The sequence below is a fragment of the Diceros bicornis genome, unplaced genomic scaffold (genome assembly GCF_020826845.1).
Source record: "Diceros bicornis minor isolate mBicDic1 unplaced genomic scaffold, mDicBic1.mat.cur scaffold_73_ctg1, whole genome shotgun sequence".
NCBI classification, from domain to species: Eukaryota; Metazoa; Chordata; class Mammalia; order Perissodactyla; family Rhinocerotidae; genus Diceros; species Diceros bicornis.
Genome location: NW_026691615.1, coordinates 2,398,424 through 2,518,467, shown reverse-complemented (window position 1 = coordinate 2,518,467; position 120,044 = coordinate 2,398,424). Strand labels below are relative to the sequence as shown.

Genomic DNA, 120,044 nt, shown 5'->3' with positions numbered 1-120,044 from the left:
GAGGCAATGGGAAATCTGCGCCCGGGAGGGTTTAGGCTAACCTTCCTGGACTCCAGGCGCACAGAGCAGCCGTGAGCCTGGCCCTCCAAGCCTCCCCATCTGTAAAACGGGCCCCGATCTGCCTCCCTCCCGGGGCTGCTGCAAGGGCTGGGTGGGTGGAGAGGCAGGCTGGACGGTCATGGGGCTCGCCCCCGTACCCGGGCCGGCTTCCCCCGGGAGCCCCAAGGACCAGGGACACTCCCCGGCCCCGGCCATCCTGCCCTCACCCTAGACCTGCTCCCCCCACAGCAGAGGCCCAGCCCGGACAGGGGGCCACAGGGAGCCGGGCGGCCTCCCAGTGCCACAGTGGACACGGGAGACCCGCCCGGAGACCGTTCCTGGAGAGCAGAGTGGCACAAGTCACCAGGCCCTCCCTCCCAGAGCACCCCAGGCCAGCCCACCCAGCCTCAGCTACACCCCTCCCCACGCCACCCTCAGACCGGAGGGACGGATGGACGGACGGACACACGCCAGCCTCTCCTCCCAGGAGAGCTGGGAAATGCCCCGGCCTCTGGTCTCTGCTTCCCTCATGTGTAACACCCACCGTCCCCTGCTGGCTCACAGGCCCGGGTGAGCTCTGCCCCCTAAGCAGAGCAACACAAACCTCAGAACTCTTAGGAACGGAGGATCGAGGGCCAGCTCAGGGCCCCGTGACCTGGGCCTGCTCCCTGCACTGGGGGCAGCATCCCGGGCCAGCCTCTGGCGCCCCCCTCCTACCCCGTCTGTCTGGGGCACAGGTTCCACCGGGGGACGCCCTGTGGCTGGGTGCCCGGGGCCTCAGGGAGCATCTCGGGGGCCCGCCCTCCTAGAGCTCCAGCCCGGTGGGGGAGTCACATTCAGGTCCCCAGGCAGTGACCCAGTGTGGGGCAGGGGGCAGGGAAGGCTTCCCAGGGGAGCAGGGGACATCTCGTGGGCTGGGGAGATCCCCTGCACGGCCATGACCACCGGCCTGTGTTCCCCAGGAATCCCCAGGGGGTGGGGAGAGGGTGTAACAAATGTGGAGACCAGGCGAGGGGGGACTAGACTAGAGTAGACACGGGCAGATCAGTGAGCTGAGCAGGATGGAGAATCACTGCCCGCAGGGGCTCCTCGCCGTGTAGACGGCGAAGGAACCATGAATCCCCCGCTCCCAGACTGCCCCACCCTGGGCTCAGACCTCCACGAACCGAGACCCCCAACCCAGGCTGGGTTCCTCACCCCTCCCCAGGGTCCTGAGCACTGTCTACGGAGCACGGGGGCCAACTGTCTGCTCCCACTCCCCACATCAGGGGTGAACCACGCCTGCGGTCAATGTCAGGCCTGAGGAGCCCCCAGGAGCCAGAAGCCCAGCCCCTGTGCTCTGGGCGCCCACCGGGCCACCCTCCGCCCCGGGGGCGAGCACACAGGTCAAGGAACACTTCCGAAGTCCTTTATTGGGCCGGCACGGCCGGGAGCTGCCCTCGGAGTGAGGTCCCAGTCTGGAGTCTCCAGGTCGGTGGCGCCCGTGCCCCTGTGCCCGACAGGGGCGGGAGGCCCCCTCTGACAGGCTACTTGGCGCGCTCCTTCAGGTACTGCCAGCCCTCCTTGGAGTACTCGCAGGCCTTGGAGGGGGCCACCGACAGAGCCGACATCACTGTCATGATGCCTGTGGGAGGGAAGGGGGCCCACGCCTTCAGTCAGGGGGGGTCAGTCCACTCCGCGAGGCTCTTAGAGGCGCCCCCTGCAGCTCCGTCCATTCCACACGGGGAAACTGAGGCAGAGGAGGGGCAGGGCCTCGCCTTGTCTGAGGTCACGCCGCGAGCTCCAGTCCCATGTGGCTCCATCTTGCTCCCACGGCCCTGAAACCTCCAGCCCTTTCCCGCCTTCACATCCGTGGGAGACGCGCGCAAAACAGGAAGGGGAGAATGGAGAGGCACGGCCAGGAAGCCGGGGTGGGGGTGCTAGACTGGGGTAGCCGAGGCCACCCCCCCAAGCAGAGGAGCTCCCCAGGCCTACCTGAATTCCAGGACTCGCGGAGGTGAAAGTTAAACTTTGGGGGGGCTGGGAGCTGGGAAGAGAGGGGAGAAGGGGCTGGTGACAGAGGACAGGAAACCCCGGCCCCCCCGCAGAGGCAGGCAGAGCAGCACAGGCCCCCATTCAGAGGACGCCACGCAGGGCTGGAGGGACCAGGGACCGAAGGCCACCCCAGAGATGACAGCCACCCCCCCGCCAAGCCTTAGCCTCACTCGGATCGCAGGCTACCTGGGGCATCTTCAGGCCCGTCTGCTCGCACACGTACTGGCTGAACTGGTACATGGCCGGGGGGACCACCTCCTCCGCCTTGTGCAGGGCCGCCTGTGTCTTGTCGCTGGGCCCCAGCAGGTCCTGGTCGTACACCAGGTAGACTGCAACCCCGGCCACGCTGCCCTTGATGAGGAACCTGCGGGCAGGGAGGGGACACTGCTAGCCACCGTCGGGGGGGGGGTCCAGCGCCACGGGTGGGGTGGGGGTGAGTCGGAGCCCCTGGGGGCCCAGAGTGACATACCTGAAGCCAGGCAGCTAAGAGGGGAAGCACAGGGCACCCTCGGGGCCCAGAGGCGAGCCTGATACGCACAGCACTCAACTTACAGTGTGCAAAACAGGGCTACTCACCCCATTTAACGGGTAAACTGAGGCCCGGAGAGGGCCAGGGGGTCACTCATGATCCCGCAGAGGACAGTGAAGACTTAAGACCCCTGACCTTCTGCCTTCCAGCCCCGGGAGGCACGGCCCCGAGCAACCTGCGGGAGTGGTTTCTAAGCGTCCCTGGTCGCTTCCTATATGTCACAGGCGCTCTGGGCGCGCACGAACCTCCCAATAAATGCGTGCGCACCCCCATTTTGCAGAGCAGGCAACTGAGGCTCAGACGGGTCTGGATACAGAGAGTCGGGGGGGGCAAGGGCTCGCTGCGAAGCGACCTCGGGAAGCCTCTCCCCGCCTGAACCTCAGTTTCCCCGTCTGGGCCATGGAGACCTGACATTACGGAAATCGAAGAGCAGGTCGGGAGCAAACTGGAGGGGGGTGCCCGCGGGAGGGGACTTTCTCGGGGGCTCGGAGACTGCCCGGCGACCCCACGCACCTCATCAGCGACCACGCTCGGGACACCATGTTCGCTCCCCTCCGCGCGCAAGGACACCGGACTCGCCCGCCACTTCCGGTCGCGGCGCCGCAGAGGCCTCTGGGAGGCGTAGTCGCCCTTGTCAACCGCAAAGCCCTCTGGGAGTCGGAGTCTCGTCCCGGCTCCAAGACGCCAGAGAGGGTTGCGGCCCCACCGCGAAAGGACTCCGGGAAGCGTAATGGTCAGGGCCCGGCCGCCGCAAAGCTGTCTGGGAAATGTAGTCCGCACCGCCCCGTGAGGCACCCGACGTCTCCCCTAGCCCCCGACGCTCCTGGGAAAGGTAGTCCGGCGCGGCGCTGCCCTGGGGGTGTGAGGGGAAAGAGGAGTCGGATGTCTGGAGTGGGGCCTGAGGGTGACCCAAGAAGATGTCGGAGCCGGGGAGGTCCACCCGCGCCCGCGCGGGGGACTGAAGAGCCCGGGCTCAGGAAGAGTGTGCCTCCAAGCCGGTTGTCACGGCAACGCGGGAGCGGAATTGTGCGAGAGGGGCGGGGCCTAAGTCATATGATCGCGTTCGGTGGGTGGGGCTTCCCTCCAGGGGGCGGGGCCAGAGCCGCTGCTTGGTAGGGGAGAGCCCGGCGGGAGGCTGTTGCCCGGCAACGCCCGAGCGCGGAGTCCCTGCTGTCTGGTCCCTCCCACCCTCGAAGGTGGGCTGGGAATCACGTGATTCCGGCCTTATGGGAGGGGGCGCGGTCGGGGGCCAGGCCAGACGCCGCCGCGGAGGCCCGAGGGGCTCGCGCTTGGCTGCCGCGCCGGGACCCCACCCCCGCTGGACCGCGGGAGAAACTGAGGCTGGAGTGGGTGAGTGCGCGGTTGGGGTTTCATACCCCGTTTGTCCAGAGGGGAAACTGAAGCCCGGCCAAGTTAGGGAGCCGGTGGGTTCTGCGAGGATCTGTTTCCCCCCATTCCTCCCCCATCGCAGCCTGGCTGCTCCGTCCGTCCGTCCGTCCGTCCACCCACCCACGCACCCATCCACCCACCCATCCACCCATCCGACCCCTGCGGAGCTGCTGTGTCAGGGCCGGGGGTGGGAGGAGGGTTGACCTGAGGGGCTTCACGGACTTCCCCTGGAAGTGGGAGAGATGGGAGCTTGTTCCCTGGTGAAGGGACGGCTGGCGTGACTGGGGAAGGGCGAGGAGTTCACTTTTCTGAGAGCTCATAGACAAGAGTGGGGGAAGATGAGGATGGACAGGTGGGCGGGGACCAGACCCCTGGGCCCGTGGGCTGGGGTGAAGCGCTTGGTCTCCATTGGGGGCAGTGGCGAGCGCTGGGAGGGTCTGGAGCAGGAAGGGACTTGCCGGATTTTTTTTGACAAAGATCCCCTGGCTGCATGGCGAGGATCGGGTGGGAGGGACGCAGGAGGCAGGTGGAACTTTGCAGTGCATCCTCTGTCCCACCTACTTCAGAGGATACAAACCCCAAGATGTGATCGGCTTGTGCCCTTTTCAGGGGAGTTCCATGACCCCCCGAACTTTCGGTACCTGGCCTATTTCTCTTTTGCCCTCTCCCTGAGCAAGTAAATCGGCCACCACAGCTGAAGTCTTGTCTTAACCCTGATGACATGGGCTCCTCTGTCCCTAACCTAGCCCCGAGTGTCCAATTCCTTCTGGGTGTCTCCAGACAGTCGTCTTTCTGGGCCCCCCCCCCCACATTCCTCATATCCCTCTGTGTCAATCTAGTATCTATTGAGCACCAACTGTGTGCCTAGCACAGTTTTGGGAGCTGAAGACCCAACAGTAAACAAAACAGGTTTTCATTTCCTTCCTGCCCTCGTGGGGCTGACACTCTGGGGGGAGAGAGAGACAGTGATCACGTAACAATCATCAAGATGATTTTGTTGCTGAGAAGGAGATGAAAGTTCTAGAGGTCAGGGAGAGAGAGGAACCCAGAAGGGAGGTGCTTTAGAAAAGGAAGGCAAGGAAGCGCCCTCGGAGGAGGTAATTTTTGCTGCGAGACTTGAAAGAAGTGAGAGAGCAAGCCGTTGGGTTATATTTGGGAAGAGCATTCCTGGCAGAGGGAACAGCCAGTGCAAAGGCCCTGAGGCAGATGGTGACTGGCTGGTTCTGAGGAACAGCTAAGAGGCTGGTGTGGCAGAAAGCAGAGTCAGCAAGAAGGGCTGGTCTCTGCGGGGCCTCTTTGGCCATCGAGGAGTGTGGCTTCTGTCGGAAGGATTTTCAGTGGAAGAAGGCAAGATGTGATTGGGTTGCTGCGTGGAGGGAGAAAGCCCTCAAGAGGGAAGGGGATTGGTACAGCGGTTCAGGTGAGCTCTATGGTGACTTGGACCAGGTGGTGGCAGTGGAGATGGAGAAGGGGGCAGGGCCAGGAGCATCTTCATCGAAATTGGGGAAACGGGTGTGCCTGTGGGCCAGACCTGTGCGGCCACCCTCTCTCCCGCTGCAGACCAGGCGGGGCCATGAAGGTACTGCTCCTCACCGGGCTGGGAGCCCTCTTCTTCGCCTATTATTGGGATGACAACTTCAACCCAGGTGAGCGCCTGGGGTGGCGGACGGAGGACTTGGGCCGGCTGGCCTGTCCACCCTGTAGGCTGAGCACCTGTGCTCACTGCCAGCCAGCCTCCAGGGGGCCCGTGTGCTGCTGACTGGAGCCAGCGCAGGCGTCGGCGAGGAGCTGGCCTACCACTACGCACGCCTGGGCTCCCACCTCGTGCTCACTGCCCACACCGAGGCCCTCCTGCAGAAGGTGAGACTCCCCATTTCGAGTTTAATGGTGGGAGTGGGAGTGGGGAGGAAAACAAGGCCTAAGTTTGAATCCCGACAAGGATCCAGGCTTCCTGTGTGACCTGGGGCAAGTCGCTTAACCTCTCTGAGCCTTAGTTTCCTCGTTTACAAACAGAGACAATAAAAGTGCCTTTTCATGGGTTGCGATGTTGGGTTGATGCAATAAAACAGTGAGTATGAAGGAGGGAATGTTCCTCAATAAATGGCAGTATTAATAGTGTCCAGGGCCTGTGCCAATAGCCAGGGTTCTCAGCCTCAAAAGAGGGATGGTGGACATTTCTTAGCAATAGCCCGTTGATGCCCCAAGGAAATGTACAGCTCTTGGGGACGAACCTTCCAAAATTTCAAGAGAGGCCAGAAATCTGAGATTTACTTGAAATCTTCTGAGTTTTAAATGTTGGTGATTAAGCAAGTAAAATACCCCCTATTCTGGCCCTGAGGCTGCCAGTTTGCGACCCCAGTGGTAAAGCTTTCGGAATGATGGCGAATGAACCCCGAGGCCCAGAGTAGGGGAGGGGGCTTCAGGCTGGGGCCCCAATGGGCCCGGCAGGTGGAGGGGGGCCCGCTGGGGTGGAGGGGCCCACGGGCAGCTCTGGCCCTCCAGGTGGTAGGGAACTGCCGGAAGCTGGGCGCTCCCAAGGTTTTCTACATCGCTGCGGACATGGCCTCCCCCGAGGTGCCCGGGCGCGTGGTGCAGTTTGCGCTGGACAAGCTGGGTGAGGGGCGGGGCCTGGAGTGTGGGACGTTGGCCTAGGCCTTAGGGGCAGGACCCGAATTGGGGTGGGGGTGTGGTAGTAACAGACTTCTGAGGGTGGAGATTTATGGGGCCCTGGGCGTGGCTAAGGGTGGAGCCTTATAGCATCCAGGGGTCGGAACTCTGGACCAGGCCTCATTGGATCAGGGACCAAAGTCTGGCAGGATGTGGGGAGTAGGGCGGGGTCTCTTTGATCTTAAGTGGGGCGCTACCTAGGGTGGAGCTCATTGGGTCAATGCTCTGGCCAGAGCTTTGCTAGTCCAAGGGGGCGGGGCTGGGGCGGAGTCTCATGCGTCCCAGGGGCGGAGCCTCAAGGAGTAGCTCCGGGCTGACGGACCTCTCCCGGCCAGGCGGGCTGGACTACCTCGTGCTGAACCACCTCGGCTCCGCCCCGGCCGGCACGCGGGCCCGGAGCGCCCAAGCCACACGCTGGCTCTTGCAGGTGCTCCGCCCCTCCGCGGCCATGGCTCCGCCCCCTCGGCCTGGCTCCATCCCGCCTGTCCCCAGGCCCCGCCCCTCCGTGCCACGGCCCCGCCCCCTCTGCCATGGCTCCACCCTTCCAGGCCAGGCTCCCTCTCCAGGCCCCGCCCCACTGCACCCATGGCTCCGCCCCCTCTGGGCCCTGGCCCCGCCCTCACGGGCCAGGCTCCACCCCACCTAGTCCCAGGCCCCGCCCCCTGGTTCTAGGCTCCCCTGCTCTGGGCCTGGGTTCCGCCCTCCTGAGCCTGCACTCCATCCCGTCTATCCCCAGGCCCCACCCCTAACCCGGCTCCGCCCCCTCCTGGCCCAGGCTCCGCCCTCCCGAGCCTGCACTCCGTCCCGTCTATCCGTCTATCCCCAGGCCTCGCCCCCTGGTTCTAGGCTCCGCTCCTCTGGGCCCGGGTTCTGCCCTCCTGAGCCTGCACTCCATCCCGTCTATCCCCAGGCCCCACCCCTAACCCGGCTCCACCCCCTCTGGGCCCAGGCTCCGCCCTCACGAGCCTGCGCTCCATCCCCCATCCCAGGCCCCACCCCTCCGGGTTCTAGGCTCCGCCCCCTGGGCCGGCACTCCAGCCCTCCTGTCCCAGACTCCACCCTCTTGCCATCCCTACCTTGGGTCCTGCCCCTCCCAGGCCCAGGCCCTGCCCCTTCCGGTTCTAGGCCCCGCCTTCTCGGCCTTGTCTCCGCCCAGCGCCAGAGATCCAGCTCTTCCATCTGTGACTCCGCCCCAGTCCTCGGGACCCGCCCCCCGCCCAGGCTCCGCCCCCAGGCTCCAGGCCCCGCCCCCGCCCCTTTCCGGCTTGGGTTCCTCCTCCGTCGGTGACTCGCAGTCGCCACCTGCAGGTGAACTTCCTGAGCTACGTGCAGCTGACTTCGCTGGCGCTGCCCAGCCTGACCGACAGCAGGGGCTCCCTGGTGGTGGTGTCCTCGCTGCTCGGTGCGTGCACGCGGGGCGGGGAGTGGGGAGGCCACGGGGCTTGGCGCTGGTGAGCCAGGAGGGGGTAGGAAGGCTTCCTGGAGGAGGGGGAGCGGCGTGTGGCCGCTCAGCCACCGTCCTCCCGCGCCCCCAGGCCGCGTGCCCACGTCCTTCTCCAGCCCCTATTCGGCCGCCAAGTTCGCGCTGGACGGCTTCTTCGGCTCCCTGCGGCGGGAGCTGGACGTGCAGGACGTGAACGTGGCCATCACCATGTGCGTCCTGGGCCTCCGGGACCGCGCCGAGGCCGCGGAGGGAGTCAGGTGAGGCCTGGGGCGGGAGCCGGGGGCTGTGGGGGGCCGGCCAGCCCCAGCCGCAGTCCCCACCGCGCCCTCCCGTCCCCAGGGGCGTCACGAGGGCCAGGGCGGCCCCGGGGCCCAAGGCGGCCCTGGCGGTGATCCGCGGCGGCGCCACGCGCGCCTCGGGCGTCTTCTACCCCTGGCGTTTCCGCCTGCTCTGCCTGCTCCGGGGGTGGCTGCCGCGCCCCAGGGCCTGGTTCATCCGCCAGGAGCTCAACGTCACCGCCGCCCCCGCTGCTGCCTGAGCTCCTGGGGGCTGCCCCTTCATCCTCCCGGAGAGAGACCCTCTATCCACCCAGCCCGGAGATCGAGACACCTCCGAGAGGGTGGCCACGGCCCAAGACAGTCCTCCAGACAGAGAAGGAAAACCGAGAGAAACTTCCAGCGCCTGGAAACAGTCACAACTCTGGGTGTGTGAGCGCCCACCGTGTGCCAGGCGCCTGTCAGGGCCTTGGAAGGCATTACCTCCATCTTCTCGGCTGTCGATGAGGTGGTTGCTGCTTCCACTTTACAGATGAGGAAACTGAGGCTGGGGCGGGTGTGATGTGACTTGCCCCAGGGCCCTGGCCACATCAAACAGGTCACACCACTGCCGAGCCACCCTTGGAACCCTTTCCATCTCCCACCTGGACCCACCGCATCCCTGATTTGTTCTTTGCACTCCCTCAATCTCGGAGCATCCCTCAACCCTGCCCCCTAGAGAGGAAGGAAGGTGTCCACCTGCTGGTGGGGTCTGAGGAGGGGAAGGAGGGAAAGAACGCCTTCTGGGCTGGACCCAGCCTCCCGTGTCATAATAAAAACCCTTCTTCCCTTGCGTATCCGCTGTTCAGATTGTGTGCTCCTTCCTTTTGCTGGTGGCAGGTGGGCGAAGAGGGCTGTGGGTACCGGGACCAGAACTCAACCCCATTTCACAGGTGGAGAAAGGGAGGCTGAGAGCGAGCTGGACCTCAGCCAGGAAGTCTGGGGCGGAAGGAAGGGGACTGATTGTGGGCCAAAGGCTTTATTTCCAGCACGAAGTCCATGCTTTGTGCACCAATAATGATAACGAGCAGCAGGCACTGCGCACTCGACATTTGCGATCTGTGGCATCGTCACGACTGGAAGTCGGCGCTCTCATTGTCCCCAGTTTACAGATGAGGGAACGACACTTAGAGAGAGGGGAAGTCAGTGGCAGAAGCTGGGATTCTGACACGGGCCTCTCGCTCTTTAAGGCCAACTGTGGGCTGTATCCGCCCATCACTGATATTTACATCAATGAATTGAAAATTGACACTTTCCCTGAAATGGTAAGCCAGCGCTGCTTGCATAAAGAAAAAAATAACTGTAAAGATAAAATCTGTAGAATGAATACAATGTTAGAAAATGCTAGCAGCTCTTGGCTGTCCAAGGCTCTAAGATTAGCAGGTGTTTGAAGGGCTGACCCCAGACAGACCAGCCTCAAATTGAGACGTCTTTTGGAGATAAGTAGCATCGAAAGATAAAAATCAGAACTTTCTGTTGTTCCCACCAGCCTCCCATCCCTGCACCGCCTAAATTTACATCAAATGATATCAACTGCCAGCAGGGGGCGCTACACCACATCGCCATCCTCAGCCCTAGGCCAGAGCCTGGCCTCCCACAGAAGGGAACCAGTGCCTCCGTGTATGAAGTTTTCTTTTGTGCCAGGTACCGTTATATCTTGTTCAGACAGTTGGGAACAGGTAGTATGATTGCCCCTCATTCTATAAAGGGAGAGATTCAGGTCCTGGGAGGTGAAGTCCCCGGTGCAGGCTCAGCCGCCAAGCGGCGGAGGGAGGATCCCAGCCCTCGACCCACCGGCGGAGGGAGGGACCGCGGCCACAGCCACGCCCCCCAGGTCCGACTCCGGGTTCGGCCGGCTCAGTGCGGTAAGTGCGCATGCTCAGGGAGCCCGCAGGGCCGCCTCCGGCCGCCAGGGGGAGCGCGCGCCGTCCCGGCCTCTCTGGCCCGCGCCGCCCGCGGAGGGTAGATATCCCAGAGTCCCGCGCGGCGCCGGCCCTTCCGCCGCGGCAGCCATTGAAGAACAGCAGGTTAGCGGGGCCCGCGCGGGTGGGATCCGCCGTCATCTGAACCCCCGCGGCCCCCGTGCGGCTCGGGGGTCTGGGTGGGTGCGGCGAGCGAGCCCGGGCGAGCCGGGGCGCGGGGTTCCGCGCGGCGGGGGCCGAGCCGGGCCTCACCCCCACCTCTTCTCCCCACCGCCGTCGACAGCCATGGCCCTGCGCTACCCCATGGCCGTGGGCCTCAACAAGGGCCACAAGGTGACCAAGAACGTGAGCAAGCCGAGACACAGCCGCCGCCGCGGGGTGAGTGCCAGGCGCGCGGCCGGGGCCTGGACGCAGGCGGCGGGGGGCGCGGTGGGGGTGTCGGAGCCCTAGGGGCAAGAAAGGGGGTGTCGGTCTTGCCGGAGCAGTGATGGAGACCCCGGTACTCCCCGGGACGGCTCGCGCCCACCCGGACCCTCCTCTGCGGCCGGTGGGACGGAAGCCGGGGCAGGGTATGGCAGCGGGTTTTGACGCATGGGTAGGAGTTCGCCCCGCAGCGCAGGAGCTGGGCCGAGGCCGGAACGCGGAGAGAGGGGAAAGCCGATGTCTTGAGTGGCAGGGGGAGGACTCGCAGGCCCGTCGGGCTCGGGGGCTGCTCCCTTAAGTAGCCCCGACTCCGCGGTGCCCAGACTGCACGGCGGGCAAGGATTCGCGGCCCCGCAACAGCCTGTGCAGAGGGCCGCGCCGGGTTGACAAGGTGGGGGTGCGGGGCCCGGGGACGACACCTGCGCCCCCGCTGACGCCCGGCCCCCGCAGCGCCTCACCAAGCACACCAAGTTCGTGCGGGACATGATCCGGGAGGTGTGCGGCTTCGCCCCGTACGAGCGGCGCGCCATGGAGCTGCTCAAGGTCTCCAAGGACAAGCGCGCCCTCAAGTTCATCAAGAAGAGGGTAGGGGCCGGCCGTCCCGGGGCGGGGGCGGGGGCGGGGGGCGCCCGGGCTCACGCTCACGGCGCCGCTCGCCCGCAGGTGGGCACGCACATCCGCGCCAAGAGGAAGCGCGAGGAGCTGAGCAACGTGCTGGCGGCCATGAGGAAGGCGGCGGCCAAGAAGGACTGAGCCCTGCCCTGTGTGCGCAATAAAAGCTTTTCAGAACGTGCGGTGTCGTGCTGGCGGGGGGGACGGGCACGGAGAGACGGAGCCGCGCGTACTGCGAAGGGTTTAATCATGATTAAATAGCTCGTGTCACCGACCCCCTGATTCCACCGTCGCCGAGGTCCTCGCCCCCGACCGTCACCGCCCCCCGGCCAGGGCCCGCGCCTCGGTCTGCGCCTCGGGGAAGGCGATGTGGAAGATGTCGCGGTAGTGCTCCACGAAGTGCACCTCCAGGCCCTCGGTGATGAAGGCCGCCAGGTCGTAGAAGTCCTTCTTGTTCTCGGCCGGCAGCACGATGCACGTCACCCCCGCGCGCTTGGCCTGGGGGGAGCACAGGTCAGCCCGGGACGGCACGGGGGCCCGGCCTCCAGGACCCTGCGCGCTGCGGCCCTGAGCCGCGCAGACCAGACCCTGGGGCCAGGGGGCCATGGCCGGCCTCTGCTGGGGGGCTGCTCCCCCGCTGCGTCCTGGAACGCAGGGAACCAGGGCCCTGGTTTTCTAGATTAATCCTAGCCCCACTGCTTTACGTTTAGACGTGGCATCTGAACAGTACACGGAGCTGGAGAAACAATGTATCTGAGAACGTAGCTGGGACGTTTTCCCGATCGCCTGGTCATCCTGCCCCATGTGCAGCCCCCACCAGCGGGCGCGAGTCATGTGCCCCCTGCCCACAGTCCTCTAGGGCTCCCCCTCCCCCGCAGCCCAGGCGACCTGTCCCTTTCTCACGCCACACAGGCTCAGCCCCACCCCGGGCCTCTGCTGCCGCCCCTCAGCCCATCTCTGCCCCTGGGTGGACAGCAGCCCCCGCCTGTCACCACGCACTGCCTGCGCCGGGGGTGTCCCCATCACAGGTCTCCCCTCACACTGCCTTGCAGGCACTCGGGGTGTTGAGTCTGAGAGGGACTGCCTGCTCCAGGGATGGGGGGGGCAGACTCAGGGCTGCTGTGAGGAGGGTGGGCGATGGGGGCTCTGCCAGGAACTAGATGAAGGGGCAGGAACCCCAACACTGAGGAGAGGCACAGGAGAAGGCCGGCCCAGGGCACCATGCCCCCAGATCCACCACTGCCTCCCCGCCTGCTCTGCACCCATGGTCCTCAGGGCTGGGCCAAGTGGGCAGCGAGCAAACAGGAGACCCCCTCTGGCCCTCAAGGAGCCCAGAGTCTCACTGAGGAGCTGAGTGTGGAGAGACCCAGAACCTTCTCCAATGCTCTGAGAAGGCTGGTCGCCACTGTGCAGGGAGCACCTGAGACAGCCCGCTCCGGGCTCTGTCTCCCCAGCTGTAAACCAGGCCGCGACCCTCTCTCCCCACCTGAGGCCCCAACACAGACGTGCACAGCGGCCATGGGGCGCTGTGTCCTAAGCTGGGCAGGAAGCCCCTGGGGTGAGGGCCTCACTTACCGCGATGGTCTTCTCCTTGATGCCGCCCACCGGCAGGATCTTGCCCGTGAGGGAGACCTCACCCGTCATGGCCAGGTTCTGCCGGACCGGCTGGTCCATGGCCAGGGAGAGCAGGGCCGTGACAATGGTGCAGCCAGCGCTCGGGCCGTCCTTAGGGGTGGCGCCCTGCGGGAGAGGCGGAGGGTGGGGGGGCGCCCTGGGGGAGAGGCGGAGGAGGGCAGGGGCCCCGGGGGGAGAGGCAGTGGGTTGGGCGGCCAGGTGGGCATGGGCTCACCTCGGGCACGTGCAGGTGGACGTGCGAGGTCACCAGGAACTCGTTGCTGGGGTGGTGCTGCATCAGGAAGGCCCTGGCGAAAGTGTAGGCAATGCGCGCACTCTCCTTCATCACGTCCCCCAGCTGGCCCGTCACCTCCAGGCTCCCGTCCTTGTCCCCCTTGCCGTCCTTGTCCCGCGGCCGCCTCAGGGATGTCTCCACAAACAGCGTGGAGCCTCCTGGGAGAGACAGGAGCAGAGCCCGTAACACCTGGGCCCTCAGGTTCCTGGGACAGCCACCCCCACCCTCCTCACCACTGGGCCTCAGGGACGCCCCCTCACTGTTCCCGCCGCCCTCAACACTGTTCCTTCCCTGCTCTCCCCAGCCTAGTGCTTCCTCTTCCTCCACGACTCTGCAGCACAGTGTCCCCACAGCACCCCCTTGGAGCACAGACCCCAGCTGCAGGGACAGGGTCACACGCAGGCCTACACTGCGCGCCTGACGCGCCGGACCCCTGTGAACACGGCCCAGCGAGCATACTTCCCCCAGCCAGAGCCAGCATCCCTGTGACCCCAAAAGCCCGCCCCCACCCCCCTGGCCCCGCACAAGACAGTCCCTGGGCTGTAAGGGGCCCCTGCTCTGCCCTGCTGGGCTGTGAGGGCTCTCCAGCACACCCACCTGTCAGTGCCGCCCAGATACAGCTCGTGCGCTGCTGCTGCCGCCACCTCGTGGCCCCATCTTCGTCCTCGAGCAGCCCCAATCCCCGGCTCCACTGTACCCGGCAGAGCTCGGAAGCGAGCGCAACACACCCCCCAGGGGGCCAGGGAAGGGACAGCTCACCCATGGCGGTCCAGGCCAGCCCCATGACCACGCCGGGCGGCGTCACGTCGTACATGCGCTCCACCGTGAACACGGGCTTGCCCACGAAGTCCTGCAGGTTCTCGGGCGTCACCTCCACGAACTCGGCCTCGCCGCTCACGATCTTGTAGGCCGACTTCCGCAGCACCTGCGGGGCAGCGCGGGCTGGGCTGGGCTGGGCTGGGCTGGGCTGGGGGGCCGTGCCACCACCCCCGCCCACCCCCACCAGCTCTTTCATTTCTACAACTGTGGTACAGTACACGTAACACAGAACTCACCATTTGAGCCATTTCAAGTGCACAGCTCAGTGGCGTAAAGCACGTTCACGTGGTCATACAACCATCCCCACCATCCATCTCCAGAACTTTCCATCTCCCCAAAGTCAGACTGTCCCTATGAAACTGACTCCCCGTCCCCTCCCCCAGCCCCTGGCCCCACCATCCACTTTCTGTGTCTGTGGATGTGACCCCCCCAGGGCTCTCCCGTGAGTGGACCCCACAGTGTCTGCCCCTCCGTGTCCGGTCACTGCGGTCAGCACCGCGTTCTCGGGCATCGCCCACCACACACAGCGTAGCCCCCGCTCACCTTCTCCACCTGCTTCTGCAGGTTGCGCACGCCGCTCTCGCGGCAGTACTGCTTGATGAGGAGGGTCAGCACGGCCGGCGACAGCTTGGCCTTGCTCTCGTCCAGGCCGCACAGGGCGCGCGCCTGAGGCACCAGGTACCGCTGGTGGGGAGGAGAGCACCATCAGGACACCCGGCCATCCACCACCCAGCCTCCCAGGGACCCCGGCGGGTAAACGAGATCCCCGAGGGGCCCAGGGCTGCCCGCACAGAGCTCTGGCCCCCGTGGGGGTGGGTGCTCGTCTAACGGAGACAGGGTGTCAAGGCGGGCTGCCGCAAGGGGTGACACCTGAGCCGAGACCTGAATGGTGAGCGGCCTGCGCCCCCAGGAGAGAGAGCGGCAGATGGCCCGGCAGGCGCCCGGCCCCTTAATGGTGAGCCCAGGACCTGCAGACACTTGGCCCTGCTGCCCACACATGCTGCATCCTCTGCCGGGAGCCCATTCCTGCCCTCCCTCCAGATGTCATCTGAGGTGCTGCTTCCTCCAGGAAGGCCTCCTGGCCTCACCCCACATATAGACTCAGGACCCGTGTCGTAGCTGATTGTGTAGCCACCACGCTCAGCACACGGGAAGAGGGAGGTCAGAGGCCCCACAATCACCCACAGCCCAGCCCGACTCCTGCACGTGGCAGTACTGGACGGTGTCCTGAGCACCGACCGTGGGACAGCGCCCCAGGCGTCCCTGATCTGCCACCAGTGGGGCCAGCCTGGAGCAATCCCTGTGATCCTCCTCCTGTCCCTTCAGGGCTGAAGGAGGCCCCCGCCCAGACCCTCAAGTCCGCCCCTCCTTCGCCCAGTCAGCTCTACACGCTGGTGGAGGAGGGCGCACGCAGTGGGGGGTCCCAGCACCCCTGCAGCCGCCCCACCTCCCGGCCCCGGGGGGCCGGCACAGGGCTGAGAAGGGCTTGGGGGGGGGAGAAACACGCTCAATCCCTTCCCAGAAAGAAAACACGTCATGGGAAATACAAGCCTCCCCTATAACACCTTTCAAGGCCGAAACCAGGCCTGAATCGATTGTGGGCACCAGGAGAGGGGAGGGAGGGCTCCTCCCTGGCCTGGGGAGACACCTGTCTAAGGAATGCAGACTGAGCCCGAGTCCTGGGCAGCCCCGGCCTTGGCAAGCCCAGCTAGGTGGTCAGCCAACCCAAGGAACTGCGGCTGGCAGGCCAGGGACGGCAGCCTGAGCCAGCAGTGCCACCGGCCCAGCAGCTGAGGGAGCCGGGCCACGTCGGGGACAGGCGTGGTGTGTGAACACGACATAGGGGGCCCTAAGGGGGTGGACGTGCCGTCAGAGCTCAGCTCACGATCCCAGGACGGCGCGGGACCCTGAAGCCCCCGTGACCACAGGACGCCCCTGCCCGGTTCTCATCCTGCGATATCGGGAGGTGAGATTTACATGTCAGGTCTCCAGCCCCCATTCCTGGCACAAGCGCTTCTAAGACCCCCGGACTTTCCTGAGTGAGGGACAGGGTGACAGGGGCATCTTTTGTTCGTCAAAAGAAGCCCCTGAATCTCAGCCACACCTGAGTTCATGCTAATTCGGTGACGCCCGGAGGACACGGCCGGTGGCCGGGGACCAACCCCCGGTTAGAGGCTGCGCTCTCAGCCCACCCCGACCCCAGGGAGGGGAGAGGGGCTGGGGCTGAGCCGTCACCAATGGCCAGTGGTGTGCTCGATCATGCCCACGGGACGCGCCCCCACAGAGCCCCTCTGGGGCGGGGGGAGGGACATGGAGAGGAGCAGGGCGTGGAGGCTCCGCCCCTTCCCCACACCTTGTTCTCTGCGACTCTTGTAACAAACAGTAAGTCAACTGTTCCCTGAGTTCTGTGGACTGGTCCAACAGATTATCAAAGCCGAGGAGGGGGTGTGGGCGCCCCGATTCACAGCTGCTGGGTCAGAAGTCGGAGGCCCGGGGCTCGGCACGGGCGTCAAGTGGGGCGGTCCTGCAGGACCGAGCCCTGAGCCCATGGGGCCTAGGGTGATTTCCTGGTAGTTAGGGTCAGGAGTGAACTGAACGGCAGACACTCGGCTGGAGAAGTGGCTGGCGTGGGGACAGCCCCCACACGTGGTGTCGCAGGTGTGACGTAGACACACTTTACAGCAGGCCTCGCCTGTTTCTGCGGGTGACGCCTCACGCCACCCCACCTGGCAGATCCCACAGCGTCCTGCCTGCCTCCCCTCCTGGACGGACACTCTGGAGCAGGGTCCCCTAGGCCTGGCACCCCTGCCCGCGCACCTCCGCGATAGCCAGCTTCTCCTGTGCCACGTAGCCCGACACGTTGATCATCTCCATGCGGTCCCGCAGGGGCTCGGGGATGGTCTCAGTCACGTTGGCCGTGCAGATGAACAGCACCTGGGAGGGGCAGGTGTGAGCACGGGCCGGCCGCCTCTCTGCAGGGCCCGCGCGGGCAGGACACGCACCTTGGACAGGTCCACGGGCACGTCCAGGTAGTGATCCAGGAAGTTGGCATTCTGCTCAGGGTCGAGCAGCTCGAGCAGCGCTGACGAGGGGTCTCCCTGGTAGCCCCGGCCGATCTTGTCCACCTGGGGGGGCAACAGAGAGCAGGCATCGGCACCCTGTCCCACTCCCCAGACACTCGGGCGGGTCAGGGCTGGGGGAGCCGTGGGCACAAGCAGGAGGGCCGGCCTGCTGGTGTGGTGTGCGCAGGCACGGGGTCCTTCCGGGCGGGAAGGGCCCATGTCACAAGACGGCCTGGCTGCAACAAGGCCACCCAGATGACTCGGGGACCACTGAAACCATAGGGGCCACGGTTCCATGGCAGACACACCCCGTCAGGGCCGCCCCGTCTGTCAGCCATGGGCCCGGCGGCCCGCACGCACCTCGTCTATGAGGATCAGGGGATTCTCCGTCTTGGTCTTCTTGAGGCACTGGATGATCTTCCCCGGCATGGCGCCCACGTACGTCCGCCTGCGGGAGAGCGCACAGCTGGGTGGGCGGAACCCAGGACCTCAGCATGCCACGCGCCCTCCAGGGCCGCCGGGAGAGGCAACAGGGAGATGCACCTGACATGGCCGCGGTGGAGGTTAGATAAACACCTGGCCTGTCTGCACAGCCTCGCTCACCTGGACCGCCTCACGCTCATAGGTGCAGGGGACATAGACATCCTCCCCCAGCTCAGGGTCGCGGCCAAAGGGACAGACGCACTGCCAGGTCTCCCTCAGACCCCACCCCTAGCAGGCACCGCCCATCCAACGCCAGCCCTGGAATCTGGCCAGTGTGTCGGGGGGATGAGCTGGTGGGACGTGAGCCAGATCTACCAGGAGCCGCCTGCTGACAGCCTGGCTGAGGGGCTCTCCCCGGGGCTGAGAGACCAAGATTTTGATCCAATGTTTGAGCACCTGGATTCAGCCAGGCCTGAAGTCAGATCGACGCCTGGACTTTTCAGCTACTTACTCCAATGTGACTGACACACGTAGGAATAGACCCAGGAGGAACGATACCCCAAAGGAGGCGGGGACGAGCCACGAGGGGAGAGGCCGGGCCTACCTGTGCCCCTTGATCTCCGCCACGTCCGTCATGCCCCCGACACTGAAGCGGAAGTACTCGCGGTTCAGGGCGCGGGCGATGGAGCGGGCGATGCTGGTCTTGCCCACGCCGGGGGGACCGTAGAAGCAGAGGATCTTGCCCTGGGTGGAGCCCCGGAGCTGGCTGACGGCGATGAACTCCTGCGGGCGGGGCGGGCTCCCGTGAGCACTCGCTGCCCTCTCTGCAGGGCCCGGGCTCCGCCTGGCAGGAGCCAGGCCGCCTTCCCGCCGCCTTCAGGCATCTGGGGGCTGCGAGAAGGGACAAGGCCTGTCCCAGGGGGGCTGAGCTGACCACAACTGCCCTTTGCCACGGGGAGGGATGGCCTGTGGCACCAACAGGACGCACAGACACCAGAACACGGACGGCTGACCGTCGAGTGTGGGTGACCACGGCAGCTCTCCCACCAACAGGCTCACGGCTCCCACATCCTGGATCACCATGCCTCCTCCTCCTCCTCTCCAGTCCAGCCCCCCCACTCGCAGCATGATTTTCACCCTCCTCGTAAGCCCACGAGCCCCCTGGAGCGGGGCAGGCCAGCCGGGCACACGGGCTGCCCCCGACACTTCTGAGCCACTCCAACCAGTGCCTCTAGCCAGGGACCCCCCCCCACCTTCCTTAGCCCCTGACCCCACCAGCTGCCTCGGCCAAGGCCCTCCCATACCCTCAGGCCTACAAATTCACCAGGGGCCTCTTCTAGGGCCCCCCACAACACAGGGGACTGCTGGGCCCCAGGCTCTGAGGTGCCCACCACCCACACACAGATCCAAACCACAACCCACTCTGCCTCCCAGCGCCCGCCCACCCGGGGCCGCAGAACACGTGCCCGGGACGTGGGACTGTGGGGGAGGCCCGCCTGTAGGAGGGGGCTTAACTAAGTCTCACTTCACTGGGGGTGACGGCCCACGCCCAGGGGCCCAGGAGGGGTGCGGGCCTCAGCGGGGTGGAGGTGGAGGGGTGCAGGCCTCAGCGGGGTGGGGGTGGGGGGAGGGACGCGGGCCTCCCCGGCATGGGGGAGGGGTGGGGGCCTCACCAGGATGCGCTTCTTGACGTCCTCCATCCCGTAGTGGTCCTCCTCCAGCACCGCCTGCGCCCGGGCCAGGTCCAGGTTCTCGTCGCTGTACTTGCCCCACGGGATGGACGTCAGCCAGTCCAGGTAGTTGCGGGTGACGCTGCCAGAGGACAGGCCAGGGCCGGTGAGCGGACCCGGCGAGTCGCCTGACCCCCAGCGGGCACGGCGGCGAGGGGCCCGCAGGGCCACATCTGGTCCCCACCACACCTGCCACGGGCACCCTGCCGAGGGCACCCCGGCCGGCGGGGCGTGTAACCTCCCTGGAAAGCCGTCCCGGCCGGCCGCGCGGCGGGACTGGGCCTGGTTCCCGGACCAGGGACGCAGCGAGCAGGGAATGCTCAGGGCCGACGCCACGGAAGGGGAGGGGCCAGAAGAGGGGAGACTCCTCAGGAAACTGGGGCCTGGACGGCGGCAGGTCAGCACCGCCGGGAGAGTGACGCCCGGGTGGAGCTGTGCACCGGGCACAGCAGCCGCCCCGGGCCTCGAAGAGCCCCGCACGAGGCTCCTGATGAGAGGGAGGCGGGAGGGCCAGCGTCAGAGAAGACGACGTGACGCCAGGCGCAGAGGCAGAGGCTGCGGGCGGCGCTCTGAAGGTGGAAAAGGGACGCCACCCCCGCCTCCAGCAGGAACCAGCCCCGCCCATCCCGATTTCAGGACTTCCGCCTCAGCCTGGAGAACAGTCTGCGCTGTTCTGAGACGCTCCATTCACGCTCATTCGTGACGGCAGCGTGGGAAGCTGGGTCGCTGCCCAGGGAAGAGAGGCCTGCAGTGTGGAGGGGCAGCGTCTCCCGGGGTCCCCGGGGAAAGAGACCAGCGCTCCCCAAACCTCTGAGTCAGCAGGAGCTCAGGGCCGCCCAGCTCCTCCCCTCTGCCGGGCTGTCCCAAGCCCTGGCCAGCCCACCAGCTGCCCAGGAGCAGTGCCCGGTCCCTGGGCTGCAGGCGGGGCCAGAAAAGTCTCAGAGGATTCTCCCTGAACCCCTCGGCCCAAACCCCAGGCAGCCATCCCGACTCAGGGCCTGTATGCGGGGGCAACAACCGCCGGGCAAGGCCGTGCCCCAGGAAAACAAGCTCACCTCCTGGCTGCCTCTCAAAGCAGCGAGGGGGAGGCGAGGGGCGGAGGCTGGCCTTAGGTGATGGCTCAGGGACTCCTGGTCCCGGCTGGAAGCACTAGCATACAGCCAGATGTGCCTGGGTTCAAATCCCTGTCCCCATCGACCACACCGCTCAGAGGCCCTGGTCACTGACAACTGCCCTGAGCCTCAATTTCCTCATCTGTGAAATGGGGCAACAAAGCCATGCTCCACACAGGAGCAACGTGAAGACTGACACGCGCCAGGGGCGTAACCCATCCAGCACCCACTGTAACGAGAACGTGCCCAAGAGACCCCCCTCGGGCTTTCAGGGTCAGCACATTTTCCGGGGCTGGGGAAGGAGGGGGCCGGCCCGCGCTCACTTGAACTCCGAGGAGTGGTTGTCCAGCAGGCCCAGCTTGCTCAGCTCCTCGTCCACCACGCCCATGACGTGCTCGGGCACCACGAGCCCCTTCAGCCGCTCGCGGAACTTCTCCTCGATGGCGTCCTTGTCCTCCTTCTCTAGGCCCAGCTCCTTCTTGATGATCTTCAGCTGCTCCTGCAGGAGGTACTTGCGGTGCGTCTGCTTGATCTTCTCCTCCACCTGCGGGCCGAGCCTGTCAGGCCAGAGGGCGCGGGGGGGGGGGGGGGGGGGGGCGAGCGCGGCGCCCACAGGCCCAAGTGGGCCGCTGCTGCCTCGCGACAGAGAACCCCGGGACACAGCCTCCGAGGCCTTCCGTCCTTCCCCGAGCGCGGGCCTCCCCGGGACCGCACGACTCTGGCGCGGGGAGGAAGCGATGACCCAGCAGCCCACAGGCTGGCCCACAGTCGGGACGGCGGGCTCAAGCGGCTGAGTCTTGGGGAGCAGCTTCTCAACCTCTCCCAGGCTGCCTCCCCATTTCCAGAATGTCCCCCCGGACCCTGAAGGCAGAGAAACTCTCTCCCTTGACAGAGCCTGCTCCTGAGACCTCTCTCGGGGCTCGGCCACGGGCACGAGTTTTCAGGTCCAGCACAACGCGTTTCCCAGCTGGAGAACAGAGCCCCACTGCACGCGGCCCTGCGCACAGGGGCGGCGTCCCGGCCCCCAGCCCGGCTCACCTCCCGGCCTAGGCGCTGCTGCAGCTTGCTCAGCTCGAACTCCTTCTTCAGGAGGGAGAGGGCCTTATACAGCCGCCTGGGGATCTGCCAGGAAAGCGCGGACGTGAGAGCGCGGTCAGAGCTGGCGCCCCTCTGTGCGGGGGCACGGGGATCCCGAGAGCTGCTGCTGGAGGGCGTGCGACTGGGGCAGGCTGACCAGGCCAGGCCTCACCCAATCAGAGGCATGGCACGCTCAGACCCGATGAGCCAAGTTCTGGAAATGCCCCTACAGATCAACAAGTCTACAGGCTGCGAGGATGAGGACGTACACAGAGCCGTTGTTCGTTAACAGCAACACTGGCCACCACCCAAATACGCCACCCACTAAATGCTGGGCACCCCCGGTGGAATAGCACGCAGCCACTACAGAGAACGTGGGAGCCGGACGTGGACGGAAGGCCACGTGCTGACGTGGGGTCATCTCCATGACGGAGCCCAGGACAAGCAGCAGGGCCGGGAGGCTGCCAGGCGCGCGGCACAGGCGGGGCCAGGCGGCACTCACGTTGGTCTCCTCCAGGACGTCCTGCAGCTCGTGGCTCTCGGCCCCGGTCAGCGCGGCGCCCATGTCGCTCAGGTAGATGGGGTTATCCACCACCCTCTGGCCGGCCTGCATCATCTGCAGCACCGACTCTCTGGAAGGGACAGAGGACGCTGCTGTGGGGCCGGGCTCTCAGGGTCCCCGACCTCAGGCCCCTCGTCCCCGCAGCGTGAGAGCCGGCTCTGCATCCGGGCCTCACGGGGTTCAGGCTGGCGGGGCCTCCGTCCTGGAGTCACGAGACGAACGCCCCGTGCCCAGATGCGAGCCCCCGCCAGCGGCCACAGTGACCCCTCGAGAATCACTCCTCCGCCCCAGCTGACACAACCAAGGCTCCAGCCAAACCCAGGTGCTGGTCAGCAAGAAGGAGGCCACGATCCTGGGCCGGGGAGCCGTCCCCTCCAACCTCCCGCCCCCGGCAAGGTTTTCTATCAGCACGACTCGCTGAGAAAGCGTCCCGCCAACCCAGCTGTGGAAAGAGCCGCACAGACCCCAGCGTGGCCTCTGGGCAGGGCGCAGGAGACCAACCTGTAGAGCGGGTTCAGGGCGATGATGTCCCGGATGGTCTTCACGATCTCAGCCGTCAGGGCCTGGAAGCAGGGAGGGCTCGCTGGGTCACTGGGGCCAGTGGGGTGGTGGCCCCAGGAAGCCCCTGCCACCCGCCCCTGGAGGCCCAGGAGCAGAGCCCGAATCCACCAGTCACGGGATCCCAGGACAAAATGAACACCAGCCCTGTCTCTCTACACCACTCTGACCTCAAACCAAGCCATCTTGGGGGAGCAAAGGCGGGGAGGAGAGGAGGCGTCCTTATTCCTTTCTTTTAGGCACTAATCGCACAACTGACAGGCCCCCTTCTCAACTTCTGCCGCAGGACATCCAGGCTGTGAACGCTCCTGTCTGGGGATGTGCCTCTGAGTCACCAGGGCTGGCAGCCTGGCCCCTCCCGGACTTCGCCCCCAGCTCTGTAGAGGCAGGGCCCCTCTGCTGCGTGCCACAGGCACTGTGTTCCTTCTTGCCTCTGCTCTCCGCCAGTGAGGCCAGTAATGCTCCTGAGGACCACTGGCCACAGCTCATGGCATAAAAACCCGCATCTCATTTGTTCCCCGAAGGCCACGGCTCCCGGCACATCGTACTCCAGGGAGGGCACTAGTGAGCACTGAGCAAGTGGCCACCACAGCTGGGTTCTTCCCGCGTAACCGCTGGTCTCTGGTTATTAGGTTTGTCCCTGAATTGCCTGAGATGACCTTTGCAGAAGGAGCCAGAGCAGGCCAGCTGGAGGTCCACGGCACTCGCGTGAACAAGGATGAGCGCGCTATCTCCGAGGTCCCCGATTCTTTTCATCGCAGCATCTGTGCGGTTCCCCGTTCGCCTTTCCCCCACCGCACGGTTCTCCTGGAAACTAAAGCCGTGCTGCCCAGAACAGCAGCCACGAGCCGTCGGCAGCCATCCACGTTGAAACGAGTGCACATTAAATAAAACTAGACGTTCTGCTCCTCGGCCGCACCAGCCACAGGTCACAGGGGGCTGATGGTGCAGAATCAGAACGCCGCCGCCACCGCGGAAAGTTCTCCCAGACAGCGCTGCTCTCGGGGCTCCGTGAGGCCCTGTGGATGTGACTGCAGGCCCAGGCCAGCGGCAAACGCAGCCGAGCCTCTTCCAGCGCCCGCACAGACATCGCCAGTGGAGTGTGGAACTCCTTCCCACCGAGCTCAGAAGCTGCCCCAGGATCCTCCTCAACGCGGTGCCACAGGACCAGACCTACGCTGTCGGCCACGCCTGGCTGTGCTCTCCTCAGGGATGCCAGTGACACCGGGTGTGGGCACGTGAGGAGCCTTCCATTAGCTCTGCCTGCCTTCTGTCCCTACCCCACAGCCTGCGCCAGAAGAACGGGTGCAAGGAACGTCCCACGGCCACCTCGACAGCTGGCTCGCCAGGCCACAGAGAAGGCAAGCGACCCTAGGTTTGGGGGTGATGGTGGCCAGAAGGCTATTTCTTTCCTAACAACCACAGGTCACAGTGAACGTGCCCTACGTCCCCTCCTGTACGCCCCGGGCTTGGGGGGCAGGCTGGAGGCCCCTGCCCAGCAGACACAGCTGGACCTGGGTTCAAATCTGGCCTCCTTCGAGCACACCTAAGGGCCCCGGCATATTTTATTTACCTGTCTGATGGCAGCTTCTCCCAGGACTTTGGGAGGGACAGGACGCACTGTGCTCCGCAAGAACTGGAGCGCTGGGCCAGGCCAGACCCCCACTGGGCGCGCGGCTTCCCAGGGGAGCCCCACAGGAGCGTAGACACAGGGGGCGGCCCCCTGGACTTACCTTCACTTCCTCCGTGACCTGGAAGTCTTCATGGACCACGTTCTCGACCTCCACCATGAGCACCTCTCCGGGGGCGCCCGCGGCGGGCTCCATCACCACCTCCACCTGGCGTCTGACGCTCAGGTCCTCCTCCACCTCCTTCTTGCCCCGCTTCGCCTTCCTGCGGGCCTTCTGCTTGCCATCGTCCTCGGCCTCCTCCGGCTCCACCTCCAGCTGTCTGCTGATGTGAATCCTGAGCGCAAGCAGCGAGGCGCAGGTCAAGCCGCGGAGGCTGGGAGGGGCCCCGGGAGGTTCTCTGGGTCCCGCTGGGCCCAGGCCCCTGCGGCCACAGGGCCCTGGAGCTGGAGGCCCAGCCACCTTCTCAGAGCCCCAAGACCAGGGGCCCCCTCCGGCCTTGGACTCCAGCCGACCCACCCATTCTGCTTCCCACACCAACGCCCCGCTGTCCCCTACGAACACTAGAAGCCTAAGAGATAAACCAGCAGGAAGCAGCTCTGGGGCCATCAGGGCTGTCAGCCCAGCCGAGCACAGCGCATCTCCGAGACTCTCTACCTGCCCCTCCCTCGGCCTCGAACTCGCCACAGTGGCTCCTCTGCGTCACTCAGGTCTCCATCCAAGGGCACCTCCACTAAGAGGCCCTCCTGACCACGTCATGTGAGATCTAGTCCCACCTACGCACACACCCAGCACGCCGGCCATCTCCGTTTCCCCACAGAGCACCCACCACCCCCAGAATTCAGCTTGTGACCCGCTTCCATGCTCATCTTCCCCCCACTCAGGGCTGGGCTCCCAAAGCAGGCCCCTCGCCTGTTTCTCTGCTCACACCCGAGTCCCTGGCAGACACAGGCCCCGAGTGTTCAGTGGCAACAGGCCGTGTTTCACGTGTCGGCTCTCCCGTCACATGGTTAACTAACAACAGTGCCTCCCTCAGAGGCGGGCCTGACAGCGACCGGGGAGGCGAGATGCGCAGAGCAAAGGAGGTCATGACTGGGTGAGCCCCGGGAAGGCGGGCCGCAGGAGTCGCCACGCCTCACTCTACACGGCACCCGGAGGCTGACAGAGCGGTTAGGAGCTGCCACTGGTTTTATTCATTTCAGTTGCATCTTATTCTGTTCCCTCTGGCCCACGAACCCTCCCAGGAGACAGAAGAGCCACCTCTTCCCTAAAACAGACTCCGTCGTCGGCAGATGAAGGTGCGTGTGGGGGCCTAGCGCAGTGGGGACGCCACCCGACTTCTCACAGTCAGGGCCCGGCTGACACAGAAAAAGGCCCAGGAAGAAGAAGGATGGAGGATTCTAGAGCCAACAATTGCCAACGAGCGTCTCCGGTGACGGGCTTTTCAGAACGTTTACTATGTTAATGGCTTGTGACTGACATGTTTGCACGAGTATCTGGAACACATTTGAAAAGCTGGCTCGTTCCTCCATCGAGAGCTTCACCTCTCAGCTGAGCTTATAGATTTTTCTTCATTAACTGTAATGGTACAATGGCTTAATGTGGGCTTACAAACGTCGTGTGCAGCCCTCCGGGAGACCGGAGGGCGAGACCACACAGACTGACAAGAACATGGGTCTGGCTGAGTGGAAAGCCGCAAAGTGCTCATAACGTGAACATATGGCATGATCTGCTGGTGGACGCGGACAGGGGCCTTGGGGAAGGCCCACCCGCCCAACGGTGTGCGGCTGACACCTGACACGGGACGTGAGGTAACCTGCTCCTTCATTTCTGTGACGCTTTTTTGATAATGTGCATATAAGAAACGCTTCTTGCTGACCACCCACACTGCCACTTTAACAGGGGACTCTGAGAAGGGAGGGGTCCAGGTGACACGTCTCCCCCCACCTCCAGCTCAGGCCTGGTCACTGTGGGGGTAGTGAAGGGCGGGTCGGTGCTAGGACCTGGGGGCACCGGGGGCCGCTCTTCCCGCCCGTCCCACCGGCTCGGGCCCTTGCACCTTCTGTGTCCCATGACGATCATGCGCAGCTTGTCCCCCAGGTCCTGCATCTCGTGGATCTGCACAAACGTCCCCGTGTGGTAGACCTCGTCCAGGCTCTCGACCACGTCAGACTCGTTGCTGGGGGAGAGGGACATACAGAACATCAGCACAGGCGCCCTGATTCTCAGTGGGGTGTCTCGCACTAAGAGGGAGAAAGGGAGAAGGAAAACACCCCTATGGCCTTGATGGAAAGCCAAGCGCCACTGCCTCGCTCTCCCCGGGGCTCTGGAGCCAAGGGCCGCTGCCAGGTGACTGCACACTGCTGAGCAGCTCCTGGCGAAGTCGGCCGGGAGGGCGGACCCAGATGGAATTCTGACTCCATTCCACACCTCCCGTTACAGAGCCTGCTGAGAATGCACCTTGTAACTCATGGACAAATTCTCACCTGGAGTCGAGGTGGATGTACCCAGAGCCACCACATCTGCCCCCCTAGCTCTGCTCTGAAGTGGTCTCGAGGGTGTGTTTAACACCACGGGTCCTTGAGATTAACATCCCCCCACATCTTGACAGTGCGTGAAGCCTAGCGCTCCGAGCCTTCAGCCCAGACTGAAAACGGATGCTCGGCTCTCAGCCTTGCCCCCTGTAGCTTTTGCTTGGTTTCTTTCAGGTCAAGGGTCCGAGGCTACTCCACGGGGCAGGGTTTGTGGTGAGCCACGCTCCAGGGCGACTCAACGCCAGGTGTGAAGGAAAACTTCCACTCACCTGTCATCCTTCTTCAGAAACACGCCGGCATACGGCTGGGCAAGACGAACTTTCCTTCGCAGCAGTTCAACCAACTTCTTATTTTTCACCTAGCAAGACAACGACCCCAAGGTGAAAAGCAGAGTAGGTTTTCTAGCCGAGATTTTGACAGCGGCTCTAGCATTTTCTGTCTTCTCTGGGGATATGCTAATTGGACTCAGGACACTAACCAACAGTCCAGGAACCCCTGAACCAAAAACAAACAGTGTGGAGAATGGAGTGAGTCAGAGTTGACCAGCTGCATTCCTGAGATTTCCCCCTTCCTAAAGAAAACTCAAAGGAGACCAACAGCCAGAACCAAGAAATTAATTTCACATCCAATTTCAAGAGGTGTTTCAGTGGTGAAACATCTTGGCTTGAAAACCTAGACCATTCTTATTTTATCAATGTCAGAAGGATGACACTAAATGTGTGTTAACTCAACTGTGGCCCACCCCACAGGCTGGTGCCTTCCTCCCATTTTCATTCAAAGTATTTCCCTATCCCATCTACACCCTATGCATCGATCATCAAAACCCCCAGGACCAGGCCAGCCTGGTGGCACAAGTGGTTGAGTGCGCGCGCTCCGCTGCGGTGGCCCCGGGTTCGCCAGTTCGGATCCCGGGCGCACACCGATGCACTGCTTCGCAAGCCATGCTGTGGCGGCGTCCTATATCAAGTGGAGGAAGATGGGCAGGGATGTTAGCCCAGGGCCAGTCTTCCTCAGCAAAAAGAGGAGGACTGGCAGATGTTAGCACAGGGCTGATCTCCTCGCAAAAAAAAACAAAAAAAAAAAACCCCAGGATCACAGCACATTCTCTTGGTGTCATTTCAATGGCAGGTAGAAGGCCAATAATGTCTCCTAGGAAACATCTGATGGGGAGGAGCACAGATGTCCTTAGGTCTCAATTGATTTCTTTCAAGCCTGTGTTAATTCCCAGGTGAGACTTCGATTAAACGTCGTGGCCCTTAAACTTCAGCATGCATCAGAATTACCAGGAGGATCTGTAAAACAGACGGCCAGGCCCCACCTCTGCAGTTTCTTGATACAGGTCTGGAGAGGGCCTGAAAATCTGCATTTCAAACAAGCTCCCAGGTGATGCCGCTGGCCCAGGCACCACGCGTCCAGAACCTGTGTTTTAACTCACCCCTCGCAGGGGCTCTCGACTTATGGTCCAGGAATTCCTGCCGCTAGATGCATTTTTTCCAGGAAAAGGTCCGTGACAGCCGTCAGGAGGGTACATCACCCACCCAAAATTAGAGCCACTGGTTTATACTCAGAGACCACTAATCAGGAGAGAAACCACAGGGCCAAGTTAGCCACACACAGTGTCAACTACAAAATTAAGAGTAGATGGAGGGGCTGGCCCGGTGGCGCAAGCGGTTAAGTGTGCGCACTCCGCTGCAGCGGCCCGGGGTTCGCAGGTTCGGATCCCGGGCGTGCACCGACGCACCACTTGTCAGGCCACGCTGTGGCGGCGTCCCATATAAAGTGGAGGAAGATGGGCACAGATGTTAGCTCAGGGCTGATCTTCCTCACACACACACACACAGAGAGTAAATGGAGCTGTGCAAACTGGTTCAGAACCATTTATGGGGTCTCAGAAGTTTTCCCTGTTTCTCCTCTGCTCACAGCTGACTGCTGCATCTCAGTGCCTGTCCCCTTCCTCTGGCAGGATTCCTTTTCGTTATTTACAAGGTAACGGCAGTAGAAATACAGTGAATACCACGTGCCAGTCTCATGCTATCCACGGCAATTCATTCAGCCCTCCTGGCTGGCTATCGGTGGGCAGACAGAATCTCTTGGAAGAACCATCTCTCTGGGCACTGGGACCAAGGAGCATCTGCCACTTTGCAGGGCTGAGGGGACCACACCTGATGAACAGTCCTGGCCCCAAGATCCTGGAAGGGTAGAGAAGACTGCTGGGGGTGGGTCAAGGATGGGAAAAATGTTTCCAGGGCAGGCTTCTGAAATGTCAGAAGCACACCACATAGGAAACAGCAGCTTAGCAGTGAGGTATTCTAAGGACCAGGCACACACTAAATCCCTTACACACGTGACGTCATTGACCACCCACCACAGCTCTGAGAAATGAGGTACTGTTACTACATCCATTGCACAGATGAGAAAATGAAGGCCCAGGGGAACAGTTTGCGCAAGGTTACAGAGCTAGGGGTGGAGCAGCCAGGAGATGAACTCACAGGAGCTGGCTCTGGGGCCTGCAAGTAACCACTACTCAACATCAGGAAAGGTATCTCAGCACAGTCAGCAGTGTGGGGGAGGAGGTGGAGGGGCCCCTCTGTCCCCTCCCCACGGCTGGCTACTGCCCCTGTCTCGTCCTACCCCTTTCCAAGGATCCTTGAGATTTATCTAGCAGACTGGAGTGCGAGGGGAGAGGCTGACTCATTGTGTGACCTCGCTTAGAGACTTAACAGATAACCTTTCTCCTCCATAAATTCCAGTTTCCACAGCATTTAAAAAAAGAAAGGGGGGTGGGGAAGAAGGGAGGCATTTGGGTCATTCCTACTCTTAAAAAAACTCAAGTTCCTTGCACTCAAGCTGTTTTCTCTCTATTACATCACCCTGGTATTACCCCCCACTTTGTAGCTCTTGGCTAGTTTACTCTCTCTTCTACAAGAGCCTACGTTCCTTGGGCAGAGGGACTGCGTGTCACTTGCTGGCTGCTGTATCCTCAGTCCTGCTTCGTGCTAAGTCAAGAACACTCTGCTGGATGAATCAACAATGTTGCGCCCCTCTGAGACCATCCTTCTCCCAGTTTCCTCCTAAGCCTACCATTCCTTGCTCTATGACTCCCTGGAGTCCTTAGTGGCTTTAAACACATTATAATTCACCTACATTAGTAGATTACTTGTTTACTGCCTCTCACATACTGCTACAACGTAACCTCCAAGCTTTGTGCAGTGGCCAGATCGTAGCCAAGGAGGTTTATCCGAGGCGCGATTATTCCTAACTGAAAACGTTTCTCAATAGAATGTAATCTCCAAAGGCAGGAATTTTTGTCAGTTTTGTTTACTGCTGTATCCCTAACTCCTAGAACCGTACCTGGCACATGCTAAGCGGCCAAGAAATATTTGTTTAAGGAAGAAATGAACCCTGATCCCAAAGGAACTGTAACCAGAAGGGAGATCGCCCCGGGGGAGAGTGTTACATTTCCCAAGACCCGCAGAAGATTAACTGGGCGGCAGTACTGTTCTGGTCCTCCCCAGCACCGGATTTCTAAGACTAGGACTCTAAGTGGGCGGGCCTAAGCTCACTGGATTCAACTCCCCTTAAGGGATCCAAAAGGGGGAGAATTGGGCTCAAGTTCACCGAGCGAGTGATGAGCAAAGACTCGACCGGCCCTGAAGAAGCTTCATGTCTGAAAACGTTTCGAGGAATGAGGGTGCTAAGCGATCCCTCGGTCCAACCCGCTGCTCGCACAGGTGGGGAAACCGCGGCCAAGGCAGGGCTCTCGTTACCTCGATAATCTTGATAAAGCGCGGGAACACCGGGTTGCGGCTGACAGCGATGAGCGGCAGGTGCGGGAACACGTCCGGGATCGTCATGGGCGTCAGCGCCGTTATCACGGGGCCTTCCCCGCCGCCCGCGCTGCCCCCCGCGCCCGCGGCCCCATCCTCCGCGCCGCCCTCGGAGGCATCCTCGCCGCCCGAGAATGCGCCGCCGCTGCTCCGGTTGTTCGCCTCCCAGAGCCCCCGCCACTGGCCCGCGGCCGCGGGGCATCGGCCCCCCAACGCCCAGGGAGGCGAGGCGTCGCAGGCCCGCCGGCCTCTGGGCAACCATGCTCCGGCCGCAGTCGGGACCCGTCCCCCGGCGGCGGCCAGCAGGGGCCGCCGAAGCGCCCAACACCGCGCAGTGCCCCACAGCCGCACGTAGCCTGTGCACGTCGCCATAGCCCGGCCATCCTGACGGCGCACAGGACTTGCGTCATTTCCGCTCGCCTCGCGGTGGCGCACGTGACGCCGAGCACGTGCCCCGGGGCGAGGGGCGTGGCACGGAACGCAGAGCTGTGGGGGCGGAGCTTGGAAGAACGTGAAGGCGGGGCCTACGCCGAGCCGCGGGGGCGGGGTTCGAGCTTCATCATCGCATCCAACTCTTCCTGCCTCTCAGCTAGCGCGCTCAAGACCCCTTCGGGTCCCGTGGAGGGCTGTGGACACGCGCCACGGCCCCTAAAAAGAGAGCAGCTGTTGTTGCAGGCGCAGCTTTGAAAACGGGTGGGCAGCCCCGTCATACACTTGGGTAACATGCGCATGCTCAGGCCCTAGGGCGCGTCCTGGTTGGCAGATTCGGGCTCCCTGGGAGACGCTGTGCGCATGCTCAAACTAGACGGCCCACGGGCGGCCTTGTACGCATGCCCAAACTTTGGAGGCGGGTTCGGGAGAAAACGAGCGCGTGCTCAGACTCCAGGGAGAGCGTGAGCGTGTGTGTGCGCATGCCCAGGCTCGGGGCGGGGTGGGGGGGGCTTGTTGAGGCGGTGGATTCAGGGGACCTAGGAGACGAGGTGCGCATGCTCAGACCTGAGGCAGCTCGCGGGCGGCCGTGTGCGCATGCCCAGGCTCCGCGGCAGCCGCCGTGCGCATGCTCAGGCTCTGGTGTGCGCATGCCCAGACTGCGAAGCGACTCCCCGCGGCGGTTGAGGGACAGTAGTAGCGGCGGAAGCTCGAGTGACATGTTGGTGGTGTTGCTGATGGTGGAGGCGGCGGCTGCATTGCGGCTCTACCCGCTGGCCAGAGCTAAGCCACTGTGCCGGTGGGGCTGCCATCCCCAGGCTGGGGCGCTCCCAGGGGTCGGGGAGGGGGCTGGCTCGTCTCAGCGAAAGCCAAGAAACCCTCGGCTCCCCAACCTCCTTGAGGCTTCCCCGTTCACTCTCTGGGAATCGAACTGGAGACCGCCCTCCACCCCCTGCAGCCCATCACAAGGTCCTCCCGTTGCCACCTCGAAAGTTTGGCCCGATTCCGACCCCTTGAAGCCACCTCCACCGCCACCACGCTAGCTGTGCCCTCCTGTCCATCCTCCGCCCCGCAGCCAGAGGGGTTATTCATAAACGAATCCGAGCCCCTCACTCCCCTTCTCGGAATAGAACCCGAGACCCTTGCGCCGCCTGCGTTTCCTCGCATGATGTGGCCCAGGGCTTCTCAGCAGCGCTGCTGGCATTTGGGGCCGGATCATTCTCGGGGGTGGAGCCGTCCTGTGCATTGTAGGATGTTAGCAGCATCCCTGGCCTCCACCCACTAGATGCCAGTAGTACCTCCTTCCCGGGCTTGACCGTCAATCAAAAATGTCTCTAGGCATTGCCGAGCGTCCCCTGGGGACTTGACAACCACTGATCTGCCCCCTACCCACCCCTGAGTCACTGCTCCAGCCACGCCGTCCCTTAAACCCGCCAACCTCGGGCCAGCCTTGGGGACGGGGGAGACTTGGCGCTGGCTGCTCCCTCTGCCTGGCAGCTTTGCTTCCAGGTTTCTCCGTGGCTGGTTCCTCATCGTTCAGATCGCAGCTTAAACAGCACATTTCCTTACGTAAAGCCCCCCTCCTCCCTGTAGCTGCTTTTTCCTGCCGATCAGTAACTTTTGTGATGCTTTTCTTTTGACAAATTTTTTTCTTGTATTGCTTCCTGCGGGTGTGGAGTGTTTATCTTATTCTCTCTTTACCCGGAATATTTTTAGTTTTCAGTAGATGTTAGGTTAGTAAATACTGTATGCAAGGTGCTGTGGGGACTAGACAGACGCTCAGGCCCATGTCCTGCCCTCAGGGAAGTCCTGCCTGGAGTGGGCTGTCACATTCAGCAGGACCCTGTTGTGCACTTCCGGTGCATGGTCTCATTTCATCTTGACAAGGTTCATGAAGTAGCGATTCCTTAACCTTATTTTATAGATGTGAAAACAGACCCAGAGAAATTAAAAACACACTTGCCTAAAGGCACATAGCTAGTAAGCGGGGAGTAGGGTTTTCCAGTAAGATTTAGCAGTAGAGGGGCCGGCCCAGTGGCATAGTGGTTCAGTTTGCCCACTCCACTTTGGCGGCCCAGAGTTCGCAGGTTCGGATCCCAGGCACAGACATACACCCTGCTTATCAAGCCATGCTGTGGCGGCGTCCCACGTATAAAGTAGAGGCAGATGGGCACAGATGTTAGCCCAGGGGCAATCTTCCTTAGCAAAAAGAGGAGGCTTGGCAACAGATGTTAGCTCAGGACTAATCTTCCTCACCAAAAAAAAAAAAAAAAAGATTTACCAGTAGGATTTATCTCAAAGTCTGAAAAGCTTGGTTATATCCAATTCTCCCACTTCCCCACGCTGGTTCTCCAAGTGTGGCCCTGGACCAGCCGCAGCAGCATCCCCCGGGGAATTTGTTAGAATTTCGATGCCCTGGATTATCAAGCCCTCCAGACGCTTCTGACGCACATCCAAAATTGAGAGCCTCTGCTGCGAACCATACCAACATTCTCCCAGCCACCAACACCCACCCCACACCACCCCCCAAAAAGAGAAAAAACCTTGGAGTAGGGATTCCTAATCTGGGGTGCAAATGAGCCTTTGTGAGCTCTCAGGAATCGCCTCTCCATTTTTGTGTACACAAATGTCTGTTTCTCCATTTGTGTGTACACAAATGTCTGTTTCTCCATTTTTGTGTACACAAATGTCTGTTTCTCCATTTTTGTGTACACAAATGTCTGTTTCTCCATTTTTGTGTACACAAATGTCTGTTTCTGGGAGAGGGGGTCCCACAATTTCATCAGACTTTCCAGGGGCTCCCATAACCCTAAAAGATCAAGAGCTGGTACTTCAAAGTTAACCCAGAAGCAACCTGGTAGGGGTCATGCTGAATATTCAATAAACATTGACCTATGGTCTCTTGTTGCTTGCTTCTAGTATCCACACGGTGAGGACGGGAAAGGTGTTTCACACCAGGCAGCATATTCAAGGGGTACGTGGCTCCGTACTTAACATTCATTCTTCACTTTGTTCACTGTATCAGAACTAACACTTGCTAGTATTTCTTGGGTGCCAGTGTTGTGTCAGGCATAGAACATTAGTTTATCTCATCCTTACCACCGCCCTTTGAAGTAGGAGTTAATCTTTCCCATTTCACCAACTAGTTAAGAGAGATCGATTAACCTGAACAAAGCCAGGAGAGAGAACTGGGTTTATAATTTTATTTATTTATTTTCCCCAAAGCCCCAGTAGATAGTTGTATGTCATAGCTGCACGTCCTTCTAGTTGCTGTATGTGGGACGCGGCCTCAGCATGGCTGGAGAAGCGGTGTGTCGGTGCGCGCCTGGGATCCGAACCCGGGCCGCCAGCAGCGGAGCACGCGCGCTTAACCGCTAAGCCACAGGGCCGGCCCGAGAGCTGGGTTTAGAACTCAGTCCCCGAGTTTGTATCCAGTGTTCTGTTGGGTAGGAGAGTTTCAATGCAGAGGAACAGGAAGCAAACTCTTGTTACTTTCTTTACACGACATAGTGCAACAGGAAACTTCCTTCACAACACGTGTGCCGAAAATGCATGAAGGAAAAATATTTCATCAGTTCAAATGTGTTTCCCATTGACGTCGCATATTTCAGAAGTGGTGTCAGCATTTCTAAGTCATCTTCAAGTGACTGGTTTCTAACATGTTAGCTTTACGATTCTCTTCTGGCCTCTCTTTCAAATAACTAATGATCTGTAAATAAACAATAACGTACACAAAATAAGATGTGCTATGAATTATTATCCTGTGAATCTTTTTAACTTTATTTTGAAGTAAGCATAGATTCACAGCAAGTTGTAAAAATCCAGAGATGTCCCAGGTACCCTTCCTTGCCAGGTATCTGGCATAACCAGAATAAAATATCAGAACAAGAAAATGACATTGATACAATCCATCTACCTAATTCAGGCTTCACTTTTACATTTTCAGTGTTGCACATTAGAAAATTATTTTTATCGAGTGTTTGTTGTTATTGATATTATTAAGATTTTGTGACTGTCTCTCTAGGACCATCTGTATTTTTCATCGATGACAACATGCTTGATTAAACATCCTTGCAAGAAGTACATAGCCCTCTATCTGGGGTAAGTGACCATTTCATGTAATGTCTACATAAATACTTAAAATGTTTTTTTATTTCTTAAAATGTTAGAGTTTTATTAAAAAATTAGATTTACCCTCACTCATTTATTCTTTTTTATTAAAAGGTTAGATTTACCCTCACTCATTCATTCAACAAACATTAAGGAAGACGGCTCTGTCCTGTGATGCTAGTTGCTGGCCTGCAGGGAGTCCACAGTTGGGGTGGGGATCAGAGGAAGAGAGAAGAAGAGACCAGCAAGTAGCTAAAATAATTATAGTGTGGTACCACCTGTCAGAATGCTTGATATAAGCACTCATGGGGGGCCCCAGAGAAGAAAATTGCCTAGGAAGTTTCCACTGGGCAATTGATGCCCAGACTGGGTTTTGAAGGATGAATAGGAGTTTGCTGTGGGTGGAGGGGGCACCAAATGTGAATGGGCTTGGAGCAGAGCATTCAAAGGAATGGAAGCACCATGCTCAGCATGCACTTGGGGTTGTCAGGGTGCAAGGTTAGAAAACCATATGTGGACACCACACCAAGATGTTTGGCCCACATCCTAAAGGCAGTGGAGGATCTGAGGCTACACAAGTTGTGTTTAGGAGGATTTCCGAAAGCCTGGGGTAAAAAAACAAAACAACACAACAGGATGAAGCCTAAATAGAAGGAAAGGCTACATAGAAGAGAAGGGGCCAACTCAGCAGGACTTGACGACTCACGGTGTGCACAGAACGGAGGTGAGCAAGGGGTTTAAGACGGCCCCCAAGTTTCTGGTGAAAAGAACCAGGGAGAGGGGTGGTGGCCCAGGACGGCTTGCTGCTTGCGGGACATGGAGGACACATAAGGCGGGAGATGGGAGCAGAAGGTCATCTACCTGTGAACGGTGGTGCAGCCTTGGGCATGGTTGCGGTCACCCAGGATCGCGTGTTCAGCGGCCGGAGGCTCTGGGGAGCATTGGTTTTGCGGAGCAGGTGGGAGAAGAGAAAGGCGTTGGAAGGCGGAGACCTAGGAGCCGAGGAGGAGGGCTGTCACCGAGAAGCCAGGCCCGTGGGCGGATAAGCAGGCCCTGGTGGCAGAGGGGCAGGCGACAGAGAAGGCGAAGAAACGGAGGTCCAGGGTTTCTGTGGCTCTCCAGAAGCAAGAGGGCAGAAGAGAGAAGAGAGGTCACTACAGAGAGGGGCCCAGTAGCCAGGGAGGCGGAGTCTGGAGGAGGTTCCTGCTGAGAGGAAGGGCCTGGGGCACGGGATGACCGTGGAGACCAGCCGGGTCTCCCAGGGAGGAGCTGGGGAGCGGGGGCAGCTAGGCTGGCCCTGGGCAGGGTGAGGACTCAGCTGCTCCTTCTGTAGCAGGAGCATCTCAAATGATAAGATGCAAATTCTGTGTCCTTCCCTTAGAACTCAGCTGCCCTGTGAAACACCACAGGCCCCATGTAGCTACTTAAATTTAACTTTCCTATCAACCGATGGATGGATAAACACACGTGGTCCATCCACAGTGTGGAATATTATGCAGCCTTGAAAAGGAAGGAGGTTCTGACACCTGCTCCAATGTGGATGGACCTTGAGGACATGATGCTCAGTGACCTGAGCCAGACACAGAAGGACAGACACTGTGTGACCCCCTCACAGGAGGCCCCCAGAGGAGTCACATCCACAGAGACAGAAAGTGGATGGTGGGGCCAGGGGCTGGGGCAGGGGACAGAGAGTCAGTGTTTCAGGGGGATAGAGTCTCAGTTTGGGAAGATGGAAAGTTCTGGAGATGGATGGTGGGGATGGCTGCACAACAATGTGAATGTGCTTAATGCCACTGAGCTGTGCACTTAAAATGGTTAAGATGGTGAATTTTATGTTATATATATTTTACCACAATTAAAGTAAAATAAATTGTAACACATAAATTTTGTTGTGTGTATTTTACCACAATTTAAAAAAAATCAAACAAAAAATTTTTAATTAAAATTAGACAGGCAAAATCCATACAGTCTAACTAACCACATTTCAGCGCTCAGCGTGGCTAGTGGCTACCATGTTGGACAGCTCAGAAATAGAACATTTCCATCATTGCATCTGCTTTAGATCGGGGGGCTCAAACTGCAGCCCCCCAGGCCAGATCCCAGCCCACCATCTGATTTTGTACGGCCAGCGAGCTAAGAATAGACTGTACATTTTGATATGATGTAAAAACATCCAAAGAAGAATCATATTTTGTGATGTGTGAAAATGACGTGAAATTCAAATTTCAGTGTCCATAAATAAAGCTTTATTGGCACACAGCCGCGTCCATTCAATGACGTATTGTCCATGGCTGCTTTCGCTCTATGAACGGTCAAGACAGAGGCCATGTGGCCCCTAAAAGATTTCCTATCTGACATTTACAGAAAAAAACTTGCCAGACCCCTGGCTTAGAGCATAACATGCTTAAGTGGTATCCTGATGCCCAGAATACATTGGAGTCAAAGAGGGTCTGATTCCAACAGCTTCCAGAAATGAGAAACTCTAATGCTTAATAAAATTGTTCTATCAGTTTTTGCCTGTTGTGTTAGTAAGGATAAGGCTAAGTGGGTCCCCCTTCTGTGGAGGACAGTTTGGCAGAATGTGTCAAAATGTTCAACACGTGTTCTCAGACACAATGATGTCGTTTCGAGGAAGTTAACCTACAATTATAACTTATGTTCCTAGTGCATATCCTTCCTGAGGTCTTTGTCCCAGCTGGTCCCTCTGCCTGGGGTGTCCTTTCCCCTTGCAGGCAAGAGGAAGAACATTATACGCAGCAGGGGCAGCATGTGCAAAGGCCCTGAGGCAGGACCTTGCTTGACTGTTGGAGGAACAGCTAAGGTGCATTGATCCAGGGGGCAGAGTGAAGGGAGATATCAACAGTATCAGATCGCATGGAGCTTTGTGAGCCATGGTGATGAATTTGGATTCCAGTTTATCTCTAGTGGGAAGCCATCAGCGATGCAGCAGGGGTGTGACAGGATCAGATTTCACAGGATGCAGAATAGGAAGCGGAGAGATGGGACAGCAGACGGACACAAGTGAGGGGCTGAGGCTGTGGTCCAGCGAGAGCCCAGGGAGGCGGCGTTGGAGGGAGATAGGGTTCTGAGAGTGGTACACGGCACTCTGGCAGCCCAGAGGAGGAGGGGTTGTGGAGAAATCAAGGAAGGCTGCATGGAGGAAAGAGCATCTGGGACTAATGGAAACCCAGGTAAGATTGCAGCCCATCAGGATGACTGGGGAAGGTCAGAGAGGCAACAAATTGAGTCGAGGGGCCTCGACTGGGGAGCAACAGTGGGGTATCAGCCTGGAGAAGGACACAGAGCTCTACTTGGCTAAGAGTTGGACTTCCTGTCTTCCAGCGTAAGGACTGAGTGCCTCCAAGGCTGAATGGGAGTTGGCCTCAGAGGGAATAGACAGTATCAGGTGGCATGAAGGAAAGACACAATATGGAGTGTGAAATGCAAGTCCAAGGTGGTGATAGGGGTGACCAGGGCAGTGATTCTCAACTGGGGATGATTCTGCCCCCCAGGGGAGGTTGGGGCAACCTTTTGGTTGTCACGGCTGGGACGTGCTACTGGCATCTAGTGAGTGGAGGCCAGGGATGTTAGTCAGCATCCTGCAGTGCACAGGACAGCCCCCCACAAGAGAGAAGTAGCTGACCCCAATGTCAATAGTGCTGAGGGTAAGAAGTCCTGGGTAGAGAGACAGGTAGAGTTCAGACTGTGGGCCACCCTGTAGATGGTTAAGAATCTTCGCCCTTGATCCTTGAGGATGTAGACGGCCATTCGAGTTTTCTGAGTAGGCAAGTGGCCTGGTGGATGCCGGCAGCAGCCGTCGTATTTTGGATTGGCCGTTATCTTTTGCTATAACATTATGACCTTTTTTTTTTTTTTTGCTGAGGAAGATTGGCCATCAGCTAACCTCCGTGCCAGTCTTCCTCCATTTTGTATGTGGGTCGCCGCCACAGCATGGCTGCCAACAAGTGGTGTAGGTCTGTGCCTGGGAACCGAACCTGGGCCACCAAAGCGGAGCATGCTGAACTTAACCACTAGGCTATGGGGCCGGCCCCATGACATATCTTTGTGTGTGTGTGTGTGTGAGGAAGACCAGCCCTGAGCTAACATCCATGCCAATCCTCCTCTTCTTGCTGAGGAACACTGGCCCTGGCTAACATTTGTGCCCATCTTCCTCTACTTTATATGGGACGCCGCCACGGCATGGCTTGACAAGCAGTGCATCGGTGCGTACCCGGGATCCGAGCCTGCGAACCCCGGGCCAACGCAGCGGAGCATGCGAACCTAACCACTGTGCCACCGGGCCAGCCTCGACATATCTAACTTTAATTTTTTTCCTCTTTTCTCTCGGTTGCTGCCAGCCATCACCTTTTGTTGTCGTCAGCATGACAGTCTTTTGCAAGACTGTCATGAGGGTCCCCCACTCTCTTATTTACTCTTTTTAAATTGTGCCTAAAACCAGACCACGTGGAATTCACAGGAAAGCATATTAGTAAAGTATTTGACCTTTAGTCTACAAACTATGTGGTGTCAATTTTGCACGTTCTGAAGCTTCTTGTTACTTACTTCTGGATTCTTAGCTCGGTTTCTGGAAAAAGTGAGCCACTATATATTTATTTCAATCCCAAACTCCTTTCTTCATATTTTTTTCTAGTGAATTAAAGAAAGTCTTGTGGGCGGAGACTATGTTTGGTTGTCTTTGTGTCCCCAAAGCATGGTATTCAATAAATGTGTGCTAAATGAATGAATAAAATAGAGTTTGTTTAAAAAAAAAGAAAAGGTCAAATTAGGTAGGAACCTTATTGTGGTTCAGGAAACTTTTGTTTAAGAAACTCACCTCAATGACAGGTTCTAAAGTAGAAACAAACAAACAAATAAATAAGAATAATAATATTCCACAATTCATGCTTCAGGGTTCCTCCCTCCCCCAATGTTTTGTTGGTTTGGAGGTCAACGGGATATGTGCTGAAAGTATTTAACCCTGTAAAAGAGACACTATGAAGTTAAAAATAACCAGGAGAATTGTAACCACTCCCATTCAACTTTGTATCGGAGGTCCCAGCCATTGCAATATGACAAAGAAGATATGAAACACAAAACACAGTTGGAAAGAAAGAAACATTTGCCAAATCCAAGAGTATCAACTGCTGGGAGTAATAACTAAATGCAGCAAGTTGGCCAAATACGAGACAGATGTTAAACACATCAATAGCTCTCTTGTAAACCAGCCATGACTGATTCGAAAAGGCAATTATGAAAAATATTATTCACAATGGCAACAAAAACTTCAATATAAGTAGGCATTAACTCAGCAACTCCTCTCTGTCTAAAACCATAAAACTCTTCTGGAAGGGGCAAGAGGAGCCCTGGGTATACCATGTTCATGGATGGCCTTTCACGTCATAAAAGTTTCCTGCATGAAGGAATAAATTGTTTCCTTCTTATATACGCATTCCTGATCTGCAACCCTTTACTTTAGTGGGATTAGAGCCATATAAATGACAAAACTGAAGTTCATCCTGGGGAAGAGAAGCTGTCACTTAATGTACGCTTTGTGCAATTTTATATTTGACGTGGTCACGCTTTTAAAATAATGTTATTTCAAGAAGTCGAATACCCGGACTACAGAGGTTGACTCATGCAGAAATAAATAGAGAAAACCTAAATGGTTCCTTGTTTAAAAAGGAATTTTGTTTGAATGGGACATTTTTAGAGAGCCCGCCATTGTCTTTTTTCTTGTGTAACATTGTCCTAATTCACCACTTTTGTCATTTATTCCAGAAGGAAAGTTTTTTTCACGAGAGATAACTTTGGCAGTAGTCTCCCTCCATTTTCCATCCCTACGTCACTGCAGGTAATTATTTTGCCAAAGAATCTGACGGATGCTTGAAATAAGTAATGCTCAGAGGGAAATTTTGCACTAGTTTGTTTTTGTTCGTTTGGGGGTGTATTTTACAGTGTTCTCCTCTTAAAGACATTGAGAGCAATTTCTTTTTTTTTATTTTTTAAAGATTTTATTTATTTATTTTTTCACCCCCAAAGCCCCAGGAGATAGTTGCATGTCATAGCTGCACATCCTTCTAGTTGCTGTATGTGGGACGCGGCCTCAGCATGGCCGGAGAAGCGGTGCGTGGGTGTGCGCCCAGGATCCGAACCGGGGCCGCCAGCAGCGGAGTGCGCGCACTTAACCACTAAGCCACGGGGCCGGCCCTGAGAACAATTTCTAAGCAAAAGAAGGGCTGATTCTATCCTGCCCTTCCTACCATAAGAGCCTCTTTTTTTTTTTCCTGAAAAAGGAGGCAGAATTGTTGCAAATGCTCCTTACAATTGGTTGTGTGTTGTGAATAGATTACACGCACTAATTTCAGGGCCTCCCTAAATCATCCTAAAGCAAAACAGAAAAACCTTCACCCCCTCAGTAACTATCCTGAGAAATTCTACTGTTGTCAGAATTTCTAGAAATTCAAGAAATTCTACTGCTGGTAAAGAAGGCTTTGCCATCTATTAAAACACCAGCATTTCTCTTATAAGCGACACATTTATCAGTTATGCTCATCATTCATCATTTACACGTTAGGCTTTATCCTCAGAGGGTTTGATAGAAGAAGATGAAGTGGGTTTAGTTATCTGAAGTTAAAAAACCTATTTCAACCTCCCCATTTGGGTTCCAGCCGACCCCAGGACACATAGTTCCCAATATCTAGGAACCAAACTCTTGCTGGCGCAGACTTCTTTTAGTTGCGTATCTAGAAGTATTGCTTTCTGAATCCGTGTCCAAAAAGATGTACTTACTGATACATATCGTTATTTTTAGGTTGGCACACCAGAAGTAACTTCAGCCCATTTTGCCGGTTCAGTATTGCTCTTAGTAGTGAACCAAAAAGTCTATATTTATGATTATGAAGCCAATTCCTGGAATGCCTCTGTAGGTACATGTGTTTTGTGTTTTGTATTTTGTTTGAGTTCAGCCAACATCAGAGAAGAGGTTATTAATTTCAGAAGCACAAACAATACTGCTTCCTGGATGTCAACCCTTGGACATTACCTTCTCCTTTAAAATTCAAATGCCCCCCATCCCGGAGGGTGGGAACCGAGTGTTTCCGGCGGGAGTTGTAGTTACAAGCACAAAAACCTGCTCCGATTGGTTGAGGCCAGAGAGAGAGCTCAACGGGAGCTGCGATGAGGTGGATGTCGGGGAGGACGGGGAGGCGGAGAGTGACTCCTAGATGCTTGGTGACAAGGCTGGGGGATGGGCATATTCAATCCCACCTACTTCACATTAGGGACAGGGGAGAGTAGAGAAGGGAAGCTTTATGAAGAGAGAGAAAGAGACCCCTGATGGAGGAGGCAAGGAGATGAGGTCAAGAATGGAGACAGGGAGATGGCATTCTTCAGAAAAGCAGAGGGATGGCCTTCTCTTTGCCAGGAAAAGGGAAGAAGGGCGAGAGAGCACTTGGGTACTCATTCTGGTGAGAAAGAGATCAGGACGAGTTTTCTCAACCCTGGCAGTGCTGAGATTCAGGGCCAGATCTTTCTCCGTGATGGGGGTCCGTCCTGGGCACGGTGGGGGGTTGAGCAGCGTCCCTGGCCCCCACCCACTCGATGCCAGGAGCACCCCCAAGTTCTGACAACAAAAACGTCCCCAGACATCGCCCAGTGTTCCCTGAGGGTCAAAATCCCCTCCATCAAGAACCCCTGGGTTGGTAGATCGCCATCTGGCCATTCATTCTTCGTTTGCTATGCTTGTATCAGTTTGGGCGGAAGATTGTGGGCGCCACAAGAGGGGCCCTTCCCCAGTCAATGCGGCGTCCATGAGGTGCCTGCTGAACCCCGGGCTGGGGAATTGATCACAGCCCCCTGAGGGGACAGAGAAGCAGGGCAGAGGGTCACGCCTTAGTTCAGCCTCGGTCTTACTTTTCATGACAGTGTTCCAGGGAGACTCAACAAGGTGGTCGGGTGATCTTCAGCAAATTGATACTCGGAATGTTTCAAGCCCTCGGCGTGGATACTGTGTATAAATGCAGTGTGGAATGGGCCCATAGAGAATGTCTATAACCCAAGTAAAGCTGGCTGCCCCGGGGGCCAGTCTTGGTCTGGTCTCACCAATTTGTCGCATCCAAACCAAATAGGAATCTGCCCCCAAAACATCAATCAACCCACTCTTGACAGAACTTGCCTAAAACTCTTCCTTACTCTCTCTGCCTCCCCCTGGCTCCCTCCAAAATGTGCCCATGCTGCTGGCTCTTACTTCACTCCCCCATCCTCTCCAGCTCCCCCCCGACCTTCCAGTTCAGTTCTTTTCTCTCCCGCAGCTCATGGCTCTTTTTCCTTTTTGGGAGAAGAGGGCATAAAATTCACATAAAACTCACCGTTTTATTTAATTAATTAATTTATTTATTTTTTGTGAGGAAGATCAGCCCTGAGCTAACATCTATTGCCAATCCTCCCCGCCCCCTTTTTTTTTTCTCCTTTTTCTCCCCAAGGCCCCAGTAGTTAGTTGTATGTCATAGTTGCACATCCTTCTAGTTGCTGTATGTGGGACGCGGCCTCAGCATGGCGGGAGAAGCAGTGCATCGGTGCGCGCCCGGGATCCGAACCCGGGCCGCCAGTAGTGGAGCACGTGCACTTAACCGCTAAGCCACGGGGCCGGCCCCAAAACTCACCATTTTAAAGTGTACAATTCAGGGGCATTTAGAACATTCACAATGTGGTGCAACCATCACCACTATCAAGATCCAGAACGTTTTCATCACCCCAAAAGAAACCCCATCCCCATTAAGCAGTCATTCCTCACTCCCCACCCCCAGCCCCTGACAACCGCTAATACGCTTTCTGTCTCTATGGCTTTGCCTAGTCTGGATATTTCATATGAATGGGATCGTACAATATGTGGCCTTCTGCGTCTGGCTTCTTTCACTTAGCATATTGTTTTCGAGGTCCATCATGTTGTAGCTGTGTCAGGGCTTTACTCCTTTTCATGGCTGAGTAATATTCCATTGTATGGATGGACCACTTTTGTTTATCCACTCATCAGCTGGTGGATGTTGGGTTGTTTCCTCCTTTTGGACATTGTGAATCGTGCTGCTGTGAACATTCATGTACGAGGTTTTGTGTGGACATATGTTTCAATTCTCTTGGGTAGACACCTAGGAGTGGAATTGCTGAGTCAGATGGCAACTCCATATGCAACTTTTTGAGGAACCATCAGGGTTCCTTGTAATGTAAGTCAGTCTAGTCTCTGTCCTTTCTCTTCTCTCCATCAATTTCTTTAACAGCATCCAATGAGCTATCTCCCCATCCTCCTCCCCCAGCCCCTGGCCCCCATCATCCTGCTTTCTGTCTCTGTGGATGTGACTCCTCTAGGGACCTCCTATGAGTGGATCACACAGTATTTGTACTTCTTTGTCAGGCTTATTTCACTGAGCATCATATTCTCTAGATTCATCCATGTTGTAGCAGGTGCCAGAATGTCCTTTCTTTTCAAGGCAGCATAATATTCCATTGTATGGATGGACCACATCTTGTTTATCCATTCATGCATTGATGGACACTTGGGTTGCTTCCTTATTTTAGCAATTGTGAATAATACTGCTTTGAACATGCATGTACAGATATTTCCTTGAGTCTCTGCTTTTAATTCTTTGGGGTACATACCAAGAAGCGGAATTACTGGATCTCTATTTTGAATTTTTTGAGGAACCGCCATCCCGCTTTCCACAGCAGCGGCATCATTTCACATTCCTACCAACAGTGCACGAGGGTCCCGATTTCTCCACATCCTCCAACACCTGTTGCTTTCTGTTTCCTTGACGATAGCCGTCCTAATGGACGTGAGGTGGTGTCTCCCTGTGGTTTTGCTTTGCATTTCCCTAATGATTAGTGATGTCGAGCATCTTTTCATGGGCTTTTTGGCCATGTTGATGTTTTCTTTGTAGCCAAAGCTTCTGCTTTTAAAACGGAATCAAAGATTACCTCACCAAGAGAAGGGAGCCCTTCCTGCAATTTTGGTGGCGTCCTAAAAGAGTTTCTGCAAAACCAGTGTTTCTCAACCCAGGCCAGTGCTGCCCCCCAGATGACACTGGGCAAGGTCTGGAGATATTTGGGGTTGTCAAGACTGGAGGAGGGTGCTAATGGCATCTAGTCAGTAGAAGCAGAGATGCTGCAAAACATCCTACAGTGCTCCCAGGACGGTCCCCACAATCTGGAACAATCTGGCCCCAAATCTCAGTAGTGTCAAGGCTGAGAAACTCTGCTCTAACCTTCCCTCTGAACTTCAAGGAACTCACACAGTTTTTAAATGGCCTTTTCCTTTCAGGCATAGAGCACCCTGTCTCTCATATTTCTGGTGACAATTGTTGTTACAGTGGACATCCCTCTTGTGTGGTAAGTACTGGGTGTGGTCCGTCATTTTTCACTCTGCCCCGAGCACAGATAATTGTGAGTGGAAATTAGGGCACTGTAAGCCTTGAGGGCTGGGACCATGATGGCCCTGGGCAGTGTTATTTCCCCAGGGGTCAGAAGAGGACCTCAGATATGGGAGGGGCTCTGAAGCTACTTTCAGATGAACTGGCTGACACACCATGAAGATATCCGTCTGTCTTCTTTTCTCTAACTTGTTATTTTGAACCCAAGAACTTTTTTTTTTTTTTTGCTGAGGAAGATTTGCCCTGATCTAACATCTATGCCATTCTTCCTCCACTTTTTATATATGGATCGCTGCCACAGCATGGCTGACAAGTGGTGTAGGTCCGTGCCGTAGATCCGAACCTGCAAACCTGGGCTGCCGAAGCAGAGCGCGCCAAACCTAACCACTATGCCACAGGGCAGGCCCCTAGGTTGTTATTTTGAAATAATTATAGACTCCTCAGGAAGTTAAAAAAATAGCAGAGAATCCCATGTACCGTTCCCCCAGCTTCCCCCAATGGTTACATCTTACATAACTATAGTATGTTACAAAAACCAGGAAACTGACATGGATACAATGTGTGTGTCTAGTCTGTGCCATTCTATCACATGTGTAAGGTCACGGAACCACTGCTGTCATCAAAACACTAGACTGTCCCATCGCCCCAAAGCTCTCTGTACCTCCTTGCTTCCACCCCGTCCCTAACCCAAGACAACCACTAATCGGTTCTGCATCTCTATAATTTTATCACTTCAAGAATGTTATATACATGGGATCATTCAATATGTAACCTTTTGGGATTAGCTTTTCTCAGCAAAATTCTCTGGAGACTCATCCAATTTGTTGAGTATCTCTCTAGTCCATTCCTTTTCATTGCCGAGTAATATTCCACAGTATGGATGTACCAGAATTTTGGTTTCCACTTTTTGGCTATCACAAATAAAGCTGCTGGGCGGGCCCCGTGGCTTAGCGGTTAAGTGTGCGCGCTCCGCTGCTGGCGGCCCGGGTTCGGATCCCGGGCGCGCACCGACGCACCGCTTCTCCAGCCATGCTGAGGCCGCGTCCCACATACAGCAACTAGAAGGATGTGCAGCTATGACACACAACTATCTACTGGGGCTTTGGGAGAAAAAATAAATAAATAAAATTATTAAAAAAAAAAAAAAAACAAAGCTGCTGTGAACATTCGTGTACACATTTTTGTGTGGACATAAGTTTTCATTTTTCTGGGATAAATGCCCAGGAGTCTGATCAATGGCATCTATCTCACCCCCCTTTTTAATTGAGATATGATTGACATGCAACATTGTGTAAGTTTAAGGTATACAACGTGTTGATTTGATACATTTATATATTGCAACATGATTACCACTGTCACATTAGCTAACACCTCCATCATGTAACATAATTACCACTTCTTTTTTGTGGTGAGAACAATTAAGATCTAGTCTCTTAGCAACTTTGAAGTTTATACTACAGTATTGTTGTCTATAATCACTATGCTGTATGTTGGATTTCCAGAACTTAATTTAGGTACTAGTTGCAAGTTTGTACCCTAAACCACATCTCCCCAATCCCACCAGCCTCTATCTCCTTTTAAAGAGACTATTTTATGTGTGTGTTCTTCCAGGACATAAGTGATTCGGTTTTCGCTTATTTGCGTGGAGACCAGATACCTCAGACCAACATCTATTTCTCAACTACCTGGGGATACAGATTTCAGAAGTTTGCCCTTGAAAGACAGGTACCTTGAATTTGCTAAGAAAGTGAACATAAAAATATCTCTGTGGCTGGAGGAATTCGCTGGCAGTGGGTGAACAGGGGCTTTTTTCTCTTGAAGACATCAGCTGGCCGGGAGGGCAGGGAAACTTCCAGATCAAAAGAGCTGGCAAGGGAGATTACGAAGTTAGGAGAGGAGACTGTTTATGGAGTGCTGACAAAAAGCTGGGGTCACAGAAAAGGCTGCATTTTAATAGTGACACTTAACCGCAGGCCCTCCGAAAGATCAGAACCATCATGTGCTGTCATCACCCCATTTCACAGATGAGAGAGCTTTACTGGGTTGAATAAGAATCCCCCCTCCCCAAATTGTTGTCCACCCAGAACCTCAGAATGTGACCTGACTTGGAAATAGGGTCTTTGCAGATGTAATTAGTTAAGATAAGATGAGGTCATACTGGATTAGGGTGGGTCCTGAATCCAATGACTGGGGTCCTCCTACAAAGAGGAGAGGACACGGAGAGATGCACACAGAGAAGACGGCCTTGTGAAGATGGAGGCAGGATTCGACTGATGTAGCTGCAAGCCAAGGACGGTTGGCAAACCAGAAGCTATGAGAGAAGTATGGCGTGCTTTCTTCCTCCAAGCCTCCAGAAGGAACCAGCCCTACCCACATCTTGATTTCAGACTTCTGGCTTCCATGACATTACATTTCTGTTGTTTTAAGCCCCCCCAGTATGTGGCATTTTATTATGGCAGCCCGAGGAAAGTAATACAGGGACAAAGGCTCAGAGAGGTGCAGGAGCTTTGCCAAGGCCACACAGCTTGGCAGAGCTGGGATTGGAACAGCTGAAGTGGACAGGATCCATGGGTAGCTAAGGGGGTAAGCACGTTTTATTCCGACGCAGAGAATGGCTTCACCCCTAGACACTTGGGCAGTACATCCAAAGGAATGCAGACAGAGTCTACTCCGCTCTCCAGTTCTGATCACATCCCAAATCTGGTTTCTCGGCCCTGCCCAGGAGGCCCAATGAAGCCTAAAACCTAACTGGCCACATACTTTCGTTCAAAACTAGAAGGACCCAGAGTTAACGTTTGTGCTCAGTTGAAAACTCTCATCATTAAAATCCCCAATTGTATTAGGGTTCTCCAGGGAAACAAAACCAATAAGAAATGTATATAAATCTATAGAAGAGGAGATTTATTATGGGAACTGGCTCACGTGGTTATGGAGTCTGAGAAGCCCCACAATCTGCCATCTGCAAGCTGGAGACCCAGGAAGCCTGGCTGTGTAATTCCTTCTGAGTCCGAAGGCCCGAGAACCAGGAGCTCTCGTGTCCAGGGGCAGCAAAAGATGGACATCCCAGCTCAGGAAGAGAGAGCAAATTCACCCTTCCTCCACCTTTCTGTTCTATTCGGGCCCCCGATGGATTAGATGACATCCACCCACACTGGGGAAAGCAGATCTTCTGTACTCAGTCTACTGAATAAATGCTAATCTCTTCCAGAAACTCCCTCACGGACACCCCAAAATAATGTTCTACCAGCTCTCTGGGCCTCCCTTAGCCCAGTCAAGTTGGCACACAGAATTCACCGTCACAAATCCACCCCGCGTCAACTGGATGCCCATACGCATCTCCTTCAACCACAATCTCCAGATAAAGACACTAGATCTTTATTACAAGGTCATAATTCCACCCAACACAACACCACCAACCTGTGCACGACCAAAAACGTACTAACCCCTCCCCAGGAGAGGCAGTAAAGTCCCAGAGTGGGGTTCAGTCTTCTCCTTGATGTCTTTTAATACCAATTGTTAATACCATAGTCTTTTTGCTCTGTGTGTGTGTGTGGTTGTGGTGGTGGTTCTTACAGTCATTTCGAGAGCAAAGGGAAGGTCCGTTTCTTTTTTATTTTTTTTTAAAGTTTTATTTATTTATTTTTTCCCCCAAAGCCCCAGTAGATAGTTGGATGTCATAGCTGCACATCCTTCTAGTTGCTGTATGTGGGACACGGCCTCAGCATGGCTGGAGAAGTGGTGCATCAGTGCGCGCCCAGGATCTGAACCCGGGCCGCCAGCAGCAGAGCGCACACTTAACCGCTAAGCCACGGGGCCGGCCCGAAGGTCCATTTCTGAGTGTGGACTCCGGGAATGGCTGGGGTCAGGACGGCTGAGGCCAGGACCGTAGCTAGCTCCACTTGTCCTCCTGGACTCCTGTGTCCTGCTCAGATGTCCCGTTGTCCTCTACTCTCTGGAAGTCATTGCAGTGCCTTTTCTGCCTCCACACCTGCACGTTGGCCTCGGCAGTTGGAGGGGGAAATCGCCAAGCTGATAAGAAATGTCTGGAATTTTTTTTATTGATGTCGTAATAGTTTATAACATTGTGAAATTTTAGTTGTACATTGTTGTTTGTCAGTCACCATATAAATGCCTCCCTTTACCCCTTGTGCCCACCCCCCACCCCTCTTGCCCCTGGTAACCACCAAACTGTTCTCTCTGTCTGTGTGTTAGCTTATCTTCCACGTATGAGTGAAATCATGTGGTGTTTGTCTTTCTCTGTCTGGCCTATTTCGCTTAACATAATACCCTCCAGGTCCATCCATGTTGTTGCCAATGGGACGATTTTGTCTTTGTTTATGGCTGAGTAGTATTCCATTGTATATATATACCACGTCTTCTTTATCCACTCATCAGTCGAGGGACACTTGGGTTGCTTCCATGTCTTGGCTATAGTGAATAATGCTGCAGTGAACATAGGGGTGCATAAGCCTCTTTGGATTGTTGATTTCAGGTTCGTTGGCTAGACACCCAGTAGCGAGATAGCTGGATCATAAGGCATTTCTAGCTTTAATTTTTTGAGGAATCTCCATACTGTTTTCCATAAAGGCTGCACCAGTTTGCATTCCCACCAGCAGTGAATGAGGGTTCCCTTTTCTCCAAAACCTCTCCAGCATTTATTATTTTTTGTCTTGGTGATTATAGCCATTCTAACGAGTGTAAGGTGATATCTTAGTGTAGTTTTGCTTTGCAAGAAATGTATGGAATTTTGACTCTCATGGAGGCAAGTTTTCACCTCCTTTCTCGTCCAAGATGTAGGCAGCCCCATTCAGCAGTGCTCCCAGGGGTCCAGAATCACCCTGTGTTTCTGCTCCAGCATCCTTAGCGTCAGGATCCATGACATTCAAAACCCTAATCATGGGGACCGTGTGGCATGGGCACTGTCCAGTCAGAATGGACGCTGGCCCCCATGATGAAGCAAGACCTGGTGTCCCCTCCTGTGCCAGCCGTTAATCCCGTAGTTGCCTGATTATGGGAAGGTCGAGGGAGGGGTCTCTGTGCTCAGCAGAATAATGGGCCCCCTAAAGATGTCTACCCCTGAGTCCCCAGAACCAGGGGGGATTAAGTTAAGAATCTTGAGATGAGGGATTATCCACGCGGGCCCAACATAATCACAAGGATCCTTATAAGAGGGAGGTAGGAGGGTCAGAGTCAGAGAAGGAGATGGATGATAGAAGCAGAGTCAGAGAGAGAGAGAGAGAGATTGGAAGACTCTATGCTCCTGGATTTGAAGATGGAGGAAGGGACCACGAGCCAAGGAGCATAGGCGCCTCTGGAAGCTGGAAAAGGTGAGGAACAGATTCTCCTCTAGAGCCTCCAGAAGGAACCAGCCCTGCCAACACCTGGATTTTGGCCCCATGAAACCCATCATGGACTTCTGACCTCCAGAAGTGTAAGAGAATAAGTCTGTGCTGATTTAAGCCACTAAGCTTGTGGTCATTTGTTACAGCAGCCACAGGGAACGCATACAGCCTCCTGTGTGTGTCTCCCAGGCGTGCTTCGGAGACGGGTGCTTACAGCCGCTCCAGAGCTATTTCAGTGTTTCCACAGCTGGAACAGACCAGCTGAAGATCCGCCCCGCTCAGCCTGTAGGCCATCATCACCACACCGCAAGCTGAGTGCTCATCTCCAGCCATCACATCTCCCTTGTCGGCAGGAAGACGGCCGACGGGCTTTGTCTTTTCATTCCAGAAGACTCGCCCTCCCCTCCCACCAGCCAGAGCTGAATCACGCACCATCCCATCTCAGTCCACGGCCATGGGGCTGAGACTGCTGGGTGTGGTCCAGAGCAATCATGCTTCATCCCTTGAGATCAAGGCCCCCTTGGGGTTCTGCCTGCAGGGAAGAAGGAGTCGGGGTGGCTGATCGGGAGGTGACAGATGGGCCACCAGGAAATCTTGCCACCTGTGCTGGTTGAACTGGGATAGACTGACTGTATGTTTTAGTCGGCTCAGGCTGCCATAACAAATCCCAAACTGGGTGACTTAAGCAACAGACATTTATTTCTCGCAGTTCTGGAGGCTAGAAAGTCCAAGATCAAGGTGCTGGCTGACTCGGTTCCTGGTGAGGGCTCTCTTCCTGGCTTACAGATGGCAGCCTTCTTACTGTGTCCTCACGTGGTGGAGAGAGAGAGAGCACACACACTCTGGTGTCTCTCCTTATAAGGACACTGGTCCCATCATGAGGGTCCCACCCTCATGACCTCATCTAAACCTCATTACCTCCTGAAGGCCCCACCTCCAAATGCCATCACTTTGGGGGTGCTATGGTTTGAATGCTTGTGTCACCCCCAAAATTCATGTGTTGCAATCCTAATGCCTGGTGTGATGGTGTTAGGAGGTGGGGCCTTTGGGAGGTACTTAGATCGTGAAGGGGGAGCCCTCATGCATGGGATCAGAGCCTTTGTAACAGAGCCCAGGGAGCTTGCTCATGCCCTTCCACCACGTGAGGACACAGCAAGAAGTCTGTGACCCGCAAGAGGGCCCTCACCCAACCACGCTGGCACCTTGATCTCGGACTTCCAGCCTCCAGAACTGGGAGCAATAAATTCCTATTGTTTATAAGCCGCCCTGTGTGTGGCATTTTGTTACAGCAGCCCAAACGGACTAAGATGGGGGTTAGGGCTTCAACATACGAATTTGGGGGTACACAATTCAATCCACAGCACTGCGTGTAATCAAAAACTCCCCCAAGTAACAGAGGCTTAGATGAGATAGTGGTCTTCTCTCTTCCCTGAAGGAAGTCTGGAGGTAGCCAGTGGGGCTGCTGTGGCAAGCTGTGCCACTGTCCCTAGGTCAGGGCTCTTGTCGCATGCTCCAAGTTGGCTGCTAGGAGCTTTGCTGACGAGTCAAAAATCAGGAATGAGGGACGTAGGCAGGAGGGAAGGAGTTAGACAGGCACCTAGCAGTCTGGGCCAGGCCACTTCCTCCAACACCCCGACACAAAGCTGTCTCTGTTCAAGGTTCTCCCCTACAAGCCACATTGCCACGGAGGGGAAATGGATCATAATAAGAAAGGCTTTCCTTCCGTTTAGCTTATTAGATAACCTGGAGTTAAATTGAGACTCCAACACGTGTTTGTAATTTATGCACATGAGATATTTTTTTTGTTTATTTCACAGGCAGAACTAGTCGGATCTCTGGGTGGGGCCTTCTACTTTCACTCCTTGTCACAGGTCGGGCTGCTTCTCATTGATCAAGGGAAGGTGAGTAACCTTGGACCGGGAAGGACTACTTAAGTGACCTTTGCCCCAAGCCAGGTTTTTGTTAAAACTCATGCTTTGATCTTCATATCTGAAATCCATCTAGCTTTTCATTCACCTGTCCATCCATGTACCCATCCATCCATTCATCCATCCATCCATCTATCCATTTACCTACTTATCCATCCATCCACCCATCCACCCACCCATCTTCACACCCAACCATTCACCCCTCCACTCTTCCATTCATCCATCTATTCATCCATCCGTCCATCCACCTGCTTACCATCCATTCATTCATTTAGCTACTTATCCATCATCCATCCATGCATCCATCCACCTACTTATCCATCCATCCATCCATCTACCTATTTATCCATAGATCCATCTGTCCATCCGTTCATCCATCCACACATCCATCCATTCACTCATCCACTCATCCATACATCCCCCCATCCACCCACCTACCTATTCATCCATCCATTTCCCTACTTATCCATCCATCCATCCATCCATCCACCCACCCACTCATCTACACATCCGTCCATTCAGTCATCCACTCCTCCATTCATCCATCTACTCATCCATCCATCCACCAACCCACCCACCAACCCACCCACCTATCCATCCATCCACTCATCCACCTACCTATTCATCCATCCATCTATCCATTTACCTACTTATCCATCCATCCATCCACCCACCCATCTTCACATGCATTCATTCACCCATCCACTCTTCCATTCATCCGTCTACTCATCCATCCATCCATCCATCCATCCATCCATCCATCCGTCCATCCATCTACCTATTTATCCATACGTCCATTTGTCCATCCATCCATCCATCCACACATCCATCCATTCACTCATCCGCTCATCCATTCCTCCATATACTCAACCATCCATCCATCCATCCATCCACCAACCCACTCACCTAGCCATCCATCCATCAACCCACTTACTTATCCATCCATCCATCCAGCCAGCCAGCCAGCCATCCACCCACCCACCCACACATCCATCCATTCACTCATCCACTCATCCACTCGTCTGCCCATCCACTCATCCACCCACCTACTTATCCATCCATTTACCTACTTATCCATCCATCCACCAACCCACCCACCTATCCACCCATCCATCCGACCATCCACACACCCATCCATTTACCCATCTGATCATCCATTCGTCCATCCATCCCTCCATCCACCAACCCATCCGTCTGTCTGTGCATCCATCCATTTACCAACTTATCCATCCATCCACCTAGCTATTCATCCATATACCCATCCACCCACCCACACACCCACCACCCCTCCCTCCCTGCATTCCCTTGGTCGTTAAGTCACGCACTCAGCAATATTTGGGTAGTGTCCAGGAGGTACTAAGCACCATGATGAGCACTGGGGATGAAACACGGGGTGTGGTGCCTGTGTCACTGATGGCGCACCAGATCATTTAAATGCCTCATGTCAAACTCTTTTTAACGATTATTTTCATGTGTATTCAGAAAATCAGTCCATGAAACCTGTGGCCTCCCAGATCTCAGTTAGGATAAGACTAAGTTAAGAAGAGGAGCAGTCCATGTCAACTGCACTTGACGAAAAAATATTAAATTAGAAAAACATTGAGTACAGTCAGTACCCTGATATTGCAAAACTTGTGAGTGGGGGTGTGTGCAGCTCTGAAGTTCAGGGGAGACTCACCCTCAGGAAGCTTCCGGAATTTGGGCTGATACCCGTGGCTGAAAGGCCCCATCTTCTAATCAAGTGGCTGGTCCAGCCCCCATCTGGGGTCCCCCACGTTTAACCTGCCAGGGCCTGCCTTGAATAACAGAGACACTCCCACCACTCTGAAACTCCCGAGAATTCAGTCCAGCTCTTGGGTACAACCCGTGCATGATTTCTAGGCCCGACCACAGAGAATCACAAAGGCTTTACCCAGCAGGCGTCCCCGGGGAAAGCTGCCCTCCCCAGTCCAAACGTGTGGGGCACCCAGGCTCTGAAGGGGTCGCCTTCAAGGACTCGGGCTCTGGCCAGGCATGCTCCCTGCCTGTCTGCGTTCCGAGCCCAGCGCCTTCACTCCTGGCTCTGTTATCTGTGGTCTTCTGCTCAAGTCCTTCAGGCGCCTCTGCCAATCTGGAGACACTTTCCTCCTCTCCGATTCAGTATTTTTCCGCTCCTAGCCCTCTCCCCATCCCTGGCCCCGGGGGTGCATAAACCTGCAGGCGCCTTTTGTCCAGGCACCCTCCAGAGCAAGATGAACCCCACACCTGCACGGGTCCAGCGGACCCTCCACTGGTGCGCCCCTCCCGTGGTGGGGAGGAACGGAATGGGGGCACTCGAGGTTTCTCTGGCCCGTCTCTTGCCTGCCCCACCGCAGTCAGCAAGTAAAGGCTGCGTTCCTTCATGTTTGGCTTGCTGCCTCAATCGGCTGCTCTGACACCTGGCGGCTCAGCTGAGCTCCCGGCAGAGGCTGCTCTCAGCATCTGGCCCAAGGCCAGCCCATTCACGACACAGTGGGGATGCGCCGGGGGCCGCCAACTCACAGACTCTTAGCACGTCGTCGTCGTAGTCGTGCAGATGGGGCCCGGCCCCTGTGTGCGCAGCAGGGCGGGACGAGTCAAGTTCAGCAGTCCATGCACGATCCATCCTCCTCGTGAGCCGTCAGTTCCCTCTGGGCCCCGGGAGGCGCTTAGAAAGCAAGCCAGTAGGTCTGCAAACACAGAGACGCTGGCCAAGGATGCCACCGGGATCTCTCCCTCGTCTCCCTGGGACATCTTCTGGGAAAGGGACGCAGGTGTCTTGATGGGACTCGCTTATGAACCAGTCACTGTTTTTTTTTTTTAAATTCCATCCTTGAGTAGTGCTGTCAGGTCTTCCACACAGAGCAGATAAGAGAGACCTCTGACAGCCACACAGAGGAGTTTAGACTTGACTCAAGAGCCAGCCCTTACAGGGTCTCAAGGTGTGAGTGGCTTGATGCTGAAGGTTGTTAGGAAAAGAATCCAGCGTGTGGGCGTAGGCGGGTTAGAGGGAGAGAGACCAGCCGGGGGATCCAGGTGCAGGAAGCCACCACGGGCCTTGCAGAGCAGAAGGAGAGAGGGCAGGGCCCCTCAGCCTGCACTGTGGACATTTTGGGTGAATAGTTCTCTGTCGTGGGGGCCGTCCTGGGCGCTGTGGGGGGTTGAGCAGCATCCCTAGCCCCCACCCACTCAACGCCAGGAGCTCCCCGAGTCGTGACAACCACAGACGTCCCAGACATGGCCCAGTGTCCCCTGGGGGCAGAGTCACCCCAAGCTGAGAACCACCGGGCCAGACAATAAGGTTTGAAGAAGGATCGAATAACAGAACACGTGGACCCACGCTGTTCTATCGCCACACGATTAGGCAATTTCTTTTATTGCCCAAGATTCCTTAGTCTTTTTCTCTCAGGCCATGTTCGCCTACTCAGACCACCCCCTGAACCGCAGTTTTGGGCTTCCCTTTGACTACAACGGGACCCTCGACATCCTCATCACCCCGGGCCAGAAAGGCATTCTGATCTTCTGGTTCGAGAAGAGCCTGTTGGTTTCCCGAAACGCAGGTGAGCGAGGCCCCGGCTCGGGGCTGCCACTCGGTGTCCCCTCTGGGCGGAGAAAGCACAAGCTGTTGTTTTTTCCTCTTCCCTGACTTAGCGGATGGCGATGAGCCCATTCTCGCTTCGCCATCCTCACTGTGCCCCCCCGCCCGCCCCATTCCCCACCTCGTGGGACCTTCAGGGCCACGTAGGCAGGTTCTGAAAGTCACCAGATGCCTAGGGCAGAGGGTCCAAGTCTTCAGTCTAGGAACTGCAGATCTTGCTTTGGGGTAGAGATTAGTGACTGAGAGATGCGTCAGGGCCACCCACTCGAACGGCCCCTGGCCAGAGAAAAATCAGTAAATGGCATAGCCCCTCTAGCTGGCCTTGCTGGGGAATCCTGGCAGTTCCAGGGCTACGTGACCCCCAGCCTGCCAGCCGGCATAAGGAGCAAAAGGCAGCCCTCCCAGGAGGAGGTGCTGTCAGGGACCTCTGGGCACAGATGTGGCTGCAAGAGCACCTGCAATTGCAGCCAGCTACCCAGCATCGGTCAGGCTGCCTGAACATGGCTGTTTCCTCCCAAGGCAAGGAAAGGGCTCAGGGCTGGCCCACCCATTTGGGGAACCCATTCAAGAAAGAAAGCTCTGTCTTACTCCTTATACATGTGCCCATCTAGTAAAAGGCATTCCATCGTATTCATGCATCCAGACGGCAAAATAACGTTTCCCTTATAAACTCAACAGCCTCAAACCCAGGAGCTGTACGGGGGTCGCATTTTCTTAAACTAAGCGTCTTCTGTACCATGTTTCACAACATTTCATCCCAGTGCTGTATTTTCCTCAAATCTTTATCATTTGAGTCAAGAACCGAGGAGTGGGGTGGGCCCCTTCCCAGCACGTGCAGAGATCTCACGATTCTACCCTGTTGTCTCCCAGGTCAGCTCGTCGACCCCGTCCAGGTACAAGAAGGACGGCACATCTTGCATTCTTCCATTTCCGAAGCCAACATCAGCATCCACACTGTGGCTGCAAGTGCGTGGGCCACCTGCGGGTAGCTTTCTAGAAGCGCTTTACACCTGGCTTATTAACCACTGACCCGCTGGATCCAGTCCGGCCAAAACAAAACCCAAACGTGGTTGTCACCATTCTAGAATGACTCAGGCATAAAATTTTATGCCCTTTCCCGATGAAATGGGATGTCACTTGGGTGTGAGTTTGCTCGGGCTGCGGTAACAAAGTACCCCAAACTGGATGGCTTAGAACAACAGACATTTATCGTCTCACGGTTCTGGAGGCTGAAGTCCAAGATCAGGGTGTCGGCAGGGCCGGTTCCTTCTGAGGCCTCTCTCCTCGGCTTGCAGACGGCCGTCTTCCCCCTGTGTCTTCACGTCATCTTCCCTCTGTGTGTGTCTGTGTCCAGATTTCCCATTTTTATAAGGACACCAGTCCTATTGGATTAGGGCCCACCCTAATGACCTCCTTTTAACCTGATCACCTCAGTAAAGACCCAACTTCCAATTAAGGTCGCATTCTGAGGTCCTGGGGGTTGGGACTCCAACACATCTTTTTTGGAGGGGACATAATTCAGCCCATAACAGATGGCACCCTCAGGATTTCTTTGCCAGTAAATTGCCATCCTGTGACTGTCCTGACCAGTTCAGTCAGGAAAGATGAAATACGCCGGTGTAATTTTCCTCCTAACACAGTTCCTGGCTTGACAACGTTAAGGTAACAAACTGTGGGGCCGCTTGACTTTTAAAATATTTCCCTCTTTGCTGATCATTGCATTACACCCTACCATCTGTGTCCGTGCACCTGTTTAAAATTCATTTATAATTACAGAAATGAATGATATAAAAATTAGTTTACAATGATATCAGTGGTGCATGGCCCTTTAAAGATTTTTTTTTTTTGAACTAACATCTGTTGCCAATCTTCCTCTTTTTTGCTTGAGGAAGATTGGCCCTGAGCTAACATCTGTGCCATCTTCCGCTAGCTTATATGTGGGTCACCGCAACAGCATGGCTGATGAGTGGTGTAGGTCCGCGCCCGGGATCTGAACCCGCGAAGCCAGGCCACTGAAGCGGAGCACATGAACTTAACCACTACGCCACCGGGCCAACCCCTAAAGACTTTTTTTTTTAACATTACAAGTATAAAGTCCCTTTGACCAGCTCCCCAAATCGAAGCCCCTCTGCAACTTCCTAGAGGTGCATTGTTAGGAATTTGGGGTGTATCTTTCCAGCCAGTTGAAAAACTCACAACATATATCAAGTATAGAGCTGCTTAAAATATGTAGCATCATCTGTGTAGGTTGGGTTTTTTTCCCCCACATAAATGGTATCATATTATTGTGTGAGTCAATCTAAAGTTAGTCTTTTCCATTGCATATCAATTTTTATTTTATTGCGATAAGAACATTTAACATGAGATCTACGCTCCAAACAAATTTTTAAGTGCACAGTACAGTATCAGCTATAGGCACCACATGGGACCCCTGGGTTCTAGAATGTGTTCATCTTGCACAATTGAAACTATATTCGTGATGGGCCGGCCCCGTGGCTTAGTGGTTAAGTGCGCACGCTCCACTGCTGGTGGCCCGGGTTCGGATCCTGGGCGCACACGGACGCACTGCTTCTCCAGCCATGCTGAGGCCGCGTCCCACATACAGCAACTAGAAGGATGTGCAGCTATGACATACAACTATCTACTGGGGCTTTGGGGGAAAAAATAAATAAATAAACAAATATTTAAAAAAAAAAGAAACTATATTCATGTTGAAGACCATCTCCCCATTTCCCCCTCCCCCCGCCCCTGGAAACCGCCGCTCAACTCTCTGCTTCTGTGAGTTTGGCTGTTTTAGCTTCCTCCTGTGAGGGGATCACACAGCGTCTGTCCTTCTGTGTCTGGCTCATGTCACTGAGCATCATGTCCTCCAGGTTCATCCACGTTGTTACGTATGGCAGGATTTCCTCCTTTTTTGAGGCTGAATAATATTCCACTGTATGGATGGACCACATTTTCCTTATCCATTCATCCATCAGTGGACATGTAGGTTGTTTCCAGATCTTGGCTTTTGTGAATAATGCTGCAATGAACATGGGAGTGGAGAAATGCAAATCCAAAGCCCATTTTGAATTCCCATCAGCAGCGTGGGAGAGCACCCGTTTCTCCTTGGCCAGGCCTGCAGGCCCCGAAGCCATCATCCTGTTCCCTCTGGAGCTTCGGTGGGTTCTCACCAGACACCAAATCTTCAGCGTCTTGGTCTTGGACTTCCAGCCTCCAGAGCCGTGAGAAACAAATGTCTGTTGTTTATAAGCCCCCCAGTCTATGATATTCTGTTATAGCAGCCTGAATGAACTAAGACGCAGGTTGAGCAAATTCATCATTTTCTTCCCCTTTTTTTTGTTACAACTTTATTGAGATATAATTCACGTACCATACGAGTCACCCGTGTAAAGTGTATGATTCAGTGGTTTTTATTGTATTCGCAGAGTTGTGCAACCATGACCACAGTCGATTTTAGAACATTTTCATCACCCCCAAAAGAAGCCCGTATCCTTTAGCCATCATTCTGCGATCTCCCATCCTCCCCCAGCCCCTGCCCACCACTAATCTACTTTCTGTCTCTATAGATTCACCTATTCTGGACATTTCATATAAAAGGAAGCACACACTGTGTGGCCTTTTGTGTCTGGTTTCTCTCACTGAGCATCTTGTATTCAAGGTCCATCCACATTGTAGCATGTGTCAGGGCTTCACTCCTTTTCATGGCTGAATAATATTCCAGCGTGTGGATAGACCACACTGTTTATGCATTCATCCATTGGTGGACATTTGGGTTGTGTCTACTTTGGGGCTATTACGAATCATGCTGCTGTGAACATCTGTGTACAAGTTTTTTGTACGGACATGTTTTCATTTCTCTTGGGTGGACACCTAGAAATCTGTACGGTCATATGGTCCCTATGTTTAACCTTTTGAGAAACTGCCTATTTTCCACAGAACATGCCCCATTTTCCATTCCCACCAGCAGTGTGTGAGGGTTCCTATTTCTCCACATCCTCGCCCACACTTGTTATTGTCTTTTTTTTTTTAATAATTTTATTTATTTATTTATTTTTTCCCCCAAAGCCCCAGTAGACAGTTGCATGTCATAGCTGCACATCCCTCTAGTTGCTGTATGTGGGACGCGGCCTCAGCATGGCCGGAGAAGCAGTGCGTCGGTGCGCGCCCGGGATCCAAACCCGGGCCGCCAGCAGCGGGGTGCGCGCACTTAACCGCTAAGCCACGGGGCCGGCCCTGTTATTGTCTTTTTGACGGTGGCCATCCTAGTGGGTACGCAGTGGTATCTCACTGTGGTTTTGATGTGTATTTCCCTAATGACTAATGCTGTTGAGCATCTCTTCACGTACATATCAGCCATTTGTCTCTCTTCTTTGGAAAAATGCCTATTCAGATCCCTTGCCCATGTTTTAATTGGGCTGTTTGACTTTTTATTATTGAGTTGGAAGTGTTCTTTATATATTCTGGATACAAGTCCCTTCTCAGAGATGGGATTTGCAAATATTTTCTCCCATGCTATGGGTTGTCTTCCCCCTCCCTTCTTTTTTTTTTTTTTTTTATTAAACCATTGAGTACACATCGCTTCCCATGTCTAGAATCTTTAATAGTTCCTTATTTTGTAAAGGATAAAGTCCTCACTCACAAGGATGACATTCAGGTCTGTGTATCTTGTGTCTTATCCAACTTCCCACCACTGCCCTGAGGGCCCCATGGTTCTCAACTTGGGGACACTTGGCAGTGTCTGGAGACATTTGTGGTTGTCACGATTGTGGGGATAGTAGATACCTACTGGTATCTACTGGGTGAGCCCAGAGATGCTGCTCAACACCCTATAATGCACAGGACCAGTTCCCACTGCAGAGAACCATCTGGCCCCAAATGTGAGCTGAGTTTGAGAAACCCTCAGCTACGTTAATTCGGTCCTTGCTCTGCAAACACACCTCCACTTTTCTACATCAGAGGCTTTTTTCAAGCCTCACTTTTTCTCAAAACGTCCTTGACTGTCTTTTTTTAAAAGAATAAAAATATGCATTGGATCTCGTCGCCCCCTTTCATAAAACCTTTTAATGGTGTCCCGCGTGCCTTGGAACTCTGTATCCGCAAAAGACCGGGAGCAACCTCGCTGTCCATCAGTGGGGGACTGGTTAAATAAGTGATGGTTCATCTGGGTACATTCATGCACACGGCAGGAAAGAAAAAATGGTTGTAAAGTAGCTTAAAGGGTTCCAGAATATGATCCCACGTACATAAAACTATTGGAAAGGATGTTTACTAAAATGTCAACAGTGGTTACCTATGTCAGGGGTCAGCAAACCATGGCCTGAGGGCCAAATCCGGCCCACCACTTGTTTTTGTCAATAAAGTTTTATTGGAACACAGTCACGCCCATTCATTCACGAGGTGTCCATAGCTGCATTCACAGTGTTGAGTACTCGAAACAGACATCGCATGACCAGCAAGGCAGAAAGTACTTACCATCTGGTCCTTTAGAGAAGTTTGCTGACCCCAGGTCTACATGATGGAATTTAGGGTCATTTTTTTTTAACTTTTTATATTTTTGTGCATTGAAACAACTCTCATTTCCATTTTTGTTCTGTCTTGCCTTTTCCCTAGATGAAAATGAACTGGCAGTTTTAACTCGGGAGAATAATTTATACTATGGCAACCTGGGAATCTTGTCAAGTTCTCTAATCAAAGTAGGGTTCTTACCCGGTCGGTAAGGAATAACGGTCTTGTTTTCAAATGTCTGATCCTTTTCCTGAAAGCTAGATATGGCTCTAGTTATTAAAGTAGTAATAGTATTTTAATATAATAGTAACAATATAACATGAATTCTAATTAATGTTAAATTATTAACATTAATATTCAGTCATTTTACTGGTAATAGTAATTTTAATAATTATTAAAATACAAAACTGGCAGCTAAAACTGAGCACTTAGAATGTGGCCGGTCTGATCTGAGCGCCTTCCGTCTGTTACCTGACCATCGTCCTAAGATGTGTATCCGTATATTGTCCCCATTGGACAGAGGGAAAAACCGAGGCTCAGAGAGGTGACCTCATTCGTCCGAGGTCGCAGAGGGAGGACGTGGTCGCGCGGGGATGGTCTCACACTATCTTGTGCATTTCGCTTATCTGTTTCATTTCATCCTCACGACAACCTCGTGAAGGAGAAAATAGCATCCAGTTTTACAAGGGAGAACACTGAAGTTCAAGTTTCTCTCTTTCCTGAGGCCCCTAACTCGTTAGCCACGAGCCAGAAAAGTCCTCCAGATGTGCTGACTGCTACCTCAGCAGCCACCATAGTTCCCAAAAGTTGCCTGACCATGGAATTAGGATGAGAGTATTGGGTGTGGGGCACCAACACGGGAACCATCTCTTTGAAGCCTTAACCCTGATGACCAGTGCGTTTTCTGGGGAGAGGTTCCATAGCTTTCAGCCAACTCTCCAAAGAGGTCCATGACCCGTGAACAAGTAAAGAATTATTTCCTTGGGGCCGGGCTGGTGGTGTAGTGGTTAAGTCCGCGTGCTCCACTTCGGCAGCCTGGGGTTCACAGGTTCGGATCCTGGGCACAGACCTACATGCTGCTAGTCAAGCCATGCTGTGGCAGCGCCTCACATACAAAATAGAGGAAGATGGGCACAGATGTTAGCCCATGGCTAATCTTCCTCAAGCAAAAAGAGGAGGATTGGTGACAGATGTTAGCTCAGGGCCAATCTTCCTCAACAAAAAAGAAAAAAAAAGAATTATTTCCTGGGTATCCTCTCTGATGAGGAAACCCAGAGTTTCATTATTAATTTAACCACCAAGGGATGAATGAAGCTAAAGAGAAGGCATCTCAGCAAAGTGTACTTACGGCTGTGCTCCCTTCTTGGTTTGGTCTGCCTTCTTTAAACCCAAATCATAAGCTAAAATTTAAATCCTCAGAGACCCAGAATGGCCTGATCTCAGAAACCATTTTTCTCTTAGTTTGCAGACCAAAACATCTGGTCCCAGGAGGCAGCCCTGATGTTCACGAATGTGGGGATGCTGGAAATTCTGACCCCAGTTCCTGATTCGGTTTTTCCAGCGTTCGATTTCCAGAAGTGCCCCGTGAATACCCAGGCGATTCTCATGGATCCCCAGCTCCAAGTGGACGTTTGCAAAGTATGTGATCTTCACTGTTCAGGTCAATGTTTCAAGGCACTCTTTTCAAAAAAAGACAAATCCCAAAGACCCAGGGTTGGGCATTTGTAGCCAGCAACCACACATTAAATTTGAATTTCACATAAACCACTAAATCTGGCAACCAGAGCCCCAAAGGCTGGCACCCTCATCTTGTACAATTTCATGTCCCTTATTTCAAGTAGAAACATATTTCACTTTTATTAGATGTTCTTTGTAACAAGGAAGTCAACCAACCCTCAAAATTGTTCAGAATAAAATAAACGGTGTGGTTATCAGGATTACTCCCCTTTTAAAGTAGTCAAATGAACCATTATGGTCCCACAGTAACTTACCTGGAGAGTCTCGGAGAGGGAAATTCGATGGGGTTCAAGGTATACACCAAGCCATGGGGCTCAGATTTGACCCTGGCCAAGCGGACTGATTAAAGAGGGAAAAAATTATAGAAATATGGAAATATGTATGTACCGATTTGGATTCATTGTTCTGCAAGTGACGGAAAATCCACATCAAATGGGCTTAAACCAGAAAGGCAACTGTTGACTCATGTAGCCAGAAGGTCTGAAGGGGGAAGACTTCAGGTAAGGCTTGATCTAGTAACTCAAATCAAGACACCAGGAAGCCAGCTTCTCTCCGTCTCTCCACTCTGCCCCCTGGGGTGCTCCATGCTTCCTCCTGATGCCCCTGGGAAGCCCCAGGCTCTCACATCACGGCAGCAAGCCGGCCACCGACACTGCAGACCTGACACCCTGACACATTATCCTGGGCAAGAGACAGGGTCTCTCATCATAGCCCTGCAGAAGCCAAGAGAAATCCCAGTGTGTCTCCCACATCTCATTGGCTCGGAGAGGATGCCACACCCATTCCTGGACCAATCACATGGCTAGGGGGCAGCCAATCAGAACCCACTCCTTGAGACAGCGGTGGGGTCAGCGGGCCAGGCCACATGCCCAAGGACACGTGGAGGGGCGATTTCCCACAGGACATACTCTGCAGCTGCTGCACTAGCAACTAGAAGCTTCCATCCCTACCGGGGACCACTGACTACTTCCCGCCCAGCTGCCCTTTCTTTTGGGGGACAGAGGCGCTATTTATTTTTATTTTACTTTTTTGCGTTTCTAACTAGGTAGAACTTCTGCAAGGAGAATTTGAAAACAAAATGTATACCATTGACATGAACAGCCAGTTGGAGTTGAGCGCTCTGATGATACCCCGGCCCGGCACGTCGCCGGTCCCACTCGTAAGGACATCTTCTCTGTTCGACAAGCGTTTCTGATATGTGGGTCTCCCAGCATCCTTGGCCTCACGCCCCTGTGCCCATTAGTCCCAGACTCTGGAAATTCTCTGGCATCACCCCGTGGAGAGACACTCATGATGCTCCGTAGAAACTCTCTCTGTCTGTCTGTCTCTTCCACTGGCCTCTACGTGTCTGGACGTGAGGGGGGCTGTGGCTGCCCGTCTGCCTCCCCGGCCTCCTTTCTCTCTTTCTCTGTGCCTCATTCTCCACCCTTCGTCTGAGCTGCCCCATATCTGTTCCACAAATTCCTTTTCCTCTTAGTTCGGCCAGAGCCGGCTTCTGTTGCTTCCAGCCAGGAGCCGCGACTCATGCGTCCTTCCCTCGTGCACCGGGAGGAGCGTGAGAAACAGGGGGTGTCCCAGCCTGGACTCCCGGGCACAGGAAATCCAGCTGGAAGCGGGCAGATTGGTGTAAGGACGTGGGGTGACGTGCTGGGGGCCGCAGGCTGGCTCTGGCTCTCACCCAGCAGTCTCCCATCTCGCCCTCCCTCTGCAGGATGGGCCTCGGGGCCCCTCCACGCACCAGGGTCGGGCCTGGGTCTTTCAGCTGCAAGCTGTCTGCAGAACGGGGCCGAGAGGCCACACTGGGGGCGTAGCTGAGGCGGGGGGTGCACTGGGGGACTGCACGGGCAGCTGCGTTGGCAGAGCAGGCTCGGTTTCCAGTCTGAAGATGCGCTGGGGTGTGAGCTGCGTGCCTGCGCGCTGCACCTCGGATGCCCCTCCTGCCGCCCCCAGGTGATGGTGAGCAACCCCCACTCTCTGGGGCTACAGGCCGTCATTTACGAGGACGGCTACACCTACGACGGAAACACCAAGCACAGACTGGTGAGCCCACTGACCCGCCCCAAACCGCTTGGTGAGATGCAGGGCCCGGCCCCTCGGCCTGACCCTCCCTCCTCCTGCCCTTCCTGCACACACCTGGGGAGGGCGCTGCAGATTTGAAGGGGACATGGCCCTGCCCCTCCCCACTCCGGGTAGGCAGCAATCACCCAGATGAGTGACATCATCAAGGTGTCACACAGGAGAGGCGCGGAGGACATAACAGGGAACCTAACCCTGCCCCGAGGAGGGCGTGAGACCCATGTTAGCTGGGTAAACCGAGGCATCGGGACGGGGGCGAGCCAGGGGGGACTAGGAGGGGCTTGGCCAAATATGGGTCTCGGGGAGCCGTAGGTCCGAGCCAGCCTCACGGTCACACCACGAAGTTTGGACTTGACCCCTGAAGCCTGGGATGGGGTCAGGCAGTTTCCACAGGACAGGGGCCTGACAACGCATGAGTCAGCCACAGCAAACATTTTGGACCAGTCCTTGTCACATCCCAGCTAAATACGAGGGGAAACAAAGTCATATCTCACTATGGGTCCCCAGGACAAAGGCAGCGAGGGAATGAAGGAGTGTGGGGCGATCATTTCCATGAGCTTCCGGAAGCCTTTCACGGGCTTCCCGTGAAATTAGAACCAGGGGAGGGCTGAATGGTTTCCGGGGCCCTCCTCCCAACGCCCCCGCCCCAGCCTCCACCTCTCCCTGAACCCTGGTTTCGGGACCGCCCCGCCTGTTCCACGGTTGCAATCAGTGTTGTCTCTCTCGGTTCTGCAGAACATTTCCCTGAGGCAGCAGCACCGCTGGGGCAGGGCCGACCCCAGCTTCACCTCCAGGTAGGTTGTCACCCAGATGGTGGCAGGTGGGCCTGGGCTGTCTGTGGGTTCCCTTAGCGGGAGCCGGGAAAGCAGGGCCGAGATCCAGACTCCGCCATTCCCGGGACGGTAAGGCAAGAACTACTAAAAACACTTTGCAAATGGCGGTTTCTCAAAAATTAAACGCAGAATTACCATATGATCCAGAAATTCCACTTCTGGGTGTCTACTATGGAAATTAATAAAAGAAACTGTAACTATATTGGAGTCAGGAAGGCCTGTATGGGGAGCTCTCATGCCCTATCACACGTGGTCAATTACACCAAACAGGAAGAGACAGAAGCCTGCATGTTGGACAGGAAGTAAATGACTTTATTACAGAAGGAAGATTTCTCTCCACACCCGGCAACAGTCCAGCCAATGAGAAACGCTGCAGCTCCGCCAATGAGAAGCCGCTGCTGCCCTGAATTGTTACTTTCCCCCAATGGACTTTCTTTAGAACAGCCCCGCCCTACTCCCCCTTTTCTCTATAAAAGCAGCTCCCCTCCTTTGTTAGCTGGATTTGTCTATGGTTTGCCATAGCAGGCACATCCCGAATTGCAATTCTTTTGGCTATTCCAAAATAAACTCATTCTGAGGTAAAATAACAGCAAATTTACTTTTTGTGTGTGTGTTTTTTTTGCTGAGGAAGATTGGCCCTGGGCTAACATCCGTGCCCATCTTCCTCTACTTTATATGGGACGCTGCCACAGCATGGCTTGACAAGCAGTGCGTCGGTCCACTCCCGGGATCCGAACCCGCGAACCCCAGGCCGCTGAAACAGAGCGTGCAAACTTAACTGCTGTGCCACCGGGCTGGCCCCCACAAATTTACTTTTTAAGTTGACAATACTCAAAAGAATTGAAAGCATGGTCTCAAAGAGATACCTGCACCCCCATGTTCACTGCAGCATTATTCACAATAACAAAAACATGAAAGCAATCCTAGTGTTTATCAGCAGATGGATGGTCCATCCACACACTGGAATATTAATCAGCCTTGAAAATGAAGGAGATTCTGACACCTGCTACAACATGGATGGACCTTGAGGACATGATGCTCAGTGACATGAGCCAGACACAGAAGGACAGATACTATATGATTCCTCTTGTACGAGGTCCCTAGAGTATATATTTCAACAAGAAGTATGTTTTAATTCTATATATAGAACTTTGTAACACTGTATTGTGTACTGTAATCGAAATTTGCTAAGAGAGTAGAACTCAAATGTTCTCACCAAAAGAAAAATAAATAAATAAAGGTAGATATGTGAGGTGATGGATGTGTTAATTAGGTCGATGGGGGCAATCCTTTCACACTGCAAACATATATCAAACCATCACATTGTACACTTTAAATATCTTATGATTTTATTTGTCAATTATACCTCAATAAAGCTGAAAAATGTCAATGAAAAGTAAAAAAAAGAACTTTGTATGTTATTAATATAGAATATATGTTCCTCTCTCATGCTAATGGTGAGTCTATTTTTAAAATCTCTCCATTAATCATGTTCTCAGCTCTAAAAAAAATCAGTTCTCCCAGTAGAGACTTGCAGACCTCGTTCTCAGACCTTAACCCAGTAGAACCAGAACACAGCGACCAAAAAACAAAAAGCAACACCAATACCAAAAATCCCCTTTACTTGGAAATTAAGAAACACCCTTATAAATAACCACTGAATCAAAGAATTCATGGAATGCACCCAAAGTATACCCAGAGGAAAATTTATATCCCAAGCACTTTCATTATTAGAGGAGAAAATGGACTAAAGATAAATGAACTAAATATTTAACTTAAAGAACTAGAGGAAGAATAAAAGGAAATTGTGAGAAGGGAATTAACAATGATACAAACTGAAATTTATTAACTAGAGGGCAAAAAGACAGTATAAAGTCAAAATGAAACATAAAGCTGGTTCTTCAGAAGACCAGTATAATAGGAACAACCCTATAATCCTGAGGAAGGAGAAAAGAGAGAATTAAAAAATGAACACTAGGAAGGGACAATGAAGATAAAAGTATGGATACAGAAGCTATTAAAAGGGTAATGAGGAAACATTATATGCAGCTAGATGATAATAAAATTGGGGGTCAGATGTTCTTTTCAATAAGTTATTATGTATAAATTAACAAAACTGACTCAGAAGAGGCAGAAACTCAAGGGAGGGTGAAGCCACCATGAGTGAGCAGAGGTTCTTAGTCAATATTCTGGAAGGAATGGATGAATGAATAAATAAATGGATGGATGAATGAATGGATAGATGAATGGATGACTGGATGGTGAATGAGTGAATGGATGGATGGATGGATGGATGGATGGATGGATGGGTGGGTGGATGGATGGATGGATGGATGAGTGGATAGATGAATGGATGGGTGAATGAGTGGATGGATGGATGGATGAATGGATGGATAGATGCATGGATGAGTGGATAGATGGATGGACAGATGGATGAATAAATGGATGAATGGATAGATGGATGGATGAGTTGATGGCGAATGGACAGATGGATGATGGATGGATGAATGTATGGGTCAACAATGCTTTTTACTGCAACACTGGTGTGCAATAACACACACTCCCATTGCCTTGCAGCATAAAGAGACCCACAATGTCTACCATCACTCTGGATATAGCCAACAAGGAAATTTCATGTGTGGACCTCAAGCCACTGGTATGTCCCAACATTTTGCTGTCCCATATTCTTTGTCATTAGTGTTAAGAATAATGGCAGCAGGGCCGGCCCCATGGCTTAGCGGTTAAGTGCGCGCGCTCCACTGCTGGCGGCCCAGGTTCGATCCCGGGCGCACACTGACGCACCGCTTCTCCAGCCATGCTGAGGCCGCATCCCACATGCAGCGACTAGAAGGATGTGCAGCTATGACATACAACTATCTACTGGGGCTTTGGCTGGAAAAAAAATGAATAAAAAAAAAAAAAAGAATAATGGCAGCGGGCCTTGGCTGGCTTTTCCCTGAGGGGCTGGCCGAACCCACATTCAAGACCTGGAAATGGAAGTGATTCTGTCCTTCCCCCTTCTCCGTCCCCCAGGGCTGCCCCTCATGACTCACCATCCTCAGCGCAGGTGTATCAGTCCTGGTCCTTGTTGGTCATCCACAGACCAGCCTCTGGCCGACTCGGGGAACAGCCCTCCTCGGTGCTCCCGAGAGAAAGTGTGGGCTCTGGACTGGTTGGTTTGCATTTGAGGATTATGCTCTTGGGTGAATATTCTCGATCTCTATAAATTAGCTAACCCTGGAGGGGCAGTCCCGGTCAGCGAGGCCTCAGATGCCAGAGCCAAGAATACAGACAATAAGAAACTATAGTTACTTCAGGGGGCAATATAGGATGGTGGGCCCCGGGGAAGAACACGCCCTCGTTGGGTTGGGTTGTCTCTAAGGTTTCTTCCCCCCAGTCTCGGGGTAGGTTGGGTGCTGGGTGCTGTCCCTGGGATGGCCATCTGGGCTGCAAGGCACAGCCACCTCCGAACCTCCTTAAACCAGAGAGGGCAGTTTTTATGAGGGCACAGCAGCACCCTGCCACAGAGCCCACCAGCATGGCAGACAATGGCCACCCATCGGTCAGATGGCCAAACATCGCTGATGGGTCTGGCATCCACCCCATGTGCTGGGCTGACACCCGAGGGCCCATGGGAGCAGGCGAAGCTATCCACTCGCCTTGTGGCAGCATGTCAGTGCCAACGGGCGTCCTGGATCCCACACGCGATGTCATCCCTCCCTTCTCTGGGCGTAGAGGGAAGATGCGTCCTTGGCTTTCCCTCTGAATCCTCTAAGTCAGCAATTCCCAGATGCTTCAGCAAAGCGTCCCCAAGGGCAGAGGAAGTGAGAGGCCATCCCAGAGAGGGCTTGGAGGGCGGAGGGCGGGAGAGGTCGGCAAGAGGACTTTTCTTCAAAGATTCATGGTGGCTGTGAAAAATTGATATGGACACGCACTACAACATGGATGGACCTGGAGGACATGATGCTCAGTGATGTGAGCCAGACACAGAAGGACAGACACTGTGTGACCCCCTCACAGGAGGCCCCTAGAGGAGTCACATCCACACAGACAGAAAGGAGATGGTGGGGCCAGGGGCTGGGGGAGGGGAGGGGAGTCAGTGTTTCATGGGGACAGAGTCTCAGTTTGGGAAGATGAGAAAGTTCTGGAGACGGATGGTGGGGGTGGTTGCACGACAATGTGAATGTGCTTCATGCCGCTGAGCTGTGCACTTAAAAATGATTAAAATGGTAAATCGTATGTTATGTATATTTACCACAATTTAAACAAAATTGATGCGAATCTTGCATTCTGTTCCATGGTAAATCCATGTTTGTCTTGATATAAAGGGACTTTTTCAAACACCAAAAGCCTCTCTGTTCTGTGGTTTTCAGACTCCCTTGTATATTTCCAAGGGTGCCACCACACCCCAGTTTGAGAAGCATGTCCCTAAGGCCATCACACTAACCCCAAATCGCTGTTTCTCTCTTTCCTCCTTGCTGTTTATTCATCGCAGCCCATTCTTTCTTTCCCTTCCTCCCTTCCTTCCTCTCTCTTGCCCTCTGTGTGCCAAGCATTGTCCTGGGCTGTATAAATTGGGTTCAGGTCTCTTCAAAGCCACTAAGAGGCAAGTGGGCGATGGGGGGACCTTAGCTGCGCCCCAGGCTCTTACAACTTGAGCTGCAGTCGCAGTGACAGCGGGTCCCAGGCGCCCGGGTCACTGTGTCAAGATCTAGGCTCACCATTTCCGTCCCTCCTGGGTGCGAGTGTGTCCCCATGTAGGTTTTCACGGTGGCCGGGCTGTCTGTGGCCCTCGCGGACCCCCATCAGCATCCCCGTCTCTCTCTCTCTGCAGACGGCGCTCATTTCTGTTGGTTGCGACCTGGAGAAAAAGATCGTCATTCAGAAGTAAGTGTGTTGTTGATATAGGTGGGGACGGGACGAGACTGGTCACCATGGCAGAAGCTGGGTGACATTATTCTGTCTGCTTTTGTAGATGTTTAACATCCCCATGATAAACAGTTCAGTAATTAACACCAGTGGGTTCAGTTCCAGTCTCTGGCACGTGGCCTCCCCTCCACTGATTTGGTGATATGCACATCTTTTCCCTCCTCCCTAATCATTTGCTGGTTCTAGTTCTTCCTTTTCGTCTCCTAATTCCTCATTTTGATTAAAATCGCGCAGGGCTTTTGGTTTTAATCTCTCGCTGAACTATTTGCGAACTTTGCCTCCAGTATCCATAGTTAGCCTAGAGAATGCAGTCCTGAGCATCTAAGGCAAAAAAAAAACAACTGAAGATTGGCCAAATCGCCATCATTTTCCCCTCCAGGCAGTGGTGTGCTGGTAAATACGTAACAGCCGGCTCTGGGTGGGGGAGGGGAGCCCTGATTCGTAGCATGTGCTGATTCCCGGGGTGTAAATATTCCCGTTGTGGCCGATTTAATGCTACCAACGTGAGACGTCTGCTGGCTCACAAAATTGCTGAAGATTTAACAATCAGCTCTCAGGAGCTGATGGGAGCCAGCTGTACCATCTAGGTTTGTGTAAGCACACTCTGTGATGTTCACACAACGACGAAATCGCCTAATGCCCCCTTTCTCAGAATGCGTCCCTGTCGTTAAGCGACACACGACTGTAGTAAACTCAGATGGCAATTTTACCAGATTTATCCCCCCAAAATGGAAATGCTTTGTTGAATATATATTACATTATATTGTATGTATAGATACAATAAATTATATATTTAGAACAGATATTCAGGAAAGGCTTTTAAAACAACATACAAAAAGCTTTTGCCATAAGGAGAGCAGGGAAGATATTTGCCACATGTGTAACCAACAAAGGAATTTATAAAGAATTTCTACAAATCAATAAAAAAAGATGGAGGAATAGGGAAAAAAAATGGGCAAAAGGCTTGAGCAGGGACTTCCAAAAAAAAAAAAAGAAAAGAAACCCAAATGGCTGATAAACATGAAGATGTTGAAAAGGTGTTCAACCTCATTTAATAATTAAGGAAAAAGAAAACGAAGACTTTCATTAGAGACCATCATCCACCCACCAGCACGGCAAAATTCACAGTGCCTGGCCAGCCACGAGGACCGGTAGGGATGGGGACCCCCTGGCCACCTCCGGAACCCACAGACGCTGCTGCTGGGTGTGTCCATTTTCCAGCTGCTGTGCAAAGCGCACCTTTCCACCCACAATTCCACTCGCCCACATTTGCACTGGTATACGTTCCAGAATGTTCTCAGCAGCATGATTCTTTTTTATTTTTATTTTTTATTTTTTTGTGTGTGAGGAAGATCAGCCCTGAGCTAACATCCATGCTAATCCTCCTCTTTTTGCCGAGGAAGACCGGCCCTGAGCTAACATCTATTGCCAATCCTCCTCCTTTTTTTTTGTCCCCCAAAGCCCCACTAGATAGTTGTATGTCATAGTTGCACATCCTTCTAGTTGCTGTATGTGGGACGCGGCCTCAGCATGGCCGGAGAAGCGGTGGGTCGGTGCGCGCCCGGGATCCGAACCCGGGCCGCCAGCAGCGGAGCGCGCGCACTTAACCGCCAAGCCACGGGGCCGGCCCCCAGCAGCATGATTCTTAATAGCCTCCAGCTGGAAGCAAGCCAACTCAAACATCCATTGACAAGAAGATGCATCAACCAGATCTGGTGTTCTGATACCACGGATATCAGCGATGAAAACGAGCCACACAGAATCCCCCGGATGGATCGTGCAAACGTGGGATGAAAGACACAAAAGAACACAGATAGAGTGATTCAAGTCTTAAAAATCCCAAATTGGGCAAAAATGAACTACCTTGCTTAAGATGCACGCACTGATGATAACCGTAAAAGGAAATGATTTTCTCAAAAGCAGGACACCCAGCCCAGATCTCGGTCTTGAGTATCATTCTCCAGTACAAGGAATTAGGGTTCCCTGGAGCAGCGGCTGATCCTGGGCCAGGCAGGGAAGATGCAGGATGAGCCTGGAGCATCTTGCACAACCAGAAAGTAAGAAGGGCTCAAAAATCAAACCAATGGGGATGTATACGTCAAAGGGAAGAATTCCCGATTCTTCGGTGCCGTGTGGGGTCAGGCGGCTTCTCACCATCTTCTGTTGCTCGCAGCGAAATCTCAGCCTGTTACAACGGCGTCCTCGACCCGGTGGCCCTGCAGGACAATTACAGCTATGTGATCGAGAGGTGAGCCCGAGATGTCCCTCCGCCCCCTCCCTCCCTTGACCTCCCCGATGACCATTTGGGGGGCTCGTGCTAAAGAGGAATCAAGAATCCTTTGTAAATTGATATCCGGCCAGTAGGGAATTGGAGGGGGGAGAGGTCGGGTGGGGGAGATGGCCGGGCCCTCGGAGCCAGGGTGATGTGGCAGAGTCCCCGTCCCCGGTCTTCCCACCCCTCGCCAGCCTGCCACCAGCTCATGGAGCCCAGCCACCTGCTCATCTGAGCAGCGGGGTTGGCCAGACGCTGTCCGCCAGGGCAGGAGGGGGTGGCAGGCCAAGGTGACCCTCCACGCAGGGTGGCTGGTCCCGAGTGCCACCGAGCGGGCATGGGGTGGGGCTGGCCCTTGGCACGGAGAGGCCCTCTCACATGCACACACACCCCCTGGCGTGGGAAGACTTGCGGTGTTTTATACGACACGGCCCCTCGGAGACGGGCCAAGAGCCAGTCACCCGGCCAGACCCACACGCGAGGCCAAAACGGGGGCTGTTGTGCTTGCTAACAGGGAGGCTCGGTCAGGCCTCGTGGGGGCACGGAGGAGGGTGTGTTGGGGGCCTCCAGGGAAAGAGAAGCGACAGGGTGTGTGTGAGAGAGACGGAGACAGACAGAGGGACAGAGAGGAACAGAAACGGAGAGAGAGACAGAGTCAGGGAGAGACAGAGAGAGAGACAGAGACACAGAGAGAAACAGAGGCGGAGGGACAGAGACAAAGGGAGGTCGGTGGGTCTCGGTTCTGTTCAGGCCTTCAGGAGCTCCCACATTAGGGAAGGCTCTCTGCTTTACTCCAAGTCCATCGATTTAAATGTTAATCGCATCCCCCAAGAACACCCTCACAGAAAGATCTAGAATAACGTCTGACCACACATCTGGGCACCGTGGCCCAGCCAAGTGGGCCCATAACACTAACCATCACGGGGGGTCCCAGGTCTTGACCGTCGCTCTGGATCCCCCACCTCAGATGCCCCCACTGTCTGACCCACCCCCTCCGCAGAGGAGCAGCCGAGGCTGCAGACGGGTGGCCGGGTGGCCGTCTGGGCCCCCGGGTGGGCCTCACCTCTCTGCCTCCTGCTCTCGCACAGGGACGCCTACGACCCCAGCTTCCGGGGGCAGCGGGCGGCTGCGGACCTGGTGGTGCCCTACTCGTACGAGAAGCTGGGCTGCCCCCACCTCGTCTACTACGACGCCCCGTGGAAGCCTGTGGTGGAGCTGTAAGCCCCCAGCCCGCTGGCACGTCCCCGTCACCCTCAGAGGATGCTCGCTCTTCCCCAGCCCGGTCCACACCCCATACCCCCGAGAACTCAGTTCTTGCCTCCTCCTCCTCACCTCTCCGCTCAGACAGGCCCTCCCTTCCCCACCGGCCTGGTCAGCTGGGGTGGCCAGAGAACGGACCAGGGACTGGGGACTTAAACAACAGACATTGACTGTCTCACGGTCCTGGAGGCCGGAGGCCCGAGATGGAGGTGTCGCAGGGCTGGGTCCCCTGGGGCTCCCTCCTGGGCCTGCCGTCGGCCGCCTTCTCGCCGTGGCCTCCCCTGGCAGAGAGAGACCCTGGCGTCTGTCTCCTCCTCTTCCTGTGGGACCAGGGCGCCCTCAGGACCTCCTCCAACCTTAATTACGGCTTCAATGCCCCACCTCCAAATACAGTCGCCTTGGGGGTCAGGGCTGCAACACAGGAATTTGGGGGACACAATTCAGTCCACGGCGCTCACTCCACCCCCTTCTGTGGACTCTGCTGGCTCCCTTCATCCGATCCCCTCACCGCCCGCCATATGTAATTTCCAGATTTTTGTGGGTGTTTGATGGTCCAGTGGGGCCACTTAAGCCAGGGCCCGAGGGGGCCGGAATCATGACACCTTGGGGTGAGGACCCCCATTGTAGCCCCAGACCGGCACTGCCCAGTAGAACTTTCTGCAATAGTGGAAATGTTGCGTAATTCTTCGCCACCCGATCGGCAGCCATGAGCTTCGTGTAGCCACTGAGCACTCAAAATGTGGCCAGTGCGCCTGAGGAACTGGCTTTTCCATTTTATTTAATGGGAATGAATTTAAATACGCACATGTAGGCTGGTGGCTCAGCTCAGTGCCCCACAGATCATCGGACTAAATAGTTGTTGATTGACTAAACGATGGCAGGAACCGGCTTACATGTGTAAACATTTAGGTTCATTAGACCATCGCGCCTTAATCCCACACCCAGGCAGAACTGTGGGCCGGGGACACAGGACTGAGCCCGTGGTCTGACAGCCACCCCCTAACTCAGAGCTGCCATGGGGTGGGGGATGTATGCCGACCAGGGGTGAGGAACGAGGGCAGGGTCCACTCAGAGCAGAGGCATAAGCTCCAGCCTGGCAGGAGACAATGGAATCGTGCATGAAAAAAAGAATGATTTAGAACAACCCTCATTCACAGCCCCAAATGTTCACAGATGTGTGAACATGTGAATCTCAATGTTCACAGATGTCAGAAAAATATCAGAGGACAGAGGTGAAGGGTTATTTGTTTATGGGTTTACTTGCTTATTCATTAATGAACCTACTTCTTTACAAGCGAGATTATTTGGTTATGGAATATCACATCAGTTTCTTCTTGTCTCTGCTCATTGGCCCCTTCCTGGAGAGGCCTTTCGTGGCCACGGCATAGAAAATACTGGATGCCCGCTCCCCCACCCTACCCGTTTACCCCGCTCTGACCCACCAGCCGCTGCGTGTCCACGTGTTGACCATCTGAGATGTGTCTGCCTGGTGTGGCCAGAGGGGCCTCCGCCCTGCTCTGCCACCACCCCCAGAACGGCCTCATGACACATCAGGGCTGCTGTGCCTCCGTGGGTCAGCCTCCCCCAGCCTCACCCAGTGCATGTGTCCTAGGTGGCGAGAAGGAAAGTTCCAGGAGGTGGTGGAGGCCGAGTACGTCTTGCTGGAGGTGAACGGGCTCTTCACGTACACGTACTTGCTGACGGCTGGCACCGCGCTCTGCAGCTCCCAGCCTCAGAACTGGAGCACCATCTTGGAGCAGGCCGGCGACAAGGGGCCCTTCGCCTGGGACCGAGAGGTACGGTTACTCTTTGATGACTTCCAAAACGGGTCCGAACGATGCCTTGTCGGTCACCAGTCAGATGGTGACGACTGATCACAGCCAGTGTGTGTGTTTGGGGGGTCCATTCGGACCCACTGTCTCAGTCCTCGCAGGCTGCTGTAACAGAATGCCACAGACTGGGTGGCTTATAAACAACAGACATTTGTTTTCACGGTTTTGGAGGCTGGAACTCCAAAATCAAGGTGCTGGAAGATTCCGTGTCTGGTGGGAACCGGCTCCTTTGTTCATAGACACCATCTTCTTGCTGTGTCCTCATATAGTGGGGGGGCAGGCAGGGAGCTCTCTGGGGTCTCTGTTATAAGGGCACTAATCCCATTCGCAGGGGCCCCACCCTCATGACCTAATCACCCCTGAAGGCCCCACCTCCTGACACCATCCCCTTAGGGGTTGGGTTTCAACATCTGGATTTGGGGGGGCGCCAACATTCGATCTATAACACGGGGGTCAGGGCACAGAGGCCGTGGGGCCGAGTCGAAAGTCCTTTGGGAACCTCTCCCAAGGGAATCCTCCAAATGTCCGGAGATGCAGGCCCCAAGGCGCTCATGGGGCGTAGTTGATAACGTGCAAAATTCTGGAACCATCCCAATGCCCGTCCTTAAGGAGCTGATGAAATTCAGGCCCCTTCTGCTCAGCGAGCGGCTCCATCCCGCGCACGGGTTGGTCCACGATTGCCAAATAAGGGCGTGACGTCCGTAAGAGCAACCGCGCTGGTCCTCTTGGGAACCTTCTGGAACACATTAATAGCTTCCGTGCACTCAGAGCATCCCAAGGCCGCGGGCGCGGACGCGGCGCAAGGCGGCGGCGCCACCAGCAGGGGGCGCGCGCCCCCCGCACCTGAAGCCCATGCCCGCGCGCGCTCCCGGCTCCTTTTTTTTCGCCTTTTCTGTCTTCACCCCGGGCAGCCTCACCGCGTCCTCACAGCCCCTTCGCTGGAGTGAGTTCGCTCATTTGTTTCGTGGGTGACGTCGGTGTGACTATTTTTCTTTAAACCGAGGTGCAATTCACATCACCCGTAATGAACCGTTTCAAAGCGTGCAACTCACGGTGCATCTCGTGCATGCACGCTGTTGCACGAGCGCCCGGAGGGCGGGGGCGGGCTGGAGGCCCAGCGGCCCCGGGCTCGACCCCGTGGGGTTTGGGGAGCGGTGGGCGTCTGTGGGCGCGGGCACGGCCCCGCCCAGCGCCAGGGCCAGTGGGCACGCCTCTGTCCCCCCAGAACTACGTGAGCTGCCACGACCCGGACAACCACGCCCCCCTGAGGTGGCCAGACGTCCCCTATCAGATCTTGGGTGGCCCGACACAAAACAAGGTCGTTTTCGACCAAAGGAACGGAATCTACATTTTCTTCCTTTCCATCGTGGACCCCTACTACAGGTGAGCGGCCGGATTGCCCCTGCCCCCGGGGGGCTCTGCGGGGCCGGCTGGCTGTCCTGGGGCACCGCGCACACCCGTGGAGGACCCACTGTTCTCCCTGCCCTGGCAGGTCCTGGGTAAACCCCAGCTCCCCGACAGCCCAGACCGCCCTGGGAAGAGATCTGTGTGAGGTTCTGGAGGACATTTGCTCACTCAGTCAATTAACACGCATTCCGGGCCCACGCTGGGCTCCAGGGTGGAGCGGGTGGTTTGTGTCTCTGCCCTCTCTAGACGGAGCCTGGGCATGGAGGGGGGACCCTGTCCCTGGAGGAGGGGACCACGGGGTCCTGGGGAGAAAGGCGACCGCTGCCAAAATACCCGAAGAAGACGGCCGACCCAGGATGGGTAACAGCTGAGGTGGACGTAGATGGAACTCGGGTACCGCGTCCCCGCCGAGCCGGTTCTCCTCCCCCGGGTGGAGGCGGCCCCCCGAGGTGATGCCCCTCGGCCTCTCCCGCCCGCCCCTCACAGCTACTGCCACCTGGAAACCACCTTCAGCGTCTACGTCCACGGGGCCTTCCCGCAGTCCATCATCCCGCAGGAGGTCACCGTCGCCCTGGTCACGGCGGCCACCCTGCTATCCGTGTGGCTGGCCTACGCGGTCCCCAAACAGCTGGGCACCGAGAAGGGCCTCAGGGTCAAGGGCTTCTGGGTGGGCCTGTGCAGGCGATGCAGGCAGTCGTGTGCGTGTCTGCGGGGCAGGTGCTGAGCGCCCGCGGAGGGCCAGGGGCCCCGGGAGGCCGCTTCGCTGCCACCAGTGGGGCTAGGTGTCTTAAAATAAAGCGTTACGTGAAAACAAGCAGGTGGCTGCGTGCATCGCTCGTGGTTTGTGTCTTCCTGACACCCACCTTCGCTCCTCTGCCTCCCCCACGTCCCGAGTCAGTGGCCCCTTGAAGGGCAGCCCCCCGTCGGTGGGGACGGTGGGCAAGTGGGGGCAGTGGGGGAGACTGGTGCACTAGGCCGGCCCTGGCGCACGGTGGGATGACGGGCGGTGCTTGGGAGAGGTGAGGCCCAGCTGCCTGTTCTGTCGGGGAAGACGACCCGGGGAAAGGGGGCACTGCAGGGGACGGTGACCGGGGGATTCTCTTCTGGGCTTAAAACCCTGATACAGATACGAGTGAACATATGCATGCGTGTTTGGGCGTGTGCATAAGTAAAGTTTAGAAGCGTATATTTTATTTTTTTTAATTTTAAATTTATTTATTTTTTTTCCCCAAAGCCCCAGTAGATAGTTGTATGTCATAGTTGCACATCCTTCTAGTTGCTGTATGTGGGACGCGGCCTCAGCATGGCCGGAGAAGCGGTGCGTTGGTGTGCGCCCAGGATCCGAACCCGGGCCGCCAGCAGCGGAGCGCGCGCACTTAACCACTAAGCCACGGGGCCGGCCCCAGAAGCATATATTTTATATGTATACATGTTATATATACAAATGTATGTAGACAATATGTATACACGTGCATATACACATGCAGAGATGTGTACACTCATCACGTGTGTATGGATAATACACATATATGTATGTAATGCGTACACACGTATACACGTGTATATAATATGCACACATGTATACGGGTGCACACATACATATGTGTAGATAATATGGGTGCACACACATGTATATGATATGCATATGTGTGTGCATACATGCATACATGTGTGTAGATGTGTGCATATATACATGTGTATAGATAATATGGCTGCATATACACACGTGTACAGCTGTATATATGTACACATGTATATAATATGCACATGTATGCACACGTGCATACATACATGTGTATATAATACACGTGCATGTATACCTGTGCATATATGTACACGTGTATAGGTGTGTGTGCATATGTATGTGTCTGCATCTGTATATAATATGTATAGATAATACGTGTGCGTATACACACATATATGGAGGTGTGTGTACGTATGTACATACGATGTGCATACACGTGTATATTCTATCAACCTCTCCCTCGATGCAATCAGCAGGGTTCCCTGTCCCCCCCTGCATGTGGCACGGGACGGCCATCTCGTCTGGGTGAACACTTGGGTGGTCCCACGACTCTCCTGACTACTCGTAGGTTAAAAAGAAAGACTCCGCGGTCATTTCAGAGCCCCCTGTGCGTCTCGGTTCAGTCGCTGAAACCTCCACTCCGCACGCAGCGCGGTGGCGGGTGACCTGCCCTCCCGGCTGAGCTGGCTCAGCCCGGTGACCCCCCCAGGCCTCCCGGGAGGGGCCGTGTTAGGTTGTCGCGTAACATTTGCTCTGGGCCCCTGGTCCGGGTTAATCTTAAAGAGAAACGAGTCCATCCTCTTGCATCCGCCCCGTTTGCCAGGCCCTTCATCGGGGGCACTTGATTTCAGTCTCAGAAAGACCCCAAACGCGGCTGTGGGGAGGGGGCTCAGAGGGAAGCCAGGGAAGTGGGCTTCTCCGGGCCCGGGTCCGGGTGAGAACAGACACAGGATATAGACGGGCGGGGAGAAGTGTAGACGATGCCACTGTAGCCCATACAGCGCAGGGCCCGGTCCAGGGATGGAGGGACCAGCGCCAGACGGGGCAGCCGCCTCCACGTCCCTCAGCTTGGGAACAAGGGACGTGTCACCTGGAAAAGCCAGTCGGCCCCTGGGGGGTCACCTGGAGAACTTCAGGGGAGCAGGGTGTGGCCGGCAGCTGGCCCAGGCCCTCTGAGAGGCGGAGGGGAGCCTGGACACGGGATTTGGGGAGGAGGGCGCTCGTGGGCCGAGGGGGAGGGGCCGGGGCAGGAGGGAGCGGGTGTGAGCAGTGACAGACACCCAAACTCGGGGTCCCCTGTGGCTGCCAGCTGGGATACAGGACCCAGCTCACAGCCGGACCAGTGCGGGACCCAGCGCTCGGGGCCTGGCTGGACGCCCGTCCTGGGCCAGACGTGCCCTCCCTGGGCCCTGGCCCTCACCTGGGCCTCAGGTGCACCCTGCAGGCCCCGTCACTGTGTGCCCCTCTCCCGTGTCCCTGCCCGGCCCCCACCCTCGGCCCATACCCACCCCCTGCCCCCTGCACCCCCACCTGTCTGCCTGAACACAAGCAGGGACCTTCCATTCCCCATCGCCGCCGCCACCCTGGCAGCTGGGCCGGGGCCCACTGAGCCCGGCCCGCAGGTCCCTCAAAGGCCTCCCCCTCCCTCCACTGGTTGTGGCTTCATGGGGACAGAAGACAGGGAGTTGGGGGCCACTCCCTAGGGCTCCCCTTGCTTGCTGTGCATCTTCAGACAAGCTCCTGCCCCTCTCTGAGCAACCTTGACTTTCTCCACCAAACACAGGAGTGATAAACCCTTACAGTGCAGGAGTCTGGGGGGGCATCTCCCCACCTCCCACAAGCCCCCCATCCCCGCTGGCCGACTCCGACTTCCCGGGGCTGGGAGACGACAGACTGAGGATCCCCCGGGAGTCTGGGGCTCCCCCTGCTCTGCTCTGGAAGCCTGGCACCCGGGAGGCGCTGGGGTCCTGTGGGCCTCACCACGTGGCCGGGACCCAGTGGACATCAGGGTGGGCGAGGGGACCACCCTCCACGTCCAGCCCCCCACCCACCACCCCGGGGCCCGATGCCACCGGCGGACGCCGAGCAGAGCTCAAATCGGCTTTAATGGGGGGCGGCTCCCAGGTCTGGCCTGGGCCCCGGGGGGACAGCGGTGGCCTGCCTGCTCTTGCCTCCCTGCCTGCCCTTCTTGGCGGCCGAGGTGCCCGCCTTCCTCCGGCCGGGGGGCGCGGGGGGCGGCGAGGGGCGCGGGCGGGGGCGGCGGCTCGTCCTCTAGGGCCCGGAAATTGAAGAAGCAGTCCACGTGGGACACGGCGTCCAGGATCTCGGGCACGCTGTAGTCGAAGGAGAGCAGCTCCTCGGGCAGGCGCAGCGAGCGGATGTCACCTGAGGAGTCGCCCCCGCCGCCCGCCCCGTCGGGCAGGGGCAGCCCGGGGACCTTGCTCGGGGTGCCCTCGGGCCCGGGGACGCCCGGCAGGCAGTCGAAGAGCTTCATGGCGTCCTCGAGCATCACCTTGTCGGGCAGCGCTGCGGCCCTGGCCGCCTGGGGGGTCCCCGCCTCGCCCGCCCCCAGCGGGGTGCCCTCGGCCGCCTTGGGCTCCCCTGGGGGCATCAGCGGGCCTGGCCCGGGCTCCCTGGGGGGCAAGGCCAGGGGCTCCCCAGGCCCGTGCAGCTGGCTCTGGCGGCCCTTGAAGTGGCCGTAGGTGGCGGGGGACAGTGTGGCCTCGTTGGGGGGCGTGACGAGCAGTGGGGGCGGCTTGTTCTCTTTGGGGGGCGGAGGGGGGGCCGGGCTGCCCTTGAGCAGGGGCGGGGGCGTGGGCAGCTCCACGAAGGCGGGGGGCACCCCGTCCCCCACGAAGCCCAGGGCCTCGGGCCCGTCGGGCGAGAAGCAGGACACCAGATAGGGGGGACCCCCGGGCGCCGGCTGGTAGGTGGGGTACGGCGGGGGCGGCCCCGCGGCCTTCTTGGGGTAGCGCTGGGGCTCCAGCGGGTAGGTGCCCGGCGAGGCGGGGCCCCCGGCCGGCCCCCCGCCGCCCACCGCCACCAGCTTGTACAGCAGCGACTGGCCGAAGTCGGCGGAGGCCCACTCAATGCGGTAGATGCGGGGGTCGAAGAAACAGCCGCAGGGCGCCATCTGGAAACCTGCGGGCGGAGGGGCGCCCCAGGGGCGGCTCGGACCACGGAGGGGGGCACGTCTGGGGGACAGGGCACCACCCGGCTCTGGGGTCCATCCAGGGGACAGCGACACAGGCCTCGGCCTTGGGGTCCCATCTAAAGGATGGGGGACACAGGCCTTAGTCTGGGGGACCCTCTGAGAGAAAGGGAGACGAGTCTTCTTTTGGGGGGCCTTCTAGGGGCAAGGCCCATCTTGCCGCTGCTCCCTCCAGCCCACCCCCAGGGCCCCATCGAGGGTTGGGGGAGGCCGGTACCTGCGGGCGGCACTGGAAACACCTCTTTTTCTGGGTTTGGGGGGTGATACAGGTTGGAGGAACCTGTGGACGAGAGCTGGCGGGTGGGCGGGGTGCCGAGGCTGGGGGACAGAGCCCTGGTCCCCCACCCCATCAGGCGCCCCCCGACTTGCTCATACCCACGGCGGGAAGGGGCTCCGTGCAGGCGGGAGCGGGCTGGCCGCCCGGCCCCTCAGTGCCGTCCAGGCCCCGGGGGCTGAAGCCTTCCTGGGTTGCTGCGGGTGCGTAGAAGGGTTTGGGGTGCTGCATCGAGAGGCGGGGGGCTGGCCCAGGCGGGTCAGGGGGGCGGCAGGTGGGAGCAGAGGCGGCCACCCGGACAACAGGCTCAGGGTCCGGCCGAGTTCTGTTTGCCCAGTTGCTCCTGGCGGCGGGTTCCAGGCTGCGGCCCGCCCACTGGTCAGGGTTCCGGGTCTGGGGGGTGGGCGGGGGGCAGACGGGGAAAGCAAGGCAGCTAGAGACAGATCCCACAAACAGCAGAGCGGACCCCAGGCCTGGTCTGCTGCCCTCCATTTGACAGCCCCAAGACCGCTTCCTCCAGGCAGCCTGCCCTGATCCACACCCTCGCGGGCCGAGGGCCCCATCAGAGCCCCGGTGGCTTCCTTGTTATCAAGACCTTACTGGGCCCTGGGGGGCGGCCGGGAGATGCGGTCAATGAGTGAGGACGGAGAAAGGGGGCTGCCGGGAACAGGGACGCCTGGGTGAAGGGGAAGCTCCTGGGAGCAGAATGGGCAGCCTCAGGGTCACAGAAAAACCCGATTTTAAAAGAATAAAATTTATTGTCTCCGCACGCGTGGGGGTCCCCTCCTGCCCCTCGGCTACTTGTACGCGTTCGCCTTGTGCTTCGGCAGGAAGACGAAGTTGCCCGGCACGGGTCCCAGCAGCATCTCGCTGTGAAGAGGGTGGGCGGGCGGGCGGGGGCAGAGTCAGGGGGGACCCCGCCCGGCAGGCCCAGACCGTCGGTCCTCTGCACGCCCCCCCCCGCCGCACGTCTGTTCCCCGCACCTGATGCGGATCCAGTCGGCCGCGCTCTGGCTGGCCATGAGCGTCTCCAGGTAGTCGCGGCCCAGGTAGTAGGGCGGCCGCTCGTTGATCCTCTGCGGGAGCCGCTCCAGCAGGCCCACGGGCACATACCTGCGGCGGCGGCGGGGACAGTGTGGGCGGCGTGGCCCCGCGACAGCGCGACCCCCGCGGCTGGCCGGGCGCCCACCTGCACAGAAAGGAGAGCCACTCCAGGAGGAAGCGGCGGGTGCGCTCCACGCCCTGCGTGTCCGAGCCCCAGTGCTCCAGGCCGTAGCGCGTGAAGTCCCGCAGGATGTCCAGGCGCTCGGACGCCGAGATGTCCCAGTGGCGCTGCTCCTTGATCTCCGTGAACAGCCACGGCTTCAGCAGGGCGCCGCTGCGGGGCGGGCGCGGGCTCGATGGCCGGAGTCTCGGTCTCCAGACCCACGGGCCACCCCCAGCGGGGCCACGGCCCGCAGACCCCAAGCCTAAGGCCACAGCTGCAGAAACTTCCAGACCCCCCTTCCCGCCAGTGCAACCGCCAGACAGCTCTCTGTCCCCACCGTGGGCACAGAGCAGGGGCGAGGCAGCCCGTGGTTGTGACAAGGCTCAGATGCGTCCCCACTTTCCGCGCTCGTGGGGGGCTCCAGAGGGTTCTCTGCAGCCCCCCGGGCGCCAGGCACACTCACCGGGCGATCATGACCCCCGCGACCCCCGTCTGCATGGCGCGGTTGGCATCCTCGTAGGACAAGATGTCCCCGTTCCCTGCGGGACACAGGCCGGGGCTCAGGGGGCCGCGTCCATCGGGGCAGGAGGGGGTCCCGGTGGGGGGCGGGGCCGGTGCGGAGTGGCGGGGACCCACCGAACAGGGGCATGGGGCTGGCCGCCGCGACACACTGCTCGATGTAGCGCCAGTCGGCCAGCTTCGTGTAGCGCTGCTCCCGGGAGCGGCCGTGGAGCTGGGGGCGGGAGGGGCCGGGAGCGCAGGGTCAGAGACAGAGACAGGGAGACGGGCTGAGACAGACAGACAGACAGACAGACAGAGAGACGGAGAGACGCAGGGGGAGCCGGGGACCAGGAGGAGGGGCGGGGGGAGAGACGGTGAGGAAGGATGCTGGCGCGCCCCGAGCCCCGCCGCCTGCTGCGCCGAGACCCACCGTGACCAGGGCGGCCCCCCAGTCCCGCAGCTCGGGCAGCAGCCGGTGGGCCAGGTTCACGCGCTCCTGGACGCCCGTGCGGATCTTCACGGTCAGCGGGACGTCCAGAACCTGCGGGGACGGGGCGGTCAGCGGGCCCCCAGGGGGACCAGGTGGGGGGACCGGGGGGGGGGGGGGTTGTGTGGCGGGGCGTACCTGGCTCATGCCGCGGACGATCTGCTGGAACTTGCCGGAACGGTTCATGAGGGCGCAGCCCCCGCCCTGGAGAGAGGAGGGGGCGCTGGAGCGAGCGAGGCCGCAACCTGGCTGGGCCCGACACCCGTGCCGCCCTCGCGGGGCAGATGGGGAAACTGAGGCTCGGGGGCCGCGGGGCCGCAACCTTCTTGTACACGAGGTCGATGGGGCAGCCGACGTTGATGTCCACGAAGTCCACGTCGAGCGTGCGGTTCAGGAGCTCGGCGCACTTGGTCATGGTGTCGGGGAAGGCGCCCTCCAGCTGTGACAGGTGGCAGGGCATGAGGGGCCGGTCTGGACTGTCGCCCCCGGGCCAAGGCCATCAGACCTGGAGGAGCGTCAGGCCGGCCCTCCGGCCGGTGGCTGCCCCGAGAAGGCTCTGGAAGGTGCTGGGCCAGGGTGGGAGCCGGGAGCCCCTCCTCTCCCCTGCCGTCCCTCCCTCGGGGCAGCACCGACCTGGACGCCGAAGATGTCCTCGCACTGGTGGCGCCTGAGCAGCGCCCACTCGGACGTCTGGCCCTGCAGCAGGTTGGTGCACACGGCCATCTCGCCGCACGTCACGTCCGCCCCGAAGCGCTTGCAGATCCGCCGGAAGGGCAGGTTCCCGCACTGCGGGCAGTGGGGACGCACGCGCACGTGAGGGCGCAGCAGGTGGGGACCCCGGACGCCCGCCCGAGCCCCGGGGGCGGACACTGGGTGCTGCTGGGGGACCAGGCTGCCACCACCCGGCCCACCCCGTGTGGGTCCTACCGTGGTGAGGGGGGCCAGGTACAGTTTGCCACGGATGTCCAGCTAGAGGGAAAGAAAACCCACATTAAAGCTGTACTCTGGCTTTTATGGCCTCTTGGGACTCCCTTTTCCCTACAGTCTAGAACGTTCTTTGCTCTGCCTCAATTGGTCTGGCTCTCTTTCATGTCTGGGCCTCTACACGAATCAACCAATCCTTCTATGAGGCATGTTCTTTTTTCCACATTCTCCTTCACTTCACTTCACAGAGCTTCTATTCAACCGTCAAAGCCCCAAGTGCAATGCCCTCTCTTCCAGAAAGCCTTTCCCACTGCTCCTGTCTGACCCTCCAGGGCTGGGTGTGCGTGTCCATCTCTTTCTGCCCCCCACATTGCTACAAGCCCAAGATACATACCCGTTTCTTCTCACAGGGCCGCAGCCTGACTACATCCTCATCCGTCAGGGGCCCACAGGTCCGCACAGGGCCGCCGGGAGGAGCAACAGTGTTCGGCTCCTGGGGGCCCTGCTGGGCATCACAGCTGTCCCGCCCCGGGGCACACTCGGCCTCGGTGACCTCGGGGGTGGCGGGGGTGGGGCCCGGGGGCCGGCCCTGGCTCAGCTGGCGCAGGGCCTGCTCGGCACGCTCGAAGTGGATCCGGCGCTTGCGCAGCTGTTGCTGCAGGGCCTTGTCCAGGCCGTTGCGGACGGGCGGGGCCTGGACCAGCTTCTCCGGCTGCACCAGATTCTGGCCCCCCGGCCCCAGGTGGGCCCCGGCGAAGCGGCAGGTCACGCCGTAGGGGCACCTGCCGAAGGTCTCGAAGAGCACGCAGTGCGGGCCCAGGTCGGCCGGCTTGCTCGCCAGGTAGCGGCCCACATCATGCAGGAAGCGGCAGCCGTCCCCGAAGAAACACTTCGCGGCCGACTCCTGCGGGGAAACGGAGGCAGCGCGGGAGGACGAGGGAGGCTGGGACGGCCTCAGTTTCTCCATCAGGAAGATGGGACAATAGTGATACTGGTGTCATCGCATCACGAGGATCGGATCCGGGTCGGGGGGCTCAGACTGAAGGCCTCTGGGAGTTTCTGGGGAGGGTTACACTCACCTGGACCAGCGAGGGGCAGAGCCTGTCCTTGTCATAGTGGGTGGGCTTCACGTGGGGCCGGCCCTTGTTCTGGCCCCGGGCCCTCTTCTGAGCCTGCGGCTGCTCCCCAGGCTCGGCCGCCTCCTCCGTCTGCCTGTCCCCTGTCTGCTGGTCCTCCGTCCGCCCGTCCTCCACTCGGATCCGCTTGGCCTCAGGCTCAGCCAGGTCATCGCCACCAGGGTCTCCTGCCTTGGTTTCCCGGCTGGGCTTCTCCTGCCCTTTGGCTTCCAGGAATTGGTGGAACTGCTCCTTGGTGGTGAGGTATCTGCCCGCGGAGAGGCGAGGGAAAGGAGGGCTTGTGGAGGGAGTCCCTCCTCTGGGCTCAGATTCAATGAATGCTGGGGAAGAGGACTTAGAACACTTGTCCCTGCTTACATGCTTCAGCTGATGGGGAGCTCACTACTTAGAACCAGCCAGCTGCCAGCCTGGGAGCATCTCAAGGCCCCTGGGTCCCCACGGCCCAGAGTGTTGAGCCAAACAACAGGTACCAAGCATGAACATCCCTGGCCACGTTAGGATAAAGGAAACTACACGTCCCAGCATGCCTTGCAATGGAGTCCACAGCTACCACTTCTCCCAGCATGCCACGTGGTACTCGCATAGAGGTGCACATGCGCTAGTCGCGCCACACGCCAGGACTACAGTCCCCAACATGCACTGCGGCAATCGCCTCAAACCCCGCCCACCCCAGCATGCACCGTGGCGTGCTGGGCGCATGTGACAGCTCCCAACGTGCGCGATCTCGGGCACTGCCGCTGACCCTGCGGGCGGAGGAACAGCCCGGACCGAAGAGCCTGCGCGCTTCCCGCCCTGGGCCGCTGCCCCACCTCCCGGCATGCACCGCTCGGGCCGCGCTACGGGTGCCGCGAAGGCCCGTGACGGTCTTTCGCTGCCCCGGCGACTCACTGCGCTTTAATGGGCGCCACTCCCCGTTCCACTGCGCCGGCTCCTGAGTCGCCGCCGCCGCCACCACTCTCTGCTGGGGCCTCCGCCGCTCCCTCCGCCATCGGCCCCCCCTTAAGCCCGCTTGGAGTGTGGCGGGAAGGCCTTCCGGGTCGCGCGCGTGTCTTCCCCGGTCGTGCTGGGGAAGTGCGCATGCCCGGGTCGCTTCAAGTGATGCCATTGTACCCGCGTCAACGTAGCGGGGGCGGAGCCTGCGTGGGGGCGGGGCCTCGGGTCCCGTACGCTTGTGAACCCTTTGGAAGAACCGGAAATGTTCGATGATGCGGGGGGAGGGGGGCCGGTTCGCAACTTGGCCTCCCGCGGGCCGCAATCGGGCCGCAGAAGTGTCTCGTTTTCCTGCTGGGTTTTTTAAAATTTTTAATTCTACTAGTTTTATGCAGGGCATTCATTTAACAAATAATTTGTTGAGCCCCTGTGTGCTAGAGGCTGTCTTACGTGCGAGGATACAGCAATGCACAAAACAGACCAAAAACCCCTGCCCTTAAGCGCTCCCCCAGGAGGGGGGAAGACAGACAATCATGTTAGACGGTACTGAGGCGGGAAGGGAAGGGGGAATACCACTTTTGGTGGCTGCCATTTTTAATAGAATGGGCAGGGAAAGCTTCACTGAGAAGGTGACACTGGATATTTTGAAAGGAGAGAGAGAGACAGGGCTATTAGAGGAAAAAATGTTCCAGGTGGAGGGAACAGCCAGTGCAAAGGCCCTGGGGCAGGACCAGGCCTGGCGTGTTGGAGGAACAGGGAGGAGGATCAAGTGGCTGGAGCAGAGGGAGCGAGGGGGCGAGAGGGAGGACAGAGGGTAGGGAGGAGACTGATAAAAATCCCTTAGCTGCCCTTGCGTTTCACCGCTGGCCTTGGCACCGCTTGCCCTGGGGAGGGACGCGAGGCAGGGACAGATGGGGAAACTGAGGTCCAAGGAGGGAAGAGATTAGCCTGAGGCCACCACAGGCTGGGAACCAGCTTTTGCAAGACCTGGGAGCAAATGGAAGCGGGGAGGTGGAGCGGCTTGTCCTCCATCCCTGGCCTCGGCTGCCCCCTGGAGGACCGTCTGGGAATAAACGGTGGCATCCGGACATCTGAAAGAAACCCCATAATCCTTTGGGGCCTTCCTACGCAGCCACCTTACCCAACTCCAGGGCGGGGAGCTCGCTCCTCCTTCCCCGACGTGCGCGTCCCGTTGCCCTCTGAGGTTCTACCAGGAGTCTCCCCCTGTCGTCCGCCAGCCTGGACAGGTGGAGAAACTGAGGCACACAGAGGGCGACCTCAGAAATATGGCCTCCCCTCTCTGGGCCTCAGCCTCCAAGGAGAGATCTCCTGGGCTCACGGGCTGTGCCCTGCCTTCTCTGTGTAAGGCAATCCAGGAGGGCTTCCTGTAGGAGGGGGGCTGTGGACTGGCCATTGATAACCCTGGTATTAATATTAATGACATAGGATTAATCGCTGCTTCTTCTTTTTTGTTATATAATTATAACGGTATAATATTAATCGTTTAGCAGTAGCTAAACAATGATTGAGCGCTTACTGTATACCAGGCCCCGTTTTTGAAGCCCTGTGCGTGTATTAACTCATTTCTTCCTCTCTCTGAGGAGAGAGGGAACAGGCGTTCGTCCCAATCCACCTGAACCCACGGGCTGCAGAGGTCCCTGGCCCTGGGGCTGCCCCACCGTCCTGAGCCAGACAGCAGGGCATCAGTGTCCCCTCCCGCTTCTCCCCGCACAGCCTGGCGGTCTCCATGTCCTGCCTACCTTCCCTCCGGAGTCTCTCTCCAGTCCATCCCCTGTCTCCCCTCTCCCATCACCTTGCCCTCCAGGCCTCAGTCTCCCCTCCTGCCCCCACCAGCCCAGCCTCCCACGGCTCTGTCTAAAACAGCCGTCTGACCATGGCCCTCCCCTGCACCCAGTCCTTCCATGGCTCCCTACTGCCCCAGCCCTGTACCATGGCCCCCAAGTTCCCGCGTGTCCCAGCCGCTGCTGCCTCCCCCAGCTTTGTCCTTCATCCCCCTCTCACTCCCTGAGGCCACCACCACGTTTACTCCAGAATTCCTGTGAGCCAGCCTTACCTCCCAGCCTTTGCCTATGCTGTTCCCTCTTCCAGGAAGCCTGTTCCCTGCTCCCAGCCACCTTAGTTCTCAGCTTCTCTTCTGGAAGCCTCTCTGACTGCCCCCCTACAGGGTCCCCCATCACGGCCCTGATCATCCTGGAGCTACTGGCCACACGCCCCTCTCCCCACTGGACGGTGAGCCGAGAGAGGCTGGAAGTGGGGTCTGCCTCGGTCACTCTGTGTCCCCAGTGCCCAGCACACAGCCTGGCACACAGTAGGTGCTCAACGGACACTGGCTGAGTGAATGCATCTTATCACGGCTGGGGAAACTGAGGCACGGAGGGGGCAGGACCTGCTCTAGGGGGTCCCACCTTCGCCGAGGCTGTGGCAGGGGGCTGAGAACTTCCAGGTATCGCCCTAGAGAGTGTGGGGACACTGAGGAAGATGTCCCCCCACCCCAAATCCAGCCTGAGTTGTCCTCCCAATGCCCGACCCCGACTGATCTCAGGATGCAGGTGGGGAGACTGAGGCACCGGGTGGGGTGGGCGGGGCCTGGGGGAGAGCTGCTGGTGCCCTGCCCGCTGCGGGCTCTCTCTGCGTCTCTCTCTCGCCTTTCTTCTTCCTGTTTCTGCCTCAATTGTTTTCTGTTCTCTGTCTGTATTTCCTCCTCTGTCCCTCTGTCTCTCTCATGTCTTCCTCTGCATTTCTCTCTCCCTCCGTGTCTCGTCTGCCTCCGTATTTCTCTAGCTCTCTCTGCATTGCTCTCTCTGCATCCGTCTCTGCGTCTCTGTCTCTCTCTGCACCTCTGTCTCTCTCTGCATCTCTGTCTCTCTCTGCATCTCTGTTTCTCTGCATCTCCATCTCTCTCTTGCATCTCTGTCTCTGCATCTCTCTGTCTCTGCATCTCTGTCTCTCTGCATCTGTCTCTCTCTCTGTCTCTCTGCATCTCTGTCTCTCTCTGTATCTGTCTCTGCATCTCTGTCTCTCTGCATCTCTCTCTCCGTCTCTCTGCATCTCTGTCTCTGCATCTCTGTCTCTCTGCATCTGTCTCTCTCTCCGTGTCTCTCTCTGTATCTGTCTCTGCATCTCTGTCTCTCTCTGCATCTCTGTCTCTGCATCTCTGTCTCTGCATCTGTCTCTCCCTCCGTCTCTCTCTGCCCCCCACCCCACTCCCCTGTCTTCCCGCTCCCCTCTCCGTCTCCCTCTCCCCGCGTCTCTGGCCCCCCTCGCCCTGTCTCCATCCCCCTGTCCTCTCCGCCGGGCCGGATGGGGTGGCGGCGGGGCAGGTGCGGCTGGGCTCGGTGCCCGCGGCGCCGGGGCCGCCCCGGATTTGCGGCTGCACCTCCTTTATCTGGGGCTGCAGCTGCCCCTTATCTCCCGCCTTCAGGACACGAGCCCGGGATTAGGGCGGCCGGGCCAAGGACGCGAGACAGGGCGGCGGGCGGGCGGCCAGGTCGGGTGCCCGGTGTGTGCGCGGGGGCTGCTGTGTGTGCGTGTGCGTGTGTGTGCGTGGTGTACACACATTTGCGGCTGTGACTGCTGAGTGTGTGTGACTTTGGGGGGTGTCTGTGTGAGTGAGTGTCTGTCTGTTGTGTGTCTGTGTGTGACAGTGTGTCCACTTGTGGTTTTTGTGTGCGTGTGTGTCTGTGCCTCTGCGAGCCCCGTGACCCCTCAGCCCCTGCTCACACCCCGGTCCAGCCCCCCGGGCCCCCCTCTCACTGCCCTGCCTCCCTCGGGCCGGCCTAATGGCTTTCCCGCCTTGCCGACCTGGGGCCTCCGGGGACAGGGCCCTCGACCTGTGACCTGCGGCTGCAAATGGCCCCGTGGGGACGGCCACCGGCCCTGCTTTTCCCATCCTCGCCTGGAACCCGCCAGCTCCTTCCTGCCGCCCACAGGCTTCGGGGGCCTCATCCTGGCCGGGTGGGCTGGCTCCTCCTCCGGCCCCCAGGGCCCTTGCTGTGACCCCGGCTGGGAGTGCGTGTCCAGCCGCGTCCCCCGTCGGGGCTGAGGCCCCTGTCCGCTCTCAGCATCACCCATCGAATCAGGAGCCCCAAAGCCTAGTTTTGGGGAGCCTCGTGGCTGGTCATCACAGCCCTGACCTGTCCCCATCACCTCGGGGGTCCCCCTCACTTCTCCGTGGGAGAGCGACACCACCCACCGCCGGGGACCTGCGCTCGGCACAGAGCAAACGTGAGAGCCATTTCGCTGATGGGGAAACTGAGGCCCAGTGAGCTCGGTCACCGGCCCGTTGAGGGATAGGACGATGCTCAGTGTGTAGAGATGGCCGATGCTCTGGCCGGGGTGGCTGGAGGGACAGAGGACACACAGGACCCCAGGACACCCCCACCCCCACCCCCACAGGGCTGGTCCCTGGGGGTCCCGAAGTGCAGCCCTGGGCCCACAGGGCCTGGACCAGCTCCTGGTGCTAAGATGGAAACTTCTCCAGCAGCCAAGTCTGCATCTTGGCCAGCGGCCGCCACCCACGAACAGAACACCCCCCTTGGGAGCAGCAACTGCCCAGGGAGGGCAGGGGGCCAGCCGGGGGGACAGGGGCGGAGGAGGGGCTGGGACAGTGGCTGAGCCTTCTGGAATCCTCCAGCCCAGGTTTGAGCCTCTTTCTTCCTGTGTGACCTTGGACCAGCGTCTTGACCTCTCTGATCCCCAGGTTCCACAAATGCCAAGTGGGCACAGAGCAGGCTGGGGAGGGGGAGGCGTTGCCCGGGGCCACCTGGGGGAGACATCCGAGGAGGCAGGAACGAGCGGAACGAATTCCCAGGCAAACACCACGGAGGGCAGGCAGGTGGCCGGGCCTGGATTCTGGCCGCTCCTGCACTGTCACACTCCTGCCTTGGCTGTGACCCTGGAGCCAGCAGGCTGGAACCAGCCACCGGGGCCCCCTGCTCCTCGCCAAGCCTCAGTTTCCCCACATCCGTGCCCTGGGGAGACCTCAGTCCCTACTTTTAGCGTGGGAGGTTCGAGGCTCTGTTCCACCCACCCCCGCCCCCCGACAGCCCCAGTCTGGGACCAGGAAGGTTTAAAAATAAAGCATTGTAAATACCCGTGTTTCCTGCAAATAGAACCAGCCCCTGGGTCCCTTCGGCCTCCCAGGCAGCCAGGCCCAGACAGGGGGGTGGGGGCCCGAGGGTGGGCGTGCCCACGTGTGCCCCAGTTCCCAGCTGCTGTGTGAGTCAGCCAGTGTGACCTGGTGTCTGTCTGTCACCGTCTGTCCAGGGGATGACAAAGCATGTGGGTTGGTGCCGGAGGGTGGCCAGGGGTGCTGGGTTGTGTGAGGTGACACACGGATGGTTCACACTTGCGTCTGGTGTGATCACGTGGGGCTGGCCCTGAGTGTGACGGGGTCTCCTCCCAGGTGGGAGTGTGTGTGTGTGTGCTCCGGGTGTGACAAGGTCTCCGCCTGTGGGGGAAGGTGGGCGTGGGTCCTGGCGTCCCCACCTCCTGCCTCTCGCCCCGCCCCCCGGGGCCCCACCCCCGGGGCCCCGCCCCCATCCCGGAGGAAGAACGGAGTCTTTCAAGTCTCTGTTTCCAGGGCAACTGTTTTACGAGGGTCCACATGGTGGGCACATGTGTGTCCTGCGCCCCATGTGTGTGCGCGCCCCGCCCCCACGGCCCCCACAGGCTGTGCGGAGTGAGCGGCAGGAGGCCGAGGGGCAGCTGGTGACAGCTTAACGGGGGCTGGCTGGGGTGGGGGTGGCCTCTGGCTGGGCTGCGTGTGTGCAGGGCCGGGGGCTGTGCCTCCCAGAACGGTCCAGCGTGTGTGTGCACATAGAGGCACGCGCGACCATGTCTCCGCAATTCCTGTGCGTGTGTGGCCGTGGGCTGGGCCCGCTGTGCTCCGGCTGGCATGGGAGTGTCAGGGGTTTTTGTGTGAAAAGCGTGCGTGAACGCCGCGTGTGTGTTAACATTTGCACCAGCGCCAGGCAGCGTAGGAGTGTGTCAGGATCCACCGAGTGTGCATGCATGTGCCCCCTGGACTCCTAATGGGTGTCTCTGTCCCTCTGGGGAACTGTGTGCGCGCGTGTGCGTGTGTCAGGGGCAGTGTGAGCTTCGTGTCTGTGAGCATGAGCGTGTCCGAACGGGAGCAAAGTAAAGACACCTGTGTGAGTGTCTGCGCGTGTCCCCAGGGGAGGACGTGGGTGGTTGTGACCCGCTGTGTGTGTGTAGGGATGGCGCTGTTCCCATAAGGGTGTCTGGGCACGGCGGTGCGTGTGACCCCGCCTGGAACAAAGCTTTGGGGGTCTGCGTGTGAACGGCCAACGGTGCCACGCTCTTCCCTCCTCGCCAGGGTGTACGTGTCACTAGGACTGAGCACTCGGCGACACCAATAATGACGGACGCTCGGACATTGCTCACCACGCGCCCGGCACAATTACTCATTCAATCCTTACCGCAACCCTGAGGATCTCTCTACTAATAATGCTCTGTGGTACACACGGGGAAACTGCGGCACGGAGAGGCGAAGTACGGGCCCCAGGCCACACAGAGCACATCCTGGACGGGGACCGGACAGCCGCGGCGCCGCCACTTCCCTGACACCTGCTCACTCTCGTGCGCCCCCGCTCCGCCCCCAAACTCACAATCCGGCGCACACGCCGGCCTCATGCCGGTGCAAAACCCCGGGCTGCTGGGATCAGAGGAACGCAGGCGGCTGGGCCAGAGCGAGGAGGCCCCCAGAAACCAGGCGGCGGGAGTGAAAAGCCAGAGCACCGGGCCCCAGAACGCAGCCGGCGGCCGGGACGCGCGGGGAGGAGCCTGAGCGCGGGGGCCGAGGGCGGGGCTGCAGGGCGGGGGTTTCTCGGGAACTAGGCCGGGTGGGGCGGGGCCGCGACGGTCCCAGCCCCGCCCCCCACCCCTCCACCCCCTCCACCCCTCCATCCCCGCGAGTCAGCCGGGGGCCGCCAGGGGGCGCTTTGCGAACGCGCAGCCGTCGGGGAGGGGGCGGGTGGCGGGCAGCGCGGGGTCTCGGTGCCTGGGAGAGCGCCGTCGGGAGCCGGGGCTGGGAGAGGGACCCCCGCAGGGCCCCGAGGTCAGCCTGGGGGGAACCGCCACTTGATGGGGGCGCTGTGGACAGCGGGTCTCGTCGTCAGTCTTAGGGCACCACTTGCTGTCTTGGGGAAAAACTTTGGGTCTCAGCTCTCTGGAACGTCTTTCTTGGGGGGGAGGCTTCTGTAGCTTTCTGGAATGAGGATCTGGGGCGGGCTTGGGGGGCCTCGCAATCCTCAGTGGGGTGGGGAGGGATGGTGGGCCGTCGGGGACAGTGTTGGCTCTTAATTCCTAGAAGGGGAATCTTAGGGGGGCGTGCTGGGGGCTCGGATTTATGGAAGAGGCGCCGTCGGGGTTCCTGGAGTGGGGGTGGGAAACGGCTAGTGGGGGGACGCTGCTCTGGGGGTTCCCTTGAGGGGCTTCCTTGGTGAGGGGACTTCTAGGGGCCTTGCGTAAGGGGCCCGGGCACTAAGGTCAAATCCTCAGGGGAGTGGGGGGCGCTGAAGGCCGCGGGCACTGGCTTCGGGGGCGCTGCGGCGCTTATCCCAGGAGGGGGCCCTCGGGAAGGGGGCGTCTTAGGGGAAGGGGCTCCGAGGCCCGCGGCGATGGCCGTCTAGGGGGGCGCTGCGGCCCCGGCCCCGCTGCCACCTGCGCTCCTGCGGCCCCCCTCGGCGGGGGCGGGGCGCTGCGGGGGCGGCTCCCGTCCCGGGAAACCCGAGCCACCGCCCCCGGCCCCGCCCCCAGCCCCGCCCCCGGCCCCGCGCCGGCCGAGCCGTCCGCGGCGGGAGAGCGCGCCGTGGAGCCGCTCCGAGCGCCCGGGCCCCTCGCGCCGCCGCCCCGGAGCCGCGCGCCGTCCGTGCGCCCCGCGCCCCGCGCCCTCCGCGCCGCCGCCGTCCAGGGCACCCCGGAGCCCCCACCGGGCCGGGATGGCCGCAGCCCGCGGCTGAGCGAGCCCGGGGGGCCCCATGGGCCGGCCCGCGCCGCGCCCCCCCCGCGGCCGCCCCCTCCGGCCCGGGCCCGCCCGGGCGCCGCGGACCCAGGCGGCCCGGATGGCGGTGGCGGCCGCAGGGGCAGGGGCTGGGGCCGGCGCGGGCGGCAGGCGCGGCCGCCACTGACGGGGAGTCGGGCGCCCCAGCAGGTAAGCAAGGGCAGGCGGGGGCAGGACCGGCCCGGTGGACGGGGGTCGGGGGGCTCCCGGGGACTCGGGGTGGGCGGCAGCTCCCCTCTTGGAGCCGAGAATGGGCTTGTGTACCATGGTGAGGTCAAGGGGGCGACAGGTCCGCGCGTGGCGGAGGGCGGGGGTGGGGAGGGCGACCCGAAGCGCCTCTCAGAGCCCGGATCCGGCCGGGGGTCCCTGTTGGACGGGGCGGGCGCGCCTCTGCCTGCTTGGCCCCCCATGTGTGCGTCCGAAGAGGGTTGGAAGCGGAGGGCAGCCGGAATCCCCTCCCCAGCCCCCAGGAGGGCGAGACCCAGACACCCCTTCTGTTTTGTGGTCTCCAAGGGGCCGCGGGGGGCATCCGGACCCCGCAGCCCCCGGGCGGGGGGCTGCCGTCGCGGGCCAGCTGCGCGCAGAAGTAAACATCTGTCAGGGGCGCGTTCCAGCCGCGTTCCCTGCGCGCCGCCGCCGCCGCCGGGGACACGGTGTCCTCCGGTGAGGGCCCGGCTCTCTCGGCTCCCGGAGCCGCCTGTTCAGCCACAAGAGGGCGCGAAACCCTTTTTTGGGGCGCGGGGGGGAGGTGTCCCTTAAGGGCAAAGACCCGATTTGAAGGATTCTGTGCCTTCCTTCTTCGCTTCTTAAAAAAAGCATCTCTGCACGAGGATAGTCTCAGAATTCCCCCAGGAGGTGCGGTTTGCGGGTTAGGGGCCATTAGGCCCTGGGGGCTACAGACAGAGGGCAGACTGGGGGTGGAACTGGAGAGACAAACGGCCTGTCCCCAGGGCTGCTGTCACCGCTGCCCCCTGCCCGGAGCACCAGCATATGGTGGGGCCACCAGCCCAGCGCAGCCGGCCTGTGGTTACCTGCAAGGCTGGGCCCCAGCCCAGATCTGGGGAGCAAGGCCAGGGCCTGGGAGGGGGTGCAGGAGGCCGGACCCTGACTTTCCTCCCCCCTGCCTGCCCTGCCCCTGCCCCACATCCTTCTTTCTGTGCCCCATGACACTCTGTCTGCCTTCAAGCGCCCCGGGCTGAGCAAGCCCCAGTGGGGTGTGACCGGTCTAGGCGGATGTCAGCAGAGAGAAGCCTCCCTCCCAGGTTTGCCAGCTTCTCCCCACCCCAGCCCCTCGCCTGGGGGCCCTTGGGACACCCTCCCCAGGACCCCCGAGATTCGGGGTTCCGAAGCCACTCCTGGGCCTTACAGCCCACTCCCAGCAAGCCAGAAAGAGCTGGTTCTGCGTGTGCAGGGAAAAAGTCAACATCCCCCCTGCAGCGGGGCACAGTGTCTGAAATTCCACCATCGGCACTTGTCTCTCAGGCCCCAGGCCTCAGTTTTCAGGCAGCGAGCAGAGGTCATAGCTTTCAAGAGGCTGGGGCTCGAGAAGGAACCGAACAGTTTGCAGCCGGGCACAAGGACACAATCGAGAGATTGTTTCCACAAATGTTTGTGAGACCGCGATGGTTGTGGCTGACTCTGGTGTCGGGGCTCTTAGGTCTTGTCCTTCAAGGAAGACAGACTTAGATCCAGAGTGGAAACCAGAGTGGGGAGCAGAGGCTGTACCGCAGGGTAGGAGGGTCAGGGGAGGCTTTCTGGAGGAGGGGCATTGGAGCTGGGGCTGTGAAGGATGAGTAGGAGTTTTCTAAGTGGGAAAAGAAAAGGCATTCCAGGTGGTGGGAACTGCAAATGCAAAGATTTGGAGGCTGGAAATAGCATGAGTGGTTTTGGAAAATCCAGGGTTCCTGGGTGAGTGTGGGAGGGAGAGACTGTTCTGAAAGGTTGGCAGAGGGCATTCAAGGTCGGATTCCTGGAGGTGGCGGCTGGAAAGACAGAGGAGAGAGGAACGGGTCTTTACCGCCGCTGGCATCCCTGGGCCCGGCCGTCTTTGCCGACAGGCGGTGGGGTTCCTCTGCAGACGCATCTTCGGCAGAGATTGTTCCCCCAGGTGAGGCAGAGGGGTCTGGGCCTCAAGGCCCCCGACGGGAGATGGAGGGGCAGAGGGAAGACGCAGCCAAGCCTTGGGAGGGCCCGGCAGGAGGCTGGTTCTTCCCATTGTGCAGCTGGGGAAACTGAGGCCGAGTGAGCTGGAGGAGTCTCCCCTCTTTACTTTCAGGGCAGGTGAGGGCCACAGAGGGAGCCAGGGGGCGTTCTGGAACAGAAAGACCTTTCCTGTAAATCCGAGTGACATCAGGCTTCGGGCTGGAGAAATAAGACGAGGGGCCTCAGCTCACAGCTGGGTGCGGCTCACTTCCCAGTGGGGAAACTGAGGCCCGGAGAGAGGGCACCATGGGTGCCTAAACAGCTCAGTGTGTCGGGGACCTGAGGCAGGGTTTGAACTTGGGGAGCTGGGAGAGGTGAATCAGGCGCCCTGGTTCCCGGTGAGAGGGGTCTGTGCCTCAGTTTCCCTCTCTGGCAGATGGCCGGCTTTGTGTGGTGTCCCCCTGGCCGCTCCCGGGGGACCCACGTGCCATGCGCCACACGCCGGGCCCTGAGCCAGCTGCTCAGCCGTGCCAGGCCTCATTAGGCTGATCCTGTCATCAGGGCCCAGGGAGCCCCTCCTGCCCCTCCTGCCTGCGGGGCGGCCCGGGGCCGGCCTGGGGTGGTCAGGGGGGCAGTTTTATGGACCAGCTGCAGACGGCAGATCTGAAAGCTGGCGGCCCAGACACACACACACACACACACACACACACACACACACACGCACACACACACCTCCCCCTAGAACACTCTCCTCAGACCTTCATTTGGTCCAGCTCCCATGCTGCCTCCTCCGAGAAGCCCTCCTTGACCACTCCCCTAAAAGCAGCCCCCAGTCACTACGGCTTCACCTTGTTTAATTTCGTTGTTACTGTCAACAACGAAATCGCCTTATTTCGTTCCTATTTCTCATCCATTCCCCTGATTGGATGGTGAACGAGGCAAGGGCGGGGCCCGGGTTGGCCTCGGGCATCCTGAGTTCTCTGCCTGGCCCAGCACATAGTAGGCGCTCAATAACTGTTGAGTTAATGTGTTGCGGCTTTCTGCCATGTGGGCCCTTTATTATTTTTTATTATTTTTTTTTGCTGAGGAAGACTGGCCCTGAGCTAACATCTATTGCCAATCCTCCTCCTTTTTTTCCCTTTTTTCCCCCAAAGCCCCAGTAGATAGTTGTATGTCATAGTTGCACATCCTTCTTGTTGCTGTATGTGGGACGCGGCCTCAGCATGGCCGGACAAGTGGTGCGTTGGTGCGCGCCCGGGATCCAAACCCCGGGCAGCCAGTAGCGGAGCGTGCGCGATTAACCGCTAAGCCACTGGCCGGCCCAATGGGCCCTTTATTTAGCCCTGCTCTGCCGCGTGGCTTTGAGAAAACCTTTTGAGGTCGGTGCTTCCTCCGTATCCGCGGAGGATTGTTTCCAGGACCCCCGCGGATACCAAACTCGCGGATGCTGAGTCCCTGATAGAAAAGGGCGTGGTGTTTGCGTATAACCGCCGCACGTCCTCCCGTGTGCTTTACATCGTCTCCAGGTGACTTCTGATACCTAATATAAGGGAAATGCTATGTAAACAGTTGTTCTCCCGCATTGTTTGGGGAATAATGACGGAACCATCATAGGCCTGTCGATCCGCGATTGGTTGAATCCGCGGATGCGGAATCCGCGAATACGGAGCCCGCTGTACTTGTCTGGATCTCAGCCCCGCTTTTCTCCCAAACAGCGCAGCCTATTACGCCCTCCCTGCGTCTTCCCTCCCCCTCAGCACTACCCTTGTTACCCAGGTCCCGGGGTAGTGGAGGCATTGAGAGGACAAATTTGGAGTCAGACCCAGGTTCAAACCCCAGCTACGCCACATATTTTCTGTGTCACCTTGAGGAAGTCACTTTACCTCTCCAAGCCTCAGTTTCCCCACATCGAAAACGGAGCTAGTAATAATAATAACATCTTTTCCAGGGATTTCAGAGAGAATTAAACTTGTGGAAAGCACTTGGCACTAAATAAATGGAATAGCCAACATGGCCAGGTGTTGTTGTTGTTAGACAGGCTCTATGGTACAGTGGTTAAGAATGTGGAGGAGAGGGCATTGGGGCTGGGGCATTGAGGGATGAGTAGGAGTTTGCCCAAATACCTGCATTCAAATCCCAGCTTGGCCACTTAGGTTCTGTGTGGCCTTGAGCAAATCACTTCACTTCTTTGGACCTCAGTTTTCTCATCTACAAAATGGGGATAAAATAGCCCATACCTTGCTATGAGTTACTATGTGTAAAGTGCTTCCGACGGCACCAATAGCATTGTTCACTACTGTTAGTATTCTCCGAGTAGCGGGGAGCCAGTGATGGTTCTAGCAGTTGGGCAGCAGCAGCCTCTGGGTTGGAGGACAAAGAGGAGAGGCTGGGCCCCCACGTCTGGCCAGGCCTGGAAGGGTCCGCTGGGGGTATCTGTGACTGCCCCCCCCATGAGGCCGCCCCACGGGTTGGCCTCAGCCCCTGCAGATGTGGCATCGGAACCAGCTGTGCTAGCCAGCTGTTCCTCGTTTACCCCCAGATGTGCGTCACCGGCTTCGGCTGCCCTGGCCTCCCCGTCCCCACCGTGGGGTGGGGCTGGGCCCTGGGGCCCTCTGAGCGGGGGGGTACATATTTATGGGCTGCGGAATTTGGTTCTTGTTTTGCAGAACCACTGAGTCTGGCCTGGAGAGAGGCCCAGGGTCCGGCCCTCCTGGCGCCTCAGTTTCCCCACCCATGGGACCCCAGGGGACCCCCAGAGGCCACCTGGGGGGGAACGAGGATGAGCAGGGCTGCCCCAGGAACAGGCCCACTGCCAGCCCAGAGTTGTCAGCACCAATGGGGGAAACGGAGGCACAGGTGTGCAGGACTGCGGTGAATTAAATGGCCTTCCAAAGAGGGAGGGTGTCCAGATGGGGAAACTGAGGCTCAGAGAGGCTCAGAGAGGGGGAGGAGGTGCCCCAGGTCGCCCAGCCAGGCAGAGGCAGAGCAGGGACCTGAAGTGAGCGGCCTGGAACCCACATGCTGTGCGTTCACAGATACACGCCCTTTCTCACACGCTCGCCCACACGTGCCGGCCGCCCGCACGTCTGCCCAGGTGGCTCTGCCCCTGGCTCGCCCACAGCCCAAAAGCCGCCCAGTCAAGTTCCTCCAGGTCCTCCCTGGCGTTCCCACGGTGCCGGACACCCTCCTTCAGGCGCTTTCTGAAGATGGGGAAACCGAGGCAGAGGAGGACCAGCGCCGTGTCCAGGAGTGAGGTGGAGAGGAAGGAGAAGGGTGTGGGTGGAGGGAGGCACCACCCGGGCAGAAGCGTGGAGACGGGAGATGCGGTCAGCTCATACCTCTGAGAACAGAATTCTGGAATTCCCTTCAGAAACCGCCAGTCCAGCAAAGACAGATGTGGACACAGACACCACGCCGGCAGGGCTGGGCAAGAGAGTGGGACGCACAGCTGGGGGGCCAAGATGGGGAGCAGGAAGGCTTCCCGGAGGAGGGGCTGTAGGAGCTGGGGCTTTGAAGGGTGAATAGGAGTTTGCCTAGTGGGGAAAGGCCCTGATTGCAGGCCTCCCCCAGACTAGAGAGATGAGTGGATGGAGGGAGGGGTCCCCTCTCGTCCTCCTTTTCCTTGGGAACGAGCATGAAGGAGGTGCCTCCCTGAGGCAGGGATCTCAGCAGGTTCCCCTGGGAATAGGGGCCTGGTGGGTGTCCCCTGAGCAGCTTGGTGGAAAGGCGGAGCCCCAGGGTGTTGCCTGGGCACCAGGATAATAAGCATGGTTTCCCGGCACCACCAAAGAAGCTGCCAGAAATGCCCACACACCTTCGCCCTGGCTGTCTGTTCCTTGAGTGATTGGGGGGCGGTTCCCCTGGGTCATTCTGCCGCCTCCACTTCCACACGCCTCCCTCACAGCCACCACCGTGTCTGTGCTGCTCACTCTTCCCCGGAATCTCGCAGCCGAGGGCCCAGCAGCACTGGTGTCGTGTTCCCGTGTGCCCGCGTGTGTGAGCGTGTGGTGGGGTCACGGGGACAGGCCTGCAGCAGGCACAGCTCGGCCCTGGCCGGACGCTAACGATGCTGGACGCCTCTGTGCACACAGGTCCACCCGCTCACCCGCTCGCAGCTCAGAGGCTGTGTGTGTGTGTGTGTGTGTGTGTGTGTGTGTGTGCGTGTGTGTGTGTCTGTGCCTATCTACTGTTGGTGTGAGAGACAGTGTGTCTGTGAGAGTGTGAAAATGCTGGAGTGTGCGAGTGTGGGGGTATTGAGCACGTGTGGGAGCTCCCGAGTGTGTGAGACCTGAGTGGGTGTGAGTGTGCAAGCACGGAAGCGTGCACATGAGCGGGAGCCCGGCCTATCACGTGTGAGTGGGGAAACATGCCGTGTGAGCGTGTGCAAGGGTGAAAACACACTCGTGTGTGGTCGTGGTAGCATCCAAGTGTGCAAGTGTTGAGTGTAAAAATGCCCTAGTGTGATAGTGTGAAAACATACCAGCGTGTGAATGTTGGACTAAGTGTGATAATGCACGAATGTTTACATGCCCTAGTGTGAGAGTGTGCAAGTGTGTGAGTGTGATACCTTTGAGTGTGCAAGTGTGAGTGCAATAGTGTTTGAGGATGTGAGTGTGAAACATTTGAGTGTGATGTTTGCGTGTGAAAACACCCTCATGTGTGAGTGTGATAGTGTTAAAATGTCCTAGTGCATGATTGTGTGCGTGAAAACACGAGTGTGCATGTGCAGTCATGTCTGTGTGTGAAAGCAGAGTGTGTAAATGGGTAGTGTTTGAGTGTGCGAATGTGTGAGTGGGTTAGTCTCCGAGTGTGTGCGTGCGAGTGGGCGTGCATGAGAGAGAGCACACGAGCGTGTGTGCGAGAACACGAGAAGCTGGGTGTGGGCGAGTGTGAGCCCCAAGCGTGCCGAGTGAGGGAGCCCACTCCCCAGGTCTAGGGGCCTCCGTGACACAAGCGTGTCCCTCGTGCACACCTGGCCCCCTCCCTCGTGCCCCCTGCACACCCTCGTCCCCCTCCCGCTCTGCGCAGGGCCGGGGACAAACCAGTCGGGTGACCCCCGCACAGAAAGGCCCTTTGTTAGCGGCCGCTTATCAGCCAGCCGGGCCCCTCCACCCCTGTCCCCATCAGAGCCCCGGGGGGTCTGCGGCTCCAAGGCCACCGGGGGCCCCGGTGGCCAGCCCATCCCAGGACGGTGTCCCATCCCCCTTCCCAGCCCCTTAAGCCCGTAGCAGAGACAGAGGACCAGAGCCTGGTGCCCTGCAGGGGTTTTGTGCCGGCCTACCGGGGAAACTGAGGCACTCTGCTCCAAGACGGGTGTGAGGGCAGGCAGGGTGCTGGGGGTCCAGAGAGGGCCTTGCCCACTCGAGGTCTTGGGCCCGGGTGGGTTTCCCTGCCCGTCTCCCTCTCCCAGGGGTGTGAGGCCACTGGAGTTCCAATCTCAGCTCTGTGACCTCGGGCAAGTCACTTCGCCCCTCTGGATCTCAGTTTCCCCATCTGTCAAATGGGGGTAAGGACTCTCGTGAAGCTGAAATGACCTACTACACGTTACATTTGTGGAACGGGATCCGGCATAAACTTGTTAACAATAAAGGTGGTGGGTTTTGGCACCTGACAAAATGAAACATTGTCCCTGTGGGCAAAGGCCCTGCATGGCCTACCCCCTCCCCTCCCTGCCCTCCCTCCTCCCTCTCTCCCCCTCGCTCCCTCTGCTCCAGCCACACGGGTCTCTTCGCTGTTACTCCAACACGCCAGGCCTGGTCCTGCCCCAGGGCCTTTGCACTTGCTGTGCCCTCAGTTTGCACGCCTGCATGTGGGGAAGCGCATTCTCTACCAACACCACCCACAGTAATAAAAATGGTGGCATCAGATACCACCAGCCGTGGCAAGTCCTCAGGGTGACGCCCCAGCATTTGCTCCCAGGCACAGCCCAGCCCTTGGAGTGCCAGTCGTGTCAGAGAAGCCAAGTTCTAACCCCAGGTCCTTTTCTAGCTGAGCGCCCTTGGACACGTCCCTCCCTATCTGTTTTGTGCCTCAGTTTCCCCAGCTGTAAAATGGACATGACAGCGCCTCTCTCGTGGGCTCGGCACTGGGCGCAGTACACAGCAGGCGCCTAATAACTGTCCGCTGTCACTTGCTGCCCGGCGGCTGTAGGTCCTGTGCGCGCGCATCCACCCGGCAGGAGACAGGGGGGTCCACCCGTGGCTCGGCCCATGCAAACTACATGCAAATGAATGTAAATCGCATGCAAATGACCGCGCGGCCCGGGACGCGCGCGTGGGGGCGCCCGGCAGCCCGGCCGTGCCCGCGTGCAGCCGCCCGGGTCCCGTGTAAATGTTTACACCGGGCCCGCCGCCAGGCCCCGCGCCGGCCGACACCAGGCGGCCGGGCGGGGGAATGTAAACGCGGGCTGGGGGCCACTCAGCGGCGGGGAGCTGCTCGGAGCAGATCGAGGGGCGCAGGTGTTCCGGGGGTGTGCGGGGGTTATTGCACACCTACTGTGTGCACGGAGCACGGCGCTCCCAGGCAGGCACAGCTCTGAGTCATCAGTGTCCCAGTGGGGGACGCTCAGGGCATTGTGCTGGCCTGGCGAGGGGTGGGGAGGAGGGCAGTCAGGGAAGGCTTCCCGGTGGAGGCGCCGTCCAAGCTGAGACTGAAAGGGAGTGGGAAGGGAGAGGAGGAGAGAGCCTTCTGGGTTGGAGGTGGGTCGAGCGCAGCTTTGATCTCTGGCTCCCCACTTCTGGGAATCGGTTTATCTGTCTGGAGGGGAAACCCCTCCAGAAAGCAGCAGGAAGTCACTCCCAAGGAGTCACTCCCATCCATATGTAGGGAACAAAGTCTCAACTCCGGGGGTTCCTGCGTCTCCAGCCACCCTTGTCCCACAGTGCCCCCTGCTGGGGATGCCCTCACCTCCTTCCACTCTTCCCCCAAGCTCGCTGGGCTCCAGCCACCCCAGCCTCTTGGCTGCATCAGCCAAGCGTGGTCTGGCCTCAGGACCTTTGCACTGCCTGTTCCCCCTGCCTGAGATGCCCTTCTCTCCTACCTGGCCAACTCCCACCTTTGTTCAGGTCTTGGCTTTCCTCCATCCTCAGGAAAGCACTCTGAGACCCCCAGATGGGGGTGGGGTCTCCCAGCTCCCCCTGGCACAGTGCCCACCCCTTCCTTGGCAGCGTTTTTGACAACCTTGTTGGGTGGTTCCTTGATGGATCATTTCTGTGTTATTATTGACCCTTAAGCAGGAGCGGTTCAAAATCAGGGGCCCCGCAGCGCCCCCCGTGCCGGGCCCGGCGCCCCATGCCCGTTGCTTGCCTGACGCCCAGACGGAGGCCGTGTGGCTGACCATCCGGCGCGCGCAGGCCGAGGATGCAGCGCTGGAAGGCGGCGGCCCTGGCCTCGGTGCTCTGCAGCTCGGTGCTCTCCATCTGGCTGTGTCGGGACGGCCTGCTCCTCAGCCACCGCCTGGGATCCGCGCTGGCCCCGCTGCGCCGGCCGCCTCGCACCCTGGACGCCCGCATCGCCCGCCTGGCCCAGTGTAAGCCCTTCCGTTTGTCTTGGGTCTGATCCCCGCGACTTCGGGGCGACCGTAAATGGTGGAATTTCACTCACTAGATCGGGGCGCAGAGGCTTATTTTAGATAGGGTAGGGGGAGGGTGCAAATCCCCCACGGCCTCCAGTGGTGGCTGGGGGGGCCGCTGGGAACTGGGGTCTCTCGACTCAGCTGTCACAAAGAATTAGGCTCTGGCCCTGAGGGGCCAGGGGGCCAGATGGAGATTAGACCTGGGCATCCGGCCCGGGAGGCCCCGCAGCGCAGCGGGGGGTGGGGAGAGAGGGAGGCTGGAGTCGGCCCCAGTGACCTGCTGGGTGGACGGGAACCAAGAGGAAAGGGAGACAGAGAGCCCTAGAAACCTAGGTCCTCGAAATGGAGAAAGAAACAGATAGAGAGGCCCAGAGACACGTGGGAAAAGGCGGGGAGGTGGAGAAGTGGAAACGCCCACCCTGGGGGCGTGGCCGCCTTAGCCCAACTCCCCACTCGCCCCTGGCGCCTGCCCTCTGCTGGTTCGATGGGGCGAGGGCAGTGCGTGGCCCCCGATCTCGTGCGCGCGCACGTCTCCATGGCTGGCGTCGTGGCGCCCGCGGGTGGGGGCTGCGTGCACGCTGGTGTGCACGTCCGCACACGCCCCGTCGACCCACACAATCCTCCTTTCTTGTCTCCACAATGGACAAGGGTGGGCTCCACTTCCGTCGCCGCTGCTTCCCCCCTGCAGGCGGCAAAGCCCTTCCCAGGACACTGGGTCCCGCAGACCGGGTGGGGCCCCCAAAAGCTAGCGCTCCAGGACCTGGGGGCAGGCAAAGCCCCAGGGCTGGAATTTCAAACACCCGGGAGGGGCTCGGCCCCTGGGCGGGTGCCTGCCTGCCTCGCATCCTGTCTTCGGGGCCCAGCCCTACTGGGGAAGGGAGTGGCTGCTGATCCCCAAAAGCCCCAATGTTCTCGGCCCTGGGACTACGGCGCCGATGGTGGAATTTCAGGCTGGGGGCAGGGTGCGGATCCCATCTTTGTGTTCCAGACCCTGTGCACGTGGCCAGGCCTGCTGGAGGAAGGCAGAAACAGACTAAAGGATTATTCCTTGTTTATCTGAAATGCAAATTTAACCAGGCATCTGTATTTTATCTGGCAACCTCTCCGAATCACTGTAGAAACACACCTTTGGGGCGGGCATGCTAAATCGCGGAATTTCGGGCACCAGAGGTGAGCCGGGCTCGAACCTAGCCCCAGAGCAGCCCGCGCTGGCGACCCTAGTCCCGCCCCTGAGCGTCTAGGACTCGGAACATGCTGTTCCGTCGCCCCTCACTTTCCACCCTCGCAGCCCGAGCCAAAGCGGAGGGCTCTGCAAGCCTCATTGAGCAAACGGGGAAACTGAGGCACAGGGCAGGACCATCGGTTGCCTGAAGATGTACAGGCAGAGCAAGGCTCAGACCTGGGTTTGTCTGCTTTCTGAGACCCACCCCCCTCCCCTTGACAGCCAGGTGCGCCAGCCTTGGGGGCAGGCGGGGGCTCAACTCAGGATTTCCTCTCAGCCACAAGGGTGACCAGCTGAGGGGCTGGCAGCCCCCTGCCTGGGCTTCCACTCTCAGCGCTGCCCGCCATGCCAGCCTCTGCAGTTTTCTCCTGGGGCTGCGGGGTCCTGGGGCAGGGCCAGCCGCTTGGGAAATAAATTTAGGCTGCGGGGCCTGGGAACCTGTGACTCGGGCATCTCCCGGCAACAGTGGGAGAAGAGGGCTGGACGCGGGCCAGACTTGACCTTCTGGATCAAGCCCTCTTTCCTCACCTGTAACACAGAGGTGGCCCTGACAGAGCTGCTGCCACCCCCTGTTAGGGGCGGGGGTCCCCACACAGGCCTCAGTGCCCGCTGTTGCTCTGTGCGTTCTCAGAAGCCCGAACACTCCCGTTGGTTTTGTGGCTGGGGAAACTGAGTCCCGCTGTCCGGTGGAGCAGCAGGGACAGGGTGGGGGGTTGTGAACAGCCCAGCGGCTCAGAAAAGATGTGGGGGCTATGGGTGGGGACCCCAGAGAGTGAGCTAGAGACCCATGACAGGTTGGGCTGTGGGAAGCAGCTCCCCAACACTGCTCAGAGAAGGTGTGCCAGTGCCCTGGGGCAGCCCAGCCTAGGGAGGGGGGCCACAGAGTGTTGGGGGGAGCGCCCAGAGGGAGGGTGCTCAGATCAAGGTGGAAAGACCAAGGCTGGAAAGGGGTCCAGGGCACCCAGAAAGGGTGAGCAGGTTCTGAGCAGCCCAACATAGCAGCAGGGTCCAGAGACGGGTGTTGGTAGCCCTGGGGGGCCCAGCGGGGGCTTCTGGATATGCACCCCCCATTCCGCCCAGAGACGGTGGTGCATGGGCGGGAATCTGGGAGTGAGATGAGCAGCGGGAGGAGAGGGTGGCGTCTGTTTTTTGCAAGGGGACAGCGAGGGTAGGGGCTCCCCCCCACCCGCTGACCCCACCCCCTTCTCTCCCTCCCCTCGCAGACCGTGCACTGCTGCAGGGCGCCCCGGACGCGGTGGAGCTGCGCGAGCTGACGCCCTGGGCCGGCCGACCCCCGGGTCCGCGCCGTCGGGCGGGGCCCCGGCGGCGGCGCGCGCGTGCGCGGTCGGGGACGCGGCCGTGCGGGCTGCGCGAGCTCGAGGTGCGCGTGAGCGAGCTGGGCCTGGGCTACGCGTCGGACGAGACGGTGCTGTTCCGCTACTGCGCAGGCGCGTGCGAGGCGGCCGCGCGCGTCTACGACCTGGGGCTCCGGCGCCTGCGCCAGCGGCGGCGCGTGCGGCGGGAGCGGGTGCGCGCGCAGCCCTGCTGCCGGCCGACGGCCTACGAGGACGAGGTGTCCTTCCTGGACGTGCACAGCCGCTACCACACGGTGCGCGAGCTGTCGGCGCGCGAGTGCGCCTGCGTGTGACTCTACCTCACCGGGCCCGGCCCCACGGCGGCCACGCCCCCCCGCCCCGACGGCGCGCCCGGCCGACCCCGCGACAGACTGCCCATGCGCTGGAGAGGCCGGCGCGGCCTCGGGACTCTCGCGATAACTGTACCGAGATAAAGTGTGGAAAACCGAGCCCGCGTCGTGATTCCGAGCTCCGCGGGTGCCCGCCTCCTGGGGTGTGGGCGCCACCTCCAGCGGAAAAAGGGGGACGGGCGCGGGGGCCACGTGCAGGATGGTGGGAAGATCCCGTTTGCTTTAGGGGCAAAGGAAAGTAGATGCAGAGGGTCCTGTTTCCGGGGTACGAAAAAAAGTGGGGTGAATGTCGTCAGGGACTGCCCTTCCTACCTGCCTGGAGGTCCCTGTGCCCCTCCCCGGCGTGCCCCATCCCCACCTTCCCTCAAGGTGTGCTGTGCAGGGGTGGGGGGAAGGTGGAGCCATAATGCAGAGGAGGAGACTGCGGTCCAGGTGGACCCAGTCTCCCCAGCGTGTCCCCGTCCCCACCTCCCCCAGGTGTGCTTCTGGGGAGGAAGGAAGAATTGAGGTTAGTAAAGGGAGGTGGAGTCGCTCTGCAGATGAGGAGACTGCGGTCCAGGTGGACCCAGGCCTCCCTCACCCGACGGGCCCCCTCCGGCCCCGTCAGCGAACTCAGAGCCCCTGTCTCCCTTCACGAGCTGAAAATATACGCGAGCAGCCCATCTCCCTGTGGGGATGGCTCTGGGGCGGGCGCCAGCCCCGTCCAGCTAGAACCCAGTGCCTGCAGGGGCACAGCCGGGTCCCCCAGGGACCTGGGTCCCGGGCCCATAAAAACCCCGGCCAAGGCTCGAGGGGGGATTTACGACGAGCCCCTGCGGAGGATGGAAAAAGCCCGGCGCGCTGTTTAGATTTGCCGCGGTGTCACCCTGATGCTTGGCAGGCCCTGGACGGCGCCTGGTGTGGGGTTCCCAGAGCACGGGGAAGGGGGCGGCGCTGCCGGCCCCTGGGAGACTGGAGGGCGTGGACCCCTCCCCTCCTGCCACTCATACTGGGGCGCCGTCTCTCCTTTGCTGTCCCCTAGCCTGGCCCCCTCCCCTTTCCCACGCGCCCTTCCCAGACCCAGTCCCCATCCTGAAGCTGGAGAGCTCCCATCAGAAGCTGCCGCTGGGGAGGATGACCCAGCCCGCCAGGAACAGCCCCAGCTCCCTGCTCCCTGAGGCCCTGGTTGCAGCTGGAGACACTCGAGACAGCTAACAGGCAGGACTTCCAGGGTGCCCTGGGAGCGGGGCTTGGTGGCCAGGCCCCGGCCGTGGGTGGTCTGCTTGGAAGGCAGTTTTAGAGCAGAGGCTGGCCGGAGTCCCCGCCCGCCCCTGGAGTCTTCTGACTCTGAGGTTTGGGGTGGCGGATTCCTCCACCGTTTGGGCTGACTCAGCCTGGCATGGCAGAGGGTTGGGAGTCCCCTGATGCTGCGGAAGCCAGGCCTCAGTTTCCCCATCCTGCCTGGCCCTGAGCCTCAAAGACGGAGGTTGCTCAGCCCGGGACACACAGTGGAAACACTGGCCTGGGAGCCCGGGGCTGTGGCCCCTGAAGCTTGGCTGCCTCCGTGTGTGTGTGTGTGTGTGTGTGTGTGTGTGTGTGCGCGCGCGCGCGCGCGCGCGCACGCGCGTGCACCCTCTCTGGGCCTCCCAGGACCTCAGCCTCCCCGTCTCCCCCCCCAGATCCAGAATCCCAACCACAAGGCGCGGGCCCAGCCCTCGGAGAATTGGAACGTAAACAGAGCTGCCCCCGCAGACCCCCAGGGCTGGGATTCCCAGCAGAGCCCGCCGCACACACGCGCACATACTCACACTCACAGGACACAGAGACTGCCACCCGCACGGGGCTTTGCAGACAGGATCACCCACAGACCCCTGGCCCACGTGCTCACACACTCAGTCTCATGCACACTCGGAATTGCACACTCAGAGCAGGGCACCCTCCAAGTCACCGCTCATGGCAGAAGCACACGCTCTCGCCCCTCGCCCTCCTTCGAGGGGCGGTCCTTGCCCTTCCTCCATCCTTGCATCCCCTCTCCTAGCCCTCCCCCGCGTGGACCCCCAGACAGCCTGGCCCCAGCTCCTCGCTCCCTCTGAGCCGTGGTCTCCCCGCCCTGCCTGAGGGGCTTCACGTCGAGGGTTTCCTAGCTCCTGCCATCGGGGCTGGAACATTCTCGGTGGTGGGGGGCCGTCCTGGGCACTGGGGGGCATTGAGCAGCATCCCTGGCCCCCACCCACTCGATGCCATCAGCGCATCCCAGTCGCGACAACCGTAGAGGTCCCCAGACATCCCCGAGTGTCCCCTGGGGGCAGAGTTGCCCTGGGGTGAGAACCGTGGTTCTAGAATAAGGAAAGACACATCAGTTTTTCTCGGAGCATTTTCATCTGGAAAATGGAGCCAATATTGTCTACCCACATCCCCACAGGCCGTGATCACCAGCACATCCCCCAAAACCGTCACCAGTGGGCGGGACCCCAAGGCCGCTTCCCCAGTGGCCGAGCGCCTTGGTGGGTGTGGTCCCCAGCAGGTGGGAGCCCTCGCAGGTAAGGAAGGTCCCCTGAGCCGAGATTCCTGGCAACACAGATGTCCGGTAAGTCAGGTCCCAGGTAAGTGACATCTCCAGCAACCAAGGTCCCCAGCAGGTGAGATTCCCAGCAGGTGAGCCCTCAAACCCCCAGCAGGCGAGGTCCCCAGCAGGCGCGCTCCCCGGCAGGTGGGCAGGCGCGCTCCCCGGCAGGCGAGGTCCCCGTCCCGCCGGCTCAGGTGAACCAAGAGGCTATGCTGGGCACCGTCCGGTAGCCGGCCTCCTGCTGCAGCCGCCAGCAGGCCCTGCAGAACATGAGGGCCCAGCTGAAGGACCTGGGCCGCAGCGTCTCCCTCCAGCGGAAGTAGCTCAGGTAGCGCGCGGGGTCCCGGTCCAGCGCCAGCAGGTACTGGGCCAGCTCCCTGGGGCTCTGGAAGTCGTCGACGTGGATGAAGGCGTCGGCGGGCAGGAACTGCTCGTAGTTGCTTCTGCTGGGGCCCAGCACCACGGGCACCGCCCGGGCCAGCAGCGCGTTTTTCCAGAGTTTCTCCGTGATGTAGTCGGGGTGCAGGGAGTTCTCGAACGCCAGGTAGAACTTGTAGCGGGCCAGCCGCCCCATCATTTCCCCCCAGGGCAGCGGCGTGTGGGAGCGCCCGAACACGTCCACCTTCAGATGTTCTCGCAGCATCTCATAGTATCGCACCCTGGCTGATTCCGTCCTCCAGTTGGACACCACCCAGGCCACCAGCTCGGTCTTGGCCGAGAGGTTGACCGGGGGAGGGGGGTCTTCAGGCTGGCCGGGCCACGGCTCGAGCCAGCCGTAGGGCACGAAGATGTCCGAGTCCCTGCGGTAGGAGATGGTGAGATTGAAGAAGCCGTCCAGGGCCTTCAGATTGAGGCAGTGGTCGGGTGGTTCCATGTTGAACCAGACCCAGCGCTGGCCCGGGGGCCGTGGGGAAGGAGGGAGCTGCGCCCGGGGCCTGGAGCTGATCTCTCGGTGATGCACGAGGACCGCGTCCGCCCGAGGGTACGCGCTGCGGTTCACGGTCAGCTGGCAGTCGGGGGTCCCCGGCCAGAGCTCTGAGCAGCGGGACAGAGCCACTGGGATGTTGAACGGCCACGTCCACAGCAGAAGGAGCAGGGGCGGGCGGGCGGGGGGCTCCGGGGTGGCCTGGCAGGGGTTCCCCTGGGAGGACCCACTGGGAGCTGCGCTGAGAGACTCCGCTGCGGTGGCCCTGGACTTCGGGGGCCATATGGGCTTGTCTTGGGACACATGCAGGTAAGAGAAGAAGCACAGAGCCAAAAGGATCTGCACCAACAGCCCAAGGAGGTGGTGGCGCCAGGAACACTGCATCTTGGCCTGGCCGAGTGCATCCAGGGGTGAGAGCAGCTGGGAGGCAGGGAGAGTGGAGACAGCATCATTGATAAGAGAAATAATAACCCACGCATGGGGGGCAAACATGGGTGACCCCGGTTAATATTCACGAGTCCTGAGGTGGGCGCCTGTTTTACAGATGAGAAAACTGAGGCCAAGTGACTCAGAGAAAGAAAACAGCACAGCTAGAAGTCCAACGTAGAGAGTTTGGCCCCAGAGTCCATGTTGTCCTAATCACTAGGCAACACGACCTCTCTACCTGGGGAGGGGTCCCCAGGGAAAGTGGGCTAGGTCCCAGTGGCTCTCACATCCCATCTTGGCCCTGCCCTTTCCCAGCTTGCCCGGACTCTGTCCCAGAAGACAGAGCTGGTTACAAGATGCTCCCGGTGCCCTGGAGCTGAGGCTTGAATCCAGGGCTTCATCTGCAAGGAGGGGTACAGTGGGGTGGGGTTTTGAAGGTTGTATAAGAGCTCACCAGGTAGAGGAGGAGTCGGGGGAAAGGGTGTTCCTGGCGGAGGGAACAGCCACTGCAAAGACCTGGAGGTGAAAGAGAGCCTGGCCGGTGTGTGGGAGAGCGAAGGAAGTGTTTAGGGATGCTGGTGTGAACTTGACTTTATATTTACTCAATTTCATGCAATAAGGGCTCAAAGACAGCCCCCAGGTCCCTCATGGTCTGACCGATTTCCCTCCATTTCCGGGTCCTTCCTGTCCCCGCAGGTCACCAAGTCCTCCCCGACCTCAACCACTGGGGCGGAAATCTAGGACCTCAGCTCTACCCCTCTCCATGTTCTGCAGCCCTGAGGCTGCCCATTTTACAGATGGGTAAACTGAGGCTCAGAGAGACACATGTCTCTTGCCCAAGTGCACACAGCTGGAGCTATTATGATCCAAAGCCCAAACTCTCCCCTGTTGATGTAACCCCAAATTTCTCTCCCACTTTGCAGGTGGAACTCAGATCTCCAGCCTGGCACTGTCCAATAGAACTTTCCACAATCATGGAAATGTTCTCTGTCTGCACCATTTGATTCAGTCACCACTATGAAAGAGAATGTAAAATATCACAATAATGTTTCTATTGATTACACACTGAAATAATACGAATTTGGATCTATTGGGTTAAAGAAGGTATATTATTAAAATTAACTTCACCTGTGTCTTTGACAGCTTTAAAAATGTGGCTACTAGAAAAATATTAAGTACACACCATAATGCATTGTATTTCTGTTGGACAGCCTGTGCCTCTCTAGAATTTCTAAGAAAGAGAACTAGTGATGGGGCCGGCCCCGTGGCATAGTGGTTAAGTTCACACGCTTTGCTTCGGCGGCCTGGGTTCGTGGGTTCTGATCCCGGGTGAGGACCTACACCACTTGGCAGCCACGCTGTGGCAGTGACCCACATACAAAATAGAGGAAGAGTGGCACAGATGTTAGCTCAGGGCGAATCTTCCTCAGCACACACACACACAAAAAAAAAACAAAAAAAAACCTTACCAAAAAAAGAACTAGTGATAATGAATCATAATTAAAATGCACCGACCCTCTGGCCAGACGGATTGGCCCGAATGCCCACGGAGAGGCCTGCAAGGGCGTTTTGGACAAGCTAAATGTCTATCAATGTGTGACTGGTCAGATTAAGGTCCCTCCCTACAACAGAATACTACACAGCTGTGAAAAATGAATATAGCCACTGTGTTGGCACAGATCCACGGATCCAGGTTTTCTGGAAGCTGACACTTCTATATTTGGGGAGCCTCTCCAAGTCCTGACTTAGATGCGGAAGCAAATCTTTTTTTTCCTGTTTTTTTAAATTGTTTTATTGAGGTTGTATTGGTTTATAACATTGTGTAATTTCAGGTGTACGTTATTATATATCAGTTTCTGTATAGACTGCATTGTGCTCACCACCAATAGTCTAGTTCTTATTCGTGACCATACACATGTGCTCCTTTACTCCTTTCACCCTCCCCCCACCCCCTTTCTCTCTGATAACCACCAGTCTGTTCTCTTTATCCACGTGTTTGTTTATAGATATGGAAGCAAATCTTTTTTGAGGGGGCCCTGAAGTTTAGGCTTCATCCCCTTCATGGTAAATTCACCTCTGCCTGAAATAACACAGTTTCTGGAATTAAATAGTTTGGCCTAAACCTGGGCTGTCTGATATGGGAGCCGTTAGCCCCATGTAACTACTGATACTTGTCATGTGGCTAATGGGACTGAAGTTGTAAATGTTATTAAATTTCAAATGTAAATGCAAAAACTGAACAGCATAAAATTTTTTAAAAATTAAATATAACTTTACTGTTTGGGTAGGAACCTTTTTCACTCTAGCCATTGAAAATTTAGTGTCCAAATAGAGATGTGCTTACAGTGTAAAATACACCACAGAATTCCAAGAATTCATATTAAAGAATGTAAAATATCTCATTAATAATTTTCTATATTGATTACATATTGAGATAATATTTTGGAGGTATTGGGTGAGATAAACTATATTGTTAAAATTAATTTTACTGGTATCTTTCTATTCTTTTTAATGTGGCTGCTAGAAAATTGAAAATTAGAAATGTGGCAGAGAACAGATTGGCGGTTCTTAAAAAGCTAAACCTAGAATTACCATTGGATCCCGCAATTCTGCTCCCCGGTGTCTACCCAGAGGGACTGAAAACAGGGACTTGAAAAGATACTTGTACATCCATGCTCCTAGCAGCATTATTCACAAAGCCAAAAATTGGAAATAACCCAAATGTCCATCTACAGAAGAATGGATAAACACAATGTGTTCATCCACACACTGGAATATTACGCAGCCTTGAAAAGGAAGGACATTCTGACACCTGCTCCAACGTGGATGGACCTTGAGGACATGACACTCAGTGACATGACCCAGACACAGAAGGACACACACTGTGTGGTCCCCTCACAGGAGGCCCCCAGAGGAGTCACAGCCACAGAGACAGAAAGTAGATGGTGGGGCCAGGGGCTGGGGGAGGGGTTGGGAGTCAGTGTTTCATGGGGACAGAATTTTCAGTTTGGGAAGATGGAAAGTTCTGGAGATGGATGGTGGGGATGGTTGCACGACAATGTGAATGTGCTTAATGCCACTGAGCTGTGCACTTAAAATGGTTAAGATGGTAAATTTTATGTCATATATATTTTGCCACAATTAAAAAAAAATAATGTGATAGAGAAAAAGCCAGTGAATTGTACACTTTAAGTGGGTGAATTGTACGGGATGTAAATTCTATCTCAAGGAAGCTGTTTATAAAAATGACCTTGGTGGCTGGCAGGCTCCTTCTATGGTGCAGAGCTGGCATGAGCCGCCGAGTGCAGAGTGGAGGACCTGGCAGGTGGCCTTGTGTGATGCACAGGGAGTGGGATGTGGAATTAGGTGTTCACACCAACGTTTCTGGAAAGAGACCCAAAAGACAGGCCTTCGGGACAGCCACATGCAAAAGAATGAGAATAGACCATTATCTTGCACCGTACACCAAAGTTAACTCAAAATGGATTAAAGACTTGAATGTAAGGCCTGAAACCATAAATCTCTTAGAAGAAAACACAGGCAGTACACTCTTTGACATGGGTCTTAGCAGCATCTTTTTGAATACCAAGTCTACTCAGGCAAGGGAAACAGAAGAATAAAATAAACAAATGGGACTACATCAGACTAACGAGCTTCTGCAAGGCAAAGGAAACCAGGAACAAAACGAAAAGACAACCCACCAACTGGGAGAAAAGATTTGCAAATCATATATCTGACAAGGGGTTAATTTCTAAAATATATAAAGAACTCACACAACTGACCAACAAAAGAATGAACAATCTGATCAAAAAATGGGCAGAGGCTATGAACAGACATTTTTCCAAAGAAGATATACAGATGGCCAACAGGCACATGAAAAGATGCTCGACATCACTAGTTATTAGGGAAATGCAAATCAAAGCTACAATGAGATATCACCTCACGCCCGCCAGAATGGCTATAATTAAGCAGACAAGAAATAACGAGTGTTGGAGAAGATGTGGAGAGAAGGGAACTCTCATGCGCTGCTGGTGGGAGTGCAAACCGGTGCAGCCACTATGGAAAACAATATGGAGATTCCCCCAAAAATTAAAAATAGAAATACCATGCGATCCAGCTAGTCCACTGCTGGGTATTTATCCAAAGAACGTGAAAACACTAATTCAAAAAGATATATGCACCCGTATGTTCACTGCAGCGTTATTCACGAGAGCCAAGGTGTGGGAGCAACTCAAGTGCCCATCAAGGGATGAACGGATAGAGAAGATGTGGTACATATCCACAATGGAGTACTACTCAGCCAGAAAAAACAAAGATGAAATTGTGCCATTTGTGACAACATGGATGGACCTTGAGAGTATTATGCTAAGTGAAATAAGCCAGATGCAGAAAGACAAACGGTATGATTTCACTCATATGTGGAAGATAAACAAACACATAGATACAGAGAACAGACTGGTGGTTACCAGAGGGGAAGGGGGTGGGGGGAGGACGAAAGGGGGAGAGGGGCACATGTGTATGGTGATGGATGGAAACTAGACTTTTGGTAGCGAACAGGATGCAATATACACAGAAACTGAAACATCATAACGTATGCCGGAAATTTACACAGTGTTAGAAATCAGTGTGACCTCAATAAAATAATTAAAAAAGAAACAAAAGACAGGCTTTCATGGAGGCAGCCCGAGGCACGAGCGGGAAAGAGACTGAACTTCGACCCCAAGCCACCTTGTGCCTTTGGGCTTCGGTACCTGCACAAAAGGTTAATAAATTAGTAGACGTAATTAAAATGAATATACTTTGTCCTGTTCCATACGGGCCCTGGCTTTATGGCAGCCTCTCCTGGGAGACATGAGCCCCTCGGCAGTGATGTTGAGGAGCACAGATTGGGGGGATGGGGAATGGGAGGCCAGGCCTGAGATTCCACCCAGGTTGAACCCAAGATCTTTTTTCCTAGAAAAGGATTGGAAAAACGTCACCGTGCTGGGGCACCACACAGATCAGAAAAATAAAAAACAAAAAAAAGCGCCTTGTGCATCTCAGGTCTTCTTTTCCCATCAGACGGGGTGGGGAGAGAAGCCAAAGTCGGGAGAATGAGGGACGGTAGGGTGGGTTTCTAACTCAGGCAGGGAGAGAGACAAACGCTCGGTTCCCCCTGGTTTGGCAAATTAGAATTTCCTGACCCCACTCCTCCTCTGGTCCGCCTGGTACCCAGAAAGACCCCTGCCTGTGACTGGGGGCTGCTGGCAGACTTCTAGGCTGTCCCACAAGCTGGTGGAGCGTCGGCTGTCTGTCCTGCACCAGCCCCAGGTGCCACGATTCACGCAAACAGGATGGGGCAGGGGGAGAGGGAGGCGCAGCCCGGAGGGCGAACATTTGCCCCAAGAGGCCTTACCTGGGGACAGGGGCAGCGCGAAGCTGCCCGGAAGGTGGAGGACCGAGGCCCAGCTGGACTCCCAAGATGTGCACAAGGCCAGATCTGGGAGGAGAAGGAAGCGAGCCTAGAGGTGGAAACGGCTGGGACCAGTCCCCACCCCTGCCATCAGGTGACTGAGGGTGTCCTGTCCCAGGATCCCGGGCACTATCCCAAAGCAAACTCTGGGGCTCCCTTAATCTCTGCTGTAAGACCAGATGGGGCGATGTAGGAAGTTGGGGACTGGAGGCACTGTCCTGGCCTCACCTTCAGCCCCGAGGCTGGCTTGGCCCTGGGCATACACTTGCCCATCCATAAAGCGAACAGGCTGACTGAAGTCACTGGTTCTCAAATTGGGTTCCATGGGGCGGCAAGGGGCCCCAGGGGTTCCTTGGGGGGTGGGGAGGGGCAGGTGGGCAGAATTTCAAGCTTCCCTCCTTTGCTTCCACCAGATCCCACCCCCATTTCTTGAGTACCTGCTATGTGCCAGGCCCCAGGGATAGTACAGGAAGCAAGTGAGACGGGCAACACATAAGGAAACTCATAAATGATCATAAGAGCATTATTTGCACAAAACTGAGGAAGGTGTGACCCGGTCTGGACTTCCTGGATGTGTGAGCTGTGAGCTAAGGCCCCAGAGGCGTTCTCCAAGGAAAAAGGACGAGGGGAGAGCTTTCCAGGCAGAGGGAACCACCTGTGCAAAGGCCCTGAGGCAGCGAGGAATGGAGGAATTGGAGGAAATGCAGTAAGGCTGGGTGTCCACGAGCAGGAGATAGGTCAGGACTGGTGCTGAGGCCAGGCCACATTGAGCCGCGTCTGGCGTGGTTAGTGATGGAGTCTTGAACACAAGGGCGATAGGGAGCCATGCGAGGCTTGCAGCAAAGCAGATGCCACGTCAACTCCTGTTTTGAGATGCTCTCTCAGGCCGCCACGTGGGGGACAGGCTACCGGGGGCAGAAGAGGCAGGGAGACGGAGGAGAAGGAGGCTGCTGCAGGCGACCCAGAGCCCGAGGTGCAGACCTCAGCTATCACCGCTGCCCTCTTCCCAGACCGGAAATCATTTCCCTGAGGCCGCTTCCCACAGCCCGGAGTCCCACCATCTGGGCGTCCAGCTAGTTCCAGGCTGGCGAAGGTTCCAGGAGGCTGGGGGTCTCCCAGGGCAGGGCCTTTACAGAGGAGGCCGCCCCGAATCTCCTCATGGCTCACTCCCTGGCGGGTGGAATGATCTGGTGACTTGTTAAAATATAACTCGTGGAGCTGTCAATCTCAGTGTCACTGTGTCCAGGGCCCACGGCCAAGCCCTGATGGTCAAGCCTTCAGCCGTCCCACAGCCGCCCTGCTGACATGGAAATCAAGGTCCAGGGATGGGAAGTTCCTTGTCACACGTCACTTGGAATCTCAAGGTCACTGAGGGGTCTCCGGCCACACAACCTGCTCTGCCAGGAACACCCTTTGCCTCCTGCCACCTTGTTAATCCCTAGTCATCCTTTAGGGCTCAGTGTAGACACCTCCTCCAGGAAGCCTCCCCAGATGCCTGCCCTGCCCTCCCAGCTGGATCAGA

At 57.5% G+C, this 120,044-nt stretch overlaps 9 protein-coding genes and 1 non-coding gene across 22 annotated transcripts; 5 read left to right on the top strand and 5 right to left on the bottom strand.

Moving 5' to 3' along the window:
- Nucleotides 1–1,430: 1,430 nt before the first annotated feature.
- On the bottom strand, nt 1,431–3,243 carry MICOS13 (mitochondrial contact site and cristae organizing system subunit 13). The gene is made up of 4 exons (XM_058537932.1): nt 3,116–3,243; nt 2,260–2,437; nt 2,014–2,065; nt 1,431–1,663 (listed from the first exon to the last, which is right to left on the bottom strand). The coding sequence occupies exons 1-4, from the start codon at nt 3,142–3,144 to the stop codon at nt 1,566–1,568; spliced, it is 357 nt and encodes a 118-aa protein (XP_058393915.1). The 5' UTR covers nt 3,145–3,243; the 3' UTR covers nt 1,431–1,565.
- Nucleotides 3,244–3,315: 72 nt separating this feature from the next.
- Nucleotides 3,316–9,218, top strand: HSD11B1L (hydroxysteroid 11-beta dehydrogenase 1 like). Of its 12 annotated transcripts, XM_058537917.1 has the most exons (8): nt 3,748–3,952; nt 5,521–5,637; nt 5,721–5,851; nt 6,494–6,605; nt 6,994–7,085; nt 7,967–8,060; nt 8,194–8,359; nt 8,442–8,727. In XM_058537917.1, the coding sequence occupies exons 1-8, from the start codon at nt 3,829–3,831 to the stop codon at nt 8,638–8,640; spliced, it is 1,035 nt and encodes a 344-aa protein (XP_058393900.1). In that variant the 5' UTR covers nt 3,748–3,828; the 3' UTR covers nt 8,641–8,727. The 12 variants fall into 12 exon arrangements, with proteins under 12 accessions (XP_058393906.1, XP_058393900.1, XP_058393907.1 ...); XM_058537923.1 differs by lacking the exons at nt 3,748–3,952; nt 6,994–7,085 and adding an exon at nt 3,316–3,434 and having other exon boundaries at nt 5,552–5,637; nt 8,442–9,218; XM_058537924.1 differs by lacking the exon at nt 6,994–7,085 and having other exon boundaries at nt 3,752–3,952; nt 6,494–6,565.
- A 1,143-nt stretch (nt 9,219–10,361) lies between these two features.
- Nucleotides 10,362–11,550, top strand: RPL36 (ribosomal protein L36). Of its 2 annotated transcripts, XM_058537934.1 has the most exons (4): nt 10,362–10,443; nt 10,622–10,716; nt 11,212–11,346; nt 11,425–11,550. In XM_058537934.1, exons 2-4 carry the CDS (start codon nt 10,624–10,626, stop codon nt 11,512–11,514), a joined length of 318 nt encoding a protein of 105 aa, XP_058393917.1. In that variant the 5' UTR covers nt 10,362–10,443; nt 10,622–10,623; the 3' UTR covers nt 11,515–11,550. The 2 variants fall into 2 exon arrangements, with proteins under 2 accessions (XP_058393917.1, XP_058393916.1); XM_058537933.1 differs by lacking the exon at nt 10,362–10,443 and having other exon boundaries at nt 10,550–10,716.
- LONP1 (lon peptidase 1, mitochondrial) lies at nt 11,453–31,001 on the bottom strand. Its single transcript, XM_058537904.1, has 18 exons — nt 30,555–31,001; nt 27,057–27,145; nt 26,313–26,432; nt 24,359–24,590; nt 22,569–22,630; nt 22,008–22,137; nt 21,467–21,550; nt 20,752–20,972; nt 19,260–19,398; nt 18,191–18,369; nt 17,524–17,611; nt 17,104–17,226; nt 16,919–17,035; nt 14,645–14,785; nt 14,042–14,207; nt 13,223–13,440; nt 12,949–13,113; nt 11,453–11,871 (listed from the first exon to the last, which is right to left on the bottom strand). Exons 1-18 carry the CDS (start codon nt 30,984–30,986, stop codon nt 11,689–11,691), a joined length of 2,889 nt encoding a protein of 962 aa, XP_058393887.1. The 5' UTR covers nt 30,987–31,001; the 3' UTR covers nt 11,453–11,688.
- LOC131403625 (U4 spliceosomal RNA) lies at nt 29,986–30,132 on the top strand. The gene has a single exon (XR_009219420.1). It is a non-coding gene; the product is annotated as a U4 spliceosomal RNA (small nuclear RNA).
- Nucleotides 31,002–31,640: 639 nt separating the features above from the next.
- Nucleotides 31,641–79,034, top strand: CATSPERD (cation channel sperm associated auxiliary subunit delta). Its single transcript, XM_058537907.1, has 22 exons — nt 31,641–31,842; nt 33,963–34,017; nt 35,068–35,144; nt 40,932–41,004; nt 41,965–42,079; nt 45,466–45,533; nt 47,186–47,299; nt 52,734–52,817; nt 56,251–56,401; nt 57,310–57,405; nt 62,053–62,135; nt 63,409–63,585; nt 64,730–64,843; nt 65,635–65,724; nt 66,496–66,554; nt 69,171–69,249; nt 71,428–71,480; nt 73,696–73,770; nt 74,883–75,011; nt 76,667–76,850; nt 78,112–78,269; nt 78,780–79,034. Exons 1-22 carry the CDS (start codon nt 31,694–31,696, stop codon nt 79,015–79,017), a joined length of 2,421 nt encoding a protein of 806 aa, XP_058393890.1. The 5' UTR covers nt 31,641–31,693; the 3' UTR covers nt 79,018–79,034.
- Nucleotides 79,035–81,906: 2,872 nt separating this feature from the next.
- Nucleotides 81,907–83,936, bottom strand: PRR22 (proline rich 22). The gene is given in 4 exon segments (XM_058537915.1): nt 81,907–82,060; nt 82,062–82,959; nt 83,247–83,309; nt 83,405–83,936. Coding segments are annotated over 4 exon segments (1,491 nt in total). The 5' UTR covers nt 83,796–83,936; the 3' UTR covers nt 81,907–81,921.
- A 105-nt stretch (nt 83,937–84,041) lies between these two features.
- On the bottom strand, nt 84,042–88,626 carry DUS3L (dihydrouridine synthase 3 like). The gene is made up of 13 exons (XM_058537908.1): nt 88,447–88,626; nt 87,502–87,805; nt 86,817–87,326; nt 86,426–86,467; nt 86,132–86,284; nt 85,821–85,937; nt 85,637–85,702; nt 85,442–85,552; nt 85,147–85,243; nt 84,974–85,049; nt 84,493–84,681; nt 84,288–84,416; nt 84,042–84,173 (listed from the first exon to the last, which is right to left on the bottom strand). Exons 1-13 carry the CDS (start codon nt 88,545–88,547, stop codon nt 84,101–84,103), a joined length of 1,968 nt encoding a protein of 655 aa, XP_058393891.1. The 5' UTR covers nt 88,548–88,626; the 3' UTR covers nt 84,042–84,100.
- A 17,346-nt stretch (nt 88,627–105,972) lies between these two features.
- On the top strand, nt 105,973–109,273 carry NRTN (neurturin). The gene is made up of 2 exons (XM_058537928.1): nt 105,973–106,202; nt 108,693–109,273. Exons 1-2 carry the CDS (start codon nt 106,034–106,036, stop codon nt 109,115–109,117), a joined length of 594 nt encoding a protein of 197 aa, XP_058393911.1. The 5' UTR covers nt 105,973–106,033; the 3' UTR covers nt 109,118–109,273.
- Nucleotides 109,274–111,900: 2,627 nt separating this feature from the next.
- On the bottom strand, nt 111,901–118,847 carry LOC131403565 (3-galactosyl-N-acetylglucosaminide 4-alpha-L-fucosyltransferase FUT3-like). Its single transcript, XM_058537977.1, has 4 exons — nt 118,751–118,847; nt 118,466–118,549; nt 113,525–113,586; nt 111,901–113,064 (listed from the first exon to the last, which is right to left on the bottom strand). Exons 1-4 carry the CDS (start codon nt 118,845–118,847, stop codon nt 111,910–111,912), a joined length of 1,398 nt encoding a protein of 465 aa, XP_058393960.1. The 3' UTR covers nt 111,901–111,909.
- Nucleotides 118,848–120,044: the final 1,197 nt, after the last annotated feature.

Bases quoted from the DNA above. Each gene is read 5' to 3' on its own strand.
- MICOS13 (XM_058537932.1), bottom strand. From the start codon at position 3,144: ATGGTGTCCCGAGCGTGGTCGCTGATGAG. The intron at 2,438-3,115 runs GTGCGTGGGGTC...CCCTGCCCGCAG, and splicing joins CGAGCGTGGTCGCTGATGAG to GTTCCTCATCAAGGGCAGCG. The intron at 1,664-2,013 runs GTAGGCCTGGGG...TCCCTCCCACAG, and splicing joins CCGCGAGTCCTGGAATTCAG to GCATCATGACAGTGATGTCG.
- RPL36 (XM_058537934.1), top strand. From the start codon at position 10,624: ATGGCCCTGCGCTACCCCATGGCCGTGGGCCTCAACAAGGGCCACAAG. The intron at 10,717-11,211 runs GTGAGTGCCAGG...CGGCCCCCGCAG, and splicing joins GACACAGCCGCCGCCGCGGG to CGCCTCACCAAGCACACCAA. The intron at 11,347-11,424 runs GTAGGGGCCGGC...GCTCGCCCGCAG, and splicing joins TCAAGTTCATCAAGAAGAGG to GTGGGCACGCACATCCGCGC.
- CATSPERD (XM_058537907.1), top strand. From the start codon at position 31,694: ATGCCCAGACTGCGAAGCGACTCCCCGCGGCGGTTGAGGGACAGTAGT. The intron at 66,555-69,170 runs GTAGGTTGTCAC...ATTGCCTTGCAG, and splicing joins GACCCCAGCTTCACCTCCAG to CATAAAGAGACCCACAATGT. The intron at 78,270-78,779 runs GTGAGCGGCCGG...CGCCCCTCACAG, and splicing joins ATCGTGGACCCCTACTACAG to CTACTGCCACCTGGAAACCA.
- LONP1 (XM_058537904.1), bottom strand. From the start codon at position 30,986: ATGGCGACGTGCACAGGCTACGTGCGGCTGTGGGGCACTGCGCGGTGT. The intron at 18,370-19,259 runs GTGAGGCCCCCA...CCCCGCCCGCAG, and splicing joins ACGTCAAGAAGCGCATCCTG to GAGTTCATCGCCGTCAGCCA. The intron at 14,208-14,644 runs GTGAGCGGGGGC...GCTGCCCCGCAG, and splicing joins TGCAGAAGCAGGTGGAGAAG to GTGCTGCGGAAGTCGGCCTA.
- LOC131403565 (XM_058537977.1), bottom strand. From the start codon at position 118,847: ATGGAACCCAATTTGAGAACCAGTGACTTCAGTCAGCCTGTTCGCTTT. The intron at 118,550-118,750 runs GTGAGGCCAGGA...TTCTCCTCCCAG, and splicing joins AGCCAGCCTCGGGGCTGAAG to ATCTGGCCTTGTGCACATCT. The intron at 113,587-118,465 runs GTAAGGCCTCTT...TTTCACCTCCAG, and splicing joins CGCGCTGCCCCTGTCCCCAG to GTCTTTGCAGTGGCTGTTCC.
- HSD11B1L (XM_058537916.1), top strand. From the start codon at position 3,829: ATGGGAGGGGGCGCGGTCGGGGGCCAGGCCAGACGCCGCCGCGGAGGC. The intron at 8,061-8,193 runs GTGCGTGCACGC...CCGCGCCCCCAG, and splicing joins GGTGGTGTCCTCGCTGCTCG to GCCGCGTGCCCACGTCCTTC. The intron at 8,360-8,441 runs GTGAGGCCTGGG...TCCCGTCCCCAG, and splicing joins GAGGCCGCGGAGGGAGTCAG to GGGCGTCACGAGGGCCAGGG.
- NRTN (XM_058537928.1), top strand. From the start codon at position 106,034: ATGCAGCGCTGGAAGGCGGCGGCCCTGGCCTCGGTGCTCTGCAGCTCG. The intron at 106,203-108,692 runs GTAAGCCCTTCC...CTCCCCTCGCAG, and splicing joins CATCGCCCGCCTGGCCCAGT to ACCGTGCACTGCTGCAGGGC.
- DUS3L (XM_058537908.1), bottom strand. From the start codon at position 88,547: ATGGCGGAGGGAGCGGCGGAGGCCCCAGCAGAGAGTGGTGGCGGCGGC. The intron at 85,553-85,636 runs GTACGCCCCGCC...CCGTCCCCGCAG, and splicing joins TCGTCCGCGGCATGAGCCAG to GTTCTGGACGTCCCGCTGAC. The intron at 85,050-85,146 runs GTGGGTCCCCGC...TGTGTCCCGCAG, and splicing joins CAGCCCCATGCCCCTGTTCG to GGAACGGGGACATCTTGTCC.